The following is a 144,179-nucleotide window of genomic DNA, read 5'->3' as shown; positions in this document are numbered from 1 at the left end:
TCGTAGATTCGCTAACAGGGATGTTAGCATATGCCAGAGACTTTTGTAAGTCTTTAGCTGACACTCTAGGATTCTTTTTTTACCTCATTGAGCAGTCTGCGCTGTGCTCTTGCAGTCATCTTTACAGGACGGCCACTCCTAGGGAGAGCAGCAACTTTCTCCATTTATAGACAATTTGTCTTACCGTGGACTGATGAACAGCAAGGCTTTTGGAGATAATTTTATAACCCTTTCCAGCTTTATGCAAGTCAACAATTCTTAATCGTAGGTTTTCTGAGAGCTCTTTTGTGCAAGGCATCATTCACATCAGGCAATGCTTCTTGTGAAAAGCAAACCCAGAACTGGTGTGTTTTTTTATAGGGCAGGGCAGCTGCAACCAACACCTCTAATCTCATCTCATTGATTAGACTCCAGTTGGCTGACACCTCACACCAATTAGCTCTTGGAGATGTCATTAGTCTAGGGGTTCACATACTTTTTCAACCTGCACTGTGAATGTTTACATGGTGTGTTCAATAAAAACATGGTAACATTTAATTCTTTGTGTGTTATTAGTTTAAGCAGACTGTGATTGTCTATTGTTGTGACTTAGATGAAGATCAGATCACATTTTATGACCAATTTGTGCAGAAATCCATATCATTCCAAAGGGTTCACATACTTTTTCTTGCAGCTGTATATGCCAAATTTCAAGAAGATTGGATAATATTTAGAGTTTGCACACTTTGATCAGTTTTGTAAAAGTAGGCAAAAAATAAGATTTTTCAATGTTTATTACTTTTATTGGGAAAACTAGAAATCACAAACTTAAAATAATATTAAAACTAGACACTAAGGCCTCATGCACACAAACCGCGGAGCGGGCGGCCCATTGTAGAAATGCCTATTCTTGTCCGCAAGACGGACAAGAATAGGACATGCTATATTTTTTTTGCGGGGCCACGGAACGGAGCAAAGGATGCGGACAGCACACGGAGTGCTGTCTGCATCTTTTGCGGCCCCATTGAAGTGAATGGGTCCGCATCTAAACCGCAAAAACTGCGGCTCGGATGCGGACCCGAACAACGGTCGTGTGCATGAGGCCTAAGACTAATCGGTAGTATGACAGGCAAAACATGTGTTCTATTAATCAACTTTGAACGATGCAATCCCTTCTTTCGTTAGCTTGGTGACGACTTTTCTGTGACGCTCGACGACCCTCAACAAGAATAGTTTTTGTTGTTCGTCCCTGACCGATTGGTTAAACTTTTTTATCAGAGCAATTCCTCTTTCTGCGATATCATTGACCACCTTAAGAGCGTTCCCATGGCTTCTTAGAGAATCACTGCAGTATTCTGTCACGTTGTGGATCCCAAACAATTCAGAGAACGTCTTTGTTTTATTAGTAACGAAATGGCTAAAAAAAAAGCCAATCCTACGTTTGTTTCTGACAGATACCAAAGGTGTCTCTTAGCAACTGTGAGAGCACTTTTTTGGACGTCTGCATCTGGGTAAGTGCTCAGAAGCTGGAGCATATCCAAATCATTCTTTGGAGCCCATCGACTTACAATTGCCTCGTGCAAAAAGCGAACATACATGAGGCTGACAAAATGTGGAACCCGTTTCATTCCTTTTAATTCTCGTTGAGGAATATTCAACTGTTTAGTGAAGAGGACAATTTTAAGCGCATATATTGCCTTTGCCATCCACCTTGCTTGATGCAGAGCCCCTGGGATCCTGAAACTGAAGTCGTTTTTAGACCAACCTCCTAGGTACAGGAGTGAGAGTAGTAATAAAAGTGTGCAACCCCTAAATATTATCCAATCTTCTTGAAATTTGTCATATATATCTTTTACATCACTGAGACTCGGGGCGTAAGTCATATGAAAATCACATCTTTGGAAAAGTGAAACATTCTAATGCCCATTGTAGTGATTTTCATTGATGGACAGGGGTCACTTGGACACTCCAACAACTTTGCAGCTACACTACCTCCTACACAACAAGCTGTGATGTCCTGTGTGTCCTGACACCTTTGTATCACGAGTATTATTGTCGGCAACCAGATGGGCTACTCTTCACCCTCTACGCACTGCAATAAATCTTGGGCACATGACCCAGTCATCAGTTCACTGGCTATCCTTGGTAGGTATTTACCTGGAACACCCCACAACACCGGCCACTCTGGTGATGGTCTGATCCAGCCATCTGCATATCTTGTTAGGCATCCCTACTCCTACCTATATCTGACTATTTACCATCTTTACCAGATAATCCTCGTCATTCGCTTTGTCAGTGCTATTAATGTTATGGCTGATCAGGGCATAACTGTCCTTCCAATCAGGCCCGCTCCACCAAGTAGGCGAGTTGAGGTGGTTGCTTCAGGCGACGCGACCCTGATAACAGAATCTCATCTCTCTGTATTCAACTGTATTGCCTCAGGATGGCGATAGTTAGATACTGCGGCGGGGCACGGGAGTAACGTCTCTCCTACCCGTTCCCTCTCGTAGGCTTCAGGCCTAGTGCCTGAAGAGGTCGGCGCAGGTGGCACGATAACGCCATCATCATCATGCAGGACACAGGCCAGAAGAGGCTTGCATCGCATCCCTGAAAGCTGCATGGAGGTAAATATTTGAGTTTATTTTTTTTCATTTGCCACAATGCTGTTGGGCCACTATGGGGAAAAGGGGGAGAGGTGGCATCTACTGGGGGCACTATATAGGGGCATTTTATACTGGCACTCATTATGGGGACATTAGCTCAACTGGAGGCACTAAGAGGGGGTATTTTTGTACTGGTACACAGTAGGGGGCATTGGCAAACATGGGAACATTAGCTCTACTGGGGGGACTAACAGGAGGTACTTTTTTTGTACTGACACAGAACGGGGCATTTTTTTCTACTGGTACACATGGGGGTATTTTTGTACTGGCATAAATTATAGGGGCATTTTTTGTACTGGCTCACTTTATTAGGAGAATTATTACTACTGGGAGTATTATGGTGAGCCTTATTACTACTGGGGGGCTATGGAGAACATGGTTACCAGTATGGGCACTATGGAAGCAATATTACTTTTGGGGCACAGTGAAAACAGTACAGTAGGGCATAGGGGCACTATTACTGCACTCTGGCAGATAATTATTTCTATTGGTAGGACTTTGGGGAGCACTATTACTGTGGGGGGTTCCCTGGCACAGTATCAGCTTAGTACAATTATTTTTGGGGGGACATTTTGTTTACAACACTATTAGTGTCAGGGACACTATTTGCTGGGCACAGTTATTTTTTTAGGAGGGGGCAGTATCTGTGTGGTACTAGTATTTTCAGGGGGACAGTTTCTGCAGTATAGTATTGGGGAGCACAGCGGGCACAGTATTGGGGGTGGAAGGATGGGGAGTTTAGAAGGTGGGAGAATGATGGAAGAGTAAGAAACTAAGATGTCTGTCAAACTGCAGAGACGAGTTGGCTGAAATAAATCATCATGGCGGTCTGATCTGAAAGGAGAAGATGAGGAAAGAGAACATCTGCATCAGAGGAGATGTCACAGGATGTAAGAGGTATGGGGCGCTGTATTACCCTATATCAGTGATGGCGAACCTTTTAGAAACCAAGTGCCCAAACTGTAACCCAAAACCCATAAATTTATCGGCAATTTAACCTGAATACCACTATAGTATATCTTCCATGTCCTTTATTATTTATAGTAGCCTGCCTACATTTAGTGCGCTGCCTGTGCTGTTCAGAGTGCGCCCTGCGCTGATGAATGGCAGGAAAAGTCTAAGGCATATTGGTACACCATAGACTTTTTTCAGGGTGCGTGTGCCCACAGAGAGGGCTCGGCGTGCCGCATCTGGCACCCGTGCCATAGTTTCGCCACCACTGCCCTATATGTTCTGTAGTGCTGTATGTAATGTTAGGAGTGAAGAGGTTAGGTTGAGAATTTGGAATTGGAAGGGAAGGGGGGTTTTATTGATCTCACAGGGAACAGAGACTTGGAGGGGATATGGATGCAAAGCTTTCTCCAAGACCTTATCGTCTTGTGGAGAGGAGACTAGGAGTAGTTGTTAGGTTTTCTCCATGTACTTTTGTCTGACTGAAGGTTTTCACAGTGGGTTCTCTCTCCAGAAATTTACCTCACAGAGGTGTCATTTTGCCAGGACGATGCCCTGACACCTTTTATTTGGTTGCTAGGGAGTAGCAGAGCACTTTTAAACGAATCCCTTCTCAATCCTGCCATATATTGTGAAAAAGGGAGCCATCAGCCACTGCCCTCCATAGTACAGAGGTTACTCATGGTCTGCTAGGTGCTGGGACCTCGGCACAGGTGGTGAGGAGCAGAATATTGTTATTTCCTCCAATCACTAAACCTAGAAGTGAAGGAGCTGAGAGAAGTGTCTGATCTATAGACAGATCTACAGGAGGCCATGTATTCAGTCACCGTGTGCTTGTGTCTCTACAGATGGATCCAGGAGGAGAAATCCACCAGAGAGATGTCCCCGTCCTCTGTATTCCCAGGACTGTCCAGAAGAGAAGGTCCCAGGGAATCCTCAGGTAGATGAAGCTGAGACCTGTACACATCTATATAGGGGGGTCCTGCAGTCATAGAGGGGTCATAGATTGTGGGGGTCTTATATGTGGATCTGTTAGATTTCCTATTGTACTGAATTGTTACAGATGACAAATCAGGGGGAAGATCTGACTGATATTAAAGTGGAGGATGAAGAAGAGAGGATGATGGGCGATCCCCCGTGTAAGAGTGAGGTGGAGGAGGACATTCCAGGAGATGTCACCACAGGTATGGAATCATAAATGGAGAAAGGGACTTCAGATTCTGTGACTTACTAAATACTCTCTCCTTTTACTTTGCACAGCAAACTTCACTGTAGAAACCAGTGTCAGGCAGCTGCTGCCAAGGTCATAAGACTATGGGGTGCATCAAACGGCACATAGATGCACATGATGAGAACATAGTCCTGCCACTTTACAAATCACTAGTCAGACCACACTTGGAGTACTGTGTACAGTTCTGGTCTCCTGTGACCAAGACAGACATAGCAGAGCTGGAGAGGGTTGGATGGACTACAGTACCAGAAAGATGATCAAAATAAGGGTTATTTAGCCTAGAAAAAAAATACGACTGAGGGCAATCTAATCACTATGTATAACGGGACTCTTTACTGTAAGAGCAGTGAGACTAAGGACTCTTTACTGTAAGAGCAGTGAGACTATGGACTCTTTACTGTAAGAGCAGTGAGACTATGGACTCTATACTGTAAGAGCAGTGAGACTATGGACTCTATACTGTAAGAGCAGTGAGACTATGTACTCTATACTGTAAGAGCAGTGAGACTACGGACTCTACTGTAAGATCAGTGAGACTACGGGCTCTGTACTGTAAGAGCAGTGAGACTATGGACTCTGTACTGTAAGAGCAGTGAGACTATGGACTCTTTACTGTAAGAGCAGTGAGACTATGGACTCTATACTGTAAGAGCAGTGAGACTATGGACTCTATACTGTAAGAGCAGTGAGACTATGGACTCTATACTGTAAGAGCAGTGAGACTACGGACTCTACTGTAAGATCAGTGAGACTACGGGCTCTGTACTGTAAGAGCAGTGAGACTATGGACTCTGTACTGTAAGAGCAGTGAGACTATGGACTCTATACTGTAAGAGCAGTGAGACTATGGACTCTATACTGTAAGAGCAGTGAGACTATGGACTCTATACTGTAAGAGCAGTGAGACTATGGACTCTATACTGTAAGAGCAGTGAGACTATGGGCTCTTTACTGTAAGAGCAGTGAGACTATGGGCTCTTTACTGTAAGAGCAGTGAGACTATGGACTCTATACTGTAAGAGCAGTGAGACTATGGACTCTATACTGTAAGAGCAGTGAGACTATGGACTCTTTACTGTAAGAGCAGTGAGACTATGGGCTCTTTACTGTAAGAGCAGTGAGACTATGGACTCTATACTGTAAGAGCAGTGAGACTATGGACTCTATACTGTAAGAGCAGTGAGACTATGGACTCTATACTGTAAGAGCAGTGAGACTATGGACTCTGTACTGTAAGAGCAGTGAGACTATGGACTCTTTACTGTAAGAGCAGTGAGACTACGGGCTCTTTACTGTGAGAGCAGTGAGACTACGGACTCTTTTTACTGTAAGAGCAGTGAGACTATGGACTCTTTACTGTAAGAGCAGTGAGACTACGGACTCTTTTTACTGTAAGAGCAGTGAGACTATGGACTCTTTACTGTAAGAGCAGTGAGACTACGGACTCTTTACTGTAAGAGCAGTGAGACTATGGACTCTTTACTGTAAGAGCAGTGAGACTACGGGCTCTTTACTGTAAGAGCAGTGAGACTATGGACTCTTTACTGTAAGAGCAGTGAGACTATAGACTCTGTACTGTAAGAGCAGTGAGACTATGGACTCTTTACTGTAAGAGCAGTGAGACTACGGGCTCTTTACTGTAGGAGCAGTGAGACTATGGACTCTTTACTGTAAGAGCAGTGAGACTACGGACTCTTTACTGTAAGAGCAGTGAGACTATGGACTCTTTACTGTAAGAGCAGTGAGACTATGGACTCTTTACTGTAAGAGCAGTGAGACTACGGACTCTTTACTGTAAGAGCAGTGAGACTATGGACTCTTTACTGTAAGAGCAGTGAGACTATGGACTCTTTACTGTAAGAGCAGTGAGACTACGGGCTCTTTACTGTAAGAGCAGTGAGACTATGGACTCTTTACTGTAAGAGCAGTGAGACTATGGACTCTTTACTGTAAGAGCAGTGAGACTATAGAACTCTCTTCCAGAGGATGAGGTGAAGGTGAATTCACAAAAAAGTTTAAGAGGGGCCTGGATGTATTACTGGAGTGTAATAATATTGCAGGTTATAGTTACTAGAGAGGGGTCGTGGATCCAGGGAGTTATTCTGATTTCCTTAAAATAGTAAAATTGGCTTCTACCTTGAGGGTTTTTCCCTCCTCTGGATCAAGTCTCCATCAACAAAAATCAAATGTATAACAATGATAATGACAATGATTAGTATTGCACGAACTGTCTCTATGATACTGACTTAAGACATTAGTTGGTGAGTGTATAAAAATATCATATAATGTAGAGCAAATCAGATGGGATAATTCATACTCCCAATATAAAGCGCACTATACATCTGGCAATGCTGTAGTTTGTGTTGCGTTCAGTTTCATCATGGTGCTGGTCTCTGATGCGACCACAAACAAACACACCAATGCTGAATCACTGTAACACCAGAAATGTCTCCCCTATTCACCTAGCAGTAAGATGGAGTGATCAGAAGCAGATAACTTGCATGACCCTGTGTACAGTAGGTAGACATCTAAGCCATCAATGACCAGGCTTATCAACCTAGATTCCTGCCATCAGGAGTGTCACTCCATGCTCACAGACATTCGTGATGTCCACATGATGGAAGAGCTCATGTATCAGAAAACCAGCATCTTCTTAATTCTTCATAGGACCCGCGTTCCCCTTAGAACATCCTTCTTAGTGTAATGCACCCAACAAGGTGCTGGAAACCTTTATTCCAGATTCTGATTGATTGACCTTTGTCTATTCTACTGCATCCTAAAGATGTCTGTAATCCTGAGCCCCGGTGACTATGCTGCCATTAAGCTAAACAGACCACATTGTGTTGTCCGTGGTTTCAGCTTGAGGTGTGTGCTTTACCTCATGGTACATTATCTTGTTAAATGTACACATTTGCCATGATCAGATTGTCCAGAACAGTATTAAAGATAATCTATCATTAGATTTAACAATACTGTGCATGTAGTATGAAACAGATCTCTTAGACCTGATGAGGCCGGTGTCCTTACTTTGAAACTCCATGTCAGAATGGCTGTATAATCCCTTTTGAACATTTTTCCTCTCTGACATTAAAATGAGTATATTATGACTTGACCTAGAGAGTGTTCAAGAATTCTGTATTCACTAACTAAACTCAGTCTCTGTCCATCTACAGCTTAATAGACAAGCTCCTTTCAGTGCACCTCCTCCTCTGCTGCTGTCTCGCACATGCTCAGTACAGGCTGCAGTAAAATAAGGCAGCAGATGGAATTAGAAACTGCAATTCCACACAGCTTCTCATTCCATACAGCAACTGGAAGGAGGAGAATCTCTAAATACAGAGTAATAGAGACTGTAGCTTGTACTGCACAGTGTGATATTTCCACAGCAGCAGTGGAGGAGGTACATTAAGAAGAGCTTGTTAGTTTTATAGCATGGATTTTTCTAATTAATCCACCAGCGTCATCAGGTCTAAGAAATCTACACTCACCTAAAGAATTATTAGGAACACCTGTTATATTTATCATTAATGCAATTATCTAGTCAACCAATCACATGGCAGTTGCTTCAATGCATTTAGGGGGGTGCTCCTGGTCAAGACAATCTCCTGAACTCCAAACTGAATGTCAGAATGGGAAAGAAAGGTGATTTAAGCAATTTTGAGCGTGGCATGGTTGTTGGTGCCAGACGGGCCGGTCTGAGTATTTCACAATCTGCTCAGTTACTGGGATTTTCACACACAACCATTTCTAGGGTTTACAAAGAATGGTGTGAAAAGGGAAAAACATCCAGTATGCGGCAGTCCTGTGGGCAAAAATGCCTTGTGGATGCTAGAGGTCCGAGGATAATGGGCCGACGGATGGGATGTGGTGGAACGGGAGCTTCGTGCCCTGGATGTGCATCCCTCAAATCTCCATCAACTGCAAGATGCTATCCTATCAATATGGGCCAACATTTCTAAAGAATGCTATCAGCACCTTGTTGAATCAATGCCACGTAGAACTAAGGCAGTTCTGAAGGCAAAAGGTGGTCCAACACCGTATTAGTATGGTGTTCCTAATAATTCTTTAGGTGAGTGTATATGGCTGGACAACCCCTTTTAAGTAATTTTGTTCTCTTAATGTTATTCTCACTTGGCATTTAAGGGCAAATGTGTTGGCAGACTTCGTTGCCAAGCATACAGTTGCAAGAAAAAGTTTGTGAACCCTTTGGAATTATATGGATTTCTGCACAAATTGGTCATAAAATGTGATCTGATCTTCATCTAAGTCACAACAATAGACAATCACAGTCTGCTTAAACTAATAACACACAAAGAATTAAATGTTACCATGTTTTTATTGAACACACCATGTAAACATTCACAGTGCAGGTGGAAAAAGTATGTGAACCCTTGGATTTAATAACTGGTTGAACCTCCTTTGGCAGCAATAACTTCAACCAAACGTTTCCTGTAGTTGCAGATCAGACGCGCACAACGGTCAGGAGTAATTCTTGACCATTCCTCTTTACAGAACTGTTTCAGTTCAGCAATATTCTTGGGATGTCTGATGTGAATTGAGGTCATGCCACAGCATCTCAATCGGGTTGAGGCCAGGACTCTGACTTTCTTCTGTTTAAGCCATTCTGTTGTTGATTTACTTCTATGCTTTGGGTCGTTGTCCTGTTGCAACACCTATCTTCTGTTGCGCTTCAGCTGGTGGACAGATGGCTTTAAGTTCTTCTGCAAAATGTCTTGATAAACTTGGGAATTCATTTTTCCTTCGATGATAGCAATCCGTCCAGGCCCTGACGCAGCAAAGCAGCCCCAAAACATGATGCAGCCACCACCATACTTCACAGTTGGGATGAGGTTTTGATGTTGGTCTGCCGTGCCTCTTTTTCTCCACACATAGTGTTGTGTGTTTCTTCTAAAGAACTCAACTTTGGTTTCATCTGTCCACAGAATATTTTTCCAGTACTGCTGTGGAACATCCAGGTGCTCTTGTGCAAACTGTAAACATGCAGCAATGTTTTTTTTGGACAGCAGTGGCTTCCTCTGTGGTATCCTCCCATGAAATCCATTCTTGTTTAGTGTTTTACATATCGTAGATTCGCTAACAGGGATGTTAGCATATGCCAGAGACTTTTGTAAGTCTTTAGCTGACACTCTAGGATTCTTCTTCACCTCATTGAGCAGTCTGCGCTGTGCTCTTGCAGTCATCTTTACAGGACGGCCACTGCTAGGGAGAATAGCAGCAGTGCTGAACTTTCTCCATTTATAGACAATTTTTCTTACCGTGGACTGATGAACAGCAAGGCTTTTGGAGATACTTTTATAACCCTTTCCAGCTTTATGCAAGTCAACAATTCTTATTCGTAGGTCTTCTGAGAGCTCTTTTGTGCGAGGCATCATTCACATCAGGCAATGCTTCTTGTGAAAAGCAAACCCAGAACTGGTGTGTGTTTTTTATAGGGCAGGGCAGCTGTAACCAACACCTCTAATCTCATCTTATTGATTGGACTCCAGTTGGCTGACACCTCACTCCAATTAAGTCTTGGAGATGTCATTAGTCTAGGGGTTCACATACTTTTTCCACATGCACTGTGAATGCATGGTGTGTTCAATAAAAATATGGTAACATTTAATTCTTTGTGTGTTTTTAGTTTAAGCAGACTGTGATTGTCTATTTTTGTGACTTAGATGAAGATCAGATCACATTTTATGACCAATTTGTGCAGAAATCCATATCATTCCAAAGGGTTCACATACTTTTTCTTGTAACTGTAGTTGAGTTTTTCAAATTTTTAAGCTACAGTAGATTTGTGTACCGGGTGTAGACAAGAATCCAGAACTTTATCAGAGTATTATGCAAAGCTTTATAAGGCTGGAATCACATGTGTAACTTTTGGTGCAGTTTTTTGAACCAAAGCCAGAAGTGTATTCAAAATGAACAACTGACTGAATACCTCTAGTTCCTGCTGGATCCATTAACATCCTCATAGGAATGTTAAAAGTTTCTGTACTCTGTGCCATTAGAAAAAAATAAAAATAAATCACACATTTTAATTTTCATCTCCACAGAGAATCACAGTAAGAAATCTGAGGAAAACGTCATGTTATCACTAAAATATAAACTTGAAAATGAAGATATCATGCAGTGCTCTTCAGGAAAAAACCTTAATGTACATTCAGGACTTCACAGTACAGAACTGTCATATAATCCCCCTAATCCATCTCCTGACCAATTACTGATTGTTACCACAAATGTAGGTAAGCAAGTAGGGAGTAAAAGGTTTCACTGTGAAAAGGAGTTCACAAAGAGATCAAGTCTTTCTACACACAGAAGAATTCACACAGGAGAGAAGTCATACTCCTGTTCAGAATGTGGGAAATGCTTTTCATATAAATCACATCTTGTTAAACATGAGCGAATTCACACAGGAGAGAAACCATATTCCTGTTCAGAATGTGGGAAATGTTTTGCCCAAAAAGCATGTCTTATTGCACATGAGAGAGTCCACACAGGAGAGAAGCCATATTCATGTTCAGAATGTGGGAAATGTTTTAGCAATAAATCACATCTTGTTACACATGAGAGAATTCACACAGGAGAGAAGCCATATTCCTGTTCAGAATGTGGAAAATGTTTTACACAAAAAGCATGGCTTATTACACACGAGAGAATTCACACAGGAGAGAAACCATATTCATGTTCCGAATGTGGGAAATGTTTTGCAGTTAAATCGGTTCTTGTTAAACACCAGAGAATTCACACAGGACAGAAACTACATTCATGTTCAGAATGTGGGAAATGTTTTACTTGGAAATCAAATCTTGTTACACATAAGAAAATTCACACAGGAGATAAGCCATATTCATGTTCAGAATGTGGGAAATGTTTCACTTGGAAATCACATCTAATTACACATGAGAGATGTCACACAGGAGAGAAGCCGTATTCATGTTCAGAATGTGGGAAATGTTTTGCAGGAAAATCAGTTTTTGTTAAACATGAGAGAAGTCACACAGAGAAGAATCTATAGTGCTGGAATTCTATATAAAAAATAATAATAATAATTTTAATCCCTTGTTATTCATAGACATGAAAGTTGGGGGCTAAATGGGAACATGTGCTGCAGATTAGCAACTTGTTTTTGTGCAGATATTTTATGGCTATTATATATATTTTTTAAAACAGCCACATTGCAGTTGCATATGATTTGCATTGTGTTCTATGATGACCTGCTACCAAAACTCCAAGTATTGGACTTTTTTGACTGCTGAGCCAAGTCACTGTGTGACCCCTTTGATAATTATTAGATGCAGTGTCACATTATGACATTATAATATCTTCATATCATGTGATACGTCACCATGTGGCTCCATGAGATTTATTTTTTGGGTGGAATAATCCTAGATCTGCCAAACAACCAAATTACAGTATATTTCTCAGAGGTCAACTGTGACCGAGACCCATGGAGGAAAAGTATTGCGGATATAAGAAAGAGAAGAGGAGCCTTGTTTACTTCCAGAGCATTGAAGATGTATTGTCCCCATAAACCTTGTTTCTTATCACTGTATTCACACATCCACCCACACTGCGGGAGAGTCTAGAGTGACATGGGGAGAAGTAACAACGCTCCATGTAACCAGGGACATACTCAGATCTCAAAACTTATTATGGCCCCTCTGCACCTAGTTTCCCAGTCTACGTGCATGAATCAATCCCATAACAATGCAGAAAATGCGCAACACCCTGGATTTTTGACAAATATACAAGTGGAAGACATTTTTTCAAATTAAAATTGTAGTAAGAAAAAAAGTTGTCTTTGGTCTCACCGACTTTATCCAAAATGTATTTAGTAAAAAGTGGAACAGGTGCTTCTAAAATATGTCACTCATTCGGAACACCATATTTCTCTATGTATTTATACCAGATAACTGGCATAATAATATACTGAAGAGTCTCATGCTTCCTATTCTATTACAAAACTGTTTACCTGCAGCCAACACTAGGGGGAGCTCAGTGCATAAGAGTTACTACAATGAACATGGAAGCTTTAATAATCTCTTTGCATTGAGCTCGCCAGTTCTGTACTGGGCCCCTCCTGCGCCTGGGCCCCATAGCAGTTGCCTGCTTTGCATTTATTGTAGGTACGCCACTGCATGTAACGGTTTTATAAGATATGTGGACATATTAATATTTCATCTTCATTCAAACAGTATTTACTGATAAAATAAAATCTTATATTTGCTCCACGACATGATCACAAAGATATTAAAAACTATTACAGCATCATATGCACAAATTAGTGCTGCAACAAGTAACACAAAGACATACTAATTCGTGATTACAATAGACACCAGTTTCGCATATCGGCTGTAGTGGAAGGAACAGAGCCCCACGCGTATCGCCGCTGTATGCAGCTTTGTCAGGTAGCTGCGATTGTAATATGGTTTTTACTATCTTTATGATCATGTTTTGGATACTAATACCTTTAGACATTATGTGATTCTTTGGTGTGCACCATTTTTTTTTTCATATGGCCTTTATTATATTTGGTGGAAGGCTTACTCAGGAGACTTTGACCACCTTCTTAGTTGAGCTGTCTGCTATTGTCAACTCAAGGCCTCTTGTTCCTGTATCCATGAATCCTCTGTTACTCCAGTGACTTTAAAATTGTTCCTTGTCCCCATGAATAATCTATGTCTGGTAACCTATATCAGAAATGGTGAAAACATGTTCAACATCTGGCTGTTTCTAGAACAATCAATACAATCACTGTTAGTGGTGGTTAACACTAAAGATACAAAGTTGTCACATTAGTGATGTGGGAGGGAACACCACACCGAGAACAGCAGCCAGTCTCTTAGATCTTCGGACACCTGTCATGTTAGAGACTGTGACAAAAGTATTGTTAAAGTACTGCTTGACATGGCCACCAGAGCAATCCACCCTGAGCAGAGAACAATGTAAAGTGAGAGATTTACTATCCAGGAATACGTCTATATTAGATGTATTTCTGGAGCAATCTGTGACTTTTCCCCGCTCACGCCAGGTCTAAAAAAGTGAGCGTGGCATGGGCAGGGAACATTCATCAATTGCTACGCCTGTTTAAGATAGACAAATGTACAAGTACTTTCCTACAGTTTTAAGATTCAAGTTCTGGGGTGTCTATCTGCTCCATCTTTAGAGCTACGAGTTTGACAACACTATTTTTCTTGAGGCGAGGAGAGGGTGTACCTCTGAGATACCAGAATATGGGAAGTCATTATTTCAATGCTGCTTGCTTGTGAACTTTTGTATTGTGGGAATAAAGCTATGCAAATGAGCTCTTAACAAGCATCTATCCTATAAGTCAATGTTTGACCCTTTAAATAGGCCTTGAGACATGACTCGGATATTAAATAAGCCAGAACCTCATCTGCAGACGGCTGTTTCGGGGTGCGTGCAGAGCAGAGGGTATTGGCTTAACCTGGTGAGAGGCCAGGTCAGAATTTGGGGGGTACTATCTCTCCTTCGGGAGAGAGCGCCTTAATCGGCGTGAGGAGACTTATAGGCCATACATGAGAAGAAAGGGATGCAAATGAGCTCTTAAGAAGATCTCACATTGATTAAGGTTCTCTCTCCCCAAGAAAAGATAGCACCCCCCTTCCCCCAAATCCTTTTGTATTGTGCTCACTACTGTTGTGGATTTTTTGTTTTTCTGTGTATTGTTCTCGCAGGTCCATAGCCTTGGCTTAACCAGGTAGTATATCTCTCTAGAGATCCATCTGGTGAACTAGTACTTGTTCATTGTCTGAGAGCCCATAGCCATTTCCTGCTTTATCTACTATATTCGTCCCAGTATGAAAGTAATCTCATGGAATGTTAAGGGGCTTAGATCCCCCAATAAAAGGATGAAAGTCCTTCGCCATTTGAAACAGTTAAAAGTGGACATCACTTTGTTGCAGGAAATAAATTTAAGATCAGATGACTTTCTTAGAATGGAACCATTATGGGTGGTCACAGTGTATGACTCTCCTGCGGTGAACAGGAAAGCAGGTGTCTGGAAATCACCCCGATGCAGTTAGGAAATAATTTAGGTTGAAGCTCACGCCTCCCAGTCTGCCAGATGGTTCCCAATTTGATGCTGCGCGCTGGAGAGTAAGACTTGCGGCACAGACACAGTGTGATTCAGACTGACTCTGATTTATTGAAGACACTTACAAAACCTTTATAGATGTTCAGAGTATTCAAAAGTGTTCAATGAAAATCTCTTAGAAAACCACCAATCAGAATACTGAGATAATAAGCAATCATTAGTCTTACAAAAAGGACCTATAGAAACATCGGGCACATAACACATTGTGACTTCAGCTTCTTGGAATGTGCAAGCTTCTACTTCTTGTGATAAGACTTGACCATCAGAACTGCTGTCCTCTGCCAACACTTTAAATTGCATAAGCTACTTCAACTATCAGAGAGACACAAAATGGGAGTTTAGCATGTATATAAAATAGGGGATGAGAATTTAGCCAAGTTGTCCTCACCTTAACAATGGCTACAGAGATCTTTCCCCCTGCTTGCTCTATTTATGCAGGGCTGTTTGGGCAGCCTGGCTGCGGGGCAGGAGCGCTGACCAGCACCCTGAAGTACTGGTCAGCGCTCCTGCTGTGGCCACCCATTCCCCCAGTGATGGCTCTATCCCCAACCCCTGAAGCCCTCCTGCTCCAAATGTCGGCAGGTGGAAGGATGACTACAGAGATCTTTCCCCCTGCTTGCTCTATTTATGCAGGGCTGTTTGGGCAGCCTGGCTGCGGGGCAGGAACGCTGACCGGCACCCTGAAGCACCAGTCAGCGCTCCTGCTGTGGCCACCTATTCCCCCAGTGATGGCTCCATCCCGACCCCTGAAACCCTCCTGCTCCAAATGTCGGCAGGTTGAAGGATGACTACAGAGATCTTTCCCCCTGCATGATAACAGTGTACAGTACAATGGTTTTGCTCTTTCTTTGTGAGGTTGCAGTTTCTAAGAAGAGCCTTTGTGTACAAATTGAACTGTACAGTACAGTCGTCTTCTTTCCAGTCTTTGTTTCACTTGTGGACTTCTCCTACTGTACTTCTCAGTGACTTGAAGCAGGAAACTTAAAGTACAGTACATCGTTACAGTACAGCATTATCAGAAGCAGAGCCCTATTAGACCGGGCAATGTACAGTACTGCCGACAATCGGCTATGATACTGTAGGTAGTGTGGGGTTTCACTCTGGTAGGCAGGGTAAGCGTACGCAGTACAGAGGCAAAAACAAGGATGTAAATCAAAGTTCAGTGTTTTATTCACACAATAGGAAAAACAAGAAAAAAGTAACGGTGTTCAGTTTTGGTGCTTGTTCACACCACCCAAAGTCCACAGTGCATAAAACCTTCACCTGGTCAGTAGATTTCCACCCACAGTCCACAGCAGGCTTTAGAGGCCTGTTTCCCCCCAGCATACGGCTCTCACAGCTCCACAGCTTCTCTGTCATGGAGGATAATTTCCCAGCTGAACGTGCTGGCTGGGTTTTTATATCCTAGCCAAAACCCGGCCTGGAACCGTAGGGAACAGCTACCCACCCTGCTCTTCGGCTGCTCCCAATAAGAACTGGCCCGGATCGGCTTTACAGCCATACTAACAGCTGAAATGTCCGACTGCACTACAGAACTGACACTTCAGGAAAAAAAATCTGGTTCTTACATCACCGAGGCCAGGAACATCGGTGACACGTATCTTCCGTCAATGATGGCTCCTTGTTCCTTCTTACAGTAGAGAAAATAAAAGTAAATTTAAAAAAAGTATATATCTAAAGAAATAAAACACTAAATTTTTATTTTTTTTAATATGAATAAATACTATACATAAAAAACACATCTAATAAGAAAATAAACAGGTACTGTATTTTCCTGCGTATAAGACTACTTTTTTACACATGAAAATCTTCTCAAAAGTTGGGGGTCATCTTATACGCCGGGTGTCGTCTTATATGCCGGTATACGGTGTGCTGAAACTTACTTCCTAGCCGGACTGGAGAAGCTGTCCTTCTCCAGCTTCAGGGACAGGCGCTCTCTAGCTGAGCCACCGTGCGCGGCATCCCGGCCAGCCACTCCTGAAGCGGCCGCCTCTCCCGGCTTTCAGTGGTTTTCTCGTGCCGGCAGTATCACATTACGTACTACCGCTCAGATCGTCTTGAAGACAGGGAGGGCTGGGCAGGCAGGGAGAGCTGACCCACCCAATCCAAGCAGGCTTTGTATGCAGTGTGCACAGAAAATACCGATACATCGCTTGCCGTGATTGGCTGGTTGTTGTATACTGGGTTGGATTGGCGATTCTGGGGGAAGCAGTTAACTTCAGCTAATTCTAATGTTGGATTGGCGGATCTCTAATAAAGTTTGGTGTGCATCTTATCTGTGGTGAAAAAACAGAGTCTATCTAGGGAGCAGATACATGTGGTGGTGAATACAGTACAGCACCAGTATCTGTACCGGTTCATACAGTACAGTATACAAATGGCTAACAGTCAAGACCCCATCATGGCTCTACCAGCAAGAAGAAAGAAATATGAAGCAAGTTTCAAACTTAAAGTTGTAAACTTTGCCATGGAACATAATAACTGCGCTGCTGCAAGACAATATGGAGTAACAGAAAAGATGGTTCGGGACTGGAAAGCAAATTAAAAAGCATTAAAGAGTATGCCAAGGGGTAAGTGTGCATTAAGAAGAGGCACCCCACATTGGCCAGAACTTGAAAAACCTGTAGCAGACATGGTGAATGAGCATCGCCAAAACGGTTATGTAGTGACACGAAATAAAATACGTTTGTTTGCACTTCAGTGGCCAAATCTAACTCAGATCACAGCAACAGATTTAAGGCCACCGTATCCTGGTGTACTGGATTCTTGGAAAGGCATAATTTGGTACTGAGGCAAAGGACGAAAATTGCACAACAATTACCTGCAGATCTTGATGCCAAAGTAAATAGCGTTGGAGGAGTAGTCTTATACGGCGAGTATAGCCCAAACCCTATATTTTAACTGGAAAAGTTGGAGGTCGTCTTATACGCCGGAAAATATGGTACATATGGGAAAAATATATATATATATCACAGTCATTGATGAAAGTGTTGTGTGAAATGATGTCCAATTTGCCTTTTTTTCTCAGTTTTTTTGTGTTTTTCCTGAACCCACAAAGGAAATAAACATGTGTATAACAAAACAGATGTAATTGCAATAATTTTCTGGGAGAAAAACAGGGATGCCAACACTTTATATATATATACTATATATATATATATATTGTGGGGACTCGCTCTGGTAGACAGGATTAGCGGACGCAGTATTGAGGCAACAAGTTCTTTCGATCAAACAGTTCAGTGTTTTATTCACACTTGATGCAAGTGACAAAACAAGCAGTCATATTCAAACAAAAAGTCACCTTGCGGTGTTGGTGGTAATTCACACCATGCGGCAATTCTGCCTCAAAGAGTCCTTGCTGATAGCAGCACCAACCTGTTTCCACGCCAAGCAGGTAGCGAACCTTCATCCAGACACCAGGCTCCCAAATCCTAACACAGAGACATGGCTTCTGAGCCCAGCTGCCTATTTAAGGACAGCCAGGTGCTGCCAAAACCCAGTCCGACACTTAAAATCCGGTCCGGTATTTGAACTCACCTGGCTGTAAATCAGCCCAGCAGCAAATGCTGGGAGGAAAATACCTGTTTTCCCAGACCAAACCTCTCACTGTGTCATATCACACACAGATATTAACCACTTCACATCCGGGCCATTTGCCCCTTCCTGACTAGGCCTAATTCTGCAAATCTGACATATCTCACTTTATGTGGTAATAATTTTGGAACACTTTTACTTATCCAAGCCATTCAGAGACTGTTTTCTCGTGACACATTGTACTTCATAGTGGATACTCCCATAAATGACCCCATTGTAGAAACTACACCCCTCAAGTTACTTAAAACGGATTTTACAAACTTTGTTAACCCTTTAGGCATTCCACAAGAATTAAAGGAAAATTAAAGGATCCAATTTTTAAATTTCACTTTTTTGGCAGATTTTCCATTTTAATCCAATTTTTTCTTTAACACATCGAGGGTTAACAAAAAAATTTAATATTTATTACCCAGATTCTGCGGTTTACAGAAACACCCCAAATGTGGTCATAAACTGCTGTATGGGCACACGGGGGGCGCAGAAGAAAAGGAGCGCCACATGGTTTTTGGAAGGCAAATTTTGCTGAACTGGTTTTTATCGCCATGTCCCATTTAAAACCCCTGATGCACCCTTTCAATAGAAACTCCCAAAAAGTGACCCCATTTTGGAAACTAGGGGTTAAGGTGCCAGTTTTATTGGTACCATTTTTGGGTACATATGATTATTTTGATCATTCATTATGACACTTTATGGGGCAAGATGACCAAAAAATTGGTTGTTTTAGCACAGTTTTTATTTATTTATTTTTACAGCGTTCATCTGAGGGGTTCGGTCATGTGACATTTTTATAGAGCAGATCGTTACGGACGTGGCGATACCTAATATGTATACTTTTTCTTATTTATTTAAGTTTTACACAATAATAGCACTTTTGAAACAAAAAAAATTATGTTTTAATGTGTCTGAGAGCTATACATTTTTTATTTTTGAAATGATTTTCTTATGTAGGTGCTCATTTTTTGTGGGATGAGGTGACTGTTTTATTGGTACCATTTTGTGGAACATACGGCTTTTTGATCACTTGGTGTTGCACTTTTTGTGATGTACGGTGACAAAAATGGCTTTTTTGACACAGTTTTTATTTAATTTTTTTTACGGTGTCCACCAGGGGGGTTAGATCATGTGATATTTTTATAGAGCTGGTTGTTACGGATGCGGCGATACCTAATATGTATACTTTTTTTTATTTATTTTACCTTAACACTAATAGCATTTTTTAAACAAAAAAAATGATGTTTTAGTGTCTCCATGTTCTGAGAGCTATAGTTTTTTTTATTTTTTAAATGATTTTCTTATGTAGGGGCTTATTTTTTGCGGAATGAGGTGACGGTTTTATTGTTACCATTTTGTGGGACATACGCATTTTTGATCATTTTGTGTTGCACTTTTTGTGATGTAAGGTGACAAAAATTGCTTTTATTTTTACACAGTTTTTATTTTTTATGGTGTTTATCGGACTGGGTGGATCATGTGATATATTTATAGAGCCGACCGTCACGGACGCGGCAATACCAAATATGTATTTTATTTTATTTTTTCTATATTTTTTTTTTTTATTCCTTACTTGGGGAATTTTTCTTTTTTTTTTACATGTGAAACCTTTTTTTTATTTTATTTTACACTTTACGTCCCCCATAAGGTCATACAAGACCTCTGGGGGACATTTAACTTTTTTTCTTTTTTTTCACTATTGATTTCTCCTGTAACTGGGGCTGACATAGTAGCCCCAGTTACAGGAGAAATACACCCCCCAGAGAGGCTGTACAGCGCAATACAGCCTCAGTGCAGGGCTGATCGAGGTCTGTAGAAGACCTCACAGCTCCTGCACTCTCCCGTCTCCGGCCGCCGGGCCGGAACAGGAACTTCCTGCACTGTATACACAGCGCTCGGTGAGCGCTGTGTATACAGCGATCTAGAAGGCAGGGACACCTGGGAACTGTCCCTGCCTTCTCTCTGGGTTGCCCTGCTGTCATTGACAGCGGGCAACCCGCTCTGCAGCTGCACAATTAGCGTGCGGCTGCGATCTCTGGATGGACGTTCAGAAACGTCCATTCAGAGATAGAGATCCACCTCCTGGACGTTTATAGTCAACAGGCGGACGGGAGGGGGTTAAGGGAGAAAGAGACATATTAAAAATGCAATGTTCTGGTTACTAATGGCCATTCTTCTTATCTTGTCTCCTACAAAAAGAAAGTTAGAACAGATACAAATCGAATTATTCAAGACAGAACCTGAAAAATGCACATAACAGGATAAACAAAATGAATACAATGCCTCGTGGACTTACTGAGATATATACAGTATATATACAGTATATATATATATGGGATATCCCTAACTATACACAAACAATCATCACTGAAAGGACTTATTATTTAGGAGCACATATACAAGTACCGTTTTCAGCACTCGCAAGGAGATTCTTAATTCAGGGTAATCTGAATACAAGGTATCCTTTTAATTGTGTCGTCCATTTTCTTCAACCTCCAAACTTCCATCTTTTGGCATCCCAGCCTTCACCAACAACCTGCTGCACCCTTCCATTTTTCCCGCATCCCTACCTTCTCTTTCCTGCTTTCTCCGTCACTATTCGTCCAGCAGTATTCCTCTTTTTTGAGGGTTTTTCGACCATTTTCTTGCACAATCCATCCCATACTTTCTTCTCCTTTTCTCATCACGCTTTTTAATTTCCTTCACTCATTTTTCACCTCCGACCACATTCAGCTTCCCTTTAGCTCAAGCTTCTTGCGCCACTTATCAGCGCACTTTAGAAACGTTGCTCCTATACACTATAAAGATTAGGAAGGACTGTGTCCGGTATATATTTCATAGTACCCTTTGTCTACAAGTTATAAAATCATGTCTAGCATTGACCCAAATTCCTGCTCAAACTGCGGCCCTCCAGCTGTTGTAAAACTACAACTCCCACAATGCCCTTCTGTAGGCTGATAGCGTAGGCTGTTCTGTCATGCTGGGAGTTGTAGTTCGGCCACAGGTGGAGCATGCCTGCTCTAGAACAAATACACATTTCACAACCTCGGGTGGGGCTGGACGCCTGCTAGCGGTGCATCTGAATGTAACGCTATCACCCACTACAGGTATTTCTGTATCTACCAGCCCATTTTTCGTGAGCACCCGTCTTGTCTACGCCCTAATGACTGGAGGAAACGCGTCGGGGTGACAGGGTACTTATTTATTTGTTAGGGCTAATCAGGGTAATCCAGGGTGGGCACGAGGACAGAGGGTCACCACCTTTAGGGCCAATCAGGATCATAATAGGGTAAATGTTGACCGCAGATGATTGCTCTCCGCCACTTACTCCTGGGCCCTTTTTTCCTCCTGTTTAGGGTTATGTGTGTATTGTTTGACCAGTACGGTCGTTTTAAGGATATCAATAAAATGTATGATTTTAGGGTTCTAAAGCTTATTTTCTAGGTGTTTTGTCAAATTTAATAGGACTCGTCTATCTGCTCATTATCTGAATATTGTTTGCCTCTCTAGTAGCAGGCCCTGAATTTTCACTCTGTTCCGTCAGGTGACAGGCTCCTTATCTCTGCTCTCTGACATTATAGCTCACTTCTTCTATAAGGCTACTTTCACATCTGCGTTTCTGCTTTTGATAATACAACCGGCAGATCCGGTGGCGTAGTCTCTAAAACAGCCATGATGGATCCGGCGTTAATACCACTGCAAGTCAATGGGTGCCGGATGGGTTTTCTTTTGTGTCCGAGAAAACGGATCCGGCACCATTGACTTACATTGTGTTTCATGCCGGATCCGTCCTGCTCAGCATCCCATGGCTTTCATGTTCCGACACGGAAACGGAATGCATTCTTGTGACAATGAATGGGGACAAAACTGAAGTGTTTTCCTCCTGATTTCAAGACCAAAATGAGTAAAATGCAATCATAAAAAAAATAGCCCCCGAAGGTGAACATTTATTGTCTATCTGTAAAAGCTGCATTTGTTTTTGAAGTTATCTAAATATCTTCCCTTGTGTAGTCCCCCAGAGTTCCCACAGGGAATACACTATGGCCTTTCTGATGACTGGATTTAAAGAGCCTGATGAACCCCCCAAAGCTGAAGGACCTGTGGTGACGTCACTGTCATGTGATTAGTGACTGAACTACCAAACCCCGCCCCCTACATTCATCATATGGCGGTGACATCATCACAGTCCTGTCACCACCTCTTTTCTCCAGTACTGAGCCCCGCCCCCTGCACTGATCACATGATGGTGACATCACCCCAGGTCTCTGCCCCACCTCTCCTCCTCTCCACTGCTGAGCTCCGCCCCCTGCACTGATCACATGACGGTGACGTCACCGAAGGTCCTTCAGCTCTGGCAGTGCAGCAGATACTGGGCAGGTCCTGGTCGGTAGTCAGGGCTCTTGTTCTCTCTGGTATCAGCCATTCCTCCAGCCTGCAGGTAAGATGAGCTGTGAGGAGACAGTGTGGTGGAGAGCTCAGACATGTCACCTCTGGAGATTCTCCTCCATTACACACAAGGAATCCTTCTCCGCTCCTCAGCTTAGTATGATGGGAGGAGTAGTAGTGGGGATAGTGGGGGTTGTCATCATTCGGTGCTGGATGAGAGAATCCTCTACTCTGTGTGAATAAGTTTTTTTTTTACCACCAGGAGCTTAGATACACACTGCACTGCCAGGAGCTTAGATACACCCAGAGCTCAGGGTTTTCCCGTCAGTGCAGCTTTATGAGGGTCTGAGTTTTGCGGGATGAGTTGTACTTTTTCTCGGCCTCATTATCTGGGACATGGGACTCACTGATTAACCTTTTATTTCTCTTTTTTTGGAGGGAGGATGAAGAAAACCGGCAATACGACCCTTCTCCTGAATGAGCCACCAAGGATGGACAGGAAGGAGATCAGCAGAAGAATATTAGACCTCACCTTGGAGATCATCTCCCTGCTGAGCGGAGAGGTAAACTTTTCTAGATTTCTCTCCTCTTTATTGTATTCTGTAACAAGTCAGACATCGGGAAGGAGAATCCATCATAGGAAGTGATAGGAAGAGTCCAGGGTCCTGGAGAACGGCCTCCAGACCTTCCAAGTGACGGAGAACCTGAAGATCAGCCCCCAGTATGGTGAGTGATGTGTCATGTGACCAGTGACCAATAGTCTTGTTGTAGGAGCCATGAGAAGGTAAGTAGGCACATTGTACCAGGAGGAGAGGGCCGGAGGAGAGCACATGGCCCCTGAAGGGTTTATTCCCTAAGTGTCTCTCTCCATCCACAGGAGTATACAATAGTGAAGAAGACATCGGGGGACTGTGTGACTCCCATCATCCATCTCCAGGAGTCAGGAGGGCGGAGCAGGACCCCTCCCCCCATCACAGAGCCTCCCCTTCACCCCCTGATACATGAACAGAAGATCCTAGAACTCACCCACAAGATGATGGAGCTGCTGACTGGAGAGGTGACACTGCTGGGAATGCTGGGAAATTCTCCAGTAACAGCACTGGAGGGGTCTGGGTGATGACGGTGTCATTGTGTTGTCAGGTTCCTATAAGGTGTCAGGACGTCACTGTCTATTTCTCCATGGAGGAGTGGGAGTATATAGAAGGACACAAGGATCTGTACAAGGAGGCCATGATGGAGGAGCACCAGCCTCTTATATCACAAGGTAAGAGCCGTCATGTGCAGTGTGTACACGTGTGTGCAGTGACATGTAATGGAGGAGCACCAGCCTCTTATATCACAAGGTAAGAGCCGTCATGTGCAGTGTATACACGTGTGTGCAGTGACATGTAATGGAGGAGCACCAGCCTCTTATATCACAAGGTAAGAGCCGTCATGTGCAGTGTGTACACGTGTGTGCAGTGACATGTAATGGAGGAGCACCAGCCTCTTATATCACAAGGTAAGAGCCGTCATGTGCAGTGTATACACGTGTGTGCAGTGACATGTAATGGAGGAGCACCAGCCTCTTATATCACAAGGTAAGAGCCGTCATGTGCAGTGTATACACGTGTGTGCAGTGACATGTAATGGAGGAGCACCAGCCTCTTATATCACAAGGTAAGAGCCGTCATGTGCAGTGTATACACGTGTGTGCAGTGACATGTAATGGAGGAGCACCAGCCTCTTATATCACAAGGTAAGAGCCGTCATGTGCAGTGTATACACGTGTGTGCAGTGACATGTAATGGAGGAGCACCAGCCTCTTATATCACAAGGTAAGAGCCGTCATGTGCAGTGTATACACGTGTGTGCAGTGACATGTAATGGAGGAGCACCAGCCTCTTATATCACAAGGTAAGAGCCGTCATGTGCAGTGTATACACGTGTGTGCAGTGACATGTAATGGAGGAGCACCAGCCTCTTATATCACATGGTAAGACCCGTCATGTGCAGTGTATACACGTGTGTGCAGTGACATGTAATGGAGGAGCACCAGCCTCTTATATCACATGGTAAGACCCGTCATGTGCAGTGTGTACACGTGTGTGCAGTGACATGTAATGGAGGAGCACCAGCCTCTTATATCACAGGGTAAGAGCCGTCATGTGCAGTGTATACACGTGTGTGCAGTGACATGTAATGGAGGAGCACCAGCCTCTTATATCACAAGGTAAGACCCGTCATGTGCAGTGTATACACGTGTGTGCAGTGACATGTAATGGAGGAGCACCAGCCTCTTATATCACAAGGTAAGAGCCGTCATGTGCAGTGTATACACGTGTGTGCAGTGACATGTAATGGAGGAGCACCAGCCTCTTATATCACAAGGTAAGACCCGTCATGTGCAGTGTATACACGTGTGTGCAGTGACATGTAATGGAGGAGCACCAGCCTCTTATATCACAAGGTAAGAGCCGTCATGTGCAGTGTATACACGTGTGTGCAGTGACATGTAATGGAGGAGCACCAGCCTCTTAGAGCATAACCGTCCTTCTAATGAATCCTCCTACAGAGAAGGATGGGAGTGCCAGAGATCTCAGAGGTTCCTGTTCCTGTCCAGCAGGGCGGCAGTCTCTCTCATGGAGCTGTCAGGGGCTCACAGAAAATATCCAGTAAATGTCATCAGATAGTTTTCTTTTTCATTCACCATAACAGCTCCTTAGGAGAAAGAATTGCTGCCCCACGGAAAGGAGAATTGGAGGGGATATAGATGTAGAGCTTTCTCCAACACCTCGGAGCCTGGTGGAGAGGAGACTGGGAGTAGTTGTTTTCCTTCCACCATGTAATGTGAAGGTCTTCGCTGTGGGTTTTCTCTCTAGAAATTTACCTCATAAGTAGGGTGTCATTTGGTGAAGTAGGGGCTATATAAAGACTCCCACCCCAGGCTCTGCCACTAATAACTGTATCCTCAGAATGTACTATAGTGGAGAAGGAGCTGTCGTCCACTGCCTGCCATTCACTCTCATAGACCAGATATTACTTCAGTCTTGTGGTCTGCTAGGTGCTGGGACCTCGGTACAGGTGGTGAGGAGCAGAATATTGTTATTTCCCCCGATAACTAAACCTAGAAGTGAAGGAGCTGAGAGAAGTGTCTGATCTATAGACAGATCTACAGGAGGCCATGTATTCAGTCACTGTGTGCTTGTGTCTCCACAGATGGATCCAGGAGGAGAAATCCACCAGAGAGATGTCCCCGTCCTCTGTATTCCCAGGACTGTCCAGAGGAGAAGGTCCCAGAGAATCCTCAGGTAGATGGAGCTGATCCCTATACACATCTATATAGGGGGGTCCTGCAGTCATAGAGGGGTCATAGATTGTGGGGGTCTCTTCTGTGGATCTGTTAGATTTCCCACCTGTCTGCTGTATTGTACTGAATTGTTACAGATGACAAATCAGGGGGAAGATCTGACTGATATTAAAGTGGAGGATGAAGAAGAGAGGATGATGGGCGATCCCCCGTGTAAGAGTGAGGAGGAGAAGGACATTCCAGGAGATGTCACCACAGGTAAGGAATCATGAATGGAGAAAGTGACCTCAGATTCTGTCCTTGGTGCCTTCAGGGCAGGAGGAGAATCTGCTCTTTGATTGGAGATGTCCCCATCACATCATGAAGTGTTCCCCTTATCCAGCTGACGGCGATCTCTGATCAGATTCTTCTCTGATCCCGGCTGTTCCTGCAGGACATGACGGTCAGTCACATCCACACACCCACTGGGGATTATGGGGATGCAGCTTTTTTGTCTGTGCTGTCATGATGGATACATGTACGGCATTGGCAGGAAAGGGTTAAAGGGACGCTGTCACCTGGATTTTACTTACTGAGCTAATATCACCACCACATCAGTCTCCACGATTTACATTACAATATACTAGTATTACTGCCCTGTGTCTTTTATTTTGTCTATAAAATCGGTTTTATTAATATGCAAAGTACCTCAATAAGGAGCCCAAGGGGACGTCCCTCCGGCAGTTGGAGCCCAGCCGCGCCCATTACTTTGGAGCCCAGCACCGACCTACTGCTAATTTATTCACTCCTCTTCGCCGACGTAATGTTTGTGCAGCGCCCGTAATCCCGCGCATCCGCCCTGGATACACATGTCAGCACCTGCGCGGTGTCCTGGCATCGACCTCACAGAAGTCATTGTTCATGCGCCAGCTTCACTCGACCCGGAAAGGATAAGTGGAGCGGCGCGACTTGCCAGGCCAGCGGAGGACGCAGGAGCGGTGAAACTGGCGCATGCGCATCATGTGCAGTGTATACACGTGTGTGCAGTGACATGTAATGGAGGAGCACCAGCCTCTTATATCACAAGGTAAGACCCGTCATGTGCAGTGTATACACGTGTGTGCAGTGACATGTAATGGAGGAGCACCAGCCTCTTATATCACAAGGTAAGAGCCGTCATGTGCAGTGTATACACGTGTGTGCAGTGACATGTAATGGAGGAGCACCAGCCTCTTATATCACAAGGTAAGACCCGTCATGTGCAGTGTGTACACGTGTGTGCAGTGACATGTAATGGAGGAGCACCAGCCTCTTATATCAGAAGGTAAGACCCATCATGTGCAGTGTATACACGTGTGTGCAGTGACATGTAATGGAGGAGCACCAGCCTCTTATATCACAAGGTAAGAGCCGTCATGTGCAGTGTATACATGTGTGTGCAGTGACATGTAATGGAGGAGCACCAGCCTCTTATATCACAAGGTAAGAGCCGTCATGTGCAGTGTATACACGTGTGTGCAGTGACATGTAATGGAGGAGCACCAGCCTCTTATATCACATGGTAAGAGCCGTCATGTGCAGTGTATACACGTGTGTGCAGTGACATGTAATGGAGGAGCACCAGCCTCTTATATCACAAGGTAAGAGCCGTCATGTGCAGTGTGTACACGTGTGTGCAGTGACATGTAATGGAGGAGCACCAGCCTCTTATATCACAAGGTAAGACCCGTTATGTGCAGTGACATGTAATGGAGGATGTACACAACTACATGACTCCGTTAGGGCCCTGCATTTCCTTTTAAGTCAAACATATCCATAGGCTCCATTCACAGGATGGTAAATGGGTTTTCTATTGGCTTAAAAATAAAATGTCTGGTTAATGACACAGCGGCAGAGGACAGGTCAATGAAAAACAAAGGACCACATCTTCTACAAGGGAGAATGTTGGTGACTGTAGTGCAAGTTGCAGCACAGCGAGCACCAGCCGTCCAGCCAGTAGTAGTAGGCTAGTGGTGATTAGCAGAATGTTGTTATTTCCCCCGATAACTAAACCTAGAAGTGAAGGAGCTGAGAGAAGAGTCTGATCTATAGACAGATCTACAGGAGGCCATGTATTCAGTCACTGTGTGCTTGTTTCTCCACAGATGGATCCAGGAGGAGAAATCCACCAGAGAGATGTCCCCGTCCTCTGTATTCCCAGGACTGTCCAGAGGAGAAGGTCCCAGAGAATCCTCAGGTAGATGGAGCTGAGCCCTATACACCTCTATATAGGGGGGTCCTGCAGTCATAGAGGGGTCATAGATTGTGGGGGTCTCTTATGTGGATCTGTTAGATTTCCCACCTGTCTGCTGTATTGTACTGAATTGTTACAGATGACAAATCCGGGAGAAGATCTGATTATTATTAAAGTGGAGGATGAAGAAGATTGGATGATGGGCGATCCCTCGTGTAAGAGTGAGGAGGACATTCCAGGAGATGTCACCACAGGTATGGAATCATGAATGGAGAAAGTGACTTCAGATTCTGTCCTTGGTGCCTTCAGGGCAGGAGGAGAATCTGATCACCGGCTGCTGCTCTTTGATTGGAGATGTCCCCATCACATCATGAAGTATTCCCCTTATCCAGCTGACGGCGATCTCTGATCAGATTCTTCTCTGATCCCGGCTGTTCCTGCAGGACATGACGGTCAGTCACATCCACACACCCACTGGGGATAATGCGGATGCAGCTTTTTTGTCTGTGCTTTCATGATGAACTATATGTACCGCATTGGCAGGAAAGGGTTAAAGGGACTCTGTCACCTGGATTTACTTACTGAGCTAAGCTGGCGCATGCGCAATGACTTCTGTGAGGTTGATGCCAGGACACCGCGCGAGTGCTGACATGTGCATCCAGGGCGGATGCGCGGGATTACGGGCGCTGCACAAACATTACGTCGGCGAAGAGGAGTGAATAAATTAGCAGTAGGTCGGTGCTGGGCTCCAAAGTAATGGGCGCGGCTGGGCTCCAACTGCCGGAGGGACGTCCCCTTGGGCTCCTTATTGAGGTACTTTGCATATTAATAAAACCGATTTTATAGACAAAATAAAAGACACAGGGCAGTAATACTAGTATATTGTAATGTAAATCGTGGAGACTGATGTGGTGGTGATATTAGCTCAGTAAGTAAAATCCAGGTGTCCCTTTAAGCACCATGTTGAGGTAGTAAAGGGATGTTAAACAATTATCCAGACATTTTTGTGCTTTTCTTCGTAATGGTTAAAGAGTTTTGCAATGTGAAACTCCAACAGCAGCAGAGGAGGGGGAGGAGGTACACTAAAAAGTACTTGTTAGTGAATTCCTACATGGAGATTATAGCATGGATGTTTCTAATGATTCCACCAGCTTCATCAGGTCTAAGAGATTGATTTATTAATGAATGCCGTTGTCACGACTGTGACTGATCCAGACAGGTCTGGGAGGAGAAGGTCGCAGCGACTTGCTACTCGCGATAGCTTGTGAGTTTGCTCCGTGGTTCAGGGTATGTCATCTGGGTTTTGCCTTGTGAACCTTTTTGTCCTGACTGGGAGTTTGTAGGCATCCTTCTCAGGTGAGTCCTGTCTGCCACTCCCAGCTACTATATTAGTTTCACTTTCACTTGCAGTCATTGCCAGATATAGTCCTTACTTCCAGTGCTACTCTGACCTTGGAAGGAGATCGTTTGATGGTGTTGCTGTGGAGCTCTTGTCCGGCGTGGACTGTCGTGTTTGGGATCGCCTTCTCTGCTCGTGACTGCATAAGTCTATCTCTGCTGTTGTTTGTTTGTTGTTGTCTTCCCCTGTTGTTTTCCTAGACGTGAGTGATGGTGACTAGCGCTCCCATCGGCCTTTCCCCAGTCCAGTGTTAGGGCGACTGAGGGTTTAGGCATCCTGCTCGCCGCACGGGTTCACACCCCGTCTAGGGTATCAGGGCAGACAGGTGCCAGCTTAGGGTTACTCAGGGGTGGCCATTCTATTTCCCATCCGTAGATAAGGGTCCCCCTTCCCCTCCGTCTGGTGCGACACGACTGCTGCTGGGATAGCGGTCGTGACAGCCGTGTTTGGTGAGGAATGTGGTGACGGATCCTTTTTAAAGTTCACTTGTATTAATGTGATGCCCTCTTGGCATAGAAGGGCCAAAAGCATTGTCAGATGGCAGGCTGGATTGCCAGACAGAGATGGGGTTTTCAAATTTTTGTAAAAAAGTGGTGACCAGGTGTAGACCAGCCTTATAAGCCTGGAATCACAAGACTGGAAGGGATTCAAACTGAATAATCCTTCCTCCTGGATCCACTTCCAGCCTAATAGGAATAGTATAAGTCTGTCTATTCTGTATTTGGAAAAAAAAAATCTATTTTTTTCTTAACAGAAAATCCCAGTATGAATTCTGAGGGAAACTTCATGTTATCACTGAATTATAACGTAGAAGATGAAGATATCATGCCGCACTCTTCAGGAGAAAACCTCTTTACCCTTAGTGTATATCCGGGACTTCATAGTACAGATCTATTATATAATCCCCCTAATCACAAGGAACCATCTCATGACCGATCAAAGATTGTTCCGACGAGTAGAGGTCAGAAAGGAGGTAAAAAATTTCAATCCGGTAAAGAATTCACAAAAAGATCAAGTCTTTCTACACCGAGAAGTCACACAGGGGAGCATCCATACTCCTGTTCACAATGTGGGAAATGTTTAAAAAAAAAATCATATCTTGTCATACATGAAAGAATTCACACAGGAGAAAAACCGTATTCATGTTCAGAATGTGGGAAATGTTTTACAGACAAATCAAGTCTTATTTGCCATGAGAGAATTCACACAGGAGAGAAGCCGTATTCATGTTCAGAATGTGGGAGATGTTTTAATAAAAAATCACACCTTGTTAAACATGAGAGAATTCACACAGGAGAGAAGCCGTACTCGTGTACAGAATGTGGGAAATGTTTTAGAGAGAAATCGAGTTTTATTAGACATGGAAGAATACACACAGGAGAGAAGCCGTATTCATGTTCAGAATGTGGGAAAGGTTTTATACAAAAATCAGATCTTGTTAAACATCAAAGAATTCACAGAAGATGGATGTAGAGATGAGCAAATTTACAGAAATTTGTTTTGGGTCAGATTCGAACAAATCAGTCAGCAGATTAGATTCGGGTACAGATAAATTCAACCCAAATCTAAAGTTCTCAGCTTGCCCTGGCAAATAGTGGATGACTAGTGTTGAGTGAACTTCTATTTTCAAGTTCGGTGTACAAAGTTTGGGATATCTAAGAATTCTGTTATGGATTCCGCTACCACGGACCATTATTAACACAGTGGAATCCATAACGGAATTCTTAGATAACCCGAACCTTATACGCCGAACTTGAAAACAGAAGTTCGCTCATCCTTATGGATGACATTCTGGGCTCTCCTAGGACTGGATGCAACTTCTTTCAAGCTTTTTAAAGTAGCACCCCCACAAAAATGTGACTTTCTAAAAGGTCACAGAATAATCTGTAGTACAAGTAATCTTCTCACCATTTTCTGTATTTGTGAGTTATCCCCTCCCTTCTGATCCTTAGCTGTGTCATGTGACAAGCACTCTGATTTCCAACTGACACAGGAAATCAGTAACTTCTCCATTCATTCCTATGAGACTGAGATTGAGGCTTCCATAAGAACACACAGAGAACTGGCTCCCTGTCCACACATAATATGCTGTGTTATTTGGAAAGTCAGATTGTTGGTCAGATGACACAGCTGAGGATCAGAAAAGAGGGTATTACTGACAAATACTGTCACTGGTAAGAAGATTATCTTCATTACAGTTTACATCATATACCTTTAAAACTGGTCATAGAATAAAACAATATGTGGGAGTGCTTCTTTAACGACAAAACAGTATTAGTAATCTTAAAGTGCCAGTGACATATATGGCTATGGGTAAGCAGATGGTAGTCGGTGGTCAAAAGCAGCCTGTTTACTAACGCATGCCTTTGTTATACTTTTTAAAATAAAAATAAAATAAAAAAAGATTCCTTTATGGGGAAGGTGTCTGGTGGTGTTTCTGCGCACATGGTGTCAGAAGAGGCAGTGGCTTGTTTTGAACAAGCATGCCAAGATAATCTTCCTTTTTTTTTTGGGAGCAGCAGCAATACACTATAGAACCTGACAGATAAGGCAGAAGATGTGCAGCTGTGTAGTGGTAATAGTAGCGGCGGCAGTGGCCTGATGGGGCCGGTGATAAATAACCACTGTCAGTATTATCAGATGGAGGTGTATGAAAATCCTCATTGATCCATGCCTAATTCATGTTTTCAATTATGTTCACTTTGATGTGATGACAGAACCTGATTTGCTGAATACTCATTCTGACAATACACTAGAGGTTGGACAAGACAGTACAGCAATGGCAAATTGGACCAGTGCCGGCCACTGGTGTAATCTGCTGATCCAGGAGTCCATATGGGGTCAAGGCATTTCCTGAAGAAAGGGAACAGCTAAAGTAAGACTGTACCTGGTTGTTCAAATGGTGCTTATGTGAGATGGAGAAACAGGTCTTCTTGTCTGAACACTGTTTGTGTGATTAAATTAAATGTTCTGGACTGACATTCTGCTGTTTGGCCATAAGATGCCGCTGTTTCCTAAACACAGCTACAGACTACACATACAGTGGGGGAAATAATTATTTGACCCCTCACTGATTTTGTAAGTTTGTCCAATGACAAAGAAATGAAAAGTCTCAGAACAGTATCATTTCAATGGTAGGTTTATTGTAACAGTGGCAGATAGCACATCAAAAGGAAAATCGAAAAAAAAACTTTAAATAAAAGATAGCAACTGATTTGCATTTCATTGAGTGAAATAAGTATTTGAACCCCTACCAACCATTAAGAGTTCTGGCTCCCACAGAGTGGTTAGACACTTCTACTCAATTAGTCACCCTCATTAAGGACACCTGTCTTAACTAGTCACCTGTATAAAAGACACCTGTCCACAGAATCAATCAATCAAGCAGACTCCAAACTCTCCAACATGGGAAAGACCAAAGAGCTGTCCAAGGATGTCAGAGACAAAATTGTAGACCTGCACAAGGCTGGAATGGGCTACAAAACCATTAGCAAGAAGCTGGGAGAGAAGGTGACAACTGTTGGTGCGATTGTTCGAAAATGGAAGGAGCACAAAATGACCATCAATCGACCTCGCTCTGGGGCTCCACGCAAGATCTCACCTCGTGGGGTGTCAATGGTTCTGAGAAAGGTGAAAAAGCATCCTAGAACTACACGGGAGGAGTTAGTTAATGACCTCAAATTAGCAGGGACCACAGTCACCAAGAAAACCATTGGAAACACATTACACCGCAATGGATTAAAATCCTGCAGGGCTCGCAAGGTCCCCCTGCTCAGGAAGGCACATGTGCAGGCCCGTCTGAAGTTTGCCAATGAACACCTGAATGATTCAGAGAGTGACTGGGAGAAGGTGCTGTGGTCTGATGAGACCAAAATAGAGCTCTTTGGCATTAACTCAACTCGCTGTGTTTGGAGGAAGAAAAATGCTGCCTATGACCCCCAAAACACCGTCCCCACCGTCAAGCATGGGGGTGGAAACATTTTGCTTTGGGGGTGTTTTTCTGCTAAGGGCACAGGACAACTTATTCGCATAAACGGGAAAATGGACGGAGCCATGTATCGTGAAATCCTGAGCGACAACCTCCTTCCCTCTGCCAGGAAACTGAAAATGGGTCGTGGATGGGTGTTCCAGCACGACAATGACCCAAAACATACAGCAAAGGCAACAAAGGAGTGGCTCAAGAAGAAGCACATTAAGGTCATGGAGTGGCCTAGTCAGTCTCCGGACCTTAATCCAATCGAAAACCTATGGAGGGAGCTCAAGCTCAGAGTTGCACAGAGACAGCCTCGAAATCTTAGGGATTTAGAGATGATCTGCAAAGAGGAGTGGACCAACATTCCTCCTAAAATGTGCGCAAACTTGGTCATCAATTACAAGAAACGTTTGACCTCTGTGCTTGCAAACAAGGGTTTTTCCACCAAGTATTAAGTCTTTTTTTGTTAGAGGGTTCAAATACTTATTTCACTCAATGAAATGCAAATCAGTTGCTATCTTTTATTTAAAGTTATTTTTTCGATTTTCCTTTTGATGTGCTATCTGCCACTGTTACAATAAACCTACCATTGAAATGATACTGTTCTGAGACTTTTCATTTCTTTGTCATTGGACAAACTTACAAAATCAGTGAGGGGTCAAATAATTATTTCCCCCACTGTATGTCTCCATATTCATGAGAGAGGTGGGGTTTTATTCTGAGCCTGGAGAGGAAGAGAAAGGAGAAAGCAGCCATCTTAGAGGGAGGCGAAAACTAAGGAACTATGTGAGCAGAGAATCTGACGGCATCCAGGTGTGAGAGCATCCCTCAGTGACCAGAGCTGCAGCTAAGTGAAGCTGATCGTGTCCAAGACCCTGATCCTGTCCAGAGGAAGGAAGATTGCTGCCAGGAACGCTGATGAGCGCTGAGGAGCAGAGCAACATACACTGCGGTACCCCATGCTCGTTGGAGAGACATCTGTTCTGTTCAGAGTCACCAGCGGATGCACAGCAGACCTGGGTCGGTAAGATCGTGCACGCACCTCATTACAGTGTTGGCGCCTAGAGACTGAGACCAGTAGTAACTGTAGTTAGTTAATTAGGGTTTCTGTTTGTGTCAGGCCATAAGTGTTACTACTGTTCATTGCAAGGACTTTTTAACTTAAAGTGACATTTTACATTGGAGATCTAATAAAATTCTCACAAACTCAAGCCAGGCTGGAGTTTTTGCTCAGGAGGAATACTCAGGCATGTGTTACAGGACCAGTTATGGGAGGGGAATACTGTAAAGCTTGGTAAGATTGTAAGCTGTTGTGCTACACCGCAGGCTAGCCCGTACCACACACACATACAGTAGTTCTGGTTTTGAGGGTAATAACAGGTGTGGCAGTTTAGTTGTGCCCGCCAGTAGGCAAATTACTGCACTTTCTCCCTTCATCCATCAGAGGGCGCCGTGCTGTACAGCACAAGGCTCTCAGCCTTCGGGATGTATGTAAATTTATTGTATGTTCCCAGTATTTGTGGTTGTGTTTATTGCCACATTAAAGTAAAATTCTGTTTTGGCAAAAGCTGGTGTTGGGGTTGCTTTCCTTGTTCGTGACTTCACTGTATCCTGGGGAGCCCACCCCGGTACACGGCTTGCACTTATCAGTTTGCTGAAGTGCGTCAGGTTGGCGCAGCGTTTTGAAAAAATTGATCCATCATGTTCAGTAAACTGTATTGGCATCTGGGCAACGTGGTCAGCGACATATGGACTATATTTACACTGATTGCAGTGAGCGCTGACAGCACTTCTCTCACATTGTATTGCATCAAGATATTGTGCATTATCCATGAATGAGTTGTGCTGCAATAATGGCATTTATATACTTGTTTCATTCCCTGCATTGTATTGCATCAATGAATTTTGCACGATATTCAAATTTTTCGAGTTTCACCTGTTTTATCAGTGAATAAGTTGGCTGCAGTAACAGCATTTATATAGCAGTTTCATTCCATGCATTGAATTACCATTGTGAATTGTCAATACCTGTGTGCAGTGTGTTAGAAGGGAAGGGACATTTAATTTCAAAGTCTTTAAATCACAGAAAAAAAGCTTGCAATTTTGCTAGTACCATTTAATAATCTGTGTACCAAACCTATGACTTTTCATATATATGCCTCATAATAAATAATAATGTCCGGTGAATAGAAGACTTTAAAATGAAAGACCCATGGCTTCTCATCCAAAAGTCAGAATGTGGGTGGCTATAGCAGTGCAAACAGCAGAAGTAGCACCAGCCATCCGGCCAGTAGTAGTAGTAGTTGTAGCAGCAGCAGGCAACACTTCTCCTTCACTTCCGATAGGTATGAAATTATTATTTAGGACATAGAAGTTGACATTGTGGAGTGAATGGCTCAATCCTCCTCTTAGACACAACAGGATGATATTGATGTCACCACTAAGTCGGACACCACGCCTTGGAGCCAGGGGTCACAGCATTTATTCTGCTCTCCCTCCTTGTGGCCCCGGAAGCCTTTCCGTTGCATCATCTCTGAAAACGCCATGTGCTATAAAGGATACTCAAGATAGTCTCCCTGAAATGTCTGTAAGCATTTGGATTGCCATGAGGAGGAGGTTCATGTGAAGGTGGGGAACTCCATGCATAGCTGTGTTGCTTGTGGTGGTGGCACTTGTAGCAATGGCAGTGGTCGGTTAAAGTGATAAAATGTTGAGGAGTGTGAGGACTATAATGATGATGGTGTGTGCTGTAGCGGCACTAAAGAGCAGAGGCAATGTATGAATGTATGGTCAAAGCCTCCAAAAAAAACTGTCCGGGACAAAAAAAAATGCTTCAGCTTGAGAACTTCTGTTGCTACTGATACTGTGTCTCAAAATGTTGCAGACCTAGACCAAGCCCATCTGCTTCTAGCTCTGTGTGAGTATCTCCTGTATGGTGTTTTTTCTCCACCAGGCCAGCACTTAAAATCACAGCCATGTGCAAGATCTGCCAGATTAAAATTAGCTGTGGACATTCTCCATAAACATAGGCACCAGATCTCTGCAGCACTAGGCAGAATCATCGGATCCGGTGGAACTGGCCAGCATTATGAATCACAACAAGTCTGTTCTCTTTCTCCCGGTCCTCTTTGTGGAAGCCAGATTGCATATTACCCAAGCAGCACTGTGTACTTATCAGCTGCATATCTTTCCTGCTAAGACTCCTCCTCCTTGTCCTCCACTCCCTCATGAGACATGCATAACGGACTGTATGGCCATTAGAAAACTATTCTCAACCAGCAATTAGCTCATGTGCAAGCTGAACTTCCACTTGGCCAAGTTGCTGGTGGTGCAGTTGCTGCTGTACCACATAGTTCTGATAAATGTGGTGCAGTTCCATGCCCTAAATTTAATTTTATTCTACAGTTTTACTACTTCTAGTCCATAAAAAAATGCATTTCCGCGCACTTGAGGTACCTTTACAAGATCCAGGGGGGAAATCAAACTGGATAGCAATCAGAAAAAGACTGTCCTTGTGACAGCCAGGTCACAACCACAGCCAGTACAGTGTCCATGTCATTGTCCTCATCAATTATTTGTTCTCCTGCTCAGGCTCCCCCTTCTCTTGCTCTGTCGTCAGTCATTGATAATAGGATGTATGGACAGGAAACAACTGTACGCACTAAACAATCCGGTTATCAGCAAGCTGAACTATTATCTGGCTAATAGAAAGAAGTATAAATGATGGTGGCTCACCTAGCTATTCCAGTGTGAATAGGTGCTCAAGGTTCACCTGATTCACCTAATCAGAGCTAATTGTCACAAGGTAAGTAAGTATTGTGAACTGGCACCAGGCAGAGAGCAATATATGTATAAACACAATGAATTTTATTTCATAAAAAAATAGCCCAGAAATATATACTTACAATGTCACTACTATATCTTATCAATGGTACATTCTGTCAGTGAGAATAAAAATATATAATATATACAGTACTGTCTATTTCATTGTAAATAACATTATAAAAAACATTATAAAAATAAATAGAAAATAAATACATTTTGAAAAGTCTCTGCAAGAGGCTAATAAATGGCTGTTGAAAATAGATGCAGTATCCTTATGTTGTCAAAGTATTACCACCATATGGAGGAGATGTCACAAGTTTGTTGCCACAATATAGTAATAGTAATAATATTGCTTGTACTGTATGTGGCAGTTTCAATTGCAGTTTGAATCACAGTTTACTTAGATGAAAGTTAATATGTTCATATGTTCATGGGTAACTTGATATAATCAGATGGAGTCCTTCATCCATAATCCAATAGTTGATTCCACCAAATCTACAGGGAGTGCAGAATTATTAGGCAAATGAGTATTTTGACCACATCATCCTCTTTATGCATGTTGTCTTACTCCAAGCTGTATAGGCTCGAAAGCCTACTACCAATTAAGCATATTAGGTGATGTGCATCTCTGTAATGAGAAGGGGTGTGGTCTAATGACATCAACACCCTATATCAGGTGTGCATAGATGGGACACCACGGTTTTCCTTTGGCAAAATGGGTCAAAAGAAGGACTTGACAGGCTCAGAAAAGTCAAAAATAGTGAGATATCTTGCAGAGGGATGCAGCACTCTTAAAATTGCAAAGCTTCTGAAGCGTGATCATCGAACAATCAAGCGTTTCATTCAAAATAGTCAACAGGGTCGCAAGAAGCGTGTGGAAAAACCAAGGCGCAAAATAACTGCCCATGAACTGAGAAAAGTCAAGCGTGCAGCTGCCAAGATGCCACTTGCCACCAGTTTGGCCATATTTCAGAGCTGCAACATCACTGGAGTGCCCAAAAGCACAAGGTGTGCAATACTCAGAGACATGGCCAAGGTAAGAAAGGCTGAAAGACGACCACCACTGAACAAGACACACAAGCTGAAACATCAAGACTGGGCCAAGAAATATCTCAAGACTGATTTTTCTAAGGTTTTATGGACTGATGAAATGAGAGTGAGTCTTGATGGGCCAGATGGATGGGCCCGTGGCTGGATTGGTAAAGGGCAGAGAGCTCCAGTCCGACTCAGACGCCAGCAAGGTGGAGGTGGAGTACTGGTTTGGGCTGGTATCATCAAAGATGAGCTTGTGGGGCCTTTTCGGGTTGAGGATGGAGTCAAGCTCAACTCCCAGTCCTACTGCCAGTTTCTGGAAGACACCTTCTTCAAGCAGTGGTACAGGAAGAAGTCTGCATCCTTCAAGAAAAACATGATTTTCATGCAGGACAATGCTCCATCACACGCGTCCAAGTACTCCACAGCGTGGCTGGCAAGAAAGGGTATAAAAGAAGAAAATCTAATGACATGGCCTCCTTGTTCACCTGATCTGAACCCCATTGAGAACCTGTGGTCCATCATCAAATGTGAGATTTACAAGGAGGGAAAACAGTACACCTCTCTGAACAGTGTCTGGGAGGCTGTGGTTGCTGCTGCACGCAATGTTGATGGTGAACAGATCAAAACACTGACAGAATCCATGGATGACAGGCTTTTGAGTGTCCTTGCAAAGAGAGGTGGCTATATTGGTCACTGATTTGTTTTGTTTTTGAATGTCAGAAATGTATATTTGTGAATGTTGAGATGTTATATTGGTTTCACTGGTAAAAATAAATAATTGAAATGGGTATATATTTGTTTTTTGTTAAGTTGCCTAATAATTATGCACAGTAATAGTCACCTGCACACACAGATATCCCCCTAAAATAGCTAAAACTAAAAACAAACTAAAAACTACTTCCAAAAATATGCAGCTTTGATATTAATGAGTTTTTTGGGTTCATTGGAACATGGTTGTTGTTCAATAATAAAATTAATCCTCAAAAATACAACTTGCCTAATAATTCTGCACTCCCTGTATTATGCCAGTATCAGTACTGTGAGCGTATAAATAGTCTGTAAATGCAAAACAGTTCTAATGAAAGCCGTCGGGTATTGTGCTTGTTGCGGCGTCCCACATGCCAACGATACCCTGACTGCTAGTACCTTTTCTTTTCACATGTGGGTGTGACGTCACCGTGTTTGGCGTCCCACATGTTGTGTGCCGATCCGTGCACGGGTTTCCCCAACGCGGCTCTGACAGTTCAATTGGAAGAGATGTTTAGTAATGGAAGCACTTCCAAAGATGGGGGATTGGTTATTTGTCCATCAGATCGTACTAATGCGGGTGAACATCTGTCAGACGCGTTTCGGAGTCTCAATCTGCCTCCTTCCACAGTGGTCACCCCCAATATACCGATAGGGCACTTTTTTTTTTACCCCATCTATGGTTGACCAAAAAAAATCTGGAATGGATAGTGATCTTCAAATGCATCTGGCAGTAAAATATTTCTTAGTTTTTTTTCTTTTGTGATTATTTCCTATTTTAATACTCTCAACATGAGTCCTTGTGACCAATAAAATGAATGATCTAATGTTCTGTCATAGAAACAATGTTGCGTATAGTAACGCTGCATTTTATTTATACCATTGCGTTTCTTGTATATGACATTTAAGAGACTTTTTATAAAACCTGATTCAGACATATGCATAAGGTCGCTTTATATTTGTATAAAACATTTTTCCTTCTTTTCTCTCTTTCTTTTCTTCCCTTTTTTACAAAGTGTCCTATACAGGATTTTAAATAAATCTTCATTAATACGCTATGGTTTCAATATTTGTTTCTTTTCTATAATGTTTTTTATAATGTTATTTAGAATGAAATAGACAGTACTGTATATATTACCGGTATATATTTTTATCGTTATAGAGCATCTATATTTTTATTATCTGGCTAAGTTGCTTGTAATGCAATTGTCGCTATGCCACTTAGTTGCAGTAATTGAGGCGCAATTCTTCTGTAAAATGTAATTCTTCTGTAGGCCAACATCTGGACTTTTTGCCAGGTATCCATTTTTGTCTTTCTAAAGGATTGTGGCTTTTATCCAGCACTTACCGTGTTCCCTGACCCCATGAACAGTTTTTGGGGCAGGCAAATTTAACTGTGGCTCAAACTGTCCCAGTTTACTCTCACTGTACTATCTTATCCAGCCTCCAGTGTCATCTGTCAGCATGGCAGGGGATGTCATCACAACCAAACACACAAACTTGTCCTCCACAAGGACATCACTTTTGTCAAAATGTATGAGGCATGGATCTGTGAGAATTTTCACACTCCTCCAGCTGAGGCCGGTGAATAGATCTGCCATTGCTAATGGTGGCTATTTATCGCCGGCCCCATCATGCCACTGCCGCTCTAGGCCTGCCTACCATCATGGTTTGTGCTGTCTGCCACCTCCAACAAAGCTCTACCCAGCCACTACTACTACCCTAACTCAGCCGCCCACAGATCTACTGCCTTGTCTGTTACATGCTATGAGCTACTGCTGATGCTACTTTGCTGCCACATGCCACTGTTACCTCTACATACCTTAGAGGATAAATCATCAGTTTAAAAAAACTGCAGAACCACTTTAAATTTGAAATATAGAAATGTTAATTGGTTACATAGAAGATTAATTAATATTTGTTTTCCTCTTTTCGAGAGAAAGCTGTTTTTGCAAAAGAAAAAGAGAATAACTAATATATATATATATATATATATATATATATATATATATATATAGTGCCTTGCAAAAGTATTCACCCCCCTTGACTTTTTTTGTATTTTGTTACATTACAGCCTTAAGTTCAATGTTTTGTTAATATGAATTGTATGTGATGGATCAGAACACAATAGTCTAAGTTGGTGAAGTGAAATGAGAAAAATATATAAATAAAACTATTGTTTAGAAATAGAAAACAGAAAATTGTCATGTGCGTATGTATTCACCCCCTTTGTTAGGAAGCCCATAAAAAGCTCTGGTGCAACCAATTACCTTCTGAAGTCACATAATTAGTGAAATGATGTCACCTGTGTGCAATCTAAGTGTCACATGATCTGTCATTACATATACACACCTTTTTTGAAAGGCCCCAGAGGCTGCAACACCTAAGCAAGAGGCATCACTAACCAAACACTGCCATGAAGACCAGGGAACTCTCCAAACAAGTATTGGACAATGTTGTACATCCCAATCTTTGATGATACCCAGGTGCACCATCAAATCTATCATAACCAAATGGAAAGAACATGGCACAACAGCAAACCTGCCAAGAGACGGCCGCCCACCAAAACTCACGGACTGGGCAAGGAGGGCATTAATCAGAGAGGCAGCACAGAGACCTAAGGTAACCCTGGAGGAGCTGCAGAGTTCCACAGCAGAGACTGGAGTATCTGTACATAGGACGGCAATAAGCCGTACACTCCATAGAGTTGGGCTTTATGGCAGAGTGGCCAAAAGAAAGCCATTACTTTCAGTTAAAAACAAAAAGGCACGTTGTGAGTTTGCGAAAAGGCAGGTGGGAGACTCCCAAAATGTATGGAGGAAGGTGCTCTGGTCTGATGAGACTAAAATTTAACTTTTCCGCCATCAGAGAAAACGTTATGTCTGGCGCAAACCCAACACATCACATCACCCAAAGAACACCATCCCCACTGTGAGACATGGTGGATGGGACTGGGAAACTGGTCAGAGTTGAAGGAAAGATGGATGGTGCTAAATAAGGGATATTCTTGAGCAAAACCTGTACCACTCTGTGTGCGTGATCTGAGGCTAGGACGGAGGTTCACCTTCCAGCAGGACAATGCCCCAAACACACTGCAAACCATCCAACTTGAAGGAGCTGGAGCAGTTTTGCAAGGAGGAATGGGCAAAAATCCCAGTGATAAGATGTGGCAAGCTCATAGAGACTTATCCAAAGCGACTTGGAGCTTTGATTGCCCCAAAAGGTGGCTCTACAAAGTATTGTCTTAGGGGGGTGAATAGTTACTGTATTTTTCGCCCCATAAGACGCACTTTTCCCCCCCCAAAAATGGGAGGAAAATGCCCCTGCGTCTTATGGGGCGAATGCTGACCAGTTTAACATCGCTGGCTGCGATGTGCGAGCGGAGGAGGGACTGGGAGGAGAAGCTGGGGGCCGGCAATAGCGGCGGGGTGGTGCAGTCACTTTACTATAGCCCCGCCGCTCCAGTGCTGCACAAATATAAAATGTCTTATTCAATTAAAAGTTATTAAACATGCCCCCCTCACTCCTAATAGTACCGTACATCCTAATAGCTTCTGTACAATGCCGGCAGGCAGGCCGGGCGGGCGGCAGCGTAACTCCCTGATGTCACGTGCCTGCGCCGCCTACTTTATGAATGAAGCAGGCAGCGCAGGCAAGTGACGTCAGTGAGTGGTCTGATGGAAAAGAGATAAAATCCAAAGGCTGCTACTAGAGCATGTCAGCTCTGTACAGAGAAAATAATTCTATATTTTTCATAAAGACCAATTGAAAAAAAGATTTTTAGCTCAAGTACACTGCAGTACTAAAAATAATGGCCCCCAAAGGTGTACATCTAATATATAAAGCTAAGTGTATGTGTATGTCCGCTAAATTAATCCACACCGTTGCATTTACAATCACGAAATTTGGCACACAGGTACATCAGGTGTCCGGGAAGGTTTTAGAACAGGTCTCAGCTCTCTAGGATGTACCGTTCCTGAGATATTCCCAAAAATTGCATTAGCAAATAGGAGCTTGGTCACATGACCCTTATCAGCCAATAGAAGCTCGCAGGTCCTCCAGCCTCCTCATACAGGTTTACTCCAGGTTTCCATAACAACCCAGCCATTTATCTTCACTGCTGTAGGAGAGCTTTAAAGGAAATCTGTCACCAGGATAATCGCTATTGAAGTAAAGCCATGACCTAATAGCACTTAGTACCTTATTTCAAGATGAGCCTTTGTTCCAGCAATAGATGTTTTTATCCTCTGAAAATCCAGTTTATCTGGTATGCAAATGAGCCAGTAAGGTGCCCAGAGGGGCGTCGCTCTTGCAGGAAGGTGTCCACCCTCAAAAGACGAACTTAAAACCCCGCCCCCCAGGTCCCACTAAGCCACGCCCTGATCCGGTTATGCCACGCCCCTCCCACTCCTTAGCCGACAGGGATTGAAAAAATGAAGTTAAAAATCAACTTCCAGGTCCCACTAGGCCACGCCCCTGATTCAGTTATTGTCCCCCTCTCCCACTCCTCCAGGGATTGAAAAAATGAAATCAACTTCTGTCAGCTGCAGGGGTGGGAGGGACATGACTTTCTTCCTGCAGCTCACACTCCGACAGCACAGTGCTGCTTCATGAGAGTGAGCTGTTCAAAAGGACATCCTTGTGTCCGTCCAGGCTCTGCGCTAGTTGGAGGATAGGGAGTCTGAAAGTCGGATGGTCCGGCCTCAAACTGGTCCTATGGCCACCCTAGGGGCAGGCTGCTGTGGAGGTCACATTTAAGGGGATGGTCCGCTATGGAGGTCAGTGTTAAGAGGCAGATTCCTGTAAAGGCCACTGTTAAGGGGTCGGGCCCCAGTTGGAGGTCACTGTCTAGCGGGTGGTATGCTGTGAAAGTCACTGTTAAAGGGGAAGTCTGCTGTAAAGGTCAAAGTTAAGGGGGTGGGCTGCTGTGGAGGTCCAATTTTAAGGGACGGGGCATTGTGGGGGGGGGCAGTGTTAAGGGGCGGGGTGCTGTAGATGTCACTGTTATAGTGGATACTGTCTATCTTTTAACTACACACACAAACATTAAATTAAATAGTTAAAATATACCCGAGCGAAGCCGGGTCCTTCAGCTAGTAGTCTTTAAGGACCAGACCGTTTTTTGGAAATTTGACAAGTGTCACTTTATGTGGTAATAACTTTGGAATGCTTTTACTTATCCAAGCCATTCTGAGATTGTTTTCTCGCGATACAATGTACTTCATGGTAGTCAAAAATTTGAGTCAATATAATTCACCTTTATTTATTAAAAAGATCCATAATTTACAAAACATTTTGGAAAAATTCACAATTTTCAAAATTTTTATTTCTCTGCTTTTAAGACAGATAGTGATACCTCATAAAAGAGTAATTACTTTACATGTCCCCAAAGTCAACTTTTATGTTTGCATCATTTTGTAAATGTAATTTTATTTTTTTAGGATCTTATAAGGCTTAGAATTTTAGAAGTCAATTTTTAAGAAACATTTCCTAAACCCACTTTTTTAAGGACCAGTTCAGTTAGGAAGTCACTTTGTGGGGCTTATATATTGGAAACCACCCATATATGACCCCAACTTAGAAACTACACCCTCACGTTATTTAAAACTGATTTTACAAGCTTTCAAAAAATGAAGATTTGAATCTCTTCTTGGTAAATATTTTTTTTTTTATTGACACCAAAATGTATTGAGTTAAAAGTCTATCTTGTCATGTCTGTATTGTCAGATTTGTTTGTTTCTATGTTTGTATTGTTATATGTTGACTGTTACATGTTGAATGTTCTACTGACACCAGAGATCTGTCTTCATGACTGGTTAAGGGTAGACTGACTAGAAGAGGAAGACTCTCACCACCTGACCAGTGGACTTAAATCACCTAGAGGGTAGGGAGGAGAAGAGGGTGGATGTTAAAGAAAGAGAAGAAGTCCTTTGTGAATGTATTGAAAATAAAGTGGTCTTTATGGGTTTCTGGTGTGTGCCCTCATGGAAAAAGACTATGGCCTCTTTCACACGGGCGTTGCAGGAAAATGTGCGGGTGCGTTGCGGGAACACCCGCGATTTTTCCGCGCGAGTGCAAAACATTGTAATGCGTTTTGCACTCGCGTGAGAAAAATCACGCATGTTTGGTACCCAAACCCGAACTTCTTCACAGAAGTTCGGGCTTGGGTTAGGTGTTCTGTAGATTTTATTATTTTCCCTTATAACATGGTTATAAGGGGAAATAATAGCATTCTGAATACAGAATGCTTAGTAGGTGATCAATTGAGGGTTAAAAAATAAATAAATAATTAACTCACCTTCTCCTCTTGTTCGCGGAGTTCCCGGTCTCTTCTTTACTTATTTAATGATGAGCTGTGGGCTAAAGGACCTTTGGTGACGTCAGATCACATGCTCCAATCACATGGTACATCACCGTGGTGATGGACCATGTGATTGGAGCATGGGATCTGACGTCACCACAGGTCCTAGCCGATAGTTCATCTTTTGAGAAGTAAAGAAGAGACCGGGAACTCCGCGAACAAGAGGAGAAGGTGAGTTAATTTTTTTTAACCCTCAATTGATCACCTACTAAGCATTCTGTTTTCAGAATGATATTATTTTCCCTTATAACTATGTTATAAGGGAAAATAATACAGTGAATAGACTGTCACCTAGCAACCATGCGTGAAAATCGCACCGCAATCCGCACTTGCTTGCGGATGCTTGCGATTTTCACGCAACCCCATTCCCTTCTATAGGGCCTGCGTTGCGTGAAAAACGCAGAATATAGAGCATGCTGCGATTTTCACCCAACGCACAAGTGATGCGTGAAAATCACCGCTCATGTGAACAGCCCCATAGAAATGAATGGGTCGGTATTCAGTGCGGGTGCAATGCGTTCAACTCACGCATCGCATCCGCGCGGAATACTGGGTACATCTTCAAACCAAAAATACCAAAGGGCATTAAGTGCAGGGTAAACCAAAATACAACACTGTGTCTGAATACATACGATATCAATGGTGTTCAGTTTTATGGTTGACAATCAAAGGCATATGTTTAAACTGATTTTATTGGTTAAAGGGTTTACATTGAGGACGATACCAACAAAAGAAGACAAACTCCAACAAATGTATCTTTTTGTTATGTTCACATTATAATGTGCAATGAATATGCAAATGTAATAGAACAGAAGAGAACTGTGATATATGCTACAGTACTACCTTGTGACAAAGACATTGAAGACAATTGAACAATATTTATTGCTATTGTTCATCTAATGTGTTGACGATCAAAGATGAAGACTACTATGATGTATAGTACATACTTTGTTACACATTGAGTCAAATATTGATCTCACTATAGAGATAATTAGATGAGTTTTAGGGTTTAGCAAAGTTTATTTTACTTTGGCAGAGGAGTTCTATTGTTCAATTGGAAAATTGTTATTTAACTGCAGTGTTGGACCGACAAAGGTTTGAAGGACTTTTGTTTGTTTTGTTTAATCCATCTGATGCAGGGATGGTGAGAAATGAATAATATTTTAAAACCATCAGCTGTTTAGCAGAGTCAGGACTGACAACCTCAGCAATGCCCAGGTGCTGACCATATTAACACCAGGTGTGGTAAGACAGCGTATGGTGACATGTGCTGCCCAAAAAGAAAAGACTTCAACCACTGATCTGCCTTGCTGAAAAAGGCCTTTCTCACACTACTGTTGGCCTAGAGTGGATGACAAAGGTAATCATCTGCCCAAGACTTCCTGCAGTACACCAATCAACCAGCAGAAGCAATGAGTTTATACAATGACCTGCAGACCAGTGATAGGAAAAGGCTCCAGTGTCAAAGCTTCTCCCAGAGACAAGGTTATGGCTTGTCCTACAACCACTGAAAAGATGATCTGAAACCTGCACTCAAGATTGTGATTACACCTGCAATCCCCCACATATCAAGACACAGAAAGGAGGGGACTGTGATAGAAAAAGTTGTAAAGGGATCTGCTGGAAAACACATATGTGTTGTGGCACAAAAGGGCCATGCAGTAAGGTGCACAGAACACCAAGAAATGGAGAAATGACTGATATTTGTTCTAAAAAAATTGTTAGATTCCAAAGTCAAGATCAAGATCCCTGTTTTATAGCACCAGAGACTTTGTAAGTTTAGACTCTAAGAAGATCAGAAGTGAAAAAGACCTCTGTAAAAGACACTTTTTTGTTACTCTAACCCACCTAGTTTTTATGTTTTTGTTTTTTTTTCAAAATCTAACGGTTCCAAAGTGGTTTTCTGTTCAATTAAAAATAAAACCTCCTTATACTTTAGTCAAGGACAAAAATATTCCAGTCTATGACAAAACACTAATACACTTACAGAAAACCTTGGGGAACACTGAGTGTCCTAAATCTGAATTATTCCTTGAACTAAGCTTCAGGTGGAAACACATGGAGCAAGTCCGAACAGTAGATAGTCACACATGATTTCACTTCACGGCAATGATACATTACTTTATCTTCAATATAATCAAAACTGCAAAGAATTCTCATTTCAGACATGTATGGCATATCTCAGATGTGAGTCCCACGTCTAGGATCTGTGTCTGTCTCTAGAATGGGGGTCCTCTGACATTGTCCCACTGGCAACCATATACAAACTAAAAGATCTGGTTCGGTTTACAAAAACAGCCAAAGTCCCTGCCCTACAGTTGTGATGCCCATAGTTGTGAATGGGAGTTGAAGAAACAGCGTAGAACAGTGAGCTTGGGTATGTGTAAACCAGGCTACCCCTCTCAGCCTGTGGATATGCAATAAATATCTGAGGTAAGAATACAACTTTAAAAAGATGTTCTTTGGGATTTTCATATTGATGGCATATTCTCAGGATAGGTCATCAATATGAGATCAGCAGGGGCCAGACTCACGGCACCCTTCCTGATCAGCTGTTTGAGAAACCTGTGGTGCTCACAGGAGCTCTAGTGGGCACCACGGCCCCCTCATAGCTTACCAAGCACAGTGTCATCCATTGGATAGCGGCTGTGTTTGGTATCTCAGCTGAGCCCCATTCACTTTAATGGGGCAGAATTGCCCCAAAGCCATACAACTGATGAATGTAATGTCACATGGCCTAGGAAGAGGCCTAAGCGCTCATGAACCACTGTGGCCTCTTCATACAGCTGATCTCCTATTGATAACCTATCCTGAGGAAAGGCAATCAATATGAAAATCCCAGAGAACCCCTTTAACTGTAAGACTTAAAATATGTCATTAAAAATACATATCTTTCTATACAGAATTTATCAGATGATTCCTAGAAGCAATCACATGGTATCAATGGAGCTTTTAAATCCAAATATACAACCTGAAATGAAACACGTGAATCCCACAAAGATATTGTTTGGATTTACTGTACACAGCTATATAACTGTTGCTCTTGTGTATTTTCTTATGTCTAACAAAACTTACTGAATATGGCTTCTTTCCTTGGTAAATTCTCTCATGTCTAACAAGACTTGATTGATCTGTAAACTATTATCCACATGCTGAACATGAATATGGATTCTCTCCTGTGTGAATTTTCTCATGTCTAACAAGGTGTGATTTATCTATAAAACATTTCCCACATTTTGAACATGAATATGGCTTCTCCCCTGTGTGACTTCTGTCATGTTTAAGAAGATGTGATTTTTGTGTAAACAATTTCCCACATTCTGAACACGAATATTGCTTCTCTCCTGTGTGACTTCTGTCATGTTTAACAAGATGTGATTTCTGTGTAAAACATTTGCCACATTCTGAACATGAATATGGCTTTTCTCCTTTATGACAACTCTCATGTTTAACAAGATTGGATTTCTCTGTAAAACATTTCCCGCATTCTGAACATGAATATGGCTTCTCTCCTCTATGAATTTTCTCATGTCTAACAACATGCGATTTATCTGTAAAACATTTCCCACATTCTGAACATGAATATGGCTTCTCTCCTGTGTGACTTCTGTCATGTTTAACAAGTTGTGTTTTTTGTGCAAAACATTTTCCACATTGTGAACATGAATATGGCTTTTCTCCTGTGTGACTTCTGTTATGTGTATCAAGATAAGATTTTTGCGTAAAACATTTTCCACATTCTAAACATGAATATGGCTTCTCTCCTTTGTGACGTATCTCATGCTTAACAAGACATGATTTCTCTGTAAAACATTTTCCACATTCTGAACATGAATATGGCTTCTCTCCTGTGTGAATTCTTTGATGTGTAACAAGAAGTGATTTTACTGTAAAGCACTTCCCACATTCTGAACATGAATATGGCTTCTCTCCTGTGTGAATTCTCTCATGTCTAACAAGACTTGATTCATATGTAAAATATTTTCCACATTCTGAACATGAATATGGCTTCTCTCCTGCATGAATTCTCTTATGTCTAACAAGAATTGATTTATCTGTAAAACATTTCCCACATTCTGAACATGAATATGGTTTCTGTCCTGTGTGATTTCTCTCATGTTTAACAAGATGTGATTTATCTATAAAACTTTTCCCACATTCTGAACACGAATATGGCTTCTCTCCTGTGTGAATTCTAATATGTGTAACAAGACTTGATTTATTTGTAAAACATTTCCCGCATTCTGAACATGAAAATGGCTTCTCTCCTGTGTGACTTCTACAATGTTTAACAAGATGTGATTTTTGTGTAAAACGTTTCGAACATTCTGAACATGAATATGGTTTCTCTCCTGTGTGACTTCTCTCATGTTTAACAAGACGTGATTTATATTTAAAGCATTTCCCACATTCTGAACATGAGTATGGCTTAGCTCCTGTGTGAATTCTTTCATGTCTAACAAGACTCGATTCATCTATAAAACATATCTTATATTCTGTACACGAATATGACTTCTCTCCTGTGTGAATTCTGTCATGTCTAACATGACTTGATTCATCTGTAAAACATTTCCCATATTCTGAACATGAATATGGCTTCTCTCCTATGTGATCCCTCTCATGTATAATAAGATGTTTTTTTTTCAAAAAGCACTTCCCACATTTAGAACACGAGTATGGTTTCTGCACCGTTTGAATTCTTCTGCGTGTAGAAAGACTTGATTTCGTTATGAACTCTTTAGCATTTCTTTTACCGCGTTGCTCACTTGTACTTGGTGTAACAATCTGTGATTGGTCAGGAGAAGATTTCTCGTGATTAGGGGGATTATATGACAGATCTGTACTTTGAAATCTTGGCTGTATATTAAGGGTAATCCTGTTTTCTCCTGAAGAGAGCTGCATGATATCTTCCTCTTCTATTTTATAATTTATTGATAACATGACGTTTTCCTTAGAATTCTTACTGGGATTCTCTGAGAAGATAAAAATTTTTTTTATTTTTTTTAAGACAAAGTAGCCAAACTTATAAAATTCCTATTATGCTAGAAATGGATCCAGCAGGAACTCGAGGTATACAATAAGTCATTCACTTTGAATCCACTTCTGGCTTTGGTACAAAAACCTGTATGCATGATTCCAACCTTATAAAGCATTGTATATAATACTCTGGCAACGTTCAGGATTCTGCTGTACACCCAGTCACCACTTTTATTACACACACGTAGCTAAAAAATTTGAAAAACCCAACCATATCTGGCAATCAAACCCGCATTCTGCCAGCATATTTAGCCCTTTAATGGCAGGTGGGCAGCGCATTAATACAAGTTAAAGGGGTTATCCAACCCCTAAAATGCTCCACCATATGGCCAAGCCCCTTACACACAATATACTTACCTTGCTTCGCGGCACCCATGTCGCTCCTAGTCCCCACACGGCCGCTGCTGCTTCTCCTTGTGTGCGGATTAAAACATCCGTTGTCGGGGGGGGGGAGGAAAGGTTGGCGGACAATGGCAGGTGGCGACTGGGACAAGCCTCCCTAACGTCACCCGTGATGCTAGGCAAGCTTGTCCCCTTCGCTGCCTGCCATGGGCTGCCCCTCCCAGGAGACCGGATGTTGTCATCAGCGCACAGGGAGATGCAGCGGCGGCCACGCAGGTTTCAGTAGCAACGCGGGTGCCAGGGAGCAAGGCAAGTATATTGTGTGTGAGGTTGGGGGGGGGGCATTTCAGAAATTGGATAACCCCTTTAACTTAAAAAGGATATGGCACCACATTCCTCAACACAAACCATATTCATTATTAAATAGATCTCTTAGACCTAAAGGATCTGGTTTATTCACTAGAATAATCCATGTTATAATGTCCACTTATAAGGACACGCTCTTTTTAGTTTACCTCCTCCCTTGCTACAGCAAAAAATCTCACAAATGCTCAGTACAAGCTACAGTCTCTCTGCAGTGAGAGATCCCCCTTCCTAATGCAACAGTTTCAGTGTGGAATTCTAATTCCATCTGCTGCTTTATTTTAATGCAGCTTATATTAAGCATGTGTGAGAGGGCTGCAGCAGGGGAGGAGGTGCACTGAAAGGGACTTGTCAATTAAGCTACAAATGGATAGAGACTGCGCTTAGCTAGTGAACACAAGATTCTTGAGCACTCTCACACCGTGGCTGGAGTCATAATGTACTTTTTTAATATCATACAAGAAAATGTTAAAAAATGATTACACAGCCATTCTGACATGTAGTTTCAAAGTAAGCACACCGGCCTCATCAGATCTAAGAAATCAATTTTATACTATGTGCACATTAAATTGTGAGATGCTCGTTATATTGTTATTGACAATCCAATCATGGCCAATGTCTACATTTATCACAGGATATACTGTACACGACTCCACCACTCACAGCATGTACTGTACACGGCTCCACCACTCACAGGATGTACTATACACGGCTCCACCACTCACAGGATATACTGTACACGACTCCACCACTCACAGCATGCACTGTACATAACTCTGAATGCAGATAGTCATCACTGAGACATCTGTGTATGTATAATAATCACATGTGACAGCAGGAACCTCCCAAAATCCTTTGTGTGAGTGGAGCCCATCAATATGTCTGACTAATAAGGCAAATACAGGGACCTAACGTGATGTTTAAAAAGTCAAACTTGTGTACCTCCTCCATTACATGTCACTGCACACACGTGTATACACTGCACATGACGGGTCTTACCTTGTGATATAAGAGGCTGGTGGTCCTCCATTACATGTCACTGCACACACGTGTACACACTGCACATGACGGGTCTTACCTTGTGATATAAGAGGCTGGTGTTCCTCCATTACATGTCACTGCACACACGTGTATACACTGCACATGACGGCTCTTACCTTGTGATATAAGAGGCTGGTGCTCCTCCATTACATGTCACTGCACACACGTGTATACACTGCACATGACGGGTCTTACCTTGTGATATAAGAGGCTGGTGCTCCTCCATTACATGTCACTGCACACACGTGTATACACTGCACATGACGGGTCTTACCTTGTGATATAAGAGGCTGGTGCTCCTCCATTACATGTCACTGCACACACGTGTATACACTGCACATGACGGGTCTTACCTTGTGATATAAGAGGCTGGTGCTCCTCCATTACATGTCACTGCACACACGTGTATACACTGCACATGACGGCTCTTACCTTGTGATATAAGAGGCTGGTGCTCCTCCATTACATGTCACTGCACACACGTGTATACACTGCACATGACGGCTCTTACCTTGTGATATAAGAGGCTGGTGCTCCTCCATTACATGTCACTGCACACACGTGTATACACTGCACATGACGGGTCTTACCTTGTGATATAAGAGGCTGGTGCTCCTCCATTACATGTCACTGCACACACGTGTATACACTGCACATGACGGGTCTTACCTTGTGATATAAGAGGCTGGTGCTCCTCCATTACATGTCACTGCACACACGTGTATACACTGCACATGACGGGTCTTACCTTGTGATATAAGAGGCTGGTGCTCCTCCATTACATGTCACTGCACACACGTGTATACACTGCACATGACGGCTCTTACCTTGTGATATAAGAGGCTGGTGCTCCTCCATTACATGTCACTGCACACACGTGTACACACTGCACATGACGGCTCTTACCTTGTGATATAAGAGGCTGGTGCTCCTCCATTACATGTCACTGCACACACGTGTATACACTGCACATGACGGGTCTTACCTTGTGATATAGGAGGCTGGTGCTCCTCCATTACATGTCACTGCACACACGTGTATACACTGCACATGACGAGTCTTACCTTGTGATATAAGAGGCTGGTGCTCCTCCATTACATGTCACTGCACACACGTGTATACACTGCACATGACGGCTCTTACCTTGTGATATAAGAGGCTGGTGCTCCTCCATTACATGTCACTGCACACACGTGTATACACTGCACATGACGGCTCTTACCTTGTGATATAAGAGGCTGGTGCTCCTCCATTACATGTCACTGCACACACGTGTATACACTGCACATGACGGGTCTTACCTTGTGATATAAGAGGCTGGTGCTCCTCCATTACATGTCACTGCACACACGTGTATACACTGCACATGACGGCTCTTACCTTGTGATATAAGAGGCTGGTGCTCCTCCATTACATGTCACTGCACACACGTGTATACACTGCACATGACGGCTCTTACCTTGTGATATAAGAGGCTGGTGCTCCTCCATCATGGCCTCCTTGTACAGATCCTTGTGTCCTTCTATATACTCCCACTCCTCCATGGAGAAATAGACAGTGACATCCTGACACCTTATAGGAACCTGACAACACAATGACACCGTCATCACCCAGACCCCTCCAGTGCTGTTACTGGAGAATTTCCCAGCATTCCCAGCAGTGTCACCTCTCCAGTCAGCAGCTCCATCATCTTGTGGGTGAGTTCTAGGATCTTCTGCTCATGTATCAGGGGGTGAGGGGGAGGCTCTGTGATGGGGTGAGGGGTCCTGCTCCGCCCTTCTGACTCCTGGAGATGGATGATGGGAGTCACACAGTCCCCCGATGTCTTCTTCACTATTGTGTACTCCTGTGGATGGAGAGAGACACTTAGGTGAAATAATATGGATTACACTTACTAGCAATCTTTTTTTTCCAGAATCCATAACAGCACCCATGCAGAGGCCCCCCCTCTCCCCCGGAAAACCAATTACCGATAGGTCTAATACCTACTTTCCAGGATGTCCTCCATGACAGCAATCCCTAGCAAAAATGCATACAATGGAGGATGCCTGCAGCGGACCACAAGTACCACAATGGACATCCTACACAGGATAGCAAATGTGTGGATGTATTAAACAGTAAAAAAAATATAACAAAAACTGGTGCACTCTGCGGTCTTACTAACCCTCGTCCTGGTGTAAAATTTAGAGATTAGCCAACATGTCCTACATGAGGACTTGTCTGAGCCCGAGCACCGCGCCAAGGTTTCTCAAGTAGCTACTTGAGAAACCTTGGCGCGGTGCTCGGGCTCAGACATGTCCTCCGGACATGTTGGCTAATCTCTCAATATTACACCAGTACGAGGGTTAGTAAGATCGCAGAGTGCACCAGTTTTCGTTATATTATTCCTCCATGACAGCACCACATGGAGCTATTCTAGAAGGGCCGGTGCAAGGATTTTTGCCGCCCTAGGCAAGATAAAAATTGCCGCCCTGCCCCCCCCCCCCCTTCTTGCAGTTGTCTCTTTTTGCGGAACGGAATTGCGGACCCATACATTTCTATGGGGCCGCACGATGTGCGGCCCTGATCCGGAATTGCGGACCCGGATCCGCAATACCGATCCTGAAAAAAATAGAACATGTCCTATTCTCTTAGTGCCGGCAATGTGCGGTCCGCAAAATGCGGAACGCACATTGCCGCTGTCCGTGTTTTGTGGATCCGCAAAACACACACGGATGTGTGAATGGACCCTAAATGTGAGGTAAATTGGTCTCCAATGTAGTATTAATAACTAAACAATTACATAATAAACATATTGCATTGTCTACTTACCACCAGGACAATAAGATGATCTGGTCTCTGGCTGCAGTCTGGCTCTTGGTCTGGCTCTGGGGACTCCCTTGTCACTCTCTTCCCCTCCCTTGTCACTCTCTTCCCCCCTCCCTCCTTTGTCACTCTCTACCCCCCTCCCTCCTTTGTCACTTTCTCCCCCCCCTCCCTCCTTTGTCACTCTCTCCCCCCCTCCCTTGTCACTCTCATTCTACCCCCCCCTCCCTTGTCACTCTCTCCCCCCTTCCTTTGTCACTCTCTCTTTTCCCCCTCCCTCCTTTGTCACTCTCACCCCCCCTCCCTTGTTACTCTCTCCCCCCCTCCCTCCTTTGTCACTCTCTGCCCCCCTCCCTTGTCACTCTCATTCTACCCCCCCCCTCCCTTGTCACTCTCTCCCCCCCCTCCTTTGTCACTCTCTCCCCCCCCTCCCTCCTTTGTCACTCTCCCCCCCCCTTGTCACTCTCATTCTACCCCCCCTCCCTTGTCACTCTCTCCCCCCTCCCTCCTTTGTCACTCTCTGCCCCCCTCCCTTGTTACTCTCATTCTACCCCCCCTTCCTTGTCACTCTCCCCCCCCTCCCTCGTCACTCTCATTCTACCCCCCCCCTCCCTTGTCACTCTCTCCCCCCTTCCTCCTTTGTCACTCCCCCCCTCCCTTGTCACTCTCATTCTACCCCCCCTCCCTCCTTTGTTACTCCCCCCCTCCCTTGTCACTCTCTCCCCCCTCCCTCCTTTGTCACTCCCCCCCTCCCTCCTTTGTCACTCTCATTCTACCCCCCTCCCTTGTCACTCTCTCCCCCCCTCCTTTGTCACTCTCTCCCCCCCTCCCTTGTCACTCTCATTCTACCCCCCTCCTCCCTTGTCACTCTCATTCTACACCCCCCCCCCCTGTCACCTCTAGTGTAGCGTGGCCGAGCTCGGTTCGGTCCGCGGTACAGGAGCATTTGTTTCCTGTACCCGGCCGGACTGAAAGGAAATGCACACTAAGTGAGCACTTCCTGTCAGTCCGGCCGGGTACAGGAAACAAATGCTCCTGTACCGCGGACAGAACAGAGCTCGGCCACGCTACATTAACAACAGCACAGAGCAGACACAGCATGACAGCAGGCAGGCTGCGCAGCACTGAGCCTGCGGCCGGAGATTCTTTGGAGCGGCATGCGCTCAGCCGCTCAGGAGGCGCAGCATGAGGGGCGCCGCCGGCCGCCCGAACTTATATAACCAACTTTTTTTCTTTTTTTTTTACACCACAACGGGTGCCCCCTGCTAAATGGCACCCTAGGCGACTGCCTAAGTCGCCTTACTGGTGGCGCCGGCCCTGTATTCTAGATAAGTAGTTATCTTTGGGAGGGACTAGTGCCTGGGGGAATTTTTATCCAAAGTACATCAAGTCTATAATAACTGCAAAAAGTATTAAAGTTTACAGGTGAAGCTCGAATTTTTTTTTTAATATTGTGCAAAGTTCATTTATTTCAGTAATGCAACTTAAAATGTGAAACTAATATATGAGATAGACTCATTACATGCAAAACGAGATATTTCAAGCCTTTGTTTGTTATAATTTGGATGATTATGTCTTACAGCTTATGAAAACCCCAAAGTCGCAATCTCCGGTACCCTTTGTTCAGGGGGTATGGATTAATTAGCTGACTGGAGTGTGAGACTTTGAGCATTTAATATTGAACCTTTTCACAATATTCTAACTTTAAGCTGCATTAATGCAATTCCTTTTAATTTGAATTACTGAAATAAATGGACTTTTGCACGATATTCTAATTTTTCGAGTTTCACCTGTACATAGGTTGCAGCAGAGCAGATCTGATCTACTGAAGCCTCCACCCTTTCTGCCCATGAAACTGCCACTGCCTTACTTGAATGGGTTCTAATTGCATCTGGGCATCTCTTGTGATCCGTACGCTTCTTCTATAATCATTTTTACCCACTTTGCAAGAGTGACACTTTATTCCCTTTTTTCTTCTGGAAAATTGAACAAAGAGATTCAAATCCTGCCTCCAGGATCTCGAAGCCTCCAGATAAGCCAGGACGGATCTTCTGAGATCCAGCTTATGGAAGCAGTGTTCTTGTTCATTCCTTGGATTTGTACAGAAGATTGGAAGGATTATGTCATGGTTATGATGAAACGAAGAATTAACCTTAGGAAGGAAAGTAGGATTATCAAAACCTTTTAGATGGACAGCAGATATTGATAGAACTGACTTCTCTGTCCAGGTGAAGATCCAAAGACACGGTTCTTGAAGAAGTGGATATTTTGAAACACCTGGGTGTTTGATGGATGAGTCTGCAGACACATTGCCTGAGAGTATCCTCACATGAAGTCCCTTCAGAAGCAAAATTCACTGCTTTAGAGCTTCCCACTTCCCAATTTGATGTTCTTAGATGGACCTCCGTCATCTATGTACCCTGAAAAAACGGATCTGCTATCTGGGCCCCCACAGTCCCTTTTGCTTGCATCTGTGGTCATTGATATATATAGAGTCTGGTTCCAGGCTACTCCTCAGGCTAGATTTTCTGGTGTTATCTACCAAAAGAAATGACTTCTTTATTACAGTGTGAGGCAGCATTCTGTGATCCAAGTCCTGAATCCCATCCCATTATTGTAGAACTTGACTCTGCAGGGGGTCGAGCATTAAATTGGCTCGAAGGAACCATAGGAATACAAGAGGTCATTAGACCTAGCATTTTCATAGCCTCTCTTATGGAACATTGGGATTTCCTTTGAAATGCTGATATCCTTCTTTGTACCATCTCCTCTTTTGTCAGAAGTGACAAGGAATGTTGGCTTACTTTATCAGCCTACAAAAAGGAACTAGAGCCTAGATTTTTCTGGAGTGATAATATCGTTGAATTTGAAGGGTCCCCTGCGACTCTGCAACCAGAAGAAAGTTGTCTAGGTATTACAGTAATGCCCTTCCCTGACAAAAGCCATGATTTCTATTATTAGTTTTAGAAACCATCGTGAAGCAGAGGAGATTCCAAAAGGAAGGCACTGGAACTGACAGTGAAGAACTGCCTCCCCCTCCATCACTGCAAATCTTAGAAACCTCTGGTACCAGGGGTGTATTGGAACATGCCTCCTTTAGGTCGATTGTACACATGACTGCCCCTTCACGCTGTCTTGACTCAATTTTGAAGCGTCTGTTTTACCCATCTGTTGAGAACCTTTAGAATTATTATAGTACTAAAAGTTCTATCTGGTTTCTTCACTAAAAGATGGATTTTTTGTTATCTAGTTCCATGCCAGGAGAAATTATTTTTTTGTTGTTGACAGAGTTGACCCTCCTTTAGGGTATAACCAAACTAACCTTGGTCTTTAGGGGGCTGACTTTTGTGGGAATTTAGTCCTCCGAAAAACAGAGTCTTCATTGGTTTTTCTTCAGGAAACCCCTTCTTTTGTTTTCTTTTTGAACTCTGTATGGGTTTTATGAGGTACTTCCTTTTCCACATGAAAGATAGGGATGCCACAAAAGCTGCTATAGTAAACATGGGTAACACTTGAGGGCTCTAGCAACTTGAGCCATACTCACATGGCCCTGGGGTCTGTTCACTGCAGCCAGAGATCTGAACGTCCATTCCAGATAGGTGAATATGTATGGTACATATAGACTACCCCTTATAATATCCCCCAGGACGCCTTACCTTCCAGTTGCTGCAATGCTCCTCCCATGTTCATCTGGGACTCAATTCAATCCCATAGGAGAGCCTACTGGACTAATCAGGTCTCAAACATTTAACCGCTCGTACTGCTTCTCCTAGCGTTCCCCAGTCACTTCCGGTACACATGTGAGAAAACCAGAAGTCATGACAGATGCTGAACGCACCACATCGAAGTTCCTCTAGAATTATTTCGTGCACTGAGGGTTCCAGAGTCACCGCCAGAGTCCCCATGGGGATGTGGCTAACCAGCTCCCCACACCCGCATCACGATCCAAGCAGTGAAACATAGCTTTATGTCGTTCCCCCAGGTACATCTCTGGGTCGGGGGGAAAGGCTAATCATAGAGGACAGTATGGAGAGGCCTTAGCCTAACTCCAACCTGATAAAATGTCTTGAAATAACAGAGATCCTCTCTGTGTCTATCCCCAGTAGGGACAGGAAGGACACTGGAGAGTGGTGATGGTAGGTGCTTTTAATCTCTCTCTGTTCCTGTCCCTACAGAAGGCTAGGACAACCTCAATGTGGTACTGTCATAAAAAGACATCCTGGAAAACCTGGTTTGTAAGTAAAACCTCGAGTCTAGAGAGCCTGTCTTCCTGCCCCACTTAAAATGTCCCTTTGAAGTAGATGAAGTCTGAGCTGGGCCCATTTTACTGTCTGCATGCAGGAGGGAAGAAGGCCCATTACTGAAACGCGGCGTGGGAGAGAAAGAGATTCAGTGAGAACACGCCCTCTATGGATAAGCGGGTAAAAATTTCTTAAAGAGCATCTATCAGCAGGGTTGATCTAGTGGGGTTGATCCTGCTGATTTAAATTATACCTGTTTTGTGAAAATTGGTGGCAAAGTTCCTCAGAGAAATGACTTACTTTTTATGCAAGTGAGGACTTTAGTACACTGAGGGGCAGGGCTACCATTAGAAGGAATAGCTGTTCAGAGTCTAGGCCTCACCCCTCAGTGTACTAAAGTCCTCACTGTCATCTTCTATGAGTCCATATAGATGTCAGACTATTAGTAGAAATCCTCCCTCCAAGCCGCACTCCGTCATCTGATCAACTTGTTCCCGGCCCTTTCCTCCTGGTACAACGTGCCTACTTACCTTGTCATGGCTCCTACAACATGACTATTGGTCACTGGTCACATGACACATCACTCACCATACTGGGGGCTGATCTTCAGGTTCTTCGTCACTTGGAAGGTCTGGAGGCCGTTCTCCAGGACCCTGGACTCTTCCTATCACTTCCTATGATGGATTCTCCTTCCCGATGTCTGACTTGTTACAGAATACAATAAAGAGGAGAGAAATCTAGAAAAGTTTACCTCTCCGCTCAGCAGGGAGATGATCTCCAAGGTGAGGTCTAATATTCTTCTGCTGATCTCCTTCCTGTCCATCCTTGGTGGCTCATTCAGGAGAAGGCTCGTGTTGCTGGTTTTCTTCATCCCCCCTAAAAAAAAAAAAAAGAATAAAGGTTAATCAGTGAGTCCCATGTCCCCTATAATGAGCTCCTGGCAGTGCACTGCACACACGTGTATACACTGCACATGACGGCTCTGACCTTGTGATATAAGAGGCTGGTGCTCCTCCATTACATGTCACTGCACACACGTGTATACACTGCACATGACGGCTCTTACCCTGTGATATCAGAGGCTGGTGCTCCTCCATTACATGTCACTGCACATGACGGGTCTTACCTTGTGATATAAGAGGCTGGTGCTCCTCCATTACATGTCACTGCACACACGTGTATACACTGCACATGACGGCTCTTACCATGTGATATAAGAGGCTGGTGCTCCTCCATTACATGTCACTGCACACACGTGTATACACTGCACATGACGGCTCTTACCTTGTGATATAAGAGGCTGGTGCTCCTCCATTACATGTCACTGCACACACGTGTATACACTGCACATGACGGGTCTTACCTTGTGATATAAGAGGCTGGTGCTCCTCCATTACATGTCACTGCACACACGTGTATACACTGCACATGACGGCTCTTACCTTGTGATATAAGAGGCTGGTGCTCCTCCATCATGGCCTCCTTGTACAGATCCTTGTGTCCTTCTATATACTCCCACTCCTCCATGGAGAAATAGACAGTGACATCCTGACACCTTATAGGAACCTGACAACACAATGACACCGTCATCACCCAGACCCCTCCAGTGCTGTTACTGGAGAATTTCCCAGCATTCCCAGCAGTGTCACCTCTCCAGTCAGCAGCTCCATCATCTTGTGGGTGAGTTCTAGGATCTTCTGCTCATGTATCAGGGGGGGAGGGGGAGGCTCTGTGATGGGGGGAGGGGTCCTGCTCCGCCCTCCTGACTCCTGGAGATGGATGATGGGAGTCACACAGTTCCCCGATGTCTTCTTCACTATTGTGTACTCCTGTGGATGGAGAGAGACACTTAGGGAATAAACCCTTCAGGGGCCATGTGCTCTCCTCCTGGGTACAACATGCCTACTTACCTTCTCATGGCTCCTACAACATGACTATTGGTCACTGGTCACATGATACATCACTCACCATATTGGGGGCTGATCTTCAGGTTCTCCATCACTTGGAAGGTCTGGAGGCCGTTCTCCAGGACCCTGGACTCTTCCTATCACTTCCTATGATGGATTCTCCTTCCCGATGTCTGACTTGTTACAGAATACAATAAAGAGGAGAGAAATCTAGAAAAGTTTACCTCTCCGCTCAGCAGGGAGATGATCTCCAAGGTGAGGTCTAATATTCTTCTGCTGATCTCCTTCCTGTCCATCCTTGGTGGTCATTCAGGAGAAAAGGAGAGAACTGGAGGAGCTGGAGGCTTCTAGTACTGCAGGCGCCTTTAGGAGAAGAGGAGAGGAAATCATCCAGGGGACAAGACCAGATGTCACCACCAGGATCTGATGTGTATCTGCAGCACAAGAGCTGAAAGACCTGTGATGATGTCACTGTCATGTGACCATTGAAGGGGCGGGGCTTGGCAGGTTGAAGTACTGATCACATGACGGTGACATCACCTCAGGTCCTTCAGCTCTGGCAGTGCAGCAGATACTGGGCAGGTCCTGGTCGGTAGTCTGGGCTCTTGTTCTCTCTGGTATCAGCCATTCCTCCAGCCTGCAGGTAAGATGAGCTGTGAGGAGACAGTGTGGTGGAGAGCTCAGACATGTCACCTCTGGAGATTCTCCTCCATTACACACAAGGAATCCTTCTCCGCTCCTCAGCTTAGTATGATGGGGGGAGTAGTAGTGGGGATAGTGGGGGTTGTCATCATTCTCTGGCCCCTGACTGTCCTGGTAAGGGCCCCTGCCTGCAGGAGGAGAATGAATGGAGCGGGGCCCGGCCTGAGCTCAGCTCTCTCCAGTCTCTTCTCTAGGAGTTGTGGACACAGCTGAGCACAGCCCAGAGGTGGGACCTGCATCTATCAGACATTTATCTCCTGTGGATCCACCAGAAATCGCTATGTTGGGGCCCCTGAAATCTATGTGGTGGGGGCTCTGAGATGCGGGGCCCCTCCAGGCTCAGGAAAAGTGGTTCTGGAGGTGACATCTGGTCTTGTCCCCTAGATGATTTCCTCTCCTCATAAAGGCGCCTGCAGTACTAGAATCCTCCAGCTCCTCCAGTTCTCTCCTCTTCTCCTGAATGAGCCACCAAGGATGGACAGGAAGGAGATCAGCAGAAAAATATTAGACCTCACCTTGGAGATCATCTCCCTGCTGAGTGGAGAGGTAAACTTCTCTAGATTTCTCTCCTCTTTATTGTATTCTGTAACAAGTCAGACATTGGGAAGGAGAATCCATCATAGGAAGTGATAGGAAGAGTCCAGGGTCCTGGAGAACGGCCTCCAGACCTTCCAAGTGACGGAGAACCTGAAGATCAGCCCCCAGTATGGTGAGTGATGTGTCATGCGACCAGTGACTAATAGTCATGTTGTAGGAGCCATGAGAAGGTAAGTAGGCACGTTGTACCAGGAGGAAAGGCCCGGAGGAGAGCACATGTATCACGACCGGTGTGCCGATCACATACGTGACGCAAAGGGAGGAAAAAGGAAGGCCCTGTCCAAGGGAGCGGGAAAGATGGTGACCCCTAACTCACCTTGCGGCTGGCACCTGACTGCCCTGACGTCCCTAGACGGGTTTCTTACCCGTACGCCGATCACATGCCTAAACCTTGGCTTTCCCTAAGATGTGCCCTACGTAGTGAATAGGGCAGTAGGAACACTAGTCCGCACCACTAACACTAAAGGTAAACACTAGGGAGAAGACAGACAATACTGACAAAACATATAGTCCCAGGTGGGCGACAACACTGCGACTTCCTGACCCCGGGTATAACGGAGTCAGACGTGGCTCTTGACACCCTCGTGACAACATGGCCCCTGAAGGGTTTATTCCCTAAGTGTCTCTCTCCATCCACAGGAGTACACAATAGTGAAGAAGACATCGGGGGACTGTGTGACTCCCATCATCCATCTCCAGGAGTCAGGAGGGCGGAGTAGGACACCTCTCCCCATCACAGAGCCTCCCCCTCACCCCCTGATACATGAGCAGAAGATCCTAGAACTCACCCACAAGATGATGGAGCTGCTGACTGGAGAGGTGACACTGCTGGGAATGCTGGGAAATTCTCCAGTAACAGCATTGGAGGGGTCTGGGTGATGACGGTGTCATTGTGTTGTCAGGTTCCTCTAAGGTGTCAGGATGTCACTGTCTATTTCTCCATGGAGGAGTGGGAGTATATAGAAGGACACAAGGATCTGTACAAGGAGGCCATGATGGAGGACCACCAGCCTCTTATATCACAAGGTAAGACCCATAATGTGCAGTGTATACACTTGTGTGCAGTGACATGTCATGGAGGATCTTGAGAGGCTTCCTGCTGGAGTAATTCTCTTCCAGGAGCTGCTGGGGATGTCTGGGGACAGATGACCCTTTTTGATGCAGCAGATGATTGCTGAGCTCTTCATCACTTCCTTGTCCCAGTTAGTATAGAAGGAGGATCCATCATCTGTCTTTTCTCTTCCTGGATGACCCAGTGACTGCCTTTAACCCCTTAGTGGGTCTCGTAGGGAGTGGGTCTCAGCTCTCACATGAGAGCCGTGCTCCTACTCTAACCGCCCGGACCGATAGGAGTGCCGATCCGGGCTGTTTAACCCCTTATAATACAGGAGCAGACTCCCTCAGTCTCTCATCAGCACCCTACAAATGTGATTGAGGGGTGCTGATGTGTGTAAATATGTAAATTATCCCATATGGTGAATGCCGTAAAAAACAAAACAAAATGGCAGATTTTATTTTTAGTTGCCACCAAAAAAACTTAAAGGGGTTCTCCAGGAATTAAGAAAATGAAAATACTTAAATACAGTCCTGATCAAAAGTTTAAGACCACTTGAAAAATGGCAAAAAAAATCCTATTTTACATTGTTGGATCTTAACATGGTTCCAAGTAGAGCTTCAACATGCAAAAAGAAGAAATGGGAGTGAGACAAAACATTTTTTGAGCATTCAATTTAATGAAAATAACGATTAAACTGAAACAGGCTGTTTTTCAGCTGATCCAAATTTTGGGACCACATGCCTTTAAAAGGCCAAATCAGTGCAAAGATGTGGATTCATTGTCATTTTCTGTCAGGTAGTCACATGTGATGGCAAAGGCAAAAAAACTCTCCCTTTTTGAACGTGGTCGGGTTGTTGAACTGCATAAGCAGGGTCTCTCACAGCGCGCCATCGCTGCTGAGGTGGGACGCAGTAAGACAGTCATTTGGAATTTCTTAAATGATCCTGAGGGTTATGGAACAAAAAAGTCAAGTGAAAGAGCCCAAAAAATGTCATCAGCACTGAGCCGAACGATCCAATTGGCTGTCCGTCAAGACACTGGACGATCCTTGACCCAAATTAAGGCCCTTACTGGTGCTGACTGCAGCCCCATAACCATCAGACGCCATCTGAGACTGAAGGGCTTCAAAAACAAAAAACGTCTTCAAAGACCTCGTCTCCTTGAACGCCACAGAACTGCTCGTTTGGACTTTGCAAGAGAGCACCAAACATGGGACATTCAAAAGGTAGAAGAAAGTTTTATTCTCTGATGAGAAAAAATTTAACCCTGATGGTTTCCAACGTTACTGACATGACAAGCAGATCCCACCTGAGATGTTTCCTACGCGCCACAGTGGAGGGGGCACCATATTGGTCTGGGGTGCTTTTTCCTTCAGTGGAACAATGGAGCTTCAGGAAGTGCAGGGGCGTCAAATGGCCGCTGGCTATGTCCAGATGTTGCAGAGAGCATTCCTCATGACTGAGGGCCCTCGTCTGTGTGGTAACGACTGGGTTTTTCAACAGGACAACGCTACAGTACACAATGCCCGCAGGAGAATAACATCACTCTTTTGGCCCATCCTGCGTGTTCCCCTGATCTAAATCCAATTGAGAACCTTTGGGGATGGAAGGCAAGGAAAGTTTACAAAAATGGACAACAGTTCCAGACAGTAGATGTACTATGTTAGATGGCCTTCGTGCGGCCGTCTTCACCACTTGGAGAAATGTTCCCACTCACCTCATGGAAACGCTTGCATCAAGCATGCCAAAACAAATTTGTGAAGTGATAAACAATAACGGCGGAGCTACTCATTACTGAGTTCATGTTTGGAAGTTTGGATTTCTGTTTTTGGGGGGGTTTAGTTTTTGTTTTTTTGAGGTGTGGTCCTAAACTTTTGATCAGCTTAAAAACAGCCTGTTTCAGTTTATTCGTTGTTTTCATTAAATTGAATGCTCAAAAAATGTTTTGTCTCACTCCCATTTCTTCTTGTTGCATGTTGAAGCTCTACTTGGAACCTTGTTAAGATCCAGCCATGCTAAATATGATTTTTTGCCATTTTTCAAGTGGTCTTAAACTTTTGATCAGGACTGTATTACTTCATTATAAATATATTACCAAATACCTTTCATTAGTTATAATGGCTTGTTTTGTTTGGGGAGAAATAAAATGTCACTGAGCCTTGGGCACATGACCATGCCGCTGGTTAACTGGTTGTCCTTCCCTAGGCCACTTTTGATAGGTATTAACCACCACATACCCAGAACACCCCACAAAACCAGCCACTATTGTCACCAGATAAAGAGTGCTATTCACCTGTCAGTGGTATTCATGTTATGGCTGATGGTTGTACTGTATATACTGAGAGGAGTGTAACTGTCCTTTTAATGAATCTACCTACAGAGAAGGGTGGGGGTTTCAGTGATCTCAGAGGTTCCTGTTCCTGTCCAGCAGGGTGGAAGTCTCTCTCATGGAGCTGTCATGGGCTCACAGAAAATATCCAGTAAATCTCATCAGATATTTTTCTTCTTTCACTATAACAGCTCCTTAGGAGAAAAGGAATTGTCTTCCCAGGGAAAGGAGACTTGGAGGGGGATGTAGCTGTAGAGCTGTGGGTTCTCTCTCTATAAATTTACCTTATATAGGGGGGTTTCATAACTGGTGCCAGAATGATGACTTGAGGCATGTTTGGTTGGTTGAGTGCTGAAAGATGGCCCTGGCATTTATAACTGTATCCTCTTCCTCAGAATGTACTGTTGTGGAGAAGGAGTCTTCCCACTGCCTGCCATTTCCTCTCATAGACCATCGGTTACTTTGGGCCTGTGGCCTGCTCGGTGCTGGGACCTCAGTACAAGTGGTGAGGAGCAGGACATTGTTATTGATCCATGATAACTAAACCTAGAAGTGAAGGAGCTGAGAGAAGTGTCTGATCTATAGACAGATCTACAGGAGGCCATGTATTCAGTCACTTGTGTCTCCACAGATGGATCCAGGAGGAGAAATCCACCAGAGAGATGTCCTCATCCTCTGTATTGCCAGGACTGTCCAGAGGAGAAGGTCCCAGAGAATTCTCAGGTATTTGGGGCTGAGTCCTATACACATATATAGGGGGGTCCTGCAGTCCTAGAGGGGTCAGAGATTGTGGGGCTCTTATGTGGATCTGTTAGATTTCCCACCTGCCTGCTGTATTGTGCTGAATTGTTACAGATGACAAATCAGGGAGAAGATATGACTGATATTAAAGTGGAGGATGAAGAAGAGAGGATGATGGGCGATCCTCCGTGTAAGAGTGAGGTGCAGGAGGACATTCCAGGAGATGTCACCACAGGTATGGAATCATGAAAGGAGAAAGTGACTTCAGATTCTGTCCTTGGTGCCTTCAGGGCAGGAGGAGAATCTGATCACCGGCTACTGCGCTGCTCTTTGATTGGAAATATCCCCATCACATCATGAAATGTTTCCCTTATCCAGCTGACGGCGATCTCTGATCAGATTCTTCTCTGATCCCGGCTGTTCCTGCAGGACATGACGTGACACACCCACTGGGGATTAAGAGGGCACAGCTTTTGTGTCTGTGCTATCATGATGGACTACATGTATGCCATTGTGCAGGAATTACATGCCGTCAGTGACCTACATGTACCTCATTGTGTAAGAAAGATTTAAGCAAGGTTTGGGATAACAAAGAGATCACAAAAAAATTATGGATTATTTTTTCAGAATAGCTAAAGGGGTTTTGCAATGTGAGATTTCAGCAACAGCAGAGGAGGAGGAACATTAAACAGTGCTTGTCAGCTAATCCCTAGGTGGTGATTATGGGAGGGATTTTTCTAGTGAATCCACCAGCTTTATAAGGTCTGAGAGAACAATTTAATAATGAATGCAGTTTGTGTTGAATGTAGTTAAGGATCTTTTTATAAGTTAACTTGCCCACTTGGCATTGAAGAGCCAAATATATTGGCAGAAGGCAACTTGGTGGCTAGACATATTTGGGTTTTTCACATTTTTGAGCTAACTTTTTGTAATAAAAGTGGTGACCGGGTGTAGACCAGAATCTAGAACCTTTTTCAGAGTGTTCTACAAAGCCTTATAAGACTGGAATTTTAGACCCAGAGCCAGGAGTGGATTCAAAATAAATGACTCTTTTTCTTGATGAAACCACAAATTGTAATGTCATAAGTTTATCTACTCTCTAGTTTGGAAAAACACTCAAATTTTAATTTTTATCTTAACAGAAAATCCCAGTAAGAATTCTGAGGGAAATGTCATGTTATCACTGAATTATAAAGTAGAAGATAAAAATCTGATACAGCGCTCTTCAGGAAAAAACCTTAATGTAAATCCAGGACTTCACAGTACAGATCTGTCATATAATGTCTCTAATCATAAGGAACCATCTCCTGACCAATCACACATTGTTACCACAACTACAGGTCAGAAAGAGTTTAAAAGATTTCAACATAGTAAAGAGTTCACAAAAAGCTTAGGTATTTCTACATACAGAGGAATTCACACAGGAGAAAAGCCGTACTCATGTTTAGAATGTGGCAAATGTTTTAAACAGAAATCAAATCTTGTTAAACATCAGAGAAGTCACACAGAAGAAAAGTCATATTCATGTTTAGAATGTGGGAAATGTTTTAAAACTAAATCGCTTCTTATTACACATGATAGAAGTCACACAGGAGAGAAACCATATCCATGTTCTGAATGTGGAAAATGTTTTACACAAAAATCAGATCTTATGACACATGAGAGACGTCACACAGGAGAGAAGCCGTACTCATGTTTAGAATGTGGGAAATGTTTTACACAGAAATCACATCTTCTTAGGCATCAGAGATTCCATACAGGAGAGAAGCCATATTCATGTTCAGAATGTGGGAAATGTTTTAAAACTAAATCAATTCTTGTTATACATGAGAGAAGCCACACAGGAGAAAAGCCATATTTATGTTCAGAATGTGGGAAATGTTTTAAAACTAAATCGCTTCTTATTACACATGATAGAAGTCACACAGGAGAGAAACCATATCCATGTTCTGAATGTGGAAAATGTTTTACACAAAAATCAGATCTTATGACACATGAGAGACGTCACACAGGAGAGAATCCGTATTCATGTTCAGAATGTGGGAAAAGTTTTCCCAAAAAATCTGATCTTGTTACACATGAGAGAATTCACACAGGAGAGAAACCATATTCATGTTTAGAATGTGGGAAATGTTTTACTGACAAATCAAGTCTTGTTAGACATGAAAAAATTCACACAGGAGAGAAGCCATATTCCTGTTCAGAGTGTGGGAAATGTTTTAAAACTAAATATCATCTTGTTAAACATCAGAAGAGTCACACGGGGGAGAAACCATATTCATGTTTAGAATGTGGGAAATGTTTTACAGATAAATCAAGTATTGTTAGACATGAGAGAATTCACACAGGAGAGAAGCCGTATTCATGTTCAGAATGTGGGAAATGTTTTACACAAAAAACAATTCTTGCTAAACATCAGAAAATTCACACAGGAGAGAAGCCGTAATCATGTTCAGAATGTGGGAAATGTTTTGCACAAAAAACAATTCTTGCTAAACATCAGAAAATTCACACAGGAGAGAAACCATATTCATGTTCAGAATGTGGAAAATGTTTTACACAAAAATCATATCTTGTTACACATCAGAGATGTCACACAGGGAAGTAGAGATGAGCAAAATTCTAGAAATTTGTGTCCGGTCAGATTCGAACGAATCAGTCAGGAAATCGATTTGGGCACAAATAAAATCAACTCAAATTTAAAGTGTTCAGATTTCCCTGATTAGTTGTGGATGACATTCTGCAGTCTCCTGGGACTATATGCAACTACATGGAAGCTCTTTAACACCAAGACAGCATTCAAAATCTTAAAGTGGCAGTGACATATCTGTGGGTGAATGGATGGTAACCAGTGGTAATAAACAGCCTGTTTAATATCACACAGCTTTGCTGTGCTTTGAAAAAAAAAAAAATTATCCCTTTTGGTTGAAGGTGTTTGGCTGTGTTTTCATGCACACGGTGTCTTCAGAGGAAGCAATGGCTTATTTTGAGCAAGCATTCCAAACATTCTTCCTTTTTGGGGAAGCAGCAGCAGTATGGTACAGAACATGACAGACAAGGCAGGAAATGTGTGACTGCGTAAGGGTAGTAGTAAGGGCATACGTGGCAGTAGTAGCTGCAGCAGTACAGTATGAAACCTGGCAGACAGGGCAGGAGAGCTATGACTGCATAGGGGTAGTAGTAATGGCAGCAGGGACAGTAGTAGCTGCTGACGGACAAGGCAGAAGATGTGAACCTGTGTAGGGATGGTAGTAGTAGTAGCAGCAGCAGGACTGTATAGAACATGATGGACAGTGTAGGAAGGAACAAGGGGCCGTCGTTGATGGTTGGTATGTGTCACCGAGGTTCCTGGTCTCGGTGAGGTAAGAGCCGGTTTTTCTCAAGTGTCAGTATTGCAGATTGCAGTCTGACACTTCAGCTGTTTAGTATGGCTGTAAATCTGATCTGGGACGGCTTTTACTAGGAGTAGCCAAAGTGCTGGGGGGGTGGCTACTCCGCACGCTCCAGGCCTGGTCTTGGCAGGCTTTAAAAGCAGTCAGCACTATCAGGTGGTGTGGATTTTACCTCCATCTGACAGTGAAGCTGTGGAGCCTCTGTGCTGAAGACTGCAAAGAGGCGTGCAGGCCGCCTGGAAGACTGCCAGTGAACTTTTCTGTGGTTGAGCATTCAGCCGGGTGTGAACTGACACCTAGGACTCCGGGTGAACACTGTTTTGTTTTGCTGTGTATGAACAAGCACCAAGACTGTTATGTTTTGCTGAGTGTGAATAAAACACTGAAGTTTGATTTGCAACCTGGTTCCTTGCCTCTATACTGTGTCCGCTAACCTGTCTACCAGAGCAAATCCCCACAACAGGCAGACAGCAGCAGTAGCATCATTGAGCCGATGATAAATCTAGATCTATTCAGTATCATCAGCCGGAGGTGTGTGAGAATCCTCATGGATCCATGCCTGATTCGTTTTCACAAATGTAATGTTTTCTGCACTTTTGGAGATCATTTTAGTGTGTTGACACCACTGGTGTGCTGACTACCCTCTGATAGTACATTGGAGGCTGGACAAGACTATACACCGATGGCAAACTGGGTAGGTACCTGCGACTTGTCCAGTCTGCTGACCCAGGAGTCCATGGAATCACAATATGTGCTGAGGAAAGGACACAGAACAGGTACAACTGAACCTGGTTACTCAGGTGGTGTCTATCAGTCTGCTGATGTGCTTCACGTTGGCGCAGCATGTTAGACAGATTTTACTTAGCAACACTCTTTTAGGGCATCACTAAGGGACGACTTCTGAGCCTGTTTTTAATAAAAGAGAGCAAAATCTCTTGATAAAGTATACTGCAAAAATAGTCCTAAACACATCATCTACACATAAAAAAATACTTGAAGTGACAGTTACACTTTAACTCCATATGTTCATTCCTGCGGTTTAATTGTAAACCTGTCACGAGTTGGAGGTCCCAGGAGAGACCACCGCGTCATCAAGCAATAAACAGAAATCAGGTACTGACACATAGGAGTTTATTGCACAAACAAAAAGCAGGGAAGTCAGCACAGACAAAACATGAGCTCTATGTACCGTCAGCACAGTGGGAGAAAACCCCCACTGCGCCACTGTCTAGTAATACTCCAGAGGGGCGTGACTAAGCAACTCCTGGTATTCACTAGAGCCCTAGATAGTAGGGTCAGACTTTGCCGCAGGAAGTTGCCAGGGTCCACTCTGGAGCGTGAACTAGACAGTGACAGCAGGAACGAATGGACAACAGGTACCAGAAGGTACTGACGGCACATGGGCAAACATAACAGACAGGCAAATACAAAACAGGGCAACTAATAATACAAGCAGGAGTTCACGCAAGGGAGCAGGAGTGGCAATGAGCAGAGAAGGACTTGCTCCACCAGTAGTAAGCTGCATGGCCTTGCGCATGCCACTCTGCTGCAAAGGCTTGCTGAACACAGACATATGAAAACACACAAAGTAACTAAAACATAACTGGCAGAACAGATAACAGAAAGACGGGAAAGAGGACATCAAAGAGGACGGGAATGAACAAGTAGGGAAACCCACAGAGCACAGACAGACAGACACGGATCCCATGGGTCAGCAGCATGGGAGAAAGAGTACAAACCAGGAGCAGGACAAGACAACACACACCAGGAGAGCTGACACAGAACTGAGGAAACCTCAGCCTTATATACAGGTTCCATGGGTGCAGCAGAGAGACCACACCCATGGAGCAGACAGAGGATTAACTCCTAATAGGCACACAGGGGAGTTAACCCATAAAGAACCACAAATGACACCGGAACGGAACTTCAGCGAGGAGCGCCGAACAAACAATGACGGAAGGTCACAGCCAGAGATAGGTTTTGTCACAGCCACTATCTAGATACTGGAGCTGAGTGATATATCGGTGGTGGGAATCTCTTGTGATGTCACATCTGTTAACTAACCCCTGAATACAGGGAGTGCAGAATTATTAGGCAAGTTGTATTTTTGAGGATTAATTTTATTATTGAACAACAACCATGTTCTCAATGAACCCAAAAAACTCATTAATATCAAAGCTGAATACTTTTGGAAGTAGTTTTTAGTGTGTTTTTAGTTTTAGCTATTTTAGGGGGATATCTGTGTGTGCAGGTGACTATTACTGTGCATAATTATTAGGCAACTTAACAAAAAACAAATATATACCCATTTCAATTATTTATTTTTACCAGTGAAACCAATATAACATCTCAACATTCACAAATATACATTTTTGACATTCAAAAACAAAACAAAAACAAATCAGTGACCAATATAGCCACCTTTCTTTGCAAGGACACTCAAAAGCCTGCCATCCATGGATTCTGTCAGTGTTTTGATCTGTTCACCATCAACATTGCGTGCAGCAGCAACCACAGCCTCCCAGACACTGTTCAGAGAGGTGTACTGTTTTCCCTCCTTGTAAATCTCACATTTGATGATGGACCACAGGTTCTCAATGGGGTTCAGATCAGGTGAACAAGGAGGCCATGTCATTAGATTTTCTTCTTTTATACGCTTTCTTGCCAGCCACGCTGTGGAGTACTTGGACACGTGTGATGGAGCATTGTCCTGCATGAAAATCATGTTTTTCTTGAAGGATGCAGACTTCTTCCTGTACCACTGCTTGAAGAAGTCTTCCAGAAACTGGCAGTAGGACTGGAAGTTGAGCTTGACTCCATCCTCAACCCGAAAAGGCCCCACAAGCTCATCTTTGATGATACCAGCCCAAACCAGTACTCCACCTCCACCTTGCGGCGTCTGAGTCGGACTGGAGCTTTCTGCCCTTTACCAATCCAGCCACGGGCCCATCCATCTGGCCCATCAAGACTCACTCTCATTTCATCAGTCCATAAAACCTTAGAAAAATCAGTCTTGAGATATTTCTTGGCCCAGTCTTGACGTTTCAGCTTGTGTGTCTTGTTCAGTGGTGGTCGTCTTTCAGCCTTTCTTACCTTGGCCATGTCTCTGAGTATTGCACACCTTGTGCTTTTGGGCACTCCAGTGATGTTGCAGCTCTGAAATATGGCCAAACTGGTGGCAAGTGGCATCTTGGCAGCTGCACGCTTGACTTTTCTCAGTTCATGGGCAGTTATTTTGCGCCTTGGTTTTTCCACACGCTTCTTGCGACCCTGTTGACTATTTTGAATGAAACGCTTGATTGTTCGATGATCACGCTTCAGAAGCTTGGCAATTTTAAGAGTGCTGCATCCCTCTGCAAGATATCTCACTATTTTTGACTTTTCTGAGCCTGTCAAGTCCTTCTTTTGACCCATTTTGCCAAAGGAAAGGAAGTTGCCTAATAATTATGCACACCTAATATAGGGTGTTGATGTCATTAGACCACACCCCTTCTCATTACAGAGATGCACATCACCTAATATGCTTAATTGGTAGTAGGCTTTCGAGCCTATACAGCTTGGAGTAAGACAACATGCATAAAGAGGATGATGTGGTCAAAATACTCATTTGCCTAATAATTCTGCACGCAGTGTAATGGGAACATGAAGTCAGTGACCAAGTGATGCTCATATATGTGTTTCATATGTATCCTATCCTTACCTGCAGAACATGAAAGGAGACATGATGATCGGTTATTAGTATTTTTGGAAATATCGTGTCGCTCAGTGTTTAGCACTGGTGTCTTACAACGCTGGGGTCCTAGGTTCAAATCTGCATGTTTTTTGTATGTTCTTCCTATGTTTGCTTGGATTTTATCAGGGTCCAAAACTCCAAAGACATACTGACAGGGACCTTAGATTGTGATCTCCTCCGTGGACAGCTTGATGCTAGCGCTATATAAGTGGGTATAATACATAATTTCTGGCCAGTAGGCTCCGACTCATTTGCTTATTGAATAATGAATACACTTCATACATTTTTTTTTCTTTTTCAACACAATTTTTCCAATTTTTTCAAACATTTTATTAGATTTTCTCAATATAACACTGAACTGAAGGACACTCGGAGTTCCTTTGAGCAGCCTATTGTTGGGAAGGAAGCCTTGAGTATGGATTCCGGTTGTAGGATTTTTTTTATAGGTCTGGGATGAAATTGTCCCTAACATCCACCTTGACTGGAACCTTCCCCAGCCCCCTCCAACTAGTGCTAGCAGTGTACTATACTCACACTACTAAGAATGGTTTTGTGCCCGGTCTAGAGCTGTCAGGATATTGTGGTTAAGTTTAGCCCCACTCCTATTGGATAGAAGACAGCATGTTATTTTGCTGTACAGGTAACCAATAAGGATTTGGGGGTACTATTTCTTCTTGGGGCAATCACCCCAAAACAGCTGTCTGCAGATAAGATGCTGGCTTATTTAATATCTGAGTCATGTCTCAATGAGTCATGTCTCAAGGCCTATTTAAAGAGTTGAACATTGACTTATAGGATAGCTGCCTTACATCTGGTGGCATTAGATGCAGAGCTTGTTAAGAGCTTATTTGCATCCCTTTCTTCCCAGAATTCCAGAGGAGCATGTATGGCCTATAAGTCTCCTCACACCGAATGAGGTGCTATCCATATGGAGAAAAACTTTGAAAAAAATCAAAATTTTCTTTGCATCGCCATTTTCTAGCAACCATAACTTTTTTAGATTTCCATACACACAGAGCTATATGAGGGATTGTTTTATTGCGGGATGAACTGTAGTTTTTATTGGTACCATTTTTGTAGTATGTACTTTTTGATAACTGTTATTCCATTTTTTGGAGGGGTGAAGGTGACAAAAAAATGGCAAATCACGTGTTTTTTTTTTGTTTTTTTTTTTCGTTGTGGCGTTCACCGCACAGGAATTTTTGAAAAATATTTTTATGGTTCAGACATTTTTGGAAGTGGCGATACCTATTTTTTGATGTTAATATATTTTTATATTTAAAATAGGGAGAAGTGGTGTATATTTTAATGTTTTATCTTAAATTTTTTAAACATTTTTATTTAATAACTAGGATGGCTGGTGCTACTTCTGCTGTTTGCACTGCCATAGCCATATGCTATATGGCAGGGATGGCCAACCTGAGGCTCTCCAGCTGTTGCAAAACTACAATTCCCAGCATGCCCAGACTGCCTACAGCTATCATCCTATAGCAGGGCATGGTGGGATTTGTAGTTTTACAACAGCTGGAGAGCCGCAGGTCGGCCATCCCTGCTATAGGGTCTTTCGTTTTAAAGTCTTCCATTCACCAGACATTTTATTATAAGGCATGTATATGAAAAGTCATAGGTTTGGTACACAGATTATTAAATGGTACTAGCAAAATTGCTAACTTTTTTTTCCTGTAATTTAAAGACTTGTGAAATGAAATGTCCCTTCCCTTCTAACACACTACACACAGGTATTGACAATTCACAATGTTAATACAATGCGTGGAATGAAACTGCTATATAAATGCTGCTATATAAATACTGCAGCCAACTCCTTCACTGATAATATACAGTATCTTGATGTAATACAATGCAGGGAATGAGACAAGTATATAAATGCAGTTATAGCAGAACAACTCATTCATGGATAATGCAACTTAGGCTGAGTTCACATCAGCGTTCAGCCTTTCTCTTCTCCTGCTCCATTATAGGAGCAGGAGAACGGAAAGGACAGAATTGACACATCGTTTTCTGTTCTCCTGCTCCGTTATAGGAGTAGCAGAATGGAAAGAATGGATTCGGCACATAACTGAGCCGAACAGAGCCTACGGACCCCATAGACTATAATGGGTTCCGTTAGTTTTTTGAAGTGGAGACAAAAGTCCTGCATGCACAACCAGCCAGGTAAGTAGCTTTTCATCGCAGGTATTGCTCCAGTGAATGGCCCCGCTACTTGCCCAGCAAAAGCACTGATCTCTGCCTAACCAATTAACGACGCTAACTACATGACCCTGCATGTGTTTTTACACATTATATTTTTGGGGGGTTTATTTTTCATTTTTTATCGATTTACTATAAAATCATGCATTGTATTTAATTAAAGGATTGATTTATATAAACCAGCAATATTCTCTCATATATTTCCAGATGGTAGTGTGCCTGTCAGCTTGTTCCTTTATTCCAGGCATGCTCAACCTGCAGCCCTCCAACTGTTGCAAAACTACAACTCCCATCATTCCCAGACAGCCTACAGCTATCAACCTAAAGAAGGGCATGGTGGGAGTTGTAGTTTTAAAACAGCTGGAGGGCCGCAGGTTGAGCATCCCTGCTTTATTCAATACATTTCTGAATTGGGAGTAGGTAAGCCTATGACGGTGCATCTAGGTCCAGAAATAAAGAGGGGTGAGCCACTGTATTACTATATACTTTAATCGGGTTCTTGTCATGTAACTGCATTGTTATTGTTTTGATCCTGGGGTGGTGGAACAATCTTTTTCTTCTTGTATACTACACATTACAACCTGTTCTCACATTCCCTAATAGCTCAGTGTGCTATTAGGTTGATTCCCAAGTGAAAGGTCACTGATTCGAATCCTGGAGCAGCCATGAAGAAGATTTCCCAAGAAAAGAGAAATAGCATCATCCAGCTCATCAATAGCGGTATCTCGGCAAAGAAAATTTCCAAACTGCATCATGTGAGTGCCATGATAGTTGGAAGAATACAAAATGAAGTCCATCCATCCATTCCAAAACCAAGAGGTGGACATCCAGGCCAAATATTGGAGTCAACAAGTTGGCTCATCACAAAGTTTATCAGTTCTGGCGCGACAAACACAGCAGTGGAGGCGGATCGTATGCTTCGTAATAGTGAGATCACAGACGTTCATGCAAGCACCGTGCGACACGCATTACACAAGTCTGGAATGGTGGAAGAAGCCTCAATTTCAATATAGTCATAAGAAGCGTTGGCTCGAGTTTGCGAAACAGTTGACAGTAGAAGATTGGAAACGGGTCATTTGAAGTGATGAGACGAAAATCAATAGACTGGGATCTGATGGATGCAAGGGAAAAGGCGGCTAACAGATTGAGAAATTGAAGGAGCTGTCAAGTTTGGTGGAGGAAGACTGATGATGGTTCAGGTTGTGCTCAATGTCTTGCTGCTGGTGGATTGTTTCTACACTTGGAAAGTGATTAAAACTGCTCATCAGAGACTCTAGACTTAAGTTGCTGCTGATAGAGCTGGTACTGCACCTGCCCCCAACCTCCCTCTGGCAGCCGTGAATGTCCTCCTCCTCCTCGAGTTCAGCCCCCACAGGACTCAGGTGGCCGTGAGATGTAGGTGCCAAGTCTCCTGTCCCCTGGCCAGACAGATTTAGCAGCATCTGTTCCAGGACATGAAGCAGTGAAATCACATTGTTCATCCCATAGTCCTGGTGACTGACAAATAAAGTGACCTCTTCAAAGGGCCTGAGCAAGCTGCAGGTGTCACGCATGAGCTGCCACTGGCAAACGTCAAAAGTTACACCGGGGAGTGTTCCTGTCCGCCTGCATCATCAATAAATCATTTATGGCCTTCCTCTGCTCATGTAGTTGGTCCAACATTTGGAGGGTGGAATTCCAATCGGTGGAAACGTCGCATATGAGGCGATGTTGGGAAATGCCATTCTGCCTTTGCAGCTCAAGAAGGTTGTGCTTTGCAGTGTAGTGCATGCACAGTTTCCTGGCCATTTTCATGATGTATTGCAGATGGGTGTAACACTTCAGAAACCGCTTTACAACCAGATTAACCACGTGCGCTATGCAGGGCGCATGGCTCAGCCCTCCTTGACACAGCTCCGACGCAATGTTCTTCCTGTTGTCGGTGACCATGGTTCGGATCTTAAGTTGGCAAGAAGATTTTCTTAAAAAAGGACGCGGAGCAGTTCCTACCCTGTGTGTGACTCTGTTCATTCAGGCAAACTAGGTGCAGAACAGCACGACACCACTGTTGTATGCTAGAGGAGCACTTCGAATTGTGCCTACAGTGGAGGCTAAGGATGAGGAGGCAGCAGCGGAGGACATTGGCTCATGACCCACAGTTTGAGACCATGGAGGCGGCAATGTCGTCACCTGGCCAAGTTGCCGGTGTGGCTGAGCAGGAACCACATTTACCCAGTGGGCCATAAAGGACATATATTGTCATTGACCATAGTTGAAGCTCCACATGTCGACGCTGCCGTGAACTTTAGCAGACACCGACAGGCTCAAGGACTGGCCCACCTTCTTTTTGACATATGTGTGCAGGGCTGGTATTGCCTTTTTGGAGAAGTAATGACGGCTTGGGACTCTCCACCTTGGCTCGGCACAAGCCATCAATTCTCTGAAAGGTGCAGAGTCCACCACATGGAAATAGAGGGACTGTAGTACCAGCAACTTGCCCAGGAGCACGTCCAGCTTCTGCGCCGTTGTATGAGTGCACACATATTGTTGTCTATTTGCAATGGCCTCTGGGATTGATTGCTGACGAAATGACTGATGGGGAGTAGGAGGAGCATCCAGACCAGTAGATGATGGAAAGGAAACACAGCTCCCTTCTGCTGAGGTGGTGGAGCCTTGACTTGCGGAAAAGGGGTGCAGGCCACTGGGTGATTACTGCCTCCCGCTGTACCACTACATTAGAATCGTGGTTTTCCCAGGCCACTTTATAGTGACGCTGCATGTGTTGACGCAGGGGCGTGGTGCCAACAATAGCACCCTGGCCACGCTTCACCTTCTGCAAACAGATTCTGAAAATGGCCATGCTGATGTCCTTCGGCAGCTTTATGATAAAATTGCCACACCACTGAGTATGGCATCTTCCCCTCCACCACTCTCTGCTGACTGTCTGCTACCGCTGCCTCTGTGAGCCCTTGCACATATACTTCTTTCCGGACAGGTAGGCTTCTGTGTAGTGGGCGGTCTAGTCCGGGCACATTTGGCTCCCAACCTCCCACTGCTGACTCATGGCCACTATACCCCCTTGCTGGCTCACCCGCTGCCTCACGCGCAAGCTACCAACCTTTTATCCTGATGATGATGAAGACCCCTCTTCACCCGGCTCCCACGTGTGATCGGCCACATCATCGTCCAGTACTGTCTGCACGTCATTGATGTCATCATCGCCAGTCTCAGCGCAACGTGCCTGACCAACTCCTGGCTGGGAGTGTCTGATGTCACTTGCGATGAAGTAGAAGACTGAGTCAACCATTTAAGCACCGCTGGGTTGGTGGTCAAGACATAACCACTAGCTGAAACTGGGATTTCAGGCTTGTCACTGCGACTGCTGCTGCCACCCCTTCTTCTGCTGCTACTTCTGCCTGCTCCAGAAACATTTCACCACTGTAGCAAGGGCGAATACATATATTTGCTATTAATACACCCCAAAACTGTCTGTAACACATGTAATTCCACAGCAGAACGGCAAATAGACTTACCTATATCTGCTATTAAAACACCCCAAAACTGGTTATATCAAACCGCACTTTCCTTATAGAAGGGTGAATGGAAATAGCTTAAATTTTTCTTACTTGTAATTTTGCTTTCCTCGAGTCCATAGGCAGCACAGAATGGGATATTCTGACCCCAGTCTCCATATTAGGGCCAGCCCACCTAGAATACTAAACAACAAGAATTAGCATATTCGATTAGCATAATTAATTCACCTCTATAAAATCTCCTCCTCCCTAATAACATGAGTGTAATAAATAGAGATAAATTGCTGCAAAACACACATTTATTGGGAGGGATAAATTTGTGCTGCCTACGGACTCGAGGAAAGCAAAATTACAGGCAAGAAGAAATGTAAGCTTTCCTCATCGTCCTACGGCAGCACATATTGGGATTTAAATCGCTCAAATAAATAAGGAAAAATAGGGGGTAGTTACAATTGCAAAACGGCACTTAGGACTCCGGTGACAAAAGCAGCCTCCCTTGAAGCTTAATGTCCAACCTATGGTTTATGAAGGTAGAAGGTGATGACTAGAGATGAGTGAATTAAAAAAAAAAATTATTTGCCAGTTCGCGTTAAAAAACGGCTATTTCCAGGCTGCAGAGAGTCTTTATAGTGGTGTGGAACACTGTGCCTTGCAGTAACACGCATAGGGAGTCTGCTTTGGTAGTGAAATAATACTGTGAGTCCGTATGACATGCAGATGACAGGCGTCGCTCTCATTTGGGCAGTCACGGGGCCAAAACTGACCAAATAACTCAAGTATGAACTCAGCCTTACAGGTCAATGTTAGCACCAAGAAGAAGCGCACTCCTTTTACACCGTCGTCAGCTGATTCCACATAGATGTCTACAGAACCTGTTCTATTACATGCTTATACAATTAGAGCCCCTCGACAGTGTAAAGAGGATGTCAGCAGTAAGTTTGTGTTGACGTCACTGATTATTTTGCCCTTCCTCTTATCAGTCAGATCAATAACCCGCAAAAAACGGATCCTGTCTGTTGAGCATCCGCCTTCACTCGGTCAGCCTTTGGTCAGTAATCCATTAGTATTGCTAATGCCAAAAAAACAGGAGTGGATCTAAAACAGAGATGACACGTGAACAGAATATTTGCATGTCTTCTGTGTTTTGTACCCACTCCTGCTTTTAGTTACCAAATCATAAGCCAATTTTGATGGGACCATACAGGCCTTACAGCTGCTACACAGAGAGGATCCGTTGTGCATCTAATTTTTCCTTTCTTCTGACAGATCAGAAGAAGAGTCAAATAAATGATGATGTCAGCCAAGCCAAAAAAGCTAAATAGTGACCCAGTCATGAAGCGGTGAGGTGGAAGCAGCATGAGGAGACCACAGAGTGGTACAATGACAGTGTGGAGGTGGCGGCAGCATCAGGAGACCACAGAGTGGCAAGGTGACATAGTGTGGAGGTGGCAGCAGCATGAGGAGACCACAGAGTGGCACAATGACACAGTGTGGAGGTGACGGCAGTATCAGGAGACCACAGAGTGGCAAGATGACATAGTGTGGAGGTGGCAGCAGGATCAGGAGACCACAGAGTGACCCGGTGACAGACTGGGGAGGTGGGTGGCACTAACAGTACCCGCTGACGATGGTGGGTGTAAGAAGGAGCACTTGGAATCAGGTGGGTGGCAGCATCAGAATAGTAGCTGAGGCAGGTAGCCAGAAGAAACCTGTCTCTTTTGTAAAGGTTTAGGTGAGGCAGCATGGATGATCTAATCTGATACATCAGGCATTGGTGGGTGGAAGTCCTGGTTGATCCACATCTGATTAATCTTTACAAAGGTCAGTCTCTCCACATTTTGTGTGGACAGGCGAGTTCTTCTTGGGGTAACTATGGCCCCCACCGCGCTAAACACCCTCTCTGATGCCACACTAATGGATGGACAGGACAGATTTTTCAGGGCAAACTCTGCCAGTTGCGGCCACAAATCCAGTTTGGCTGCCCAGTAGTCCAGTGGATCTTCAATGTGGGGTGGCAGGGTTCTGTCCAAGTATGCCACCACCTGCTGGTTCAGGTCCTGCTCCAGGTCTACCTGTTGCTGCTGGTGAGTAGTTTCTTCACTAGGCGGGTGAAGAAAGCTGCTCATCAGCGACTCTAGACTCAAGTTGCTGCTGATGGAGCTGGAACTGCTTCTACCCCCCCCCCCACCCTGCCACAGCAGCCATGGCAGAGGAACTTGAGTGCAAAGGGCCCCCGGTCAGACCTGCGAGAGAATGGACGATGGTGCACAAAGGCAGCAGCCAACTGACTACATAGGATGTCTCTATAGTAGTTCAGTTTGTCCTCCCTCTCAGCAGGTGTAAAAAAGGCCCCCATTTTGGACTGGTAGTGAAGGTGGAGAGCCAGAAGTCATCCCTCTGCCGAATGGTGAAAATTCGGCTGTCACTACACAAGCAATTGAGCATGCATCGGGCCATTTGTGCAAGTGACTCATAGGGACTCCCTGCCTCCATCTCCACTGCATACTGCCACGGTGTGTCTGGGTCCTCTGCCTCCTCTTCCTCATCGCCCTGTAGCTCCTCTGGCTCCTCCTCTCCTGTCACCTGTGCAGAAAAACCACCCATTTTGCTACACATTGCTTGTGCTCCAATGTCCTCCTCCAGTTCAGCCCCCACAGGGCTCATGTGGCCATGAGATCTAGGCTCCACATCTCCAGTCCCCTGACCAACCTGATTTACCAGCATCTATTCCAGGACATGAAGCAGTGGAATGACATTGTTCATCCCATAGTCTTGGAGACTGACAAATAACATGGCCTCCTCAAAGGGCCTGAGCAAACGGCAGGTGTCACGCATGAGCTGCCACTGGCTGACATCAAAGCTACACAGGGGAGTACTCCTGTCCACTTGGATCATCAAGATATCGTTTATGGCCTTTCTCTGTTCGTATAGTCTGTCTAACACAGGGATGTTCAACCTGCGGCCTTCCAGCTGTTGTAAAACTACAACTCCCACCATGCCCTGCTGTAGGATGATAGCTGTAATCTGTCCAAGCATGCAGGAAGTTGTAGTTTTGCAACAGCTAGAGGGCCACAGGTTGAGCATCCCTGGTCTAACATATGGAGGGTGGAATTCCAATGGGTGGAAATGTCGCATATCAGCCTATGTTGGGGGATGCCGTTCTGCCGCTGCAGGAGAGGGTGTGCTTTGTGGTGTACGAGTGGCTGAAGTGCATGCAAAGTTTCCTGGCCATTTTCAGGATGTCTTGCAGATGGGTGTAAGACTTTAAGAACCGCTTGACAACCAGATTGAACAAGTGTGCCATGCAGGGCGCATGGCTCAGCCATCCTTGACGCAGTGCCGACACCATGTTCTTCCCGTTGTCAGTCACCATGGTTCAGATTTTGAGTTGTCATGAAGAAACCCAGGATTCAATTTCTTGATGAAGGACACAGAGCAGTTCCTCCCCTGTGTGAATGTTTGCCCAGGTAAACGAGGTGCAGAACAGCGTGACACCGCCGTGCCCTGCACATGTGATATGCTGGAGGGGCATGGTGAATTGTCCCTGCAGTAGAGGCTGAGGACACCGTGGAGGATGAAGACGCAGAAGCGGACATTGTCGCAGGATCAATGGCGTGACAATGTGGAGGCGGAAGCGGCGTCACCTGGCCAAGTTGCTGGTGTGGCTGTGCAGGAACCACATTCACCCAGTGAGCCGTAAAAGACATGTATAGTCTCTGACTGTAGTTACAGCTCCACACGTCGGCGCTGTCGTGCACTTTGGCAGACACCGACAGGCTCAAAGACTGGCCCACCTTCTGTTCTACATGTGTGTGCAGGGCTGGTACTGCCTTTTTGGCAAAGAAATGACGGCTTGGGACTCTCCACCTCGGCTTGGTACAAGCCATCAGTTCTCTGAAAGGTGCAGAGTCCACCACTTGGAAAGGGAGGGACTGCAGCACCAGCAACTTGGACAGGAGCACATTCACCTTCTGCGCCGTTGGATGAGTGCACGCATACTGTTGTCTCTCGGCAATCGCTTCAGTGATCGATTGCTGACGGAATGAATGACGAGGAGTAGGAGGAGCAGGAACATCAGGACCAGCAGATGATGGGAAGGACAGACAGATCCCTTCGGCTGAGGTGGTGGAGCCTTAACTGCCTGAAACCGGGTGCATGCCACTGGGTGATGCAGCGGTTGCTGTGGCAGGCTGGACCACCACATCGGAGCCACGGTTGTCCCAGGCCAATTTATTGTGATGCTGAATGTTGACGCAGGGCCATGGTGCCAACATTGGCACCCTGGCCACCCTACAACTTCTGCCCACATATTCTACATAAGGCCATGTTCACCTCCTCCGGCAGCTTAACAAAAAACTGCCACACTGCTGAGTAGGTGATTTTACCCCCAATACTATGCACTGACTGACTGCTACCGCCGCTGCCTCCGTGAACCCGTGCATCGCTACTTCCCAGGCAGGTAGGCTCCTGCGAAGCGGGTGGATTACCTTGGGCACGTTTGGCTCTCGACCTTCCACTGCTGCCACCCTGCTGACTCCCGGCCACGCTAGCAACTTGCTGGCTCACGGCCAAGCTGCCGCTCTCTTCTCCCAATGATGATGATGCCCCTTCGTCACCCGGCTCCCAAGTGCGATCAGCTACATCATCCTCATCGAGTACTGTCTGCATGCCACTGATGTCCTCCTCAACCATCTCTGGGGCAGGAGCCTTAACGCTCGCAACACCAGCTCCCATGCCACTCTCCTCATCACTACTTGCCTTCCTACCGGAGGAAGCGGCAGATGTCTCCTTCACATCTAGGCTGGCCAGTAGCTGCTGACTGTACTCTAGTAGCTCGTTCTCGCTGTATAGTGGAGCTGAGCCCACAGCATATAATACTTGTCTGGCTGAGGGAACAGAAAAAGGACAGAGGCAGGTTGAGGACAGGTGAGCAGGGCCGTCTTTAATATTGATTGGACCCTGGGCAAGAACTTACTTGGGCCCCCTGGATCCCGCCCCCCCCCCCCCGCACTTTGCTGTACTTGCTATACAGCAGCACTTACCTGTCACGTCCAGGGCCTCCAGGTAACGTCTCCTCTCTGTCATCATCTTCTCTGTAGATCTTCTCTCTCATAATCTTCTCCACTCGGTCTGGACAACTTCTCTCAGCCGCCTCGTCTCTGCAGAGTGTGACACACAGACATCTTAGCTTCCTCACATTCTATCATTATCCCCCAACTGGAGTCCCCACAGTGTTATCCTGCTGCTTGCTGTAACCCCCCAGGGGTGTAGCTATAGGGGGGTGCAGAGGTAGCAGTCGCTACCGGGCCCAGGAGCATGAAGGGGCCCAAAGACCCTTATGCCACATAAGACACACAAAGCACTGAGGGAAGGGGGGCCCAAGCTGAACTCTTGCACCGGGGCCCATGAGCCTTTAGTTACGCCCCTGCCCCCCCAACCCAATACCCCTAAATACTATCCTGAAGAAACATTACTGCCCCCCATAGTAATAGTGCTACTCATAGTCCCACCAATAGTAATTCCCTTCTAGAATGCCCTCATTAGTAACACTGCCCCAACCGTGATAATGCTCCTCAACAATGCCCCCATTATTAGAAGAGCCCTCCCATATTAATAATACCCTCACAGAGCCCCCCAGTAGAAATAAGGTCCCCTATTGTTCCCCCAGTGGTAATAAAGCTCCCTACAGACCCCTCAGTAGTAATAAGGTCCCCATAGTGCGCTTAGTAGAAATAAGGCGGATCTATAAGACCCTCCTATAGAGCCCCCAGTAGTAATAAGACCGCCTATAATGTCCCCTGGATCTGCAGTGCCCCCTGCAGTTTTAATCCTCCCTCCACCATACAGTCCCATGTAAATAACATCACCTCCTCCACAGCCGCCTCCAACGCACAATCCCATGTAAACATCACCCCCTAAGGCTACTTTTACACTTGCGTTCGTGCGGATCTGTCCTGTACTTGTACAGGACGGATCCGCACCGATAATACAAACGAATGCATCCGTTCAGGACCGATTCGTTTGTACGGATCCGTCCTGACTTACATTGAAAGTCAATGGGGGACGGATCCGTTTACAATTGCACCATTTTGTGTCAATGCAAAGGGATCCATCCCCATTTACTTACATTGTAAGTCAGGACGGATCCGTTTGTCTGCGCAAGGGGTCCGCCTCCAAAACGGAACGGGGGGCTGTACGGAGCCGAACGAATGCATTCAGAATGGATCTGCATCCATTCAGAATGCATTGGGGTTAAACTGATGCATTTGGGGCTGCTTGTGAGAGCCTTGAAACGGATCTCACAAGCGGATCCCCAAACACAAGTGTGAACGTAGCCTAAACATTAAGTCCCATGTACATAAACATCATTCCCCCCCACCATCCACTTTCAACATACAGTTCCATGTCAATAACATCCCTCCCTTCAGCCCTAACATACATCCTAGTTAAATAACTACAACTCCCAGCATTGCTCTGCCTCTCCCTTAACTTACCTCTCCTCATGTACAGACATCAGCATTAGGCTCCTTCTCCTTCTTCACTCCAGTCCAATCCTGCACTGGTCACATGATGGTGACATCATCCAGGTCATCCTATCACAGCCTGTTTTGCTGATCACATGACCTGTGATGTCACCACAGGTCCTTCACCTCTTCCCAGTGTATTAGATTCAATTGTATTGCCGTTCTGTGTACGGCAATACAGTTGTATCTAGCAGGCAGGCAGGACATTCGGGGCCTGGGACAAAACATCAGGGGCCCCGGCCCCGAATGTTTTAACCTAGCAACGCCCCTGGACTAGTGAATGGGAGTTGGGAAACGGAGCTCCCTTGGGCCCCCAGAAGCAACTGGGCCTGGGGCAGCTGCCCCTTTTGCCCTGCGGCAAAGACGGCCCTGCAGGTGAGGGCACAGGGCCTGCTCCCGGGCCATGCCAACTAAGGGTTGTGTCTGACGAACCCACTGACTCTTGGCTGGGGGTGTCTGATGTCACTTGCGACAAAGTCGAAGATGGAGTCAACCACTTAAGAACCGCTGGGTTGCTGGTCACGACACGACCGCTAGCTGACACTGGGAGTTCAGGCCTCTCGAAGCGACCCCTGCTGCCATGGCCCCTTACTCTGCTGCGACCTCTGCCTGCGCCAGAAACATTTACTCCTCTGACACTCCCCTGTGCAGGGCCTGGAACTTCTCTGTCTGACATACTGTTAGATCAAATAAAAAGAAATAAAAAAGAAATGAAAACACCCCAAAAAAAGTCAGTAATTTTCTCACTTCACCACACAACCGCTAATAAGCCCTTTTTTCACTAATACACGCCACAAAAAGCTTTAGAACATATAATTGCACCGCTGAGCGGCAAATATATTTTACTTTTGCCACTAATACACGACAAAAGGGGCTGTAATTTTAGCAAGATTGTCCTTACAGGGTGTAGTATTTATTTATTTTATGCACTTATATGGAGCAGCTATATTCCGCAGCACTTTACAGACATTAGCATCTAGCTGTCCCCAATGGAGCTCACAATCTAAGTTCCCTATCAATATGTCTTGGAGTGTGGGAGGAAACCAGAGAACCCTGAGGGAAACCCAAGCAAACATGCTGAGAACATACAATCTCCATGCAGATGTTTTCCTTGGTTGGATTCAGACCTAGGACCCCAGCCCTGCAAGGCACCAGTGCTAATCACTAAGCCACCATGCTGCCCAGTAGTAGGACCGCAACGCCAGGTCACAGTAATAATGGTGCATTGCCCATCCTCAGGACTTTGACAGGTCCCTACTGCGAAACTCTGCTCCTCCTCACAAAGGCTTTTCTCCCTTACCTGATTAATAGTTTCACACATTAGATGTCAATTTTCTACAGGTTACACCAGTTAAAAAGGTGTGTCCAGACATATGCCACCCAGAATGTCTACATCTGAGCATTTTCAATTTTGGTTGAACTTATTTGTACTCAATTGCGCGAGATCTCTGACTGTTGATTCTTATGTAAAACATTTTCCACATTCTGAACATGAAAATGGTCTCTTCCTTGTGTGAAATCTCTGATGTTTAACACAACTTGTTTTTTTTAAAACCATTTCCCACATTCTGCACATGAATATGGTTTCTCTCCTCTGTAAATTCTTTCATGTTTAACACAACTTGATTTTTTTGTATAATATTTCCCACATTCTGGACATGAATATAGTTTCTCTCTTGTGTGACTTTTCTATGTGTAAGAAGATTTGATTTAGTTTTAAAACATTTTCCACGTTCTGAACATGAAAACGGCTTTTCTCCTGTGTGACTTCTCTCATGTATAACAAGACTTGATTTATACTGTAAAAGGGGAATATTAATTACCAGTATTTATGCAAATATCAATAATTAATATTCATAAATAAGAGGAGTCGTCTAGTGAAGACCGCCTATTTATACCTTAAATAAAGAATAATACTTTCACTTTGCCCTACGCTAATCACTAAACTAGCTGCAAGCGCCTAACTGAGCTACCTACCGCTAATAACCACACGTTACACAGTAGGTATAATACAAATAATACAAGATATTTATTATCACCTACAGTACACAATACAGCACAAAATACACTATTCAATCCCAAGTTCCACCCACAAACGAACTATACAATACACTTACATACATTCATTAGCAGCCCACCCCACCTGGCTCTAAACTATCCCTATGAACGAAGGGTTAAAGTGGCGCAAAGGTCATTGCAGGCCACAGACACAGGGTTACAGCAGGGGTTAATAGGGAGCAGGGATACTCCTGCAGGGTTAGGGTAAGGGATAGGTAGTCAAGGGGTAAATTAGCAGGGGTAGCTGAAGGGTAGGGTTACAGAGGTGGTAACTGAAGGGTAAGGGTACAGCAGGCAATGCAATGGTTAATACCCTGCAGGTGAATGCTGGGGTAACTTGGCAGGTAATATGTCACGGCGTCGTCTAGGAGGCGGGCACGTCCAGAGCGTGCGCGCATCATCAGTGCGTCCAGCGTCACCTACGCTCCTGATAATACTATGTGTGCATCTATCTGCATTCATGCTAATGGTTTTAGGGCTGAGCACCGAGCTGATCACTCGGTGCTCGGCTGTGTAGTCTGTGTGAAGTCATGTGATGCTGGCCACGTCACATGACCCCTCTAGCTTCCTATTTAAACAGGCAATCTGCTGGCCACAGATTGCCTGTTATTTAGGTTCCACCTGCGATTTTGTCTTTCCTGTCGTACTGACCCCCTGCTGAACTCCTGACGATCCTCTGCTGACTCCTTTGGTACTTCACGACTCTCCTGGTATTTATGACCCCGGCTTCTCCTGACTATTCTCTGCTTGCTCCATTTGTACTTTGTAGATTTCCTGGTATTGACTCGGTCCATTCACCTTCTGTTTGTCTGTCTGTCATCCCTGCACTTTTTCCAAGCTAGGGATTGCCGTCCAGTTGTCCCCTGTCATTAGGACTCGCGAGGCAAGTAGGCAGGGCCAGGGGTGAGGGTGGAGCGCAGGGGTTACTTCCCTCCCCCCTGTGTGTGTGTGTGTGTATGTGACCGTTACATAATATGGGTTGTGGTCGTTGGTGGGGTAGTGGTAGGGGAATAGTTGGTGGGATAGGGCATCAATACTCAGCCCTCCAGGGGTTAATTGCTCGTTGTCCAGGGGATGCTCGTCGTCCTGGGGATGATTCTAACTCCCCCAGCGAGCGCTGCCTGCGCTCTCCATCCTCTGCTGGGGGGTAGGGGGTCTCTCCTCTTTAGGGGGGCGGCTCGGCTCTTCTCCCTTAGTGCAGGGCCTGCCAGACATTTATGTCCGGCGGCCACCACTGCCGCCCCGCCCACACTGTGGCTCGCGGCGCACACCACCGTCGGAGACACGTGGGCCGGCGCAGTGAGATGACGTCACTGCGCCAGCCCGTGCGTCCCCGCACGAGCGCATCGGGGCCGCAGCACTTGCTGACAGGCGGGAGAAGCCTTTGATCTCCCGCCTGTAGCACTTTGCATTCTGGGCAGTGCGATGGTAATCGCGCTGCCGGAATGCACATAATAGAAGGAGGGGAGGTTTCTCCCTTCCTTCTATCATGCATAATTATCTCCAGCAGCGCTGGAGATAATTTAAACATAGGACTCAGATTCTGTTGAATCTGAGTTCTTTGTAGTCATCAGGATGACCGGACCATTGTCCAGTCATTCTGATGCAATCAACCAGATTGCATCAGTGTGAATGCTTGGGGCACATTCACACTGATGCACCTGGTTTCAGGTATATAAAGGGGCCTATGGATATGGGGGGGGTATATGATTTACTATAAGGGGACACACTATAAGGGGACACATATATGGGGGCACATGTATAAGGGGGAACGTATTCCCCACAGGGGCCACAATGAGCCCCTGTGGAATATTAAGGGCATATGTGCGCAGATGCTGGGCACATCTGCGCACATCTTCCTATAATGCGCCCATTTATGTATGCGTAAATATTATACATGCATGCACGTGTTTGCATGCATATACAGTACAGACCAAAAGTTTGGACACACCTTCTCATTCAAAGAGTTTTCTTTATTTTCATGACTATGAAAATTGTAGATTCACACTGAAGGCATCAAAACTATGAATTAACACATGTGGAATTATATTCATAACAAACAAGTGTGAAACAACTGAAAATATGTCATATTCTAGGTTCTTCAAAGTAGCCACCTTTTGCTTTGATTACTGCTTTGCACACTCTTGGCATTCTCTTGATGAGCTAAAAGAGGTAGTCCCCTGAAATGGTTAACCATAAATATGGTTTCTCTCCTGTGTGACGTCTCTCATGTGCAATTAGATATGATTTATCTGTAAAACGTTTCCCACATTCTGAGCCAAAATAAGGCTTCTCTCCTGTGTGAGTTCTCTCATGGGAAACAAGACTTGATTTATGTGTAAAATACTTCCCACATTCTGAACATGAATACGGCTTCTCTCCTTGTGAATTCTGTCATGTGCAACAAGATCTGGTTTAGTTTTAAAACATTTCCCACATTCTGAACATGAATATGGTTTCTCTCCTGTGTGACATCTCTCGTGTCTAACAAGATGTGATCTATCTGTAAAACATTTCCCACATTCTGTACATGAATATGGCTTCTCCCCTGTGTGACCTTTCTCATGGGAAAGAAGACTTGCTTTCTTTGTAAAACACTTCCCACATTGGGAACATGAATATGGCTTTACTCCTGTGTGATTTCTCTCATGTGTAGCAAGATTTGATTTTCTTAAAAAACATTTTCCACATTCTGAACAGGAATATGGCTTCTCTCCTGTGTGACTTCTATCGTGTGTAACAAGATTAGATTTTTTTTTAAAACATTTTCCACATTCTGAACAGGAATATGGCTTCTCTCCTGTGTGACTTCTCTCGTGTGTAACAAGATTAGATTTTTTTTTAAAACATTTTCCACATTCTGAACATGAATAAGGTTTCTCTCCTGTGTGATTTCTCTTATGTGTAACAAGACTTGATTTCTGTGTAAAACATTTCCCACATTCTGAACAAGAATATGGCTTCTCACCCGTGTGACTTCTCTCATGTCTAATGAGACTAAATTTTTCTGAAAAGCACTTCCCACATTCTGAACATGAATATGGCTGCTCTCCTTTGTGAATTCTTCTGTTTGTAGAAAGACCTGAGCTTTTTGTGAACTCTTTGGCATGTTGAAACCTTTCACCCCCTTTCTGACCTGTACTTGAGGTAGCAATCTGTGATGGGTGAGGAGAAGGTTTCTCATTATTAGAGGGATTATATGGTTGAGCTGGACTGTGAAGTCCTGGATGTATATTAAGGTTTCCTCTTGAAGAGCGATGCATGATATCTTCATCTTCTACTTTATAATTTAGTGATAACATAAAGTTTCCCTCACGATTCATACTGGGATTTTCTGTTAAGATAAAAATTGATTTTATTATTCTTCCAAACTACATCATGGACAGACTTGTCAAACTTGCCTTCTGCCAATAGATTTGGCCCTTCAATGCCAAATGGGCATTACCTTAATACAACAAATTAACTTAAAAAGGATCTATCACTACATTCCTCAACACAAACTGCATTCATTATTAAATCACTCTCTCAGACCTGATGAAGCTAGTAGACTCATTACAAAAATCCATGCTATATTATAAATAAAGCATTTTTTATCTCCTCCTCCTCCCGCTGCTGCTGAAATCTCACACTGCAAAACTTTTAAACATTATAGAGAAAACCACAAAAATATATTGATTATTTTTATATATACTGAATATCATTACTTAATCCTTTCCTGCACAATGAAGAACATTCAGGTCACTTGCGCCATGTAATTCCTGCACAATGGCGTACATGTAGTTCATCAAGACAGCACAGACATAAAAGCTGCATCTGCATAATCCCCAGTGGGTGTGTGGATATGACTGACCGTCATGTCCTGCAGGAACAGCCGGGATCAGAGAAGAATCTGATCAGAGATCGCCGTCAGCTGGATAAGGGGAATACTTCATGATGTGATGGGGACATCTCCAATCAAAGAGCAGCGCAGCAGTCGGTGATCAGATTCTCCTCCTGTCCTGAAGTCGCCAAGGACAGAATCTGAAGTCACTTTCTCCATTCATGATTCCATACCTGTGGTGACATCTCCTGGAATGTCCTCCTCCACCTCACTCTTACATGGCGGATCGCCCATCATCCACTCTTCTTCATCCTCCACTTTAATATCAGTCAGATCTTCCCCCTGATTTGTCATCTGTAACAATTCAGTACAATACAGCAGACAGGTGGGAAATATAACAGATCCACAGAAGAGACCCCCACAATCTATGACCCCTCTATGACTGCAGGACCCCCCTATATAGAAGTGTATAGGGCTCAGCTCCTTCTACCTGAGGATCCTTTGGGACCTTCTTCTCTGGACAGTCCTGGGAATACAGAGGATGGGGACATCTCTCTGGTGGATTTCTCCTCATGGATCCATCTGTGGAGACACAAGCACACAGTGACTGAATACATGGCCTCCTGTAGATCTGTCTATAGATCGGACACTTTTCTCATCTCCTTCACTTCTAGGTTTAGTTATCAAGGGGAAATATCAATATTCTGCTCCTCACGACTTATGCAGAGGTCCTGGCACCGAGCAGACCACAGGCCCAAAGTAAGGCTGAATTCCCAAAGTGAGATACCTGACTGGCATCCTGCTTAGTGCAGGATCACACAGCGTCATTGGTTGCTATGACGCTGTGCGCTTTGTGCCGCCTCCGCAGTACAGTAATACACTCGTATGATCTATACGAGTGTATTACTGTACAGCAGCGGCGGCATGAAGCGCACGGCTTCATAGCAACCAATGACGCCGCACGCTTCTGCATTAAGCAGGATGCCAGTCCGGTATCTCACGGACCTTGCGAATTCAGTCTAACCGCTGGTCAATGACAGCAAATCGCAGACAGTGGGCTGACGGCTCCTTCTCCACAATAGTACATTCTGAGGATGAAGATACAGATGTATATGGCAATGTTGGGAAGGGGGAAATCTTTATACAGCTCCCTGAATCAGGACACCATCATGACACAATGACACCTCTGCTTATGAGGCAAATTTCGACCTTCATCAGTTAGACACAGTACATAATGAAAGTAAAACAACTACTATCAGTCTCCTCTCCACCAGGCAACAAGGTGTTGGAGAAAGCTCTGTCCATCCTCTCCACCAAAAGTATCTGCAATGAACACCTCTGACATCAGAAAAGCAGGAACTGAAGAATACAGTCTGTTCTGATGAATAAGGGTCATGTGGACAGCCAGGCGCGTGTGTCACTTAACTGGGGAAGATATGGCTTCAGGTGCTATATGGGAAGAATCATCAGAGAAGAATATCCCGCGGTGCAAAAAACCATCCAATGGTTTGATTCAGATTTCAGAAATTTATTTTGCAGATGGTACAACGCGTTTCAGGGACAACGGTCCCCTTTATTAGGTACAGACTGCTTATACAGAAACATTACCAATGATACATGTAGGTATACACCTTAAAAAAATGCCCAAAACACTAAAATGGAGGTTAGGGGGTGGGGATGGGCGGTACAGGACCTGCCCTATTGTCTCTGTTATGTGGATAACTTGTAGTTTTTATTAAAATAATAATATAAATATGTGCTCCAATGGTTTGGGGCTTATAGACGTTGGTGGGGTAAGTGGAGAGTTAAAACTATATAAATAAGAGACCCTGAAGCGATGCACGGTATTACCGGAGAGATCGGCAGGTTTGGAGCGCTCATGTGACTCGGAGGCCAGTCACGTGATCGCAATGGCGGGCACGTGACCTATGTTGCCTAGTAACGAGACGCTAAAGCTTCTAGTTAGGGCTAGAATGTAGGTCCTGCTGGGAGGAGGATGGCAAAGAGCCATTAGAGCTCTCTCTCCTAGCGCTGGCGCCCCTTGACCTCCATTTTAGTGTTTTGGGCGTTTTTTTAGGTGTATAAATACATGTATCATTGGTAATGTTTGTGTATAAGCAGTCTGATGAAGGGGACTGTTGTATCTGAAACGCGTTGTACCATCTGCAAAATAAATTTCTGAAATCTGAATCAAACCATTGGATGTTTTTTTACGCCACGGGATATTCTTCTCTGATGATCTACTTGCCTTCTGAGGGACCCCAGGCATCCCTGACCAGAAGTACCTGCATCCTTGGCCGCATATTATCCACCATAAAGGGAATCGAATACCCCTTGATGAGCCTACACTAGAGTTGTGCCTACGTTTAGCACAACTCTAAAAGGTAAGCCTCCTCATTGGAGACATTTTTCTTAATTTTAATTTTACGTTATAACCCTACAGTGCGCCTTCTTTGTGTTTCATAGCTAAACACTGCCTGCACATTCAACTGAAGAATGTGGCCTAATCTGATAATCACGTTTCATCTTCAGAACAGCCTGGAGCATGCGCATAACTTCCCTGGGTAAGAGATGGCACCAGGTGTACTATAGGGAGAAGAAAAGCCGGCAGGCGAAGTATGATGTTCTGGGCAATGTTCTTCTGGATACCTAAGGTCTAAAGATGAGCAAATTGATTTGTACGAATTCAGTGGAGTTCATTCTTAAGAATTTTAGGTCTGTGAGGAAGCATCCCACTACAGACAATTAACAAATGTGCCAGCATATTAACATGGTCACATATATCGTGCAGCCATGATAATTTCATGTATGTGCTGTTACTGAAAGTATTGACACACGCACAAATGTTCTGGTTAGTGAAATAAGGGTTTGTGCACTCGCCGCATGCAAATTTGTTGAGACGATTAGTAGCCAGATCATAATGCATGAGTAAATACTGGAAGTAAAGTGACACATGCAAGATTACTAAGGCTGCACAAGATGAAGCCATTTAAATCTGCCGGCAGAGGGAGCATCCTGACCTATATGCACGCACAGTGAAAATTCTTCCGGTATTTGCTCATCCCAACTTGGGTCATGACATCATGTGGATGTGACATGTACCAGCTACCTAAACATTGTACAGGCGATTACCCCCCCCCCCCCCCCCTTAAATGGCAGCAGTTCCCGCTAATGGCAGTTATCTGTTTCAGTAGGATAATGTCCGGCCACATTGCAAAAACTGTCCAGGAATGAAGAACATGACAAAGATATCAAGAACATGACAAAGATATCATGGTAATTAGAGTTTGACGGGTTCAGCCGAACTTCACAAAAAAGTTCGAGTTCAGGACCCGAACTTAACCCCGAACTTTTGACCACTAAAATGGCTCTAAAAATGTCACGGAAAGGGCTAGAGGGCTGCAAATGCCAAAAAAATTTGGTTAAGGGCATGGCAAGTGCTCTGCAAACAAATGTGGATAGGGAAATGACTTCAAATAACATAAAATACGTAAAAATTAAAAATAATAATCTTGATCTAGGAGGACGAGGTCAATAAGGAGTAGGAGGTTGAGGAGTCGGTGGATGTGGCGATGTAGGTGGAAGAGGTAGGCTACACTTTTTTTTTTGTTTTAAATTTTTATTTTTTATTTTTTAATTAGGGTACACCCCAAAACATTGGGAAAGATAACCTGTGATAACCCCCTCCAGTCGTGCTAAACACACGTTTAGACAATACACTGGATACAGGGCAGGCCAGCACCTCCAAGGCGTAAAGGGCAAGCTCAGGCCATGTGCCCAATTTGGAGACCCAGAAGTTGCAGGGGGCAGAACCATCAGTCAGTTCGTGTAGGCATGTGCACACAAACTGCCCCACCATGTTGCACGTCCCCGTGATGTTCACAATCCAATTGGATATCTGCTCTATCAACTTTCAATGTTCTTTTCTGCGCCTACAATGTTAATCACGGTTATCGGCGAATCAGGGTTTCACCCTGGAGAGGGAGCGTGAGAAAGAGAGACCACATCCAAGGGAGATCAATGCATGAAATTTAATTGTGATCGAGCGGAAATGTTGGAGAAGCTTTTAAAACGGAAGAGAAAGGAGGGGGCGCGAGGCAATTACCCATTCCCGACTCGGGGAGGTAGTGACGATAAATAACAATACAGGACTCTTAAGATGCCCTGTTAGTGGAATGATTAATAAAAAATTATAGGAAATGTCACTGGGGTATTTTGGATTTGGAAACGTTAGCCAGGAGAGGCCCTGCTGCCGCTTTGTTGACTCTAGATAACTTCTGCCTGATCGCACGTCCCTGTGACGTCCACCATCCATTTGGATATCTTCTCTATCAACTTTTAATGTTCTTTTCTGAGTCTACCATGTTGATCACGGTTATCGGCGAATCAGGGTTCCACGCCGGAGAGGGAGTGTGAGAAAGGGAGACCTCATCCAAGGGAGGTCAATGGCTGCAATGGGATGAAGCGGAAATGTGGGACAAATTATTAAAGCAGAAGGATCGAATGAAAGGGCCAATTAAAGATGAATTTTAGAAATTTAAGTCCCTGTCACCTATGCAAAGTAGGGGTCCTTCATAGCCAGAAATGGGTTAATGTCGGCCATTACAATGCCGAGACTATGTTTGTCAAAAGCAGTGCACCGTGGTCTACACTAGGATTCGGTGTTACTCACTAACAGCTTCATATAGTTCGCCGATTCCCAGACTAGGGTATTGGGTTAGGCAGCGAAGGTGTTACAGCTACGCAGGCTCCTGAAGAAGTGCACTGATAAGGTGCACGGAAACACGTAGAGCCGTAGTTCAGCTTATGCGGGTGGGCTGTCTGCTGCATGCACCTTTTACAGCAGAAGCCTTCACTTGTGTTATTGACGCACCGACATTGGGGATAGTGGTTGGAGTCACGGCACAATACACAGCCGCTCCTTGCACTATCCTTTACTGCCCAGCGATACTACTGTCACTGGCCAGTGTTAGATGTGTGCTGCGTGTGGTATGCCCTATATGGATGTTGATTACTTCAACATAGACACATTTCCAGTGATTATACCACTCTTGTAGTAGTCCACCAGCACATATTACTATTGAGTGGCATTAACACTGTATCTCATAGTATTATATTTGTTACTCTGTGCGGTGGGTCTATACATTTTAACATATTAGTCCGTCTATCTGTTGGTTACACCTCAGTGGGCCTCCATTATACTTTATTTGGGAGGATCCCTGCTAATACAATTATAGGTTGTACCAGCTGTATAGACTGTTTTGTATTCATGTCCTATGATTATTGTAGGCATTCACCCCCATCCCTTTAAGCACTAATAAACTGATTATTATTTTTGCTCCTTTTAACGTCCCTTTTCCAATATTTGTTCTGTTTGTTAATGAGGTACGTGCACCTCTTACACTTAGCTATAGTATTCTTCACCCACCAATGGAACAGATTATTTTTAAAAATTTCTGTCCCAAGAATGTAGCAGAAAAAATATTGAAATGTAGTAACCTGTCTACTAGGTAGAGCAGGGGTCTATGACCTAAAAAAATTGTTTAATGTCACCCGAAAATGTAAAAGAAAAATTTGTGAAATTTATTAAGCTGTCAACTAGGTAGAGCAGGGGTATATTGCAGCCAAAAATTGGTTAATTTCACCCGAAAATGTAACAGACAAATTAGTTTTTTTTTTTTTACCTGTCCACTACCAAGTATAGCAGTGGTATATCACACCCAAAAATTGGTGAATTTCACCCTAAAATTTAACAGATAAATTAGTGAATGTTTTTTAACTGTCTACTATGTATAGCAGTAGTATCTCACACCCAAAAATTGGGTAATTTCACCCGAAAATGTAACAGACAAATTTGTGAATTTTTTTACCTGTCTACTAGGTATAGCAGTGGTATATCACACCCAAAAATAGATTTATGAGGTGGAGGTCCATATGGAGTAGGAGTTTGAGGAGGCGGTGGACGTAGCGGTGTAGGTGGAAGCAGCGGTGGAGGAGGACGAGGTAGCCAACACTGGTTTTTGGTTTTAATTATTTTTTTATTTTATTAGCGTACACTCCAAAAGAGTGTAAAATATCTAAAATACAAGAATGAGCAATTGCGCTGTAGTATAACAATGGCTGGTTAAGGCCGGTATACATGTCTATTCTGCACAAGGTACAGACAAGTTCTGTGGGATCCATGCCTGGTTCATTTTAATGAACATGAGCTTGTCCACATTAGTTGTGGACAGGCGGCTGCTCTTGTCTGTGATGACGCCCCCTGCCGTGCTAAACACACGTTCAGATAATACACTGGCTGCAGGGCAGGCCAGCACCTCCAAGGTGTGAATGGCAAGCTCAGGCCATGTGCCCAATTTGGAGACCCAGAAGTTGAAGGGGACAGACTCGTCATTCAGTACGTGTAGGCGTGTACACACATACTGCTCCACCATGTTGCTGAAATGCTGGTGGTGCTGGTTGTTGTGGCGTGCCGACAAAGCTTTTCCACATTTCGGCCATGCTAACCCTGCCTTCTGAGGTGCTGGCGGTGCCCCAGCTGCATTGGCGACCTCTTCCTCCTCCTCTGCCTTCGCCTTGTGCTTCCACTGTGCCCCCGCTGTCAGGTGGGAATGCCACCAGCAGCGCGTCTACCAGCGTGCGCTTGTACTTGCGTATCTTACGATCACGCTCCAGTGAGGGAATTAAGGACGGTACGTTGTCCTTGTAACGGGGATCCAGCAGCGTGGCCACCCAGTAATCAGCAGAAGTTAGAATGTGGGCAACTCTGTGGTCGTTGCAAAGACACTGCAGCATGTAATCGCTCATGTGTGCCAGGCTGCCCAGAGGCAACGAAAAGCTGTCCTCTGTAGGAGGTGTATCGTCTGTGTCCTCTGTATCCCCCCAGCCACGCACCAGGGATGGCCATGAGCTGGTCTTGGTGCCACCCTGCTGTGAACAAGGTTCCTCCTCCTCCATATCCTCCAGAACTGTGCCCTGCCTGGACAATTGTGTACCTTGGGTTTGTGGGTGCAGGAACCCACCCTCGAAGCCACTTGTGAATGACTGTCCGGAAACCCTACAAAATGATCCCTCTTCCTCCACCTCGTCTTGTGCCACATCCTCTTCCATCATCACCAGCAGCGTTTTTTTTTTTTAAGGAGGCATAGAAGTGGGATAGTAACGCTGAGAACTGCGTTATCGGCACTGGCCATGTTGGTGGAGTACTCGAAACAGCGCAACAAGGCCCAGTCGCATGGAGACCCAGTCATTGGTGGTGAAGTGGTGCTGTTCCGCAGAGAGACTCACCCGTGCGTGCTGCAGCTGAAACTCCACTATGGCCTGCTGCTGCTCGCACAGTCTGGCCAGCATGTGCAAGGTGGAGTTCCACCTTGTGGGCACGTCGCATATGAGGCGGTGAGTGGGAAGGCCGAAGTTACGCTGCAGCGCTGACAGGCGAGCAGCAGCAGGGTGAGGACGCCGAAAGCGCGCACAGATGGCCCGCACTTTATGCAGCAGCTCTGACATATCGGGGTAATTTTTAAGGAATTTCTGCACCACCAAATTCAGCACATGCGCCAGGCAAGGGATGTGCATAAAACCGGCTAATCCCAGAGCTGCTACGAGATTTCGCCCATTATCGCACACTACCAGGCCGGGCTTGAGGCTCACTGGCAGCAACCACTCATTGGTCTGTTGTTCAAGGCCCGTCCACAGCTCCTGCGTGGTGTGGGGTTTGTCCCCCAAACAGATAAGATTTAAAACTGCCTGCTGTCGTTTACCCCTGGCTGTGCTGAAGTTGGTGGTGAAGGTGTTACGCTGACCGGATGAGGAGCTGGTAGAGGATGATGAAGCGGAGTAGGAGGAGGAAGCAACAGGAGGCAAACTGAAGTGCCCTGCAATCCTCAGTGGTGAAAGGACATGCACCGAACTGCTATTTGCCTCAGGCCCAGCAGCCACTGCATTTACCCAGTGTGCTGTTATGGAGACATAACGGCCCTGACCATGCTTACTGGTCCACGTATCCGTAGTAAGGTGCACCTTGCCACAGATGGCGTCGCGTAGTGTACACCTGATTTTGTCCCCCACTTGGTTGTGCAGGGAAGGGATGGCTCGCCTGGAAAAGTAGTGGTGGCTGGGCACGACGTACTGTGGGACAGCCACCGCCATAAAGCCTTTAAAACTATCCGTCTCCACCAGACGGAATGACAGCATTTCAAAGGCCAGTAATTTTGAAATGCTGGCATTCAGGGCCAGGGATCATGGGTGGGTAGGGGGGTACTTCCTCTTCCCCTCCAGTGTTTGGGAGATGGAGAGCTGAACGCTTCCGTGGGACATTGTGTTGATGCTTGGTGACCCAGATGGTGGTGTTGCTGGCAGATCCTCTGTTTGCGGGGTGGCAGGTGGCACTGTTAATCCAGAGGTGGATGAAGAGGCCGAGACTGCAGCAGAAGAGGAAGCAGGAGGAGCTAGAGAACTTTCTTGGTTTTTGAGGTGTCTACTCCACTGCAGCTCGTGCTTTGCACTTAGATGCCTGGTCATGCAGGTTGTGCTCAGGTTGAGAACGTTTATGTCTTGCTTCAGGCTCTGATTGCACAGCGTGCAAACCACTCGTGTCTTGTCGTCAGCACTTTGTCTGAAGAACTGCCACCCAGGGAACTCCTTGGAGCTGGCTTTGGTGTGCTCGGTCCCTTGCTGCGGTGGGCAATAGCAGGCGTACTGTCTAGGGGACGGCCGCTCCGCTTTTTCACCCTGCTCCCTCTTCTGCTGGTAGTTCTGTGCAACCACCGCCTCTTCCTCCGAACTACACAGATCACTCGCATGACCTTGATTCCATGTGGGGTCGAGGACCACATCGTCCTCCACATCATCTTCCACCCAGTCTTCACCCCTGCCCTCCTTGTCGGTCTGCACACTTTCGAAAACCCACCTGTGGCACCTGTGTTTCGTCATCATCCGAGATGTGCTGCGATGGTCCTCCCATGTACTCATCTTGAAACATAAGTGGTTTGGCATCGGTGCACTCAATCTCTTCCACTTCTGGGGCAGGGCTAGGTGGATGGCCCTGGGAAACCCTGCTAACAGAGTCATCAAAAAGCATTAGAGACTGCTGCATGACTTGGGGCTCAGACTGCTTTGCTGATTTGCAAGGGGCTGAGGTGAAAGACTGATGGACATCGGCTGCAGGTGCCAACTCTGATCTTTCAGCAGGAGACTGGGTGGGAGACAATGTGAAGGAACTGGAGGCACTCAGCAACCCAATCTACTATCGCCTGTACTTGTTCTGGCCTCACCATTCGTAGAGCCGCATTAAGCCCGACCAAATACCGCTGCAGGTTCTGTCGCCTACTCGCACCTGAGGAAGGGGTTTTACTTGTGTGTGTAGCTGGCACAGATCGACCACATTCTCTCCCTGCAACAGGAGCTCCACCCGCAGCACCACGACCTGGGCCACATCCCTTATTTGACGCTCTCCTCCTATTTCTCAAATTTAGGATCTTGCCCTAAATAGGTGTTTTATTAATAGCAGAATCGAACCACAGTATGTAAAGGGCGTATCTGACACGTATAGATGCAGACTAGGCTGCAATTAAAGATTTTTGCCCAAAATGGTTGTTTTTCATATAACAGAATAAAACCACAATATGTAAAGGGTGTATCTCTCACGTACAGGTCCTGACTAGGCCGCAATAAAAATTTTTTGCACAAAATGGCTGTTTTTCAAATAACAGAATAGAACCACAGTATCTAAAATGTGTATCTCACACGTACAGATGTAGACTAGGCCGCAATTAAAGTTTTTGGCCCAAAATGGGTGTTTGTTTAATAACAGAATATCACAGCAGTATATAACCCTTGAATTTCACACGTGCTGATGCAGCAAGGGCTGTAAAATTGTGTATTTTGCCCAAAAAGGGTGTTTTATTAATAGAAGAATATAACCAAAGTATCTAAAGTGTGTATCTCACACGTACAGATACAGACTATGCCGCAATTTTAGTTTTTTGCCCAAAATGGCTGTTTTTCAAATAACTGAATAGAACCACAGTATCTAAAGTGTGTATCTCACACGTACAGATACAGACTAGGCCGCAATTTAAGTTTTTTGACCAAAATTGTTGTTTTTAAAATAACAGAATAGAACCACAGTATCTAAAGTGTGGTGTATCTCACAATGACATATGCAGCAAAGGCTACAAAATTAAGTTTTTTACGCAAAATGGGTGTTTGTTTAATAACAGAATATGATAGCAGTATATAACCCTTGAATTTCACACTTGCAGATGCAGCAAGGGCTGTAAAATAGTGTATTTTGCCCAAAAAGGGTGTTTTTAAAAACCCAGAAAGTTATAGCTGTATTTCTAGCTTAAATTGCACACTGACTAATCCTGCAAAGGCACCAGATGTTGGATATTGCCAAAAATGGGTGTTTTTTTTTTTTAAACCAGACTATTATTGCAGTATTTCAAGCTTGGATTTGAATGTCATGAAAGCACAGATGCAGTGCTGGTGCTCTGAGCTTGCATAAAATGGCCGCCGCCGCCCACCTAACTAACAGATGGATAAAAGTTATTTTTCTCTGTCACTGGGCTCAGGGCAGGGTAAAAAGATTGTGCGCTGCACCCACACAACTAACTGTATGTAGATCGCTGAGTTCAATTGGAGTTCTGATCACAGATTCTGTCCTATTCTCTCCCTCACAGCAGCAGCATCCTCTCCCTACACTAAGCACAGCAGAGTGACGTGCAGCGATACATGACTCCAGCTTATATAGAGGCTGGGTCACATGCTGCACTGGCCAATCACAGCCATGCCATTAGTAGGCATGGCTGTGATGGCTTCTAAGGTCACACAGTTAAACGCTTGTTGATTGGCTGCTCTGCAGCCTTTCAAAAAGTGCCAAGAAAGCGCCGAACACTGAACCCAAATCCGAACTTTTACAGAAATGTTCGGATTCGGGGTCCAAAAATCCTAAAGTTCGGTACGAACCCGAACTTTACAGTTCCGGTTCACTCAACCCTCGTTATCACAAAAGGACAAAAATGGTTCTTGTGAAATTCGAAAACAATCTTAGGCAAAAAGGAAGGTAGGGTTTTCATTACTGCCATATTATCAAGTATAGTAGTGTGTGGAGAGGGGAAGCAGAGAGGCCTGCAGTTCACTGACCCAGCGGTCTGAGGTAATGGCCAGGAGGAAAAACATCTTGGTGGAGAAGTACTGGATAGAGACAGAATTATAGGGCTCAAAGAGAGGACCTGCTAAGGCAGGGATCAGCAACCTTTGGCACTCCAGCTGTTGTGAAACTACAATTCCCAGCATGCTCCATTAAGTTCTATGTGAGTTCTTAGAAGAGCAGAGCAAGTATGCCTGCTGGGAGTTGTGGTTTCACAACAGCTAGAGTGCCAGAGGTTGCCTACCTCTGTGCTAAGGCATTAAGTACTAGGTTAAAGGGGTTGTCACACCAGCAAATGGCCTTTGTTATGTAGGTATTATGTAGTGAATACAAGGCAATAATCAGATAGATCCTCCTCTCCTCCTTCCCTGGTAACTGGGCCAAGGAGGAGATGAAGAACAATCATCTGCTGCATCAAAAAGGGGCATCTGCCCCAGACATCCCCAGCAGTTCCTGGAGGAGAATGACTTCAGCAGGAACCTTCTGAGATCCTTCAGGTAAATGGAGCCTATCAATATGTCTGACTTATAAGGCAAATGCAGGGACCTAACGTGATGGGTAAAGAGTCTAACTTGTGGGGTTCCTCCATTACATGTCACTGCACACACGTGTATACACTGCACATGACGGCTCTTACCCTGTGATATAAGAGGCTGGTGCTCCTCCATTACATGTCACTGCACACACGTGTATACACTGCACATGACGGCTCTTACCTTGTGATATAAGAGGCTGGTGCTCCTCCATTACATGTCACTGCACACACGTGTACACACTGCACATGACGGGTCTTACCCTGTGATATAAGAGGCTGGTGGTCCTCCATTACATGTCACTGCACACACGTGTACACACTGCACATGACGGGTCTTACCCTGTGATATAAGAGGCTGGTGCTCCTCCATTACATGTCACTGCACACACGTGTATACACTGCACATGACGGCTCTTACCCTGTGATATAAGAGGCTGGTGCTCCTCCATTACATGTCACTGCACACACGTGTATACACTGCACATGACGGCTCTTACCTTGTGATATAAGAGGCTGGTGCTCCTTCATTACATGTCACTGCACACACGTGTATACACTGCACATGACGGCTCTTACCTTGTGATATAAGAGGCTGGTGCTCCTCCATTACATGTCACTGCACACACTGCACATGACGGCTCTTACCTTGTGATATAAGAGGCTGGTGCTCCTCCATTACATGTCACTGCACACACGTGTATACACTGCACATGACGGCTTTTACCTTGTGATATAAGAGGCTGGTGCTCCTCCATTACATGTCACTGCACACACGTGTATACACTGCACATGACGGCTCTTACCTTCTGATATAAGAGGCTGGTGCTCCTCCATTACATGTCACTGCACACACATGTATACACTGCACATGACAGCTCTTACCTTGTGATATAAGAGGATGGTGCTCCTCCATTACATGTCACTGCACACACGTGTATACACTGCACATGACGGCTATTACCTTGTGATATAAGAGGCTGGTGCTCCTCCATTACATGTCACTGCACACACATGTATACACTGCACATGACGGCTCTTACCTTGTGATATAAGAGGCTGGTGCTCCTCCATTACATGTCACTGCACACACGTGTATACACTGCACATGACGGCTATTACCTTGTGATATAAGAGGCTGGTGCTCCTCCATTACATGTCACTGCACACACATGTATACACTGCACATGACGGCGCTTACCTTGTGATATAAGAGGCTGGTGCTCCTCCATTACATGTCACTGCACACACGTGTATACACTGCACATGACGGCTCTTACCTTCTGATATAAGAGGCCGGTGCTCCTCCATTACATGTCACTGCACACACATGTATACACTGCACATGACGGCTCTTACCTTGTGATATAAGAGGCTGGTGCTCCTCCATTACATGTCACTGCACACACGTGTATACACTGCACATGACGGGTCTTACCTTGTGATATAAGAGGCTCGTGCTCCTCCATTACATGTCACTGCACACACGTGTACACACTGCACATGACGGCTCTTACCTTCTGATATAAGAGGCCGGTGCTCCTCCATTACATGTCACTGCACACACATGTATACACTGCACATGACGGCTCTTACCCTGTGATATAAGAGGCTGGTGCTCCTCCATTACATGTCACTGCACACACGTGTATACACTGCACATGACGGGTCTTACCTTGTGATATAAGAGGCTGGTGCTCCTCCATTACATGTCACTGCACACACGTGTATACACTGCACATGACGGCTCTTACCTTGTGATATAAGAGGCTGGTGCTCCTCCATTACATGTCACTGCACACACGTGTATACACTGCACATGACGGCTCTCACCTTGTGATATAAGAGGCTGGTGCTCCTCCATCATGGCCTCCTTGTACAGATCCTTGTGTCCTTCTATATACTCCCACTCCTCCATGGAGAAATAGACAGTGACATCCTGACACCTTATAGGAACCTGACAACACAATGACACCGTCATCACCCAGACCCCTCCAGTGCTGTTACTGGAGAATTTCCCAGCATTCCCAGCAGTGTCACCTCTCCAGTCAGCAGCTCCATCATCTTGTGGGTGAGTTCTACGATCTTCTGCTCATGTATCAGGGGGTGAGGGGGAGGCTCTGTGATGGGGTGAGGGGTCCTGCTCTGCCCTCCTGACTCCTGGAGATGGATGATGGGAGTCACACAGTCCCCCGATGTCTTCTTCACTATTGTGTACTCCTGTGGATGGAGAGAGACACTTAGGGAATAAACCCTTCAGGGGCCATGTGCTCTCCTCCGGCCCTCTCCTCCTGGGTACAACGTGCCTACTTACCTTCTCATGGCTCCTACAACATGACTATTGGTCACTGGTCACATGACACATCACTCACCATACTGGGGGCTGATCTTCAGGTTCTCCGTCACTTGGAAGGTCTGGAGGCCGTTCTCCAGGACCCTGGACTCTTCCCATCACTTCCTATGATGGATTCTCCTTCCCGATGTCTGACTTGTTACAGAATACAATAAAGAGGAGAGAAATCTAGAAAAGTTTACCTCTCCGCTCAGCAGGGAGATGATCTCCAAGGTGAGGTCTAATATTCTTCTGCTGATCTCCTTCCTGTCCATCCTTGGTGGCTCATTCAGGAGAAGGCTCGTATTGCTGGTTTTCTTCATCCCTCCTCCAAAAAAAGGAATAAAGGTTAATCAGTGAGTCCCATGTCCCCGATAACGAGGGCGAGAAAAAGTACAACTCATCCCGCAAAACTCAGACCCTCATAAAGCTGCACTGATGGAAAAACCCTGAGCTCCGGGTGTATCTAAGCTCATGGCAGTGCAGGGTGTGGAGGCAGGAGACTCTGAGCTCCATGTGTATCTAAGCTCCTAGCAGTGCAGTGTGTATCTAAGCTCCTGGTGGTAAAAACCTCATACACATGGAGCAGATTCTCTCATCCAGCAGTGAATGATGATAACCCCCACTATCCCCACTACTACTCCCCCCATCATACTAAGCTGAGAGCGGAGAAGGATTCCTTGTGTGTAATGGAGGAGAATCTCCAGAGGTGACATGTCTGAGCTCTCCACCACACTGTCTCCTCACAGCTCATCTTACCTGCAGGCTGGAGGAATGGCTGATACCAGAGAGAACAAGAGCCCTGGCTACCGACCAGGACCTGCCCAGTATCTGCTGCACTGCCAGAGCTGAAGGACCTGCGGTGACGGCACCGTCATGTGATCAGTGCAGTGGGCGGGGCTTAGCAGTGAAGAGGATAAGATGTTGTGATGACGGTCATGTGACATGAGGGGCGGAGCTCCTGTGTTGTGTGTGGATGAGAACTAGAAGGAAGTGGAGAAGTCAAGGACGGATCCGTAGTCTGGAGTCTCAGGAGACATTATGAACCCTGTACATGGGAAGTCTCTAGCTGTCTAGCACATAGCTGTAGAGCACTCTTGGGGTCTACATCTTTCTAGCACATAGTCATAGAAAAGAATTATCAGCCAATGATCAACAAGAAAAAGTCCTCTTTTCTATCACAGGAAATAGCAAAAGCAGCCACCAAACCAGCCGAGCTATTCCGCATAGTTGACAGTCTATGCAATTCATTGTGACGGAATCCCAACATCACATCCTCTAAGGACCGATGTGAGAAATTTGCCCTGTTCTTCACAGACAAAGTCTCATCTATTCGGTCTGCTATCAAATCTACAACACCGAAAACCTATGCAGAGCCTCATAATGAATGCCACAACAACCTACTGCCATGGTCTGACTTTAAGCTAATTACCAAACAATCCATCTCAAACATCCTTCTAAACCTTCGCCAGACTACCTGCGACCTGGACCCTGGCCCCACACAGTTCATGTTGAAATGCCCTGATCTGTTCATGGCAGCATTCCATAAGATAGTCAACTGCTCCTTGCAAGCGGGGAAGTTTCCTACCTGTCTGAAAGAATCATTCATCAGGCCACTACTCAAGAAACCATCCCAAGATCCGGATATTCTGAGCAACTACAGACCGGTCTCCAACCTTCCCTTTTTGGGAAAAGTTATTGAGAAGGCTGCATATCTCCAACATGAGGCCAGGCTCTCAATAAACAACATCTTTGACCCCCTACAATCTGGCTTCAAGAAGCACCACAGCTGTGAAACAGCTCTTGTCCGGATTTGCAATGACCTGCTCATGGCCAGAGACAGAGGAGAGTCTTCCATCCTGGTACTGCTTGATCTCTCAGCGGCTTTTGATACAATTCATCATGAAATCTTGCTCAACAGACTGCAAGAGTACTGTGGCATTGATGGTTTAGTCCTCCAATGGTTCTCCTCCTTCCTGGCTGGCAGAACTGAAAGGGTAGCCTTGGGGCCTTTCCAGTCCAACCCTGTACCACTAAAATATGGTGTGATCCAGGGCTCAATCCTATCCCCTTTGTTGTTTACCATATACATGCTGCCACTCGGATAAATCATCCAAAAACACGGTCTAACATACCACTGCTATGCTGATGACACCAAGCTATATATATCATTCAAACCCGATATGACAGACCCAATCCCAAAAATAAACACATGCTTAGCCGAGCTTCAGGAGTGGATGAATGGAAACTGGCTTAAACTAAATGCTGACAAAACAGAGGTTCTTGTCATCGGAGGCCAGCGCCTAACAGCAAAACAGCTCCAGATACAGCCAACACCACTGAGGGTAGGAAACTCAGACCTTACTAGCTCCAACACTGTGAGCAGCTTGGGTTTACTGATGGATAAGGAGTTAAACCTCAGGAACCAAATTTCAGCTGTGGTGAAACACTCCTTTTTTCACCTAAGGTATATTGCAAAAATTAAGCACCTCATTCCTTCAGAAGATCTTCCAACCCTAGTTCACGCCTTCATCACATCACAGCTGGACTATTGCAATGCCCTCTATGTAGGCCTCCCTAATAAAGACATACACCGTCTGCAGCTAGTACAGAATTCTGCCGCAAGACTGTTAACAAGCCAACCCCGCCACTGTCACATAACACCAATCCTCTGCTCACTACACTGATTACCCATAAAATGGAGAATCCTTTTCAAAATTGTCATGCTAACATTCAAATCCCTACACGACCTAGGCCCTGGATACCTGAAGGTTTTGTTGCATCTGCGTCACACCTCACACAACCTCAGATCAAAAGGATCCAATAACTTGACCACCCCCAGAATTCAACTAAAAACCTTTGGAGCCAGAGCTTTCTGTCATGCTGCACCTACCTTGTGGAATGCCCTGCCAAACGCAATCAAGACAGCTCCAACCATGGACACATTTAAATCAGTTTTGAAAAGCCACCTGTTTAGCCTGGCATTTACTATCACATAACTTTCCCCCCTGTACATATCACTATGTAACAATCTGAGACCAGCTTATGCGCTTTGAGTCCTATGGGAGAAAAGCGCTTTACAAATGTTTTGTTGTCATAGAGAACTCTTGGGGTCTACAGCTGTCTAGCACATAGTCATAGAGGACTCTTGGGGTCTACAGCTGTCTAGCACATAGCCATAGAGGACTTTTGGGGTCTACAGCTGTCTAGCACATAGCCATAGAGGACTTTTGGGGTCTATAGCTGTCTAGCAAAAAGTTATAGCGGACTCTTGGAGTGTAAAGCTGTCTAGCACATAGTCATAGAGGACTCTTGGTGTCTAAAACTGTCTACCACATAGTTATAGAGGTCTCTTGGAGTCTAGAGCTGTCGTGCACATAGCTATAGAGGACTCTTGGAGTCTCCAGCTGTCTAGCACATAGCCATAGAGGACTATTGGGGTCTCCACCTGTCTAGAACATAGCCATAGAGGACTCTTGGAGTGTAAAGCTGTCTACCACATAGTCATAGAGGACTCTTGGAGTCTAGAGCTGTCTTGCACATAGCTATAGAGGACTCTTGGAGTCTCCAGCTGTCTAGCACATAGCCATAGAGGACTATTGGGGTCTCCAGCTGTCTAGCACATAGTCATAGAAATCACTTGGATTCTCCAGCTGTCTAGCACATAACCATAGAGGACTCTTGGGGTCTACAGCTCTCTAGCACATAGCCATAGAGGACTCTTAGGGTCTAAAGCTGTCTACCACACAGTCATCGAGGACTCTTGGGGTCTACAGATGTCTACCACATAGTCATAGAGGACTCTTGGATAGAGTTGAGCGGACACCTAGATGTTCGGGATCGGCCGAACTTCACAAAAAAGTTCGAGTTCGGGACCCGAACTTGACCCCGAACCCCATTGAAGTCAATAGGGACCTGAACTTTTGAGCACTAAAATGTCATGGAAAGGGCTAGAGGGTTGCAAATGGCATCAAAATGTGGTTAAGAGCATGACAAGTGCTCTGCAAACAAATGTGGATAGGGAAATAACTTTAAATAACATAAAATACGTTAAAAAAAATAATAATAATAATCTTGATCTAGGAGGACGAGGTCCATATGGAGTAGGAGGTTGAGGAGGCGGTGGATGTGGCGGTGTAGGTGGAAGCGGCGGTGGAGGAGGTAGCCTACACTGCTTTTTGTTTTTAAATGTATTTAATTTTTTTTTTATTAGGGTACACCCCAAAACATTGGGAAATATAACCTGCGATAACTCCCTCCAGTCGTGCTAAACACACGTTCAGACAATACACTGGCTGCAGGGCAGGCCAGCACCTCCAAGGGGTAAAGGGCAAGCTCAGGCCATGTGCCCAATTTGGAGACCCAGAAGTTGCAGCGGCTGACCCCTGTCAGTCAGTTCGTGTAGGCGTGTGCACACTTACTGCCCCACCATGTCGCACGTCCCCGTTATGTTCACGATCCAATTTGATATCTGCTCTATCAACTTTCGATGTTCTTTTATGCGCCTACCATGGTGATCATGGGTGGCGGGGAATCAGCGTTCCAGGCCGGAGAGGGAGCCTGAGAAAAGGATACCACATGCAAGGGAGGTCAATGGATGAAATTAAAAGTAATCGAGCGGAAATGTGGGACAAAGTATTGAAGCATAAGCTTCCAAGTTAAGGAGGGGCGAGCAGCAATTACCCGCTCCCGACTCAGGGAGGTAGTGACGATAAATAACAATACAGGACTCTTAAGATGCCCTGTTATTGGAATGATTAATAAAAAATTATAGGGAATGTCACTGGGGTATTTTTGATTTGTAAACTTTAGCCAGGAGAGGCCCTGCTGCCACTTTGTTGACTCTAGATAACTTCTGTCTGATCGCACGTCCCTGTGACGTTGACCATCCATTTGGATATCTTCTCTATCAACTTTCCATGTTCTTTTCTGAGCCTACCATGTTGATCACGGTTATCGGTGAATCAGGGTTCCATGCCGGAGAGGGAGCGTGAGAAAGAGAGACCTCATCCAAGGGAAGATTAATTGTTTCAAATAAAAAATGATAGAGCGGAAATATGGGACAAAGTATTAAAGCGTAAATGTGGGACAACTTTTTAAAGTTTAGAATTGAATGAAAGGATGTGGCGCACATCAATTAATGAAGAATTTCTTACATTTTAGTCCCTGTCAACTATGCAGAGCAGGGGTTTCTATCCGGCAAAATTTGAAAAATGTCACCTGACAATGTAACAGGCGATTTTTTAAAATTTATGGTCCTGTCACCTATGCAGAGGTGCCCCAGTGACATCCACCAAAATTGTTTTTTAAATAACAGAATAAAACCACAGTATCTAAAGGGAGTATCTCACAATGACGTATGCAGCAAAGGCTACAAAATTAAGTTTTTTTTTTACCCAAAATGGGTGTTTGTTTAATAACAGAATATGATAGCAGTATACAACCCTTGAATTTCACACTTGCTGATGCAGCAAGGGCTGTAAAATAGTGTATTTTGCCCAAAAAGGGTGTTTTTAAAAACCCAGAAAATTATAGCTGTATTTCTAGCTTAAATTGCACAATGACTAACCCTGCAAAGGCAAAAGATGTTGGATATTGCCAAAAATGGGTGTTTTTTTCAAAGCCAGAAAAAATTATTGAAGTTTTTAAAACTTGTTTTTAATAATCACAAATGCAGCAAGGGCTGCAATATTAAGTATTTTGCAAAAAAAGGGTGTTTTTTTTTTACTAACAGAATATGAAAGCTGTATATAACGCTAGAATTTCACACTTGCAGATGCAGCAAGGGCTTTTAAAATAGTGTATTTTGCCCAAAAAGGGTGTTTTTAAAAACCCACAAAATTATAGCTGTATTTCTAGCTTAAATTGCACACTGACTAATCCTGCAAAGGCACCAGATGTTGGATATTGTCAAAAAAAAGGGTGTTTTTTTTTCAAAAGCCAGATTATTATTGCAGTATTTCAAGCTTGGATTTGAATATCACAAAAGCACAGATGCAGTGCTGGTGCACTGAGCTTGCATAAAATGGCCGACGCTGCCCACCTAACTAACAGAGGGATAAAAGTTCTTTTTCTCTGTCACTGGGCTCAGGGCAGGGTAAAAAGATTGTGCGCTGCACCCACACAACTAACTGTATGTAGATCGATGAGTTCAATTGGAGTTCTGATCACAGATTCTGTCCTATTCTCTCCCTCACAGAAGCAGCATCCTCTCCCTACACTAAGCACAGCAGAGTGACGTGCAGCGATACATGACTCCAGCTTATATAGAGGCTGGGTCACATGCTGCACTGGCCAATCACAGCCATGCCATTAGTAGGCATGGCTGTGATGGCTTCTAAGGTCACACAGTTACACGCTTGTTGATTGGCTGCTCTGCAGCCTTTCAAAAAGTGCCAAGAAAGCGCCGAACACTGAACCCAAATCCGAACTTTTACAGAAATGTTCGGATTCGGGGTCCAAAAATCCTAAAGTTCGGTACGAACCCGAACTTTACAGTTCGGGTTCACTCAACCCTCGTTATCACAAAAGGACAAAAATGGTTCTTGAGAAATTCGAAAACAATCTTAGGCAAAAAGGAAGGTAGGGTTTTCATTACTGCCATATTATCAAGTATAGTAGTGTGTGGAGAGGGGAAGCAGAGAGGCCTGCAGTTCACTGACCCAGCGGTCTGAGGTAATGGCCAGGAGGAAAAACATCTTGGTGGAGAAGTACTGGATAGAGACAGAATTATAGGGCTCAAAGAGAGGACCTGCTAAGGCAGGGATCAGCAACCTTTGGCACTCCAGCTGTTGTGAAACTACAATTCCCAGCATGCTCTATTAAGTTCTATGTGAGTTCTTAGAAGAGCAGAGCAAGTATGCCTGCTGGGAGTTGTGGTTTCACAACAGCTAGAGTGCCGGAGGTTGCCTACCTCTGTGCTAAGGCATTAAGTACTAGGTTAAAGGGGTTGTCACACCAGCAAATGGCCTTTGTTATGTAGGTATTATGTAGTGAATACAAGGCACTTACTAATCTGATAGATCCTCCTCTCCTCCTTCTCTGGTAACTGGGCCAAGGAGGAGATGAAGAGCTGCATCAAAAAGGGGCATCTGCCCCCCAGACATCCCCAGCAGCTCCTGGAGGAGAATGACTTCAGCACAGTGGCGTAACTACCGGGGAAGCAGCTGCTTCGGGCCCGGGCTGCCAAGGCTGTGTGTGACAGTTTATTTTCAAGTTAGTTAAATATCGATTCTTGTCTTAATGTTCAGGGCCCCCTTCACAGCAGCAGCGGCTGACCAGGCCCCCTCGCTAATGTGATCTAATCTTACTGTCTCCTAAAGTCTTCTGATGTGTCTGGGATTCGAACCCACAACCTCCAATGTCTGAGTGTATCAGAGGCAAAGCATTTACCCTCACAGCCATAAAGGCTGCATTACAACTGATTGAAAAAATATGAGACTTCTACTGTAATAGCTGGCTAAGTGTACATCTATACACATGACAGCTGCCCCAACACACCCAGCACTGCTATATCTCTATATGACAGCTATCCCAGCACACTCAGCTCTGCTATATCTCTTTATATGAGCAGCTGTCATGTGTATAGATGTACACTTAGCCAGCTATAACAGTAGAAGTCTCATATTTTTTCAGTCAGCAGCAAGGCAGCTCTTATGGTCGTGTGGTTAGGTGCTTTGCCTCTGATACAGAAGGTCGTGGGTTTGAATCCCAGCAGAAACTTTTCTGAAGTACAAGCACTGACTCCATATATGGACATACAGGAAGAGGCTGCATCGCATCGCTGACATGGAGGTAAGTAGAAGTGTTTATTTTTATTTTTTTAATACCCGACTGTTACTGCCATGGGGGGAGCGGGGGGCACTTGATACTGGCACATGGGGGGAGGGGGGTTGGCACCTGATACTGGCACCTGGGGGGGTTGGCACCTGATACTGGCACATGGGGGGGAGAGAGGCACCTGATACTGGCACATGGAGGGAGAGGGGTTGGCACCTGATACTGGCACCTGGGGGGGGGGGGGGGGTTGGCACCTGATACTGGCACATGGGGGGGGGGAGAGGCACCTGATACTGGCACATGGGGGGAGCCGGGGGGCACTTGATACTGGCACATGGGGGGGAGGGGGGTTGGCACCTGATACTGGCACCTGGGGGGGAGAGGCACCTGATACTGGCACATGGGGGGGGGGGAGAGGGGTTGGCACCTGATACTGGCACATGGGGGGGGAGAGAGGCACTTGATACTGGCATGTGGGGGGGGGGGGTTGGCACTTGATACTGGCACATGGGTGGGTTTGGCACTATGATACTGGCACTTTTTTGGGGGGGGGAGATGGCACTATGATACTGGGACATGGGGGGGAAGAGAGAGTCACTTGATACTGGCACATGGGGGGGTTTGGCACTATGATACTGGGACATGTGGGGGGAGGAGAGAGGCACTTGATACTGGCACATGATGGGGGGGGCATCTATGGGGACACTTACTGGCACATTATTGGGGGGCATTATGGGGGACACTAGGCCGGCAGCCTATCAGAGGCCGGACACTGAGGGGCATCTACTGGGGCACTATATATGGGGCATTTTATACTGGTACATTATGGGGGGCACTAGCAGGAAGGGGGGAGAGGAGCACTATGGGGGAATTTACTGGGGGCACTATATAGGGGTATTTTATACTGGGACATTATGGGGGCGCTATGGGGACATTAGCTCAACTGGGGGCATTACAAGGGGGTATTTTTGCACTGTCACATTATAAGGAGAATTATTACTACTGGGGGGGGGGGCCATTATAGTGGGCTTTATTACTCCCCCATGGTATGACCCCCTACTAGCAGCACCAGCCTCTCCCTGCTCTGCTATCCCTCTGCCCCTTCTCCAAATCCTTATTATGAAATCTTTCTCATTAGGATAAAACACAACATCAGCTCCACCGAGCCCCCGGGCCCTCGACCGGCCTCCCCCCCTCCGTCCCGCGCCCGCCGCCCAAAGTGTGGAAGTGGTGTCCGAGATCCCCAAGGGTCAAGTAACTAAGTTTTCATATGAAATATGTTTATGTTATACACATATAGCATCCACTGTGCCACACAATATACAGTATACCGCTACACTGTGCCAAAGGAGTGGGGTTTACACAGGAGGAGGGAGGTGCGAAGCGCGCTGGGGGGGGGCCCTTACAAATATTTGCTGTGGGGCCCAGTCACTTCTAGTTACGCCCCTGCTTCAGCAGGAAACCTCCTGAGATCCTTCAGGTAAATGGAGCCTATCAATATGTCTAACTTATAAGGCAAATGCAGGGACCCAACGCGATGGGTAAAGAGTCTAACTTGTGGGGTTCCTCCATTACATGTCACTGCACACACGTGTATACACTGCACATGACGGGTCTTACCTGGTGATATAAGAGGCTGGTGCTCCTCCATTACATGTCACTGCACACACGTGTACACACTGCACATGACGGCTCTTACCTTGTGATATAAGAGGCTGGTGCTCCTCCATTACATGTCACTGCACACACGTGTATACACTGCACATGACGGCTCTTACCTTGTGATATAAGAGGCTGGTGCTCCTCCATTACATGTCACTGCACACACGTGTATACACTGCACATGACGGCTCTTACCCTGTGATATAAGAGGCTGGTGCTCCTCCATTACATGTCACTGCACACACGTGTATACACTGCACATGACGGCTCTTACCTTGTGATATAAGAGGCTGGTGCTCCTCCATTACATGTCACTGCACACACGTGTATACACTGCACATGACGGGTCTTACCTTGTGATATAAGAGGCTGGTGCTCCTCCATTACATGTCACTGCACACACGTGTACACACTGCACATGACGGCTCTTACCTTGTGATATAAGAGGCTGGTGCTCCTCCATTACATGTCACTGCACACACGTGTATACACTGCACATGACGGCTCTTACCCTGTGATATAAGAGGCTGGTGCTCCTCCATTACATGTCACTGCACACACGTGTATACGCTACACATGACGGCTCTTACCTTGTGATATAGGAGGCTGGTGCTCCTCCATTACATGTCACTGCACACACGTGTATACGCTACACATGACGGCTCTTACCTTGTGATATAAGAGGCTGGTGCTCCTCCATTACATGTCACTGCACACACGTGTACACACTGCACATGACGGCTCTTACCTTGTGATATAAGAGGCTGGTGCTCCTCCATCATGGCCTCCTTGTACAGATCCTTGTGTCCTTCCATATACTCCCACTCCTCCATGGAGAAATAGACAGTGACATCCTGACACCTTATAGGAACCTGACAACACAATGACACCGTCATCACCCAGACCCCCCAGTGCTGTTACTGGAGAATTTCCCAGCATTCCCAGCAGTGTCACCTCTCCAGTCAGCAGCTCCATCATCTTGTGGGTGAGTTCTAAGATCTTCTGCTCATGTATCAGGGGGTGAGGGGGAGGCTCTGTGATGGGGTGAGGGGTCCTGCTCCGCCCTCCTGACTCCTGGAGATGGATGATGGGAGTCACACAGTCCCCCAATGTCTTCTTCACTATTGTGTACTCCTGTGGATGGAGAGAGACACTTAGGGAATAAACCCTTCAGGGGCCATGTGCTCTCCTCCGGCCCTCTCCTCCTGGTACAACGTGCCTACTTACCTTCTCATGGCTCCTACAACATGACTATTGGTCACATGATACATCACTCACCATACTGGGGGCTGATCTTCAGGTTCTCCATCACTTGGAAGGTCTGGAGGCCGTTCTACAGGACCCTGGACTCTTCCTATCACTTCCTATGATGGATTCTCCTTCCCGATGTCTGACTTGTTACAGAATACAATAAAGAGGAGAGAAATCTAGAAAAGTTTACCTCTCCGCTCAGCAGGGAGATGATCTCCAAGGTGAGGTCTAATATTCTTCTGCTGATCTCCTTCCTGTCCATCCTTGGTGGCTCATTCAGGAGAAGGCTCGTATTGCTGGTTTTCTTCATCCCTCCTCCAAAAAAAGGAATAAAGGTTAATCAGTGAGTCCCATGTCCCCGATAATGAGGCCGAGAAAAAGTACAACTCATCCCGCAAAACTCAGACCCTCATAAAGCTGCACTGACGGGAAAACCCTGAGCTCCGGGTGTATCTAAGCTCCTGGCGGTGCAGGGTGTATCTAAGCTCCTGGCAGTAAAAACCTCATTCATAGGGAGCAGATTCTCTCATCCAGCAGCGAATGATGACAACCCCCACTATCCCCACTACTACTCCCCCCATCATACTAAGCTGAGGAGCGGAGAAGGATTCCTTGTGTGTAATGGAGGAGAATCTCCAGAGGTGACATGTCTGAGCTCTCCACCACACTGTCTCCTCACAGCTCATCTTACCTGCAGGCTGGAGGAATGGCTGATACCAGAGAGAACAAGAGCCCTGACTACCGACCAGGACCTGCCCAGTATCTGCTGCAGCTGAAGGACCTGCGGTGACGTCACCGTCATGTGATCAGTGCAGGGGGCGGAGCTCAGCTGTGGAGAGGATAAGATGTTGTGATGACGGTCATGTGACATGAGGGGCGGAGCTCCTGTGCTGTGTAGAGATAGGAAGTCTCTGTGCAAATCTGCTGCCCGCGTCACTTCCTGTCTCTACGTGCGGCTTCTTAGGTAGGTGTGTTCTAAATCCGGCAATGTTATTGGCTATAAAGAGGGCTTGCCTCAGGGCAGCTGATCTTAACAGCTGCTTTCGGTGAACGCGCGGGCAGCAGATTTTCACAGCGCAGGGCTGTGACCGCTGGGCTGTGCACGCGCAGGGGCAGCAGATTTGCACGGTAGGCTCAGTGTATGTTATCTGTGCTAAAACCTATATAGGGGACAGTTGGCAGACTTGGAGGGGGCATCTTTTATTGGGGGACTGCTTACACTGTGACCGTATCTACTAAACACTGCTTCAGGAATTAAACAGGTTAATAAAAGGGAACCCTCTGTTGCATTAGACCCAATTCTGAGATTATGCCTAAACCCTAAATCTCTTAATATTTTTATGATATTTTATGTATTTAGAATATTGTCCAGACCCCGGATAGTCACTGTTCCACTTGTATTCCAGAGGCCATGAAGGGCAGGTCAAGGTAATTGACTTAAAGGGACACTGACAGGCCTTCTGAGCATAATTAGCTCTTTATATGCCCCCCTAGGTCTTATAATAAGTATTATCCCTGTGCGCATTATAAAACGTTAAAAATAATCTTTATAATCACCTGTCCTTTCTGCCCAAGGGGCGTTCTTTGTGGCGCATTTGTGCCCAGCCGCGTCCCAACTGCCGGATCCTTAGACACGCCCATCTCATTAGTATTCACTTGGCGCAATGTGATCCCGGCGAGCGAGGGTGCCGGGCGCATGCGCAGTATCTCCGAATGTCGGGGACTGGAAAATACCGCCCAGCTAAGTGAATACTAATGAGATGGGCGTGTTATAAGACCTAGGGGGGCATATAAAGAGCTAATTATGCTCAGAAGGCCTGTCAGTGTCCCTTTAAAATTTCCTTTGTATGCATCTTCTTTCTCAAGGTCAACGTCAGCTCCTGGAGCGTTAATCTGCCAGGAGCCAACGGAAGCGCTCTACTCAAGCAATACATTTTGGTGAGTTTTAACTTCATTTTCGATTTTTCCAGATCCAGAGGGAAAGAGCCAAACACCTTGAGGAGGACCACTTCAGGAGGGACTATAACAAGGATGTTCAGGCCCCAAGTGGCTCTGGAGCAACCTCAGGGTCTACATACATCTATACAGCGCCCCTGGGGTTCATGCGACGCACAATGGCACCAAGAAGGTCCATTTTTTTAAGAACTGTAAAAAAAAAATATATTTTAGGGGCTGTCTGATACAGCGGAGCGTTTGGCTCCCCTGTTTTGGCCAGCCCCCTATGGTATAAGGTAGACATAGCATAGAACATGGATGTTTTATTTAAAGGACAATTCTTTACTTTCCTTTTCTAGTTTTTCCTACAGAAGTGCCTGCAGCACTCGGGAGCCTGAACAACCTCCTGAGGCGGAACCAGAACAGATTGCCAGCGCCAGCCCTCCTGTCCCTCATGCATCGGCTCAGGACAATCCGGGTCCCCTACCGGATCCCTCCGCTCATCAGAGGCTCTTAGGTTTCCGGCCAAATTTGAGAGCCCTGGTGAGCAGGCAGAGATCCGGTAGGCCAAATCGAGCTGATTATGTGAACCTTGTAGAGGTCGTTTCCGACACTCTGGAAGGTTTTGCCGAAACATCAGATGGAGTTTGGTGCTGACTTGATTTGCCGCTGGGAGGGGGCGGATTTGGCGATTCACTGCAGCCCTAACTACCATTATGGGCTAAGCATAATCAGTTTGATGGACTCAATGACGCCCGAGCAGTTGCATGAGTTTAAGATCATGCTAGAGAACGGGTCATGGGAAATTATGCACCATCCCACACCAGTGACCATTACCGACAACCTTCCCATTCCCACCCCACCTGAGCATGTGATCCCTTCTGTCTCTTATTCTACTTCTCCTCCCCACTATTTTCCTCCCACTTCTTTCCGAACTCCCTCCACCTCTACACATCATCGGGTTCCCTCCTCTTCAGACCCTTCCTTTCTCCACACCCCACAATTTCGCCCCCGCATCCTTTCTAGTGGTCCGTAGTTTTATCTCAGAGAATCGACAGGACAGGGGCAGGCTACCATTGCCCGCTCCAGACCACCTACCCTGCGACAGTCCACCTCCCCTCAAAATTTGGCACAATTTTAATAAATTTTATATTTTTATATATATATTTGTTTTTTGTTTCTAATAAAATAAAAAAAATTATAGTTTACTTCAGTGTGTCTGTGTTTTTCATTGTTCTGTACAGGGTAACTGTAACCTTGGGCACTCCCGCTGCGTTGACATTAAAACTACCATACGTCACTACTGTGCGTTTATTATAACGCTCTTGGTTGATTTTTTTAAGGTGGCTGAACCATGAACATGACCATCAATAATGAGCTATCTTTTGGCTCTTTATTGATCGTAGACCCTCTGATTGGCGCATGAACAGCAAATGCTTGTTCATTGTTCAATCAATCTTATGAAAGGTTCATATGAGCCCTTGTGGGAGTCATTGTCCATCAGCATCATCAGGAATCCATTAATAAATTGTAATTTTACAGTTTAATGATTTCCCGATGACGCTCTAATACTACTAGTGTGATTACCACAAGGGACACGCAAGGGACATACTGCTGTTAAAGGGGTATTCCCATCTTAGACAATGGGGGCATATCGCTAGGATATGCCCCTTGTGTCTAATAGGTGTGGGGTCCACCTATATCGAGAACAGAGCTGGTAGCGCTGTGGCTGAAGGACACCAGATTTGACGGGGTCCGTCCACCACCGAGCGCTAATCCCCACCTCTCCGATAGAAATGAATGGAGGGCGGCTGCGCTTTTGCAGTGCGCCCTCCTCCACTTTCAGCACTCCGTTCTCGATATAGGTGGTCGGACCCGCACCTATAAGACAATGGGGGAATATCCTAGCAATATGCCCTATTGTCTGAGATGAGAAAACCCCTTTAAGGCCTCTTGCACACTACTGTATGCCCTCCGAGACATATGGTCAGTGAGCGGGCCATACGTCCTGTAGTGGCATTGATCATGCCCACGGGAGTACACAGCATCATAGTGTACAATGATGCTGTGCAAGTCGAGCTGCCCGCGGGGCTATTGTCTTGCACTAATAGATCATATGAGTGCGGCACAACATGGACAACATCATGATGCTCTGTACTCCCGTACGCACGATCAATATGGCCCGCTAACGAACACTACACATGTTTTAGTGCATATAGTCATGTACAAGAGTCCAAAAGGTGTGGTCCGTGATCAGAGCTGAAACCGGACCGACTTGGAATTTCTACAAGATGGCCCCCAAGAGATTAGCAACGAAGCATTTAACAGCTAATGACAACCCTGGGGATTTAAATACATGAAGTGGGGGGACACTTTGAGATGCTACTCAATCCAAAACGGAGGCAAAAACAGAAAAGAATGTGACAAATGGATCTGTCTGAATGGCTTCCGTTCTTCTCCGTTTATAAATTTTATTGACTAATGTGTTTCAAACAGAACCGTGAAAAGCCAGTGTGAAAGTAGCCTTGTGTGGTTACCACAGTCTGGCTTTGCATGCCAGGAATTTAAGTTAGACTTTATTTTTTTTAATTGAGATAAAGATTAACTTTAAAGAAATAAATTATATTGCAGACAACTTGACATCAAATTTGTGTAAAAAATATATAAAAAAATAACAGCACTAGCTGTGTCCCAATCTATGACATCACTGCAATTCTATAGCGGGTGTGATGTAATGGCCATTTGAGATGCTGGATTTCAGAGTAGAAAAAAGAAACCTCCGCTTCTCTTGGTGAGCACAGATCGGAGGGCCTTTTTGGCGTTCTAGGTTTTTTGGTGACCGTATATAAATATTGAAAGCCGGTAAAAACGACAGTGCTAGAAATATAAAACTGTATTTCTAACCCTATAGTTTCCTCTGCACCCTTTCTGTCAGTTACCCGATTGCTGTGTAAGGCTCTGCCAACATCAGGTCTCACATTTGGGCCTCCCCATCGGAAAGCATTAACTCAATGCTTTTCTGTAAGGTTTTTAAAGAGCCTGGTTGTCGTCATGCAAAGCTTAAGGATGTCCAGTGTTATTTCACGCAGTTAGACTCCGCTAAGGACCCTGAAGCGACTCTAGTGACTGTCTGACAGCCACTAGAAGATGAGATGACCTTGCAAGGTAGCATTTAACTGTCACGGATGGTGTACAGGAAACAAGACAATGCAATACAATAATGACTCACTGGATCCACAACTAAGGAACAAAAGGGAGACCCCTACATGAGACCTGCCACTCTCCCTAATTGCTCAGCCTATGCGAACACCCCAAAGGTGGATGGGTGCATATCCACGTACCTCGGCTATCTAATACCTGAAGACCCTACAATAGTGAGGGGACACGACCACCGGCTCCCTACACTAGACACGGAGGGAGTCAGGGTCACCTGAAAATCCAGCAGACAGAAAATCACAAATAAAGGAACAGCACTTATCTTGCAGAGGACTGGGAAATAGGAACAGCATGCACACACACTCCAGGAAGTTGTATCAGCCGCACACTACTGCATTATGGGGAGGAACTTAAAGGGAAGCAATCAGTCCAACTGCATGACAGCTGAGATAGACTAACGAGATGAGGAACTTAACCAAAACAAAGAAACTCAAGGAGGAGGATCTGGAAAGCTCCTGTCAGAGCTTCTCAGCTGTCTGGTTGTGACATTAACATTGTAGTATTAGTGGGACATGGGCACTGCACCCAAACCCATTACACAAGATGAAATGGTCTCGGTGCCTATAGTGTCCCTTTAAAGAGCAACTTGTTACTCTGCTTATTGCTATCTTCTGAAAGTCATCACAGTTATAAGCAAAACTTGTGCATAGGCACAGTGACAAGAGGACCTATGTGCCCCATAAATTATCACAGTTTGATACAAAGCCATATTTCCTGACAGTCCTGGATTGTTTGATAGAGTCCCAGTTTGGGGTTGCTCTCCATGGTCACACAATAATTAGCAGGTTAACGTTAATGACAGATACATATTTCACTAAACATTTCAAAATTGTTTCGATTTTTTTATTTTTATTTAAAGCAGCAGTAAAAAAAAAAAATCTAACAATATTTGTTAATTTCTCATGTAAGAAAAAACTTAAAAAGTATGTTGTACATTAATTAAATATATAATAATTGCCCACGTGGCCTATTATCAGATATTGTTTGCCGCTCTCATATACTCCTGACTAGGGCTTGGATGATGCTGTGATGAGATCTTCCTTTAGTACAGCCCTTCTGTATCCAATAGTCTATTATGTAGGGACTCCTCAAGGCGGTTGGCTCCTTCCCTCTGGATCTGTAAAAATCAAAAATGAAGTTAAAACTCACCAAAATGTAACCAGAAAGCATATTACAATCTACAATCATACAACGCCCACAAATTAAGACCAAACAGGAACAACTTTATCTTAAGTATTTTTTCCCACTCTTGACATGCACTTGAGTAGAGCGCTTCCGTTGGCTCCTGGCAGATTAACGCTCCAGGAGCTGAAGTTGACCTTGAGAAAGAAGATGCATCTAAGGCCTCATGCACGCGAGCGTTGTGTGCACCCGTGGCCGTTGTTCCGTGATTTTCTGCGGACCCATTGACTTTCAATGGGTTCGTTGAAAACTCGGAAAATGCACCGTTTGTCATCCGCCTCCGTGATCCGTGTATCCTGTCCGTCAAAAAAATAGGACCTGTCCTATTTTTTTGACGGACAACGGTTCACGGACCCATTCAAGTCAATGGGTCCGTGAAAGAACACGGATGCACACAAGATTGGCATCCGCATCCGTGATCCGTGTCCGTAGGCTACTTTCATACAGACGGATCCGAAGATCCTGGTATAGTAAGGACCAGCACTCGCTTCAGTAATAATTTCAAATGGATTTAATGGTCACATACAAATGATAAGTGACGCGTTTCGGCTACTGTGAGCCTTTGTCAAAACATAGTGTATACAGGTTACAGACAATTTAAATAGCCCGCGATAGAGCCAGAAATGACATCAGGTTACCATGGCAACATTGTAAACAAAGGACACAACAATGCAGAGATAGTGATAGAACAAGTGGATGAGCAGATGACACGAATTGCTTGATAGGGCACCATGCTAGGCACTGCTGCATGCTGTTAATCATATAATTCTGAAGATATAATATAACATGCTGGATGCTGGTTATTATAACAAACTAATTCAGAAGAAAAAAGAGGAAAAAAAGAACATAATTAATGCACAGTTCACCATGCTTTACACTGCTACATTTTGCTAAACCTTATATAATGATGTAAAATACTGAATGCAGCGGTGCTGCTATTATGCGTGGTACACTTTCGCCCTGATCAAGCACTAAATAATATGGATTGGAGTCAAGTTCTCTGTGGAAAAAAGGAAAGGGGAAACATGTTGAGAGGGTCACTGCACAATAAAGTTGCTTGCTTTCCACCAGCTGAGGCTGAAGGGCTCAGACTGGGAATGATGATCTTTTGTCTCAGCCAAGACAAGATTCTGGTTTGGGATCCCTAGAACTGGGAGCTCCTACCAGCTCAGCCTTCCCCAACTTCCTTCTCCACCCATGAGGCAGGAACATTCCACACCTCCTCACAGAGGGGGATCTAAACTGGAATGTACTATTTTAGCTCAGCAATACTAAACTGACACTAAGTCCCTGGTAACACATTGCTGCCACCTGCTGGTGAACATGAAAATTACAGCAAAGTATATTTAACAAGGATTCCAATGCACATTAGTGAGGATGTGATGTTAAATTACACAGGATGACAATGCAGATACACTTAACAGGTTGTAGCGGGGTAAAGTTTCGTAACATAACTCTGAGATGTTACATATCAACTTTCGATGTTCTTTTATGCGCCTACCATGGTGATCACGGGTGGCGGGGAATCAGGGTTCCAGGCCGGAGAGGGAGCCTGAGAAAAGGATACCACATGCAAGGGAGGTCAATGGATGAAATTAAATGTAATCGAGCGAAAATGTGGGACAAAATATTGAAGCATAAGCTTCCAAGTTAAGGAGGGGGCGCGCGGCAATTACCCACTCCTGACTCGGGGAGGTAGTGACGATAAATAACAATACAGGACTCTTAAGATGCCCTGTTATTGGAATGATTAATAAAAAATTATAGGGAATGTCACTGGGGTATTTTTGATTTGGAAACGTTATCCAGGAGGGGCCCTGCTGCCGCTTTGTTGACTCTAGATAACTTCTGCCTGATCGCACGTCCCTGTGACGTCCACCATCCATTTGGATATCTTCTCTATCAACTTTCCATGTTCTTTTCTGAGCCTACCATGTTGATCACGGTTAGCAGCGAATCAGGGTTCCACACCGGAGAGGGAGCGTGAGAAAGAGAGACCACATCCAAGGGAGGTCAATGGATGAAATTTTATTGTGATCGAGCGAAAATGTGGGACAAATTATTAAAGCAGAAGAATTGAAGGAAAGGAGGGGGCGCGCGGCAATAACCCACTCCCGACTCGGGGAGGTAGTGACAATAAATACCAATACAGAACTCTTAAGATGCCTTGTTATTGGAATGATTAATAAAAAATTATAGGGAATGTCACTGGGGTATTTTGGATTTGGAAACGTTAGACAGGAGGGGCCCTGCTGCCGCTTTGTTGACTCTAGATAACTTCTGCCTGATCGCATGTCCCTGTGACGTCCACCATCCATTTGGATATCTTCTCTATCAACTTTCCATGTTCTTTTCTGAGCCTACCATGTTGATCACGGTTATCGGCGAATCAGGGTTCCTCGCCGGAGAGGGAGCGTGAGAAAGGGAGACCTCATCCAAGGGAGAATTAATTGTTTCAAATAAAAAATGATAGAGCGGAAATATGGGACAAAGTATTAAAGCGTAAATGTGGGACAACTTTTTAAAGTTTAAGCGTTGAATGAAAGGAGGTGGCGCGCATCAATTAATGAAGAATTTCTTAAATTTTAGTCCCTGTCAACTATGCAGAGCAGGGGTTTCTATCTGGCAAAATTAGAAAAATGTCACCTAACAATGTAAGAAGCGATTTTTTTGAAATTTATGTTCCTGTCACCTATGCAGAGGTGCCCTAGTGACATCCACCATCCATTTGGATATCTTCTCTATCAACTTTCGATGTTCTTTTCTGAGCCTACCATGTTGATCACGGTTATCTGCGAATCAGGGTTCCACGCCGGAGAGGGAGCGTGAGAAAGAGAGACCACATCCAAGGGAGATAAATGTATTGCATCTTTTTGGGATCAAGCGGAAATATGGGAAAAGTTATATAGGTGCAAATGTGGAAAAATTACTGAAGCGCAAATGTGGGACAACTTGTTAAAGTTTAAGCATTGAATGAAAGGAGGTGGCGCGCATCAATTAAATAAGAATTTCTGAAAATGTATTCCCTGTCACCTATGCAGAGCAGGGGTTTATTCACGTCCAAAATAGTAAAATGTCAAACCAAGAATATAACAGAAAAATTACAGAAATTTATTAACCTGTCTACTTGGAAGAGCAGGGGTCTATGAAAGAAAAAAAATGTTTATTGTCACCCCAAAAACGTAAAAGAAAAATTATTGAAATTTATTAAGCTGTCAACTAGGTAGAGGAGGGGTATATTACACCCAAAAATTTGTGAATTTCAACTGAAAATGTAACAGACAAATATATATATTTTTTTTACCTGTCTACTAGGTATAGCAGTGGTACATCACACCCAAAAATTGTTGAATTTCACCCGAAAATGTAACAGACAAATTAGTGAAATGACATAAAATATAAAATACATAAAAAAAAGAAAAAGAAAAAAGATTTATGAGGTGGAGTTCAATATGGAGTCGGAGTTTGAGGAGGCGGTGGACATAGCAGTGTAGATGGAAGCGGCGGTGGAGGAGGACGAGGTAGCCAACACTGGTTTTTAGTTTTAATTAATTAATTTTTTTAAATTAGGGTACACTCCAAAAGAGTGTGAAATATCCAAAATACAACAATGAGCAATTGCGCTGCAGTATAACAATGGCTGCTTAGTGCCGGTATACATGTCTATTCTGCACAAGGTACGGACAAGTCCTGTGGGATCCATGCCTGGTTCATTTTAATGAACGTGAGCTTGTCCACACTAGTTTTGGACAGACGGCTGCGCTTGTCTCTGATAACGCCCCCTGCCGTGCTAAACACACGTTCAGATAATACACTGGCTGCAGGGCAGGCCAGCACCTTCAAGGCGTAAAGGGCAAGCTCAGGCCATTTGGAGACCCAGAAGTTGAAGGGGGCAGACCCGTCATTCAGTACGTGTAGGCGTGTGCACACATACTGCTCCACCATGTTGGTGAAATGCTGCCTCCTGCTAAGACGTTCCATATCAGCTGGTGGTGCTGGTTGTTGTGGTGTGCTGACAAAGATTTTCCACATTTCGGCCATGCTAACCCTGCCTTCTGAGGTGCTGGCGGTGCCCCAGCTGCGTTGGTGACCTCTTCCTCTGCCTTCGCCTTGTGCTTCCACTGTGCCCCCGCTGTCAGGTTGGAATGCCACCAGCAGCGCATCTACCAGCGTGCGCTTGTACTTGCGTATCTTACGATCACGCTCCAGTGAGAGAATTAAGGATGGTACGTTGTCCTTGTAACGGGGATCCAGCAGCGTGGTCACCCAGTAGTCAGCACAAGTCAGAATGTGGGCAACTCGGTGGTTGTTGCGGAGACACTGCAGCATGTAATCGCTCATGTGTGCCAGGCTGGCCAGAGGCAACGAAAAGCTGTCCTCTGTAGGAGGTGTATCGTCTGTGTCCTCTGTATCCCCCCAGCCACGCACCAGTGATGGCAATGAGCTGGTCTGGGTACCACCCTGCTGTGAACACAGTTCCATCTCGTCCATCTCCTCATCCTCCACCTTGTCATCCTCCAGAACTGTGCCCTGGCTGGACAATAGTGTACCTGGCGTTTGTGGGTGCAGGAACCCACCCTCGGAGCCACTTGTGAATGACTGGCCGGAAACCCTACGAAATGATCCCTCTTCCTCCTCCTCCTCCTCCTCCTCCTGTGCCACATCCTCTTCCATCATTGCCACAGCGCAACAAGGAACACAGGTCTCGCATGGAGGCCCAGTCATTGGTGGTGAAGTGGTGCTGTTCCGCCGAGTGACTCACCCGTGCGTGCTGCAGCTGAAACTCCACTATGGCCTGCTGCTGCTAGCACAGTCTGGCCAGCATGTGCAAGGTGGCGTTCCACCTTGTGGGCACGTCGCATATGAGGTGGTGAGCGGGAAGGCTGAAGTTACGCTGCAGCGCTGACAGGCGAGCAGCAGCAGGGTGAGAACGCCGAAAGCGCGCACAGACGGCCCGCACTTTATGCAGCAGCTCTGACATATCAGGGTAATTTTTAAGGAATCTCTGCACCACCAAATTCAGCACATGCGCCAGCCAAGGGATGTGCGTCAAACCGGCTAGTCCCAGAGCTGCTACGAGATTTCGCCCATTATCGCACACCACCAGGCCGGGCCTGAGGCTGACTGGCACAAACCACTCATCGGTCTGTTGTTCAAGGCAGTGTCGGACTGGGGTGCGTAGGGCCCACCAGTGGAATAGATTTTGGGGGCCCACCCTAGAGCTGGAGATATAACTTGTTCATTTTTCAGTCTCGCACACATGAATGTATGCATTTTAGCACACAATATAGTAACAGTATGCTAAACAGAACAGTATTGTGCACTGCACTATATCAAATAGTTTCTCATCACAGTCTGTCATCACAGTTTCACCTTTTTAACCCTTCCCATAGCTTTCGAGCAGCATTACAGTTGATAAAAACGTTACCTTTATAAGCAATCGTGGACTTAAAAAACTGGCAAAAATCATCTTAGTAGGATATGCAAATGAGGGCTCGCCGCTTCCCCCCGCCCATCCTTTCCCTCTGCCCGCCCATCTTCTTACTTCTTCTTTTGCCGAGATCCCGCGCCTGCGCACTGAGTCCGTTAGCCGGCACATGCGCATTAATTACTGTGATGCCGTACCAGGAATGGACATCGCAGTGCGCATGCGCCGGCCGATGGACTCAGTGCGCAGGCGCGGGATCTCGGCAACTACGAGGTTGACGCCGCGCCTGGGCACTTGCGAGCCCTCATTTGCATATCCTACTAAGATGATTTTTGCCAGTCCACGATTGCTTATAAAGGTAACGTTTTTATCAACTGTAATGCTGCTCAAAAGCTATGGGAAGGGTTAAAAAGGTGAAACTGTGATGACAGACTCCCTTTAAGCAACTCATTTAGTTGATAACTGTATCTGTTATTTACAGTCAGTAGTGTGGACAGCGGTCACACGTGGACATTCCATGTCCTAGATGAACCACCCAGTCCCCCAGCCTAAACAATATCCAAAGTGAAGGAAATGTTTCCTGCATATTCAAAAGGATAAGTTTATTGAAGTGCTGGCAGTAGTGCCCCGGCCTCCTCACAGCTCACCAGGCTCAGCGCCGTACATTGTATAGCGGCTGTGCTTGGTATCGCGCTCAGCCCCTTTCACTTCTATGCGGCTGAGCTGCTCCTAGGCCACTTGATCAATGAACGTGACATCACATGTCCAGAACAATCACAGAGAAGGGCACAGGGCTCACAGGAGCCCCGGTGCCTTCTCAAACAGCTGATCGGCAGTGGTCCCAGGTAGGGATCGACCGATTATCGGATTTACCGATATTATCGGCCGATATTCAGGGTTTTCAAAGTTATCGGTATCAGCATCTAACCTTGCCGATATGCCGATAACGAATCACGAACATGGATCGCGCTGCTATCAACGCGATCAATGTTCCCTCAGCAGCACAGGGGAGAAAGAAGCCTTCCCTCCCCCCTGTGCCGCTGCCACCAGTGAGAGGCAAGAGGGGAGGAGGAGGGGAGGGGCTGTGGCCATTGCGCCACCAATGATGTTAACTCAGTTATTAATTCAAATATAGGAGGCGGGTGAATCATATAGCTGCACCTGAGGGGTTAACTGTCGCGGATCGCAGCTACCTCTCATAGAGGTCAGGTGTCGCTATATTTTAATTAATGGGCAAGTTATGTTCATTGGTGGCAGTGGCAGCTTCTGATCAGAGCCCAAGCAGTGTAATTGCGGGGCTCTGATCGGTTACCATGGCAGCCAGGACGCTACTGACGCCCTGGCTGCCATAGTCAGCTCCCTGCTGACATGTGTACTATGCACAGGGCAGCAGGGAGAGTGTGAAGTCCTATTCACCCTGATAGAGCTCTATTAGGGTGAATAGGACAAGGGATCCAGGTTCTAGCCCCTAAGGGGGAGATAGTTATTAAACTAAAAAAAAACACCTAAATATTAAGTATAAATATTTAATCTTAGATATATAATGGCATCTCTTCATTTAGCAACAGATTTGTGTAGGAATTTGTGAAAATGCACAAAATATTGGTATAAATTATCGGCTATCGGCCTGAAAGTTCACAGGTTATCGGCTCTAAAAAAAATCTATATCAGTTGATCCCTAGTCCCGGGTGTCAGACCCCCACCAATCAGATACTGATAACCTATCCACAGTCATATGTGACTGATATCAGCCGCTCCTCTTATAACGCTCCAGCACTGATATAACCTCCAGAGACATTACATCCTATGTGACTGATATCAGCCGCTCCTCTTATAACGCTCTAGTACTGATATACCGTATTTTTCGCCCTATAAGACCCACCGGCCCATAAGACGCACCTAGGTTTTTGGGGAGGAAAATAAGAAAAAAAATTTTTTTAACCAAAAGGTGTGCTTTTGGTGGGTTTGGAACTAATGGTGGTCTGTGGATGGCACTGTTACTGGGGATCTGTGAAGGAGACTGTTATGGGGGGGGATGTGTGAAGGACACTTATGGGGGGATCTGGGGATGGCACTGTTATGGGGGATCTGTGGGTGACACACTGTTAGGCCTCATGCACACGATTGTTGTTTTATTCCGTGTCCGTTGTTCAGTTTTTCGGGATTTTCTGCGGACCCATTGACTTTCAATGGGTTTGTTGAAAACTCGGCTAATGCACCGTTTGTCATCCGCGTCCGTGATCCGTGGTTCCAGTCCGTCAAAAAAATATAACCTGTCCTATTTTTTCCACGGAAAACGGTTTGCGGACCCATTCAAGTCAATGGGACCGTGAAAAAACGCGAAGGCACACAAGATTGTAATCCACGTCCACGTGTCCGCATCCGTTTTTTTCCTATTATTTGCATGGCAAACTTGACTTAGATTTTTTTTTACTTTAATAAAGGAAGACACACGGAAACAAAAACGGAAACGGAACAACGGAACCCCATTTTGCGGAACGGAACACAACAACGGTCGTGTGCATGAGGCCTTATGGGGGGATCTGTGGATGACGCACTGTTATGGGGGGATCTGTGGATGGCACTGTTATGGGGGATCTGTGGATGGCACTGTTATGGGGGATCTGTGGATGGCACTGTTATGGATGTGCCATCACAGACCCCCCCCCCCACCCCATAACAGTGCCATCCACAGACCCACCCCCACCCCATAACAGTGCCATCCACAGACCCCCCACCCCTTAACAGTGCCATCCACAGATGTCCCCCATAAAACTGTCATCCACAGATCCCCCCCCCCCACCGCTCCAGTGCTGCACAAATATAAAATGTCTCATTCAATTAGAAGTGATTAAACATGCCCCCTCACTCCTAATATTACCGTACACCCTAACAGCTTCTGTACTACGCAGGCAGGCAGGCAGGCCGGGCGGCCAGCGCATCACTCACTGACGTCACGTGCCTGCGCCGCCTGCTTGATTCATAAAGTAGGTGGCGCAGGCAAGTGACATCAGGGAGTTATGATGCCACCCGCCCGGCCTGCATTCTACAGAAGCTGTTAGGGTGTACGGTAATATTAAAAGTGGGGGGGGGGGGGCATGTTTAATCACTTTTAATTGAATGAGACATTTTATATTTGAATATTGCAGCACTGGAGCGGCGGCGCCGGAGTACAGTGACTGCACCGCCCCGCCGCAATTGCCGGCCCCCAGCTCCTCCTCCCAGTCCCTCCCCGCTCGCTCATACATCGCAGCCTGCGATGTAAAAATTTCAGCATTCGCCCCATAAGACACAGGGGGGGGGGGGGGGAGTGCGTCTTATGGGGCGAAAAATACGGTAACCTCCAGAGACATTACATCATATGTGACTGATATCAGCCGCTCCTCTTATAACGCTCCAACGCTGATATAACCTTCAGGGACATTACATCCTATGTGACTGATATCAGCCACTCCTCTTATATCGCTCCAGTACTGATATAACCTCCAGAGCAGGGGCGTACATGCAGGGGTCGCAGTTGCGACCGGGCCCGGCACTCCAGGGGGCCCAGCTGCCTGTGGACCCCTGGCCCCGCCCTGCAGTAGTGCTGTGCCTGCCTGTATAAGGGCTGTTTCACACCAGCGAGTGAGTGTTTCACACGTGTGTGAGTGTGAACCTCCGCTCTGGACATAGCGACATAAAGCTGTCAGTGTGATTCTGTAGAAATAAGGTCAAGCAGAGGCACATAGCATTATAAATCATGATAATGCCGTGCGCTCCTGCAAGTCCAGAGCGGAGGATCACACTCATACGCGGAGCGCGATTCCCGCAATGGACTCGCTCGTGTGAAACAGCCTTAACCCGGGCGGCCGACTTGGGGCCTGCCGCCCAGTGTTGCGTTTCTGCGCTGCAGTGCCAGGCCAGGCCAGCCCTACCCTCCTTGAGTGAGAGTCTCCTCCCCCTGATTCTCCTCCCCGTGCGGGTGCGGCGTGGCTAGTCATTTCCTGTTGGGTGGCCGCACCGGACATGACGTTTCCCTAGGCTGCGCAGGCGCACAACAACGGCGAGACGCAGCAGGGAGAAGGCGCCGGAAAAGCTTTCGGGAGAGCGTGAAGAAGCCGGTGCCGGTCCGCAAGTGAAGATAAGATTTGTGAAGAAAAAAAAAAAAAAAAGGTCCTTATAATTGCTCAGCACATTTATGGTGAGTGAGTTCAGAGTAGGGTCTGATGGGGGCTGAGAGGGTCTGATGGGGGCTGAGAGGGTCTGATGGGGGCTGAGAGGGTCTGATGGGGGCTGGCTTTATAACTAGCTCTGCTATATTTCTGTAGCCTGCAACCTCTGACTGCCCAGTTGGGCTGAAACTACTACACCCAGCATGTTCTGGCAGTAATAGTAAACGGATATTGGTGCAATTCTGAGCTACTAGTCTATATAATATTATAATGTATTATATTGTATTATATAGACTAGTAGCTCAGAATGGCACCTATATCCATTTACTATTACTGCCAGAACATGCTGGGTGTAGTAGTTTCAGCCCAACTGGGCAGTCAGAGGTTGCAGGCTACAGAAATATAGCAGAGTTAGGCTACTTTCACACCTGCGTTTCTGGGTCCGCTTGTGAGATCCGTTTCAGGGATCTCACAAGCTGCCCAAAATGGATCAGTTCAGCCCCAATGCATTCTGAATGGATAATTGGATCCATTCCGCTCCGGAGGCGGACACCAAAACGCTGCTTGCAGCCAAACGGATCTGTTCTGAACGGATACAAGCGTTTGCATTATAGGTGCGGATCCGTCTGTGCAGATTCGTTTTGGTGTCCGCCTGGCGATGCGGAGCCAAACGGATCCGTCCTGTCTTACAATGTAAGTCAATGAGGACGGATCCGTTTTCACTGACACAATATGGTGCAATTGAAAACGGATCCGTCCCCCATTGACGTTTAGTGTAAGTCAAAACGGATCCGTTTGCATTATCTTGTTTTTTTTGTTCGTGGTAATGCAAACGGATCCGTTCTGAACGGATACAAGCGTTTGCATTATAGGTGCGGATCCGTCTGTGCAGATACAAGACGGATCCGCACCTAACGTAGGTGTGAAAGTAGCCTGACTCTGCTGCTGGTGGGGGGAGAATGGGGGGCCCCATGGTTCAGTTTTGCAGCGGGGCCCCATGGATTATGTGTACGCAGCTGCTCCAGAGACATTACATATTATGTGGGGGTGAGGGGCTGGGAAAGTGTGAAATGCCACTGATGAGAGGGAAGAGGGGGACACTGGGAGACATAACTTCTTGCTCTGTATAAAGTATAGGTGAGATAGTTGGTGGGAAAGGTCTGTGAGGGGCTGGAACAGGGACACAAGATGAGCAGGGGCAGCAGCTTCAGGACTCTCCTAACTTCCCAGTTCCCTCCCACAGTAACTTACCCCAGTTCTGCTGTGTGGAGTAGTGGGACCAGTGAGAGAAGAGAACTTTATACTGGAGGGAGGCACAGTGACTCAGAGAGAGCAGCGTCTCCATCTCCTGCTGCTGCCTCGGCTCCTCCGGCTCCGCCGCCTCCTCACACATGATGGAATATCACACTGCAGAGAGGAGGGGGGGAGCTGTCTGCTCATGTCGGGTCGGTGAAGTTTACTTTGGAGAAAGGAACAAGCGCTGCAAGGTATTGTGCTGTCCCTTTCACCAAAGTACAATGATATGTGTGCCAGTGCTGCAGTCCAGCACCTGATAGCAGCCAGGCGCCTGAAAGAATAGTAACTACCCTACCCCTGCTGGTGGCTCTGGCTGTAGTATAAGCAGACAGGCAAGGGGCCCACCGGGCATTTCACCGGCTTCCCGGTGAGCCAGTCCGAGCCTGGTTCAAGGCCTGTCCACAGCTCCTCCATGGTGTGGGGTATGTCCTACAAACAGATAAGTTTTAAAACTACCTGCTGTCGTTTACCCCTGGCTGTGCTGAAGTTGGCAGTAAAGGTGTTACGCTGACCAGATGAGGAGCCGGTAGAGGATGAGGAAGTGGAGTAGGAGGAAGCAACAGGAGGCAAACTGAAGCGCCCTGCAATCCTCGGTCGTGGAAGGACATGCGCCAAACTGCTATCCGCCTCAGGCCCACCGCCACTGCATTTACCCAGTGTGCTGTTAGGGAGATATAACGTCCCTGACCGTGCTTACTGGTCCACGTATCCGTAGTCAGGTGCACCTTGCCACAGATGGCGTTGCGCAGTACACACCTGATTTAATCCCCCACTTGGTTGTGCAGGGAAGGGATGGCTCACCTGGAAAAGTAGTGGCGGCTGGGCACGACATACTGTGGGACAGCCACTGCGATAAGACCTTTAAAACTCTCCATCTCTACCAGACGGAATGACAGCATTTCAAAGGCCAGTAATTTTGAAATGCTGGCATCCAGGGCCAGGGATCACGGGTAGGTAGGGGGGTACTTCCTTTTCCTCTCCAGTGTTTGGGAGATGGAGAGCTGAACGCTTCCGTGGGACATTGTGGAGATGCTTGGTGACCCAGGTGGTGGTGTTGCTGGCAGATCCTCTGTTTGCAGGGTGGCAGGTGGCACTGTTACTCCAGAGGTGGATGAAGAGGCCGAGACTGCAGCAGAAGAGGAAGCAGGAGGAGCCAGAGATCTTTCTTGGTTTTTGAGGTGTCTACTCCACTGCAGCTCGTGCTTTGCACTTAAATGTCTGGTCATGCAGGTTGTGCTCAGGTTGAGAACGTTTATGCCTCGCTTCAGGCTCTGATTGCACAGCGTGCAAACCACTCGTGTCTTGTCGTCAGCACATTGTCTGAAGAACTGCCACGCCAGGGAACTCCTTGGAGCTGGCTTTGGTGTGCTCGGTCCCTTGCTGGGGTGGGCAGTAGCAGGCGTACTGTCTAGGGGACGGCCGCTCCGCTTTTGCACCCTGCTCCCTCTTCTGGTATGCTGGTGGCTCTGTGCGACCACCGCCTCTTCCTCCGAACTACATAGGTCACTCGCATGACCCTGGGAAACCCTGCTAACAGAGTAAGCAAAAAGCAGAAGAGACTGCTGCATGACTTGGGGCTCAGACTGCTTGACTGATTTGCAAGGGGGTGAGGTGAAAGACAGATAGACATCGGCTGCAGGTGCTGATCTTTCAGCAGGAGAATGGGTGGGAGACAATGTGAAGGAACTGGAGGCACTGGCAGCCACCCAATCTACTATCGCCTGTACTTGTTCTGGCCTCACCATTCGTAGAGCCGCATTAGGCCCGACCGAATACCGCTGCAGGTTCTGTTGCCTACTCGCACCTGAAGAAGGGGTTTCACTTGTGCGTGTAGCTGGCACAGATCGACCACGTCCTCTCCCTGCAACAGGATCTTATGTGACGCTCCCTTATTTGACGCTTTCCTCATATTTCTCAAATTTAGGATCTTGCCCTAAATGGGTGTTTAATTAATAGCAGAATAGCACGACAGTATGTAAAGGGTGTATCCTTCACGCCCTGATCCAGACTAGGCCTCAATTAAATTTGTTTGCCCAAAATGGCTGTATTTCAAATACCTGAATAGAACCACAGTATCTAAAGTGTGTATCTCACAATGACATATGCAGCAAATGCTACAAAATTAATTTTTTTACCCAAAATGGGTGTTTGTTTAATAACTGAATATGACAGCAGTATATAACCCTTGAATTTTACATGTGCTGATGCTGCAAGGGCTGTAAAAGTGTGTTTTTTGCCCAAAAAGGGTGTTTTATTAATAGAAGAATATAATCACAGTATCTAAAGAGAGTATCTCACACGTACAGATACAGACTAGGCCGCAATTAAAGATTTGTTCCCAAAATAGGTGTTTTTCAAATTACTGAATATAACCACAGTATCTAAAAGGTGTATCTCACACGCCCTGATCCAGACTAGGCCGCAATTAAAGTTTTTGGCCAAAAATGGCTGTTTTTCAAATTATTGAATAGAACCACAGTATCTAAAGGGTGTATCTCACACGCCCTGATGCAGACTAGGACGCAATTAAAGATTTGTGCCCAAAATGGCTGTATTTCAAATAACTGAATAGAAAGACAGTATGTAAAGGCGGTATCTCACAATGACATATACAGCAAAGGCTGCAAAATAAACTTTTTTTTCCCCCCAAACGGGTGTTTGTTTAATAACCGAATATGACAGCAGTATATAACCCTTGAATTTCAAATGTCTTGATGCTGCAAGGCCAGTAAATTGTATATTTTGCACAAAAAAGTGTGTTTTTAAAAACCCAGAAAATTATGGCTGTATTTCTAGCTTAAATTGCACACTGACTAATCCAGATGTTGTATATTTCCAAAAAAGTGTGTTTTTTTTTGTAAAAGAATAGGAAAGCTGCAAGGGCTGTAAAATTGGGTATTTTGGCAAAAAAGTTTTTTTTTTTCGATCACTGGGCTCAGGGCAGGGTAAAAAGATTGTGCCCTGCACCCACCCAACTAGATGTATGTCGATCCCCGAGTTAGATTCACGTTCTGAACCAAAGATTCTCTCCTATTCTCTCCCTGAAATCACCAGCCGCATCCTCTCCCTACACTAGTAACAGCAGAGTGACGTGCAGCGCTACGTGACTGCAGCTTATACAGAGGCTGGGTCACATGCTGCACTGGCCAATCACAGCAATGCCATTAGTAGGCATGGCTGTGATGGCTTCTAAAGTCAGACAGTTAAACGCTTGTTGATTGGCTGCTCTGCAGCCTTTCAAAAAGCGCCAAGAAAGCGCGAACACCGAACCCGAACTTTCGGGTTCGGGGTCCAAAAATCCTAAAGTTCGGTACGAACCCGTACTTTACAGTTCGGATTTGCTCTACCCTACTCCTGGTGTACAAATTAATTTAACCCCTTAAGAACAGCAGTTATTTATTCAAATCAATGAAAAGTGTCTGTTTGCCCAATTTGATTCTAGTTTTCATGCCCAAAACCTTTTTGGGCCAGGCTGAACTCCTCTGTATCTGATGGTGGGCATCACCCTCTGTAGGTCTGCTGTGTGAGATCAGTGACCGCAATTCATTTCAAAATTCAAATCACACATTTTTTGTTCCCACTTTTATTTCTAAATTGGGTTCTCTTTTAGGACGCTCACTGTAAGTTTTTCTCTTACTGTCAATAAGGTCTCCTCAAAATTCATTAAAAAAATACAAATGATGTAAATGAGAAACTGACAAATAAGAAACCAACTTCAGCCTCATAACGGACGCCTCAGACCGATAACATACAGTTCCATTGGGAAAAAACCCGGATATGTTAACATAAACTTTTTTTTTACCGGACTCTGCAGGATGGAAAAGCGCAGTGTGCTACACTATTGTATACAGGTTTTTGCAACGTATACGTTAAACAGATGGCAAAAACTTGATTTGGACCTACCCGTAATACTCACTTAGTTCCTCCAATGATCATCACAGATCACCACCCCAGCAGCAGCAGGATACGGTCCCACATCATGCTTGCTGTGTAGGAGGAGCAGAGGCTGATTCCCGGGTCTGCACCGCTTCTCCTATACAGCCCAGATGTGAGGAATGGTGAAGCAGAGAGCAGATGACTCCCTGCTTCACCATTACAGGCAACTGAGACATCTGAGAGCAGGACATACCTCAGACATTCCGAGATCACCGGACAGCCACTGAATTCTGGGACTGTCGGGGGTATGCCTGCCTGTTGTTTGGATGTATGTAGTGTATGTGCATGTGTACCTACCTGTTGTGTGTATGTATGTAGTGTGTGTGTGTACCTGTCTATTGTATCTATGTAGTGCAGTGTGTGTATATCTGTCTGTTGTGTGTATGTATGCGGTGTATGTGTGCAGTGTTCTACTGCAAGGGGTTAATGTCACTGTAATTTAAACATAGAAACATAGATAATAATTTGTACATTGTGTCCCAAAGGCTGTATATGATGAGAGCTGGAGGTTCCTACTTACTGTCGCTAGGTGTTGGTTGGTACTACCTTTTCCTCTAGAAGAAAGCTAGTAAGTCTTGGCTAGAGGAAGTGTGTGTGAGTAGCAAGGAGCCGAGCTGAACAAGGAAACCTCTTGCCCTCATTGAAATAAAAGCAGCGAAGTGACAGCATATGTGCCAGCCCCTGAGAGAAAGAGTTACTAGATTCTATAGAAAGTATAGCGGTCATACCATAGAAAGTGCAGAAAACCTATCAGAGAAAGTAATACTAAATTTGTGGCTGTAGACTTCCCTGCATGTTGGTTAAGGCGATAAGCTTTAGGTTCCCCATCATTCTTAAAAAATAGACTGGCCATCTGTTTAATGACTGTACTCCCCTGAGGATATAGTGAGAGAAAGTTTTATCCCTTGGTCAATTTGGGGGAGATTGTACAGATTATGAGAGAGACTCAGATGGAACCCTACTTTGCCCACTGCACCGCTTATACAGCCTTGTAAACCTGCATATATCAACTGTAAAGACTGGGCTAACTTTGTTCCGTGCCTGTGTGAACTGTCTACTAAACTGTGTGGAGTTGTTGCACTACAACTGGCCTCACCCTGCATTGCACCGCCATCTGCCTTGCACCCCGAAAACCACTAACACCAAAGGCACCTCCACTACCACCAGGAAGAGAGCCCCAGAACCAGAATGTACCACAAGGGTAAGAAGGGTGTAACGGATCTCTTGGCACCCCGACTGGGTACCTCCGTTGATGGATGCTCCTAGTACTTCCCAAAGGCTCCAAGCACTCCACTTGACACCGTAACCTCCATAGGAACAAGGAACAGGAACAGCTCTTACAAGAGCTAGGGGTTATAGCCAGGGGAGTATACAGCGTATAGCAATCCCCACACACATGAGACGAGGCTCTATGTTGAAGGCCAAAACAGGAACTCACTTTATTGAAGACCAACTCAATATATATACAGTTCAAGAAGTCTAACAACATAACGCAATCAACTATGAAAAACATGCAAAAAGACATTCCCCCCCCACACACACACACACTCCATAATTAATGAATAGGGAGAGAGAAGACACATGTGATGGGATTATCTCCTGAGTGTATCATAGGGTGATCTACTCATCTAGGAGTCGGCTGCTCCTAGAGTCAGCTATCTTGATCCCATCACTAGCACAATCAGTGGGAGTCTCAGTGTAGAGTTAACCCCTTTTTGTGTTGCTAAATTCACACCCTGCACCTTTAATGGGCAATAGGAAATATATGGCATATAAATTCCACACATAAATCAGGGTTCATAGTTCCTTGTAACCCCAAAAGGTCTTGGGGGGATCTCCATAAATCTGGGTCCATAGTCTGTAGGAAGGAGGCTGGCCCTCAGGCTTCTCCAGCAGCCCCAGTGACGGTTCAGTCCGTCACATTTCTCCCCTCCCAACAGTAGACTAACCAGGTAGCTGACCTCCTGTCGGTCGGTGCCTGATTTAGTCGAGTAGCCCACCCATAAACAAACACTCGTCCTGTTGAACTCTGGGGCCTGGCTCTGTTCTGTATGTCCCCAGCTGTTGAGTAGGTGTCTGCTACTCCTTGCTTCATTGTTGTTCTCTAGCTTGGAGCTGTGGGTACTTGGTGGGCAGAGGCCAACTGCGCTCTGCCCAGATGCCAGCTCTTCAGCTGGGGTAGCCTGTGGGGAATCAGCCTCTGGACAAGAGGATAGGGGAGGGCAGAGGCCAACTGTGCTCTTCCCAGATGCCAGCTCTTCCGCTGGGGTAGCCTGTGGGGAGTCAGCCTCTGGACAAGAGGATAGGGGAGGGCAAAGGCCAACTGCGCTCTGCCCAGATGCCAGCTCTTCCTCTGGGGTAGCCTGTGGGGAGTCAGCATCTGGACAAGAGGATAGGGGAGGGCAGAGGCCGACTGCGCTCTGCCCAGATGCAAGCTCTTCCGCTGGGATGGGGTCAGGCAATCCTACCCCCAGGACCTTGTTGCGGATCGGCTGTGGAGAGGAGGGATTGCTTAAATCCTCCTCCTGGCATTCCTGCGGGGTTTGTGGGGGATCTGTACCGTCTGTCCAGCATGCCTGTAGGTCTGGTGCAAAAACCGCGGTCCCATCTGCATCATCAGAGTTAGGGGTGCTGTCCCCCTGTGGTTGGGGAGAGAGACTGGTTATCTCCTCTCCCTTCAAGGTACACTGCCGCTGGGGAATGGAAACAATGCTCCCCTCTCCCTGCAAAACATACTGCCACTGGGAAGCAGGACCGATAGTCTTGACTCTCGGTAACGCTGCGTGGTGCTGGGTAGTGGGTGCAACCATCTCCACTCCCAGTGATGCTGGTTGCTGCAGGGACGGGGGACCGACAATCTCCTCTCTCTGTGATCCTGTCTGCCGCTGGGGAGGGAGACCGGTTGTCATCTCTCCCTGTAAGGTAAGCTGCCGATGGGGAGTCAGACCGACTGTCTGGACTCCGGGTAACGCTGGCTGTAGTTGGGGATCTGGGCCGGCTGCCAAGCATCCCTGTATGGCCGGTGGAGAGACTTCGGTCCCATCTCTACCTGCCGTCGGGAGGTCTCCCCAGAACCAGTCGATGAAGTTCCCTACTTTGGGAGTTGGTAGGGAAGCAGGGGGTATCGCCGCCAAGTCTTCCCAGTTGTAGGAGGTCAGATCTGGCTATGCTTGTCGGGTAGGTTGGGGATGAATGGAGCTGAGCAGGTGTTGGTAGGTCTGCTCCAGCTCCCACTCACTTGTTACCAGGTGGGTCATGTCTTTGCTCACCTCCCATCCGTCAGCATAAACATGCATACCCATCCGGTAGTCAGAAATGTCCCAAAACCTAGACTCCTCCGTGCTGCCAAGATCAATGTCCTCCTGCAAGGCCTCCCATAGTAACTCAGGTCCATTATAATCCTTCCCTTCAGGTAAGTCGTTGTCACGGATCAGAGTGGGGGTAACTCTAATCCGTGGGATGTCAATATGTGAGATAGCTGCTAGACCAGGACAGGAATCAGGGAGCAGGTCACCTCCTATCACATCCCTAAATCTGACCCTGTCTCCTAGCCATATGATCCGACGCTGATGGTAGGAGGGCTCATACTCTGGAACCTAAGATTCCTACTAGCCCTCAGGGTGGCCCTGGACTAGGAGCAGGGTAAGACGACCTGTTCCTTCTAGACATGGAGCAACAGGAGTCTCACTGGCCAGGCTGCAAAGGTAAGGGGAACAAATACAGCATATGGCAATGGCAGGTAAGTAAAACTAGTATCGCACGTACCTGCCACAGACACACAGCCTGGAACCCATGCACGAGTGCTGCTGTCCAAGAACATAAACGGACACAGCCCACACCACACATCACACAGGAACCCAGGACCATAAGCTGCAATAAAGATAAAGACACCACTAGACATATAACAATACAAAAACAATAATGTCTAACATAACTTATGACCACAAGGGTGGCCCTCACTGGCAGATGGTATATAACCAGGAGGATGACTCCAGCTAACCATGGCTGAAGTACCCCTCAGATACAGGCATCCAGCAGGAGCTAAATAACCCCAAGTAGCCACACCCACACACCCAGTGTTCACACACAAAGAAGGGAGTTAACCCTTCCTACACCAGGCAAGAGAAGAAAGCCACTTAAAGGGGAAGTGTACAAACAAACAACAAACTGCAGCTGTTACCGCCGGCAACGACATGCGTGGCAACCATGTCCTTGGAAACAGCCAGAAGGCCGAGACACTGCCACGACATGTACACAACAACACACGTTGCCACGGACAACCGCAAGTGACGAAAAGTGTCACAATGCACACATACACAAACTCGTGCACAACAAAGCGGGAAAGTGCACACATACAAAGAGAGGTTGCCAGGTGTAACCGCATGTACTTGACAGCAAGCTGCATAGCAACAGCTCAGGCTGCTATACTGCCAAATACAGACATGTTGCCAGCGGCAACCACACGTGAGGCAACCCACAAGCAGCCCTCACCATGTGGTTGACAATAAAACCAAACCGCAGGCAACTGCATGCGGATCCAGGAGTCACGACCATAAACATGGGCGTGACAGTCGTGCTCGGCCGTCCAGGGGGAATGTTGAATGACATGCCACCTTAGGGCCCGGTAAGCATCCTCTAGCCAAAGCTCCTTGCATACCAGGCTCTGGAGCTCTGTTACCTACTTGTCCAGGGGCTGCTATCCCAAGAGACCCATCCACATCGCCACATGCTTCTGAAGCCGCTGCTCATAACTGGGGAGACTCTCTCCTCGCCGCCGCTGGGCATTTTCCAGGGCATCATACCAGACTTCCTTTTTGTCTGCATCCCTGTAGTCCGTGGCTGCCTCCTCCTCCTCGTCATGGAACACTCTCCGAAGACTAGCCGATTCCATCCTGCTGTATCCAGGGGCGCTGTACGGATACTAGCGTTGCCCTCAATATACTCCACACGTTACAGGTGACTCCGAGCTGCTTCTCCTCGCACTAGGACGCTATCCCACTGCTTGCCACCAATGTAAGGTTCTCCTGGCACCCCGACTGGGTACCTCCATTGATGAATGCTCCTAGTGCTCCTAGTCCCAAGGGCTCAAAGCACTCCACTTGACACCGTAACCACCAAAGGAACAAGGAACAGGAACAGCTCTTAGAAGAGCTAGGGGTTATAGCCAGGGGAGTATACAGCTTATAGCAATCCCCACACACATGAGACGAGGCTCTATGTTAAAGGCCAAAACAGGAACTCACTTTATTGAAGACCAACTCAATATACAGTCAGGTCCATAAATATTGGGACATTAACACAATTCTAACATTTTTGGCTCTATACACCACCACAATGGATTTGAAATGAAACAAAAAGATGTGCTTTAACTGCAGACTGTCATCTTTAATTTGATGGTATTTACATCCTAATCAGGTGAACGGTGTAGGAATTACAACAGTTTGCATATGTGCCTCCCACTTGTGAAGGTCCCAAAAGTAATGGGACAGAAAAATAATCATAAATCATACTTTCACTTTTTAATACTTGGTTGCAAATCCTTTGCAGTCAATTACAGCCTGAAGTCCGGAACGCATAGACATCACCAGACGCTGGGTTTCATCCCTGGTGATGCTCTGCCAGGCTTTTACTGCAACTGTCTTCAGTTCCTGCTTGTTCTTGGGGCATTCAGTTTTGTCTTCAGCAAGTGAAATGCATGCTCAATCGGATTCAGGTCAGGTGATTGACTTGGCCATTGCATAACATTTCACTCCTTTCCCTTAAATGAGTTCTGAAGCATTTGGCTGAATATGAGCAGATAATATTGCCCAAAACACTTCAGAATTCATCCTGCTGCTTTTGTCAGCAGTCACATTATCAATAAATACAAGAGAACCAGTTCCATTATCAGCCATACATGCCCACGCCATGACACTACCACCACCATGCTTCAATGATGAGGTGGTATGCTTAGGATCATAAGCAGTTACTTTCCTTCTCCATACTCTTCTCTTCCCATCACTCTGGTACAAGTTGATCTTGGTCTCATCTGTCCATAGGATGTTGTTCCAGAACTGTGAAGGCTTTTTTAGATGTTGTTTGGCAAACTCTAATCTGGCCTTCCTGTTTTTGAGGCTCACAAATGGTTTACATCTTGTGGTGAACCCTCTGTATTCAC

The 144,179-nt window shown here is 45.3% G+C and overlaps 3 protein-coding genes, 2 long non-coding RNA genes and 1 pseudogene across 11 annotated transcripts; 2 read left to right on the top strand and 4 right to left on the bottom strand.

Annotated features, from left to right (window-relative positions):
* The first annotated feature begins 4,724 nt into the window (after nucleotides 1-4,724).
* LOC120991240 (gastrula zinc finger protein XlCGF17.1-like) lies at nucleotides 4,725-11,987 on the top strand. The gene is made up of 2 exons (XM_040420102.1): nucleotides 4,725-4,777; nucleotides 10,887-11,987. The coding sequence occupies exon 2, from the start codon at nucleotides 10,919-10,921 to the stop codon at nucleotides 11,846-11,848; it is 930 nt and encodes a 309-aa protein (XP_040276036.1). The 5' UTR covers nucleotides 4,725-4,777; nucleotides 10,887-10,918; the 3' UTR covers nucleotides 11,849-11,987.
* A 14,173-nt stretch (nucleotides 11,988-26,160) lies between these two features.
* LOC120991225 lies at nucleotides 26,161-70,703 on the top strand (annotated as a pseudogene).
* LOC120991224 (gastrula zinc finger protein XlCGF26.1-like) lies at nucleotides 48,042-54,122 on the bottom strand. Of its 3 annotated transcripts, none has more exons than XM_040420086.1 (3): nucleotides 54,005-54,122; nucleotides 49,303-50,735; nucleotides 48,042-48,977 (listed from the first exon to the last, which is right to left on the bottom strand). In XM_040420086.1, the coding sequence occupies exons 1-3, from the start codon at nucleotides 54,087-54,089 to the stop codon at nucleotides 48,834-48,836; spliced, it is 1,662 nt and encodes a 553-aa protein (XP_040276020.1). In that variant the 5' UTR covers nucleotides 54,090-54,122; the 3' UTR covers nucleotides 48,042-48,833. The 3 variants fall into 3 exon arrangements, with proteins under 3 accessions (XP_040276020.1, XP_040276018.1, XP_040276017.1); XM_040420084.1 differs by having other exon boundaries at nucleotides 48,042-49,371; nucleotides 49,540-50,735; XM_040420083.1 differs by having other exon boundaries at nucleotides 48,042-50,735.
* An 8,653-nt stretch (nucleotides 70,704-79,356) lies between the features above and the next one.
* LOC120990665 (oocyte zinc finger protein XlCOF6.1-like) lies at nucleotides 79,357-92,456 on the bottom strand. The gene is made up of 3 exons (XM_040419577.1): nucleotides 92,404-92,456; nucleotides 90,622-91,684; nucleotides 79,357-79,510 (listed from the first exon to the last, which is right to left on the bottom strand). Exons 2-3 carry the CDS (start codon nucleotides 91,671-91,673, stop codon nucleotides 79,357-79,359), a joined length of 1,206 nt encoding a protein of 401 aa, XP_040275511.1. The 5' UTR covers nucleotides 91,674-91,684; nucleotides 92,404-92,456.
* Nucleotides 92,457-106,023: 13,567 nt separating this feature from the next.
* LOC120991253 lies at nucleotides 106,024-116,433 on the bottom strand. 5 transcript variants are annotated; one of them, XR_005776583.1, is made up of 3 exons: nucleotides 116,376-116,433; nucleotides 106,390-106,514; nucleotides 106,024-106,074 (listed from the first exon to the last, which is right to left on the bottom strand). It is a non-coding gene; the product is annotated as an uncharacterized LOC120991253 (long non-coding RNA). The 5 variants fall into 5 exon arrangements; XR_005776585.1 differs by having other exon boundaries at nucleotides 106,390-106,511; nucleotides 116,376-116,431; XR_005776586.1 differs by lacking the exon at nucleotides 116,376-116,433 and adding an exon at nucleotides 116,139-116,167 and having other exon boundaries at nucleotides 106,390-106,511.
* A 279-nt stretch (nucleotides 116,434-116,712) lies between these two features.
* On the bottom strand, nucleotides 116,713-117,633 carry LOC120991260. Its single transcript, XR_005776599.1, has 3 exons — nucleotides 117,570-117,633; nucleotides 117,069-117,193; nucleotides 116,713-116,761 (listed from the first exon to the last, which is right to left on the bottom strand). It is a non-coding gene; the product is annotated as an uncharacterized LOC120991260 (long non-coding RNA).
* Nucleotides 117,634-144,179: the final 26,546 nt, after the last annotated feature.

The sequence above is a fragment of the Bufo bufo genome, chromosome 2 (genome assembly GCF_905171765.1).
Source record: "Bufo bufo chromosome 2, aBufBuf1.1, whole genome shotgun sequence".
In the NCBI taxonomy this organism is placed as follows: Eukaryota; Metazoa; Chordata; class Amphibia; order Anura; family Bufonidae; genus Bufo; species Bufo bufo.
This window is presented reverse-complemented; position numbering and strand designations above follow the sequence as displayed.

Excerpts from the sequence above, each read along its gene's own strand:
- LOC120991240 (XM_040420102.1), top strand. The coding sequence starts at position 10,919 with ATGTTATCACTAAAATATAAACTTGAAAATGAAGATATCATGCAGTGC.
- LOC120991224 (XM_040420083.1), bottom strand. The coding sequence starts at position 54,089 with ATGGAGGAGTGGGAGTATATAGAAGGACACAAGGATCTGTACAAGGAG. Across the intron at positions 50,736-54,004 it reads CCAGCCTCTTATATCACAAG|AGAATCCCAGTAAGAATTCT; the intron begins GTAAGAGCCGTC and ends TTATCTTCTCAG.
- LOC120990665 (XM_040419577.1), bottom strand. The coding sequence starts at position 91,673 with ATGAATCGTGAGGGAAACTTTATGTTATCACTAAATTATAAAGTAGAA. Across the intron at positions 79,511-90,621 it reads AGCCTTATTTTGGCTCAGAA|TGACATCAGACACTCCCAGC; the intron begins TGTGGGAAACGT and ends CTTCATCGCAAG.